The 144,179-nt window shown below is 40.3% G+C and overlaps 2 protein-coding genes and 1 long non-coding RNA gene across 3 annotated transcripts; 2 read left to right on the forward strand and 1 right to left on the reverse strand.

Moving 5' to 3' along the window:
• Nucleotides 1-2,637: 2,637 nt before the first annotated feature.
• Nucleotides 2,638-105,133, reverse strand: LOC124132186 (probable G-protein coupled receptor 158). Its single transcript, XM_046495957.2, has 10 exons — nt 103,503-105,133; nt 50,513-50,621; nt 46,100-46,387; nt 35,395-35,463; nt 32,699-32,808; nt 29,443-29,678; nt 28,031-28,169; nt 26,713-26,818; nt 8,276-8,455; nt 2,638-7,759 (listed from the first exon to the last, which is right to left on the reverse strand). The coding sequence occupies exons 1-10, from the start codon at nt 104,399-104,401 to the stop codon at nt 7,445-7,447; spliced, it is 2,451 nt and encodes an 816-aa protein (XP_046351913.1). The 5' UTR covers nt 104,402-105,133; the 3' UTR covers nt 2,638-7,444.
• A 10,335-nt stretch (nt 105,134-115,468) lies between these two features.
• Nucleotides 115,469-129,032, forward strand: LOC125372250 (S-antigen protein-like). Its single transcript, XM_048381540.1, has 2 exons — nt 115,469-115,582; nt 128,082-129,032. Exons 1-2 carry the CDS (start codon nt 115,469-115,471, stop codon nt 129,030-129,032), a joined length of 1,065 nt encoding a protein of 354 aa, XP_048237497.1.
• Nucleotides 129,033-135,624: 6,592 nt separating this feature from the next.
• On the forward strand, nt 135,625-143,214 carry LOC124132225. The gene is made up of 4 exons (XR_006860762.2): nt 135,625-135,777; nt 136,879-137,058; nt 138,083-138,206; nt 142,030-143,214. It is a non-coding gene; the product is annotated as an uncharacterized LOC124132225 (long non-coding RNA).
• The last annotated feature ends 965 nt before the right edge of the window (nt 143,215-144,179 follow it).

Below are 144,179 nucleotides of genomic sequence, written 5' to 3' on the forward strand. Positions count from 1 at the left end.
CCATTTATCAAAGACAGCGAGGTGGGGTAGTCCAGTGGTAAAAGTGTTTCCTCGCAAGGCCGGAGGCACTTATTTGATTTCCCACTGTGATGGCTGGAATATTGTTAAAACTGGCGTGAAACCCTGGCGTTAATCCGCCACTCACTAAATACTAAGGACACGAGGGTGTTTAATGAAACATGACATGTTTCTCACATTCTAGTCAACTTGTTTAAGAGCGCGAATCGACAGACGTTTCTTTCAAAGAATATCATCCGAATCCAACTGAACTGAGAACATCTGCGATTGTCCCCTTTCCACCTTCCCGACGCAAGCGAGTTAACTGACTCCAGTGTCCACCCTTGCCGAACTGGGCTGGAATTTTAGGGCTCGATCGAAGCGCCACCAATGGCTATTACGAGTGATGTTCCTTCTATGTCCCTCATATTGGCCAATCAGATTCAGCCTCTCATATCACTTGCATTTGCTTCAAACAAAATAGCGGCGCCCTGACAAGACGATCAGGTCGATGATGAAGACCTATATTGTAACAAAACGGGTCTTACCTCCCGAAGTACATCAGATCACTAGAGCACTTAGATTAAAAAACATTAAAAGATTTTGAAGATATCTGTCGACGCCTAGCTGACGGTACGCATCCTTTGAAAATCCCGCAGTCGACCGAAATCTGCTGTTTACGATTCGTTACGCTGATGGCCCCTCTCTTATATGGCGCTATAAACCACTCATTGGTTTAAACACCCAAACAGTTTCCACCTGGTCCAACTGATCTTCGACACTGGAGGCCAAGTGTTTTGTTTCACTGCTTCTATAGACTGCTGATTCCGGGGCCTTCACACAACGATAGACGTACACTTCATTCTGGAGGCCTTGTGTTTTGTTTCAATGTTTCTATAGACTACTGATTTAGGGGTCTTCACACTATGATGGACGTAGACTTCAGTCTGGAGGCCTTGTGTTTTGTTTCAATGTTTCTATAGACTGCTGATTTAGGGGTCTTCACACTATGATGGACGTCGATGTCAGCAAATGTGGCTCCGAATGAAAGTGTCACCTTTTGCACTGATCGTACTGTCACAAACTCGTCTGTGTAACTTTTGTTGTACTGGCAGTACATTACGTCACCTGTGTGTGTATGTTTACCATGCGGCACCGGGAGTCAGGCTGTAGCTTACCGAACGTTAGTTGTTCGTATTGTCATACAGCGACTGTTTATGTGTATATATTGACAAAGTGTATACAGAATTCCCTTAACGTATTAGTATAAAGGAATATAAAGTTAAAAGTTAAATCATTAAAGTAAAACCATATCGCCAAGCACAGTTGGCGCACTGACGTCACACAATGAAGGTACAATTAGATAATCAAGCGTCACAGCTTGATCTGTTCGTCCTTAGTGACCGTCATTTGTAACTAAGGAATGCCGATTGACGCTCCAAGCGACATGCCACGTGCCAACTTCCAGTGTCCGGTAATAAAGCCTCTACATACAATAAGGCTTATGTTCGATCCCATATGGTCAGTCTGTGACCTTGTTACGCCATATCGTCTATACTGACTATACTTAGGATACGTACGTGGCATAACTAACAGTATGTTCACGGTCTAGTAGCGACCTACGGAGAGCCTCAATTAAACATGGTATCAGAGTGTCATAATGACTGATGTGCTTCACGTTTTTCAATGAAGATGTGTTGTTGCCTACGGGAAAATGGATAAAACCGGCAAAAGTAAACAAAAAGGGAGCGAACACGCTTTGCCAGTCGCTGTATCAAGCAGTCAACTTGAAACCGCCACATGATATTGACTTTCACTTCTGAAATCGTCAGCATAAATGGAAAACGTGGCGTCAAGAAACTGAACTTACCTACAGAAGAGAAATATATTGAGGCAAACAACCCAGGTGCGGGAAGTGAATGAAACTTGGATATTTGATGGATGCGGACTTTTGATACTAGGGTTTTTATTTATGTATTGTAACTCTCAAGTGTCTGAGACTATCGAAGGATATACGTTTTTCACCTGAAAGATATTAATAATAATCACAGACCTTTCCATACCAACTTCAACATGCAGATTTGGTAGATTAGCTGACTGGCTTATCAGAGACTGCACAGTGGGTGGTGTACTTGAAGTCTAGACATAGAAGTGCTCCAAGTGGTGTCGTTCAGCTGAACTTTCCACACGTGTGCATAACGTCACCGATGTGTGTGTGATGTATACCACACAAGTGAAGCGTTAGCTAACCGAACATGTTATTCGTCTGTTCACGGTAGATTAGCGACCTACAGGGGGACTCATAATTAAACAAACATGGTGCCACTTTTATTTCTCAAGGACTGACATTGTAAAGCCCTAGCGTGACCATGCATGTAGTAGCGTGTCTCTAACACAGAGCAGTGGCAGGTTAATTTGTTTATCATCTAATGTTTTGTTGTCTGAAGATGTACTTTACCTATGCTGAAACTTGTGGCACTGTCTACTGCATACTGGATTTCTACCGACAGTTCAAGGTGCATCAAAGGCAAATTATTATAATGCTCCGACCTTTGAAAGTAAAGGGTTCGGTTAAAAATTGGTAACACAAAAGCTCAAGTCAACATATCGTGGAAACTGGAATAAACACTGAACAAGGGAGACAATTTACAATTTTATTACAAATCGTTACATATTCTCCTTGCATGGCTACATACTGTGCAATAGTTAGAACAGTTTTGCAATGGCATGAAAATGAAACGTTAACAGATCTAGCTGGCGATTCTAATTGGCTCGTGACCATTATGGCAGGTCACGTGATTCGTCATCGTTGTAATGTACCGGTGTGTAGGAAATTTCAACCCCGGCTGACAAAATATCCTGGACAAAATAATTTATGGCTGAAAATGCACAAGCTATGCCATGTCGCTGACAACTTGAAAGAATGAAATCTAATGACACTCAAGAAAAGAACATGTTATTTACACAGATTGAAGAAGCATACAACCTCTCGATGATAAATCACGTGATAAGCACGACCAGAACTTCATGAGATATACTGGATAAGGGCCGGTAAGCGAGACAGCACAGCCCCCATCAGAAAAATCATCAAAGTCCGGTTATTACCCGCGTATCTAATTTGATTGATTGCAATACCATGTGTGGCGTTTTCACTGAAACTATGTTATCTGTATGAAATTGACAACTTTTGGCATCTGACGATGAGTTTTCTGTTTTCAAAAATATTTTTGCTCATCTTTTTTATATTTTGGCATTATTTATCTAAAATAAGACGAAAATATGAATATATCACGATGTTATGAATGTGCTGGTATGAAATATTTCTAATTTTGTGCCATATCATTCAGAATATATACGCCGTATGTTATAGTTTCAAAAGTAAACTTTCGGAGTTATCGCTCATGTTGTTCAGTCCTAATTGTCCACCAACTAGAGCCCTCCTTGGACATGCATTACATCAATATCTTCCTAGGAATTAGGAACCATAGTAAAGTTTTAAAAGAAAACAAAACAGATAACATTATCCAATAAATAGATTCATGAATAAGTTCAATAAACTATTTCAAATTCAACTAAATACATACGAATATAAATAAAATAATATCCTATTCACGTGGCTGAGCATAAAGACCGGCCTTTGACAAATAGTCTAGAATAACTTATGAAAGACCTTAGAAATGAATATGTACAACATCTGCCTTATGTAAACCCTCAGTGATTTCCGAATCCAACTTCTATTTCGTAAACAACAACAGTTATTTAAAATGTCGCGTGGGCTAGTCATTTTGTAACAGGGGCACCAGCACACCTCCATCCTGGCAGGACATGAACCAGAACAGGAAATGTGGAATTACATAGCTTAGTCTGTCTCCGTAAACGCTGAACCCACCTATACGTAGGTTTGAAGATGAGCGCATGTGCTAGGGACACTTGAATACGAAATATGTATCTATTCATTTTTCTAGATACACTGGTCACATCGCTGGAGTTTAGAATGAATGGCGACGTGATGTTAAATGCATTATTTCCAGTTTGAAAAATTATCTCATAAACTATGGAACTCGAAATAAACACCACAAAAGCGCAACATTCAATGATTTAGTTACCACAGTAATAATGCTTGTATTCTATGCAGTGAAATTTTATCCTTGCTTGCAACGTTAACACAGATGAACATGGTATACACATTCTCAATAAAACAGACTTGTTTATGGTTTCTATGAAATGAAAACGACAGTCAGTAGGGTCGGTTGTTAAAATCACACATACAATAAGAATTGCATTAAACCTTTCCTTTTGGACCCTGCGAAAACTACGGCTATTTACAGGAAAATAAAGGCATTGATACACACTCACTAGTTAAGTTAGCTAGAAAGGCTAGGTAGTTCAGTTTCATTTATGATGTGGTTTCAGTAGTATATACATGGGTAATAATGTTTCTCTTAGAATTTACATGGTCATCAAAAGAATGTCCGAGAAGTACTTTCGTATGATGGAAACTTGATAAAATCACCATGACAACAAGAGTAGGATAAAAACAACACCGAGACCATAAACAAACAGGAGTCAATAGATGCCAATACATTATCCGAATTCAAGACGTTATATCCATACTCTGCGGCTGGTAATGGAGACAGCACAGGCCGGACGCTGGTTATACCATGTTGAATTCAGCCCTGACCTTTCTCCACGGCAGAATAACTCTCTTGACACTTTAGTACGAACTGGTCTCCTGTCTACAAAGGTTTAGCACAAGGCTCGCTGCGGGTAGAAACAGGAGTTACCAGTCGACAGTGTCACATAACCAAAATTATTACCCATGACTAGACTAAGCAACGTTATCCTTCGCCCAAAATTCGATGCGTGTATCATAATAAATATCCCTGTGTGGGGCTTACGTTATCACAAACAATTTGTAACTCTGTCACATTTTAATGTATATTCATGTTGCTTGGAATCATCGTCACAAATTGTGGACGTACATGTACCAGCTACATAATTACGATAATCTCCTGGGCTGATGAGAGCGACAGCGCTGCCCCAACCATATCTGACACTATAAACTTTTAGTATCATACCACAGCCATGTCCCAAGTCAGGAGAATCAAACCAAGATCGCTGTCTTGCTCATGAGCATTTGACCATGCTAAAGATGCACGATCTTGGTTGATCATGGAGGCGTCTTTACCCTGGGTCGGCCAGTAACGTCGACACCCTATACTGAAGTTGTCCTCCTCTTGGGTTTTACTTGGGTTGTCTGAAGGGAATCCCTCTGACATATGACATATGCTGAAATCACTAGGATTACACTCTTATTTTCTGTCGTCGTACCAACTTCCATGATCCTTACAGCAATGGGGGCTATCGAATAACTACATTTCCCGTGTTAACCACAGACGTATTTCCAATAACAGAAATATAGCTAAAATGTGACAACGTTTCCAACTACTCCTGAGATGGGGCTTATTACAGCGTAGCCCTTACCATGTATATCAACATCTCAACACATTGTTGATCAGGACGAAGGTAGAGTTTGCTGTCAGCAATAAGTCGCGTCTTTATACCTGATTTCTTAGACACTACACCTCCTCACCTATCAAAACAAGTTTCAATTTTCTTTGGAGTCGGGACTATAGCTCATTCAAAAACATAAATGACAAATTGAGATACAAAATATACATTCAGGGCTAGTAAGTGAGACAGCATGGCCCTGAATGTTATGATGTGTCTACAAATTGCAATTCTCGGCAGATATTAATGATACGTAGTTTCGTTCAGGGCTGGTAAGTGAGACAGCATGGCCCCGAACGAAATAACGTGTCACGAATATGCTTGTCAATCGTGTTCGAAGTTCACCAGTCATAATTCCCACCCAGGGCTTGAAAACGAGACAGCATAGCCCTTGACGAAACAATGTTTCACAAACGCTTTCTTCAAAAGAGATCCTGATACATAGTCTCACTCCGGGCTTATAAGTGAGACAGCAAAGCCCTGAACAAGAAAATGTATCCTCGAATCTATTATAGCCCTTACCCATCTCAAAACATATGAAATATCAAAATGATTCATGGTTGGTAGATGCGACAGCATCACCCTGAAGGAGATGCTTCACTTAATCGGCCTCTGACAATGGTCTAACCTGTCGATTGAGCACAACAGCACAAACGTGTCTATATATAACAACTTGTCATGGGTGATTCGCGATCCAAGTTTGTCATCATACGACTGTTGGACAAGAAAATATGAGAAACGAAATATAAAAAGAAGAACGATACTAGACATATCAGTTTGAATGGAAATGGTTACATAACAATCATGGATCCGTAAGTAAATACGCCCTTTACCCAGAAGAAAGGGTACATTTATTTACCGCATAAAATGTTCCTCTTTTCATAGTTCAACGTACATAGTATGGACATAAACAAACACATTGGAGGACAAACTAGACCAACTAAATTTTGGCACATTTAGCACGTTTAGTATAGGAACCACTACGAACTTACACAGCATGACGGACAATTCCACTTACGTGTACACTTTTGGGGCTAGTAAGCAAAACAACACATCCCTTATCGTGAGTGGATATTACACACCAGCTCGGCCAAGACCAGCAGTGGCATGGATAGCATTAAATCATTATACATGAGTATATGAAACGATAAAAGCGATGTAATGATGTTTTCGTACTAAACCACCTTTGTTGACAAAGTCATTTGGGATGAAATATGCAATGAAGGTAGTATCATGGTCATTTTCAGAATATAGCAAAATACCCACACACCGTAACATATTGTGACAATCATGTTTCACATGTCACTCTGCTAGATATGAAACAGTTTCATAGCAATATAACAATACAACAAGTTAAATGAACACCTCCAATATGCTTCTTTATGTATAAACGTTACAATAACAACTACAGTTCCAAACAACGAACACCGCCATTTTGATGCAACAATGTTGAAATGGCATGAAATGGCGAATGGTTAAGAGAAGGCTTCGTTATCAGTTGACAAATTTCGGTTTAGATGAATCCCTGGGTCAGTTTCGCTCTCTTGTTTTCTCCACGATAATTATGTGATGTGGCTTGACTGGCATTTCAAAATTCGTATGGGACTGACGCCTATGTGTCTGTGAGACTGGGATCTAGTCACTTCCGGTTAGGCCATCAACCATAAATATACAATACAATTTAGTATCGTCATCTAAACGAAAAACCCGACAAATATATTCCAGACAACATTGGAATAACAAGTACTGTCAACACCTATTCCCAAGCCTTCAGACACATTTGATAATGGGAAATTTATATGATAACGGAACCGTTTGTTTCCGATTGTTAGCAGTTTAAAATACACGTCAATATTTCAAACAAGGAAATATTCGGCAAGACGAAATTTCCCGAGTATTTCGGCAAGTTCCGAAGCACAGGTCCGAGTATTTATGCTTACTTATGCCCAGGTTTAAAAGATACGGAAGGGCCCGATCTTCCTTCATGACTGTCTTCACCGCGACTTCTTTCCTCCATCGTCAGTGCCATAGCTTCGGCACTATTCGTAGACTCTTCGGGAGTTTTCGACATCTCATGCTCGTGCTCCGAATGATCGTGATGATGGCGATGTTTGTGATGAAACGCTTGGAGAGAGAAACGACGATGCGTCTGTTTCCTTCCTCCTCTTCTCTTTGAAATGTGTGGGTTGTCCTTTCGCATGGCTTTTGTTTTGTATATTTGAAGTTGTGTATATAACCGTTTCAGTTCCGCCTACGAATAGAAAATTCACTTTTAATGTTCACTAATCACTATTTTCAGGTTATAAATATCAAGCGTTTTCCCGTTTCTTGATTTTACTTTGATTGCTTTAAACGATATTTCAGTCTGTCAGTTTTGAATCGTCTGTAAAATCTAACGTGTGCGATGAACAGTTAATGTTCAAGTGTGTGCTATACGGTTCATTCCCTGCAGTTACTTGCCTCATAGTATCAACATGATGACCTGTTCACTTGCAACGCATTCTACATCCTAAAACATTATCCTTTCGTCATATATGTTCAGGTTTCAAACTTGTCTGTAAACATTCAAACTATCCATTTACCATTACTAGCCGTAGTGTAATCGTTCCGCACCAAGTACTGTAAATAACATTTATGTTGAAAAGTGACCAAAACACTGAGTAATATTTTGAAACTTAATTTGTAAAAAAACCACTTCTTTATTTAACTCTTCTAATATTGAGGTTAATCCCCGTGTGCAGTTTTCTTTATTATCCATAATACCAACCCGAATGTCTTCTGGGTCCATCTCAGCAAGACTTATCTCCCCTACATCAACGTCTCCGTTGGAGGAAATGCCCACGTTGAGCTTCATGGTCTCCGGGGCGATGCTGTCCTGCACGTCTGACTGGGAGTAAGCCCGATTCCGCATATGGTCATCGTCTAACGGTCGATGTGCATACCACAGCTGAAACAGACATGACATGTACACCAGTCAGTTGATAATCTGAACATATAGCTGTAACAGATATGACGTGTACACCAGTCAGTTGATGATCTGAACATATAGCTGAAACAGACATGACGTGTACACCAGTATGTTGATGATCTGAACATATAGCTGAAACAGATATGACGTGTACACCAGTCAGTTGATAGAGCTGCAACAGGCATGACGTGTACACCAGTCAGTTGATAATCCGAACAAATAGCTGAAATAGACATGACGTGTACACCAGTCAGTTGATAATCTGAACATTCACATGTAACAGTCATGACGTGTACACCAGTCAGTTGATAATCTGAACATACACATGTAACAGTCATGACGTGTACACCAGTCTATTGATAATCTGAACATACACATGTAACAGTCATGACGTGTTCACCAGTCAGTTGATAATCTGAACATACACCTGCAACAGATATGACATGTACACCAGTCAGTTGATTATCTGAACATACAGCTGCAACAGACATGACATGCACACAAGTCAGTTGATTATCTGAACATACAGCTGCAACAGATATGACATGTACACCAGTCAGTTGATTATCTGAACATACACCTGTAACAGTCATGACGTGTACAGCAGTCAGTTGATAATCTGAACATACACATGTAACAGTCATGACGTGTTCACCAGTCAGTTGATAATCTGAACATACACCTGTTAGAGTGATGAGGTGTACACCAGTCAGTTGATAATCCGAGCACATAGCTGAAACAGACATGACATGCACACCAGTCAGTTGATAAACTGAGCACATAGCTGAAACAGTCATGACGTGTTCACCAGTCAGTTGATAATCTGAACATACACATGTAACAGTCATGACGTGTACACCAGTCAGTTGATATTCTGAACAAACACCTGTAACAGTCATGACGTGTACACCAGTCAGTTGATAATCTGAGCACATAGCTGAAACAGACATGACATGCACACCAGTCAGTTGATAATCTGAACATACACCTGTAACAGTCATGACGTGTACACCAGGAAGTTGATAATCTGAGCACATAGCTGAAACAGACATGACATGCACACCGGTCAGTTGATAATCTGAACATACACCTGTAACAGTCATGACGTGTACACCAGGAAGTTGATAATCTGAGCACATGGCTGAACATACAGCTGACGTGTACACCAGTCAGTTGATAATCTGAGCACATAGCTGAAACAGACATGACGTGTACACCAGTCTGTTGATAAACTGAGCACATAGCTGAAAGAGACATGACGTGTACACCAGTCAGTTGATAATCTGAGCACATAGCTCAAACAGATATGACGTGTACACCAGTCAGTTGATAATCTGAACATACACCTGTAACAGTCATGACGTGTACACCAGTCAGTTGATAATCTGAACATACACATGTAACAGTCATGACGTGTTCACCAGTCAGTTGATAATCTGAACATACACCTGTAATAGTCATGACGTGTACACCAGTCAGTTGATAATCTAAGCACATAGCTGAAACAGACATGACATGCACACCAGTCAGTTGATAATCTGAACATACACCTGTAACAGTCATGACGTGTACACCAGTCAGTTGATAATCTGAACATACACCTGTAACAGTCATGACGTGTTCACCAGTCAGTTGATAATCTGAACATACACCTGTAATAGTCATGACGTGTACACCAGTCAGTTGATAATCTGAACATACACCTGTAACAGTCATGACGTGTTCACCAGTCAGTTGATAATCTGAACATACACCTGTAATAGTCATGACGTGTACACCAGTCAGTTGATAATCTAAGCACATAGCCCAAACAGACATGACATGCACACCAGTCAGTTGATAATCTGAACATACACCTGTAACAGTCATGACGTGTTCACCAGTCAGTTGATAATCTGAACATACACCTGTAATAGTCATGACGTGTACACCAGTCAGTTGATAATCTAAGCACATAGCTCAAACAGACATGACATGCACACCAGTCAGTTGATAATCTGAACATACACCTGTAACAATCATGACGTGTACACCAGTCAGTTGATAATCTGAGCACATTGCTGAAACAGACATGACGTGTACACCAGTCAGTTGATAATCTGAGCACATAGCTGAAACAGACATGACGTGTACACCAGTCTCTTGATAAACTGAGCACATAGCTGAAACAGACATGACGTGTACACCAGTCAGTTGATAATCTGAGCACATAGCTCAAACAGATATGACGTGTACACCAGTCAGTTGATAATCTGAACATACACCTGTAACAGTCATGACGTGTACACCAGTCAGTTGATAATCTGAACATACACATGTAACAGTCATGACGTGTTCACCAGTCAGTTGATAATCTGAACACATGGCTGAAACAGATATGACGTGTAGACCAGTCTGTTGATATTCTGATCATACACCTGTAACAGACATGACGTGAACACTAGTCAGTTGATAATCTGAGCACATAGCTGAAACAGATATGACGTGTACACCAGTCAGTTGATTATCTGAACATACACCTGTAACAGTCATGACATGCACACAAGTCAGTTGATAATCTGAACATACACCTGTAACAGTCATGACGTGTACACCAGTCAGTTGATAATCTGAGCACATAGCTGAAACAGACATAACGTGTACACAAGTCAGTTGATAATCTGAACACATGGCTGAAACAGATATCACGTGTACACCAGTCAGCTGATATTCTTAACATACACCTGTAACAGTCATGACGTGAACACCAGTCAGCTGATAATCTGAACATACACCTGTAACAGTCATGACGTGTAAAACAGTCAGTTGATAATCTGAACATACACCTGTAACAGTCATGACGTGTACACCAGTCAGTTGATAATCTGAACATACACATGTAACAGTCATGACGTATACACCAGTCAGTTGATAATCTGAACATACACATGTAACAGTCATGACGTGTACACCAGTCAGTTGATAATCTGAATATACACATGTAACAGTCATGACGTGTACACCAGTCAGTTGATAATCTAAGCACATAGCCCAAACAGACATGACGTGTACACCAGTCAGTTGATAATCTGAACATACACCTGTAACAGTCATGACGTGTTCACCAGTCAGTTGATAATCTGAACATACACCTGTAATAGTCATGACGTGTACACCAGTCAGTTGATAATCTGAACATACACCTGTAATAGTCATGACGTGTACACCAGTCAGTTGATAATCTAAGCACATAGCCCAAACAGACATGACGTGTACACCAGTCAGTTGATAATCTGAACATACACCTGTAACAGTCATGACGTGTTCACCAGTCAGTTGATAATCTGAACATACACCTGTAATAGTCATGACGTGTACACCAGTCAGTTGATAATCTAAGCACATAGCTCAAACAGACATGACATGCACACCAGTCAGTTGATAATCTGAACATACACCTGTAACAATCATGACGTGTACACCAGTCAGTTGATAATCTGAGCACATAGCTGAAACAGACATGACGTGTACACCAGTCTGTTGATAATCTGAGCACATAGCTGAAACAGACATGACGTGTACACCAGTCTCTTGATAAACTGAGCACATAGCTGAAACAGACATGACGTGTACACCAGTCAGTTGATAATCTGAGCACATAGCTCAAACAGATATGACGTGTACACCAGTCAGTTGATAATCTGAACATACACCTGTAACAGTCATGACGTGTACACCAGTCAGTTGATAATCTGAACATACACATGTAACAGTCATGACGTGTTCACCAGTCAGTTGATAATCTGAACACATGGCTGAAACAGATATGGCGTGTAGACCAGTCTGTTGATATTCTGATCATACACCTGTAACAGATATGACGTGTACACCAGTCAGTTGATTATCTGAACATACACCTGTAACAGTCATGACATGCACACAAGTCAGTTGATAATCTGAACATACACCTGTAACAGTCATGACGTGTACACCAGTCAGTTGATAATCTGAGCACATAGCTGAAACAGACATAACGTGTACACAAGTCAGTTGATAATCTGAACACATGGCTGAAACAGATATCACGTGTACACCAGTCAGCTGATATTCTTAACATACACCTGTAACAGTCATGACGTGAACACCAGTCAGCTGATAATCTGAACATACACCTGTAACAGTCATGACGTGTAAAACAGTCAGTTGATAATCTGAACATACACCTGTAACAGTCATGACGTGTACACCAGTCAGTTGATAATCTGAACATACACATGTAACAGTCATGACGTATACACCAGTCAGTTGATAATCTGAACATACACATGTAACAGTCATGACGTGTACACCAGTCAGTTGATAATCTGAATATACACATGTAACAGTCATGACGTATACACCAGTCAGTTGATAATCTGAACATACAAATGTAACAGTCATGACGTGTACACCAGGAAGTTGATAATCTGAACATACACCTGTCACAGTCATGACGTGTACACCAGTCAGTTGATAATCTGAACATACACATGTAACAGTCATGACGTGTACACCAGTCAGTTGATGATCTGAACACATAGCTGAAACAGTCATGACGTGTACACCAGACAGTTGATAATCTGAACACATGGCTGAAAGAGATATGACGTGTAGACCAGTCTGTTGATAATCTGATCATACACCTGTAACAGACATGACGTGTACACCAGTCAGTTGATAATCTGCGCACATAGCTGAAACAGATATGACGTGTACACCAGTCAGTTGATAATCTGAACATACACTTGTAACAGTCATGACATGCACACAAGTCAGTTAATAATCTGAACATACACCTGTAACAGTCATGACATGTACACCAATCAGTTGATAATCTGAACATAAACCTGTAACAGTCATGACGTGTTCACCAGTCAGTTGATAATCTGAGCACATAGCTGAAACAGACATAACGTGTACACAAGTCAGTTGATAATCTGAGCACATAGCTGAAAGAGACATGGTGTGTACACCAGTCAGTTGATAATCTGAACACATGGCTGAAACAGACATAACGTGTACACCAGTCAGTTGATAATCTGAGCACATAGCTGAAACAGACATAACGTCTACACCAGTCAGTTGATAATCTGAGCACATAGCTTAAACAGACATAACATGTAAACCAGTCAGTTGATAATCTGAGCACATAGCTGAAACAGACATAACGTGTACTCCAGTCAGTTGATAATCTGAACAATTGGTTGAAACAGATATGACGTGTACACCAGTCAGCTGATATTCTGAACATACACCTGTAACAGTCATGACGGGTACACCAGTCAGCTGATAATCTGAACATACACCTGTAACAGTCATGACGTCTACACTAGTCAGTTGATAATCTGAACATACACATGTAACAGTCATGACGTATACACCAGTCAGTTGATAATCTGAACATACACCTGTAACAGTCATGACGTGTACACCAGTCAGTTGATAATCTGAACATACACATGTAACAGTCATGACGTGTACACCAGTCAGTTGATAATCTGAGCACATAGCTGAAACAGACATGACGTGTACACCAGTCAGTTGATAATCTGAACATATAGCTGAAACAGACATAACATGTACACCAGTCTGTTGATAATCTGAGCACATAGCTGAAACAGACATAACGTGTACTCCAGTCAGTTGATAATCTGAACAATTGGTTGAAACAGATATGACGTGTACACCAGTCAGCTGATATTCTGAACATACACCTGTAACAGTCATGACGGGTACACCAGTCAGCTGATAATCTGAACATACACCTGTAACAGTCATGACGTCTACACTAGTCAGTTGATAATCTGAACATACACATGTAACAGTCATGACGTATACACCAGTCAGTTGATAATCTGAACATACACCTGTAACAGTCATGACGTGTACACCAGTCAGTTGATAATCTGAACATACACATGTAACAGTCATGACGTGTACACCAGTCAGTTGATAATCTGAGCACATAGCTGAAACAGACATGACGTGTACACCAGTCAGTTGATAATCTGAACATATAGCTGAAACAGATATGACGTGTACACCAGTCAGTTGATAATCTGAACATACACCTTTAACAGTCATGACGTGTACACCAGTCAGTTGATAATCTGAACATACACATGTAACAGTCATGACGTGTACACCAGTCAGTTGATAATCTGAACATACACATGTAACAGTCATGACGTGTACACCAGTCAGTTGATAATCTGAACATACACCTGTAACAGTCATGCCGTGTTCACCAGTCAGTTGATAATCTGAACACATAGCTGAAACAGACATGATATATACACCAGTCAGTTGATAATCTGAAGAAACAGCTGCAACAGACATGACATGCACACCAGTCAGTTGATGATCTGAACATACAGCTGAAATAGACATGACATTTACACCAGTTAGTTGATAATCTGAACATACAGCTGCAATAGACATGACATGTACACCAGTCAGTTGATAATCTGAACATACAGCTGCAACAGATAATGACATGTACATCAGTCAGTTGATAATCTGAACATACACCTGTAACAGTCATGACGTGTACACCAGTCAGTTGGTAATGTGAGCACATAGCTGAAACAGACATGACGTGTACACCAGTCAGTTGATAATCTGAATATACACCTGTAATAGTCATGACGTGTACACCAGTCAGTTGATAATCTAAGCACATAGCTCAAACAGATATGACATGCACACCAGTCAGTTGATAATCTGAACATACACCTGTAACAATCATGACGTGTACACCAGTCAGTTGATAATCTGAACATACACCTGTAACAGTCATGACGTGTTCACCAGTCAGTTGATAATCTGAACGTACACATGTAACAGTCATGACGTGTTCACCAGTCAGTTGATAATCTAAGCACATATCTCAAACAGACATGACATGCACACAAGTCAGTTGATAATCTGAACATACACCTGTAACAATCATGACGCGACACCAGTCAGTTGATAATCTGAGCACATAGCTGAAACAGACATGACGTGTACACCAGTCAGTTGATAATCTGAGCACATAGCTGAAACAGACATGACGTGTTCACCAGTCCGTTGATAATCTGAACATACACCTGTAACAGTCATGACGTGTACGCCAGTCAGTTGATAATCGGAAGACGTAGCTGTTACAGACATGACGTGTACACCAGTCAGTTGATAATCTGAGCACATAGCTGAAACAGACATAACGTGTACACCAGTCAGTTGATAATCTGAACAATTGGCTGAAACAGATATGACGTGTACACCAGTCAGCTGATATTCTGAACATACACCTGTAACAGTCATGACGTGTACACCAAACAGCTGATAATCTGAACATACACATGTAACAGTCATGACGTGTACACCAGTCAGTTGATAATCTGAACATACACATGTAACAGTCATGACGTGTACACCAGTCAGTTGATAATCTGAACATACACATGTAACAGTCATGACGTGTACACCAGTCAGTTGATAATCTGAATATACACCTGTAACAGTCATGACGTGTACACTAGTCAGTTGATAATCTGAGCACATAGCTGAAACAGACATGACATGCACACCAGTCAGTTGATAATCTGAACATACACCTGTAACAGTCATGACGTGTACACCAGTCTGTTGAAAATCTGAACATACAGCTGCAATAGACATGACATGTACACCAGTCTGTTGATAATCTGAACATACAGCTGCAACAGACATGACATGTACACCAGTTAGTTGATAATCTGAACATACACCTGTAATAGTCATGACGTGTACACCAGTCAGTTGATAATCTAAGCACATAGCTCAAACAAATATGACATGCACACCAGTCAGTTGATAATCTGAACATACACCTGTAACAATCATGACGTGTACACCAGTCAGTTGATAATCTGAACATACACCTGTAACAGTCATGGCGTGTTCACCAGTCAGTTGATAATCTTAACGTACACATGTAACAGTCATGACGTGTTCACCAGTCAGTTGATAATCTAAGCACATATCTCAAACAGACATGACATGCACACCAGTCAGTTGATAATCTGAACATACACCTGTAACAATCATGACGTGTACACCAGTCAGTTGATAATCTGAGCACATAGCTGAAACAGACATGACGTGTACACCAGACAGTTGATAATCTGAGCACATAGCTGAAACAGACATGACGTGTTCACCAGTCCGTTGATAATCTGAACATACACCTGTAACAGTCATGACGTGTACACCAGTCAGTTGATAATCGGAACACGTAGCTGTTACAGACATGACGTGTACACCAGTCAGTTGATAATCTGAACACATAGCTGAAACAGACATAACGTGTACTCCAGTCAGTTGATAATCTGAACATATAGCTGAAATACACATGCCATGTACACCAGTCAGTTGAAAATTTGAACATAGATCTGCAATAGACATGATATGTACACCAGTCAGTTGATAATCTGAACATACAGCTGCAACAGACATGACATGTACACCAGTCAGTTGATAATCTGAACATACAGCTGCAACAGACATGACATGTACACCAGTCAGTTGATAATCTGAGCACGTAGCTGAAACAGACATGACATGTACACCAGTCAGTTGATAATCTGAGCACGTAGCTGAAACAGATATGACGTGTACACGAGACAGTTAATGATCTGAACATACACCTGTAACAATCATGACGTGTACACCAGTCAGTTGATAATCTGAGCACAAAGCTGAAACAGACATGACATGCACACCAGTCAGTTGATAATCTGAACATACACCTGTAACAGTCATGACGTGTACACCAGTCAGTTGATAATCTGAGCACATAGCTGAAACAGACATGACATGCACACCAGTCAGTTGATAATCTGAACATACACATGTAACAGTCATGACGTGTACACCAGTCAGTTGATAATCTGAGCACATAGCTGAAACAGACATGGTGTGTACACCAGTCAGTTGATAATCTGAACACATGGCTGAAACAGATATGACGTGTACACCAGTCAGCTGATATTCTGAACATACACCTGTAACAGTCATGACGTGTACACCAGTCAGCTGATAATCTGAACATACACCTGTAACAGTCATGATGTGTAAACCAGTCAGTTGATAATCTGAAGATACACATGTAACAGTCATGACGTGTACACCAGTCAGTTGATAATCTGAACATACACATGTAACCATCATGACGTGTACACCAGTCAGTTGATAATCTGAACATACACATGTAACAGTCATGACGTGTAAACCAGTCAGTTGATAATCTAAACATACACATGTAACAGTCATGACGTGTACACCAGTCAGTTGATAATCTGAACATACACCTGTAATAGTCATGACGTGTACACCAGTCAGTTGATAATCTGAACATACACATGTAACAGTCATGACGTATACACCAGTCAGTTGATAATCTGAACATACACCTGTAACAGTCATGACGTGTTCACCAGACAGTTGATAATTTAAACATACACATGTAACAGTCATGACGTGTACACGAGTCAGTTGATAATCTGAACATACACATGTAACAGTCATGACGTATACACCAGTCAGTTGAAAAATCTGAACATACACATGTAACAATCATGGCGTGTACACCAGTCAGTTGATTATCTGAACATACACATGTAACAGTCATGACGTGTACACCAGTCAGTTGATAATCTGAAGATACACATGTAACAGTCATGACGTGTACACCAGACAGTTGATAATCTGAACATACACATGTAACAGTCATGACGTGTACACCAGTCAGTTGATAATCTGAACATACACATGTAACAGTCATGACGTATACACCAGTCAGTTGATGATCTGAACATATACCTGTAACAGATATGACGTGTACACCAGACAGTTGATAATCTGAACACATGGCTGAAACAGATGTGACGTGTAGACCAGTCTGTTGATAATCTGATCATACACCTGTAACAGACATGACGTGTACACCAGTCAGTTGATAATCTGCGCACATAGCTGAAACAGAAATGACGTGTACACCAGTCTGTTGATTATCTGAACATACACCTGTAACAGTTATGACATGCACACAAGTCAGTTGATAAAATGAACATACACCTGTAACAGTCATGACGTGTACACCAATCAGTTGATAATCTGAACATAAACCTGTAACAGACATGACGTGTTCACCAGTCAGTTGATAATCTGAACATACACCTGTTACAGTCATGACGTGTACACCAGTCAGTTGATAATCTGAACACATAGCTGAAACAGACATAACGTGTACACCAGTCAGTTGATAATCTGAACAATTGGCTGAAACAGATATGACGTGTACACCAGTCAGCTGATATTCTGAACATACACCTGTAACAGTCATGACGTGTACACCAAACAGCTGATAATCTGAACATATACCTGTAACAGTCATGACGTGTACACCAGTCAGTTGATAATCTGAACATACACATGTAACAGTCATGACGTGTACACCAGTCAGTTGATAATCTGAACATACACATGTAACAGTCATGACGTATACACCAGTCAGTTGATAATCTGAACATACACCTGTAACAGTCATGACGTGTACATCAGTCAGTTGATAATCTGAGCACATAGCTGAAACAGACATGACATGCACACCAGTCAGTTGATAATCTGAACATATAGCTGAAACAGATATGACATGTACACCAGTTAGTTGATAATCTGAACATACACCTGTAATAGTCATGACGTGTACACCAGTCAGTTGATAATCTGAGCACATAGCTGAAACAGACATGGTGTGTACACCAGTCAGTTGATAATCTGAACACATGGCTGAAACAGATATGACGTGTACACCAGTCAGCTGATATTCTGAACATACACCTGTAACAGTCATGACATGTACACCAGTCTGTTGATAATCTGAACATAAAGCTGCAACAGACATGACATGTACACCAGTTAGTTGATAATCTGAACATACACCTGTAATAGTCATGACGTGTACACCAGTCAGTTGATAATCTGAGCACATAGCTGAAACAGACATAACGTGTACTCCAGTCAGTTGATAATCTGAACATATAGCTGAAATACACATGCCATGTACACCAGTCAGTTGAAAATTTGAACATAGAGCTGCAATAGACATGATATGTACACCAGTCAGTTGATAATCTGAACATACAGCTGCAACAGACATGACATGTACACCAGTCAGTTGATAATCTGAACATACAGCTGCAACAGACATGACATGTACACCAGTCAGTTGATAATCTGAGCACGTAGCTGAAACAGACATGACATGCACACCAGTCAGTTGATAATCTGAGCACGTAGCTGAAACAGTCATGACGTGTACACGAGACAGTTAATGATCTGAACATACACCTGTAACAATCATGACGTGTACACCAGTCAGTTGATAATCTGAGCACAAAGCTGAAACAGACATGACATGCACACCAGTCAGTTGATAATCTGAACATACACCTGTAACAGTCATGACGTGTACACTAGTCAGTTGATAATCTGAGCACATAGCTGAAACAGACATGACATGCACACCAGTCAGTTGATAATCTGAACATACACCTGTAACAGTCATGACGTGTACACCAGTCAGTTGATAATCTAAGCACATAGCTGAAACAGACATGGTGTGTACACCAGTCAGTTGATAATCTGAACACATGGCTGAAACAGATATGACGTGTACACCAGTCAGCTGATATTCTGAACATACACCTGTAACAGTCATGACGTGTACACCAGTCAGCTGATAATCTGAACATACACCTGTAACAGTCATGATGTGTAAACCAGTCAGTTGATAATCTGAAGATACACATGTAACAGTCATGACGTGTACACCAGTCAGTTGATAATCTGAACATACACCTGTAACCATCATGACGTGTACACCAGTCAGTTGATAATCTGAACATACACATGTAACAGACATGACGTATACACCAGTCAGTTGATAATCTGAGCACATAGCTGAAACAGACATGACATGCACACCAGTCAGTTGATAATCTGAACATACACCTGTAACAGTCATGACGTGTACACTAGTCAGTTGATAATCTGAGCACATAGCTGAAACAGACATGACATGCACACCAGTCAGTTGATAATCTGAACATACACCTGTAACAGTCATGACGTGTACACAAGTCAGTTGATAATCTGAGCACATAGCTGAAACAGACATGGTGTGTACACCAGTCAGTTGATAATCTGAACACATGGCTGAAACAGATATCACGTGTACACCAGTCAGCTGATAATCTGAACATACACCTGTAACAGTCATGACGTGTAAACCAGTCAGTTGATAATCTAAACATACACATGTAACAGTCATGACGTGTACACCAGTCAGTTGATAATCTGAACATACACCTGTAACAGTCATGACGTGTACACCAGTCAGTTGATAATCTGAACATACACATGTAACAGTCATGACGTATACACCAGACAGTTGATAATCTGTACATACACCTGTAACAGTCATGACGTGTTCACCAGACAGTTGATAATCTGAAGATACACATGTAACAGTCATGACGTGTACACCAGTCAGTTGATAATCTGAACATACACATGTAACAGTCATGACGTATACACCAGTCAGTTGATAAATCTGAACATACACATGTAACAATCATGACGTGTACACCAGTCAGTTGATTATCTGAACATACACATGTAACAGTCATGACGTGTACACCAGTCAGTTGATAATCTGAACATACACATGTAACAGTCATGACGTGTAGACCAGACAGTTGATAATCTGAACATACAGATGTAACAGTCATGACGTGTACACAAGTCAGTTGATAATCTGAACATACACCTGTAACAGTCATGACGTGTACACCAGTCAGTTGATAATCTGAGCACATAGCTGAAACAGAAATGACGTGTACACCAGTCTGTTGATTATCTGAACATACACCTGTAACAGTCATGACATGAACACAAGTCAGTTAAAAATCTGAACATACACCTGTAACAGTCACGACGTGTACACCAATCAGTTGATAATCTGAACATAAACCTGTAACAGACATGACGTGTTCACCAGTCAGTTGATAATCTGAACATACACCTGTTACAGTCATGACGTGTACACCAGTCAGTTGATAATCTGAACACATAGCTGAAACAGACATAACGTGTACAGTTGATAATCTGAAGATACACATGTAACAGTCATGACGTGTACACCAGTCAGTTGATAATCTGAACATACACATGTAACAGTCATGACGTATACACCAGTCAGTTGATAAATCTGAACATACACATGTAACAATCATGACGTGTACACCAGTCAGTTGATTATCTGAACATACACATGTAACAGTCATGACGTGTACACCAGTCAGTTGATAATCTGAACATACACATGTAACAGTCATGACGTGTAGACCAGACAGTTGATAATCTGAACATACAGATGTAACAGTCATGACGTGTACACAAGTCAGTTGATAATCTGAACATACACCTGTAACAGTCATGACGTGTACACCAGTCAGTTGATAATCTGAGCACATAGCTGAAACAGAAATGACGTGTACACCAGTCTGTTGATTATCTGAACATACACCTGTAACAGTCATGACATGAACACAAGTCAGTTAAAAATCTGAACATACACCTGTAACAGTCACGACGTGTACACCAATCAGTTGATAATCTGAACATAAACCTGTAACAGACATGACGTGTTCACCAGTCAGTTGATAATCTGAACATACACCTGTTACAGTCATGACGTGTACACCAGTCAGTTGATAATCTGAACACATAGCTGAAACAGACATAACGTGTACACCAGTCAGTTGATAATCTGAGCACATAGCTGAAACTGACATAACGTGTACACCAGTCAGTTGATAATCTGAACAATTGGCTGAAACAGATATGACGTGTACACCAGTCAGCTGATATTCTGAACATACACCTGTAACAGTCATGACGTGTACACCAGTCAGTTGATAATCTGAACATACACATGTAACAGTCATGACGTGTACACCAGTCAGTTGATAATCTGAACATACACATGTAACAGTCATGACGTGTACACCAGACAGTCGATAATCTGAACATACACATGTAACAGTCATGACGTGTACACCAGTCAGTTGATAATCTGAACATACACATGTAACAGTCATGACGTATACACCAGTCAGTTGATGATCTGAACATATACCTGTAAGAGATATGACGTGTACACCAGACAGTTGATAATCTGAACACATGGCTGAAACAGATGTGACGTGTAGAGCAGTCTGTTGATAATCTGATCATACACCTGTAACAGACATGACGTGTACACCAGTCAGTTGATAATCTGAGCACATAGCTGAAACAGATATGACGTGTACACCAGTCTGTTGATTATCTGAACATACACCTGTAACAGTCATGACATGCACACAAGTCAGTTGATAATCTGAACATACAGCTGTAACAGTCATGACGTGTACACCAATCAGTTGATAATCTGAACATACACCTGTAACAGTCATGACGTGTTCACCAGTCTGTTGATAATCTAAATATACACCTGTTACAGTCATGACGTGTACACCAGTCAGTTGATAATCTGAGCACATAGCTGAAACAGACATAACGTGTACACCAGTCAGTTGATAATCTGAACAATTGGCTGAAACAGATATGACGTGTACACCAGTCAGCTGATATTCTGAACATACACCTGTAACAGTCATGACGTGTACACCAGTCAGCTGATAATCTTAACATACACCTGTAACAGTCATGGCGTGTACACCAGTCAGTTGATAATCTGAACATACACCTGTAACAGTCATGACGTGTACACCAGTTAGTTGATAATCTGAACATACACATGTAACAATCATGACGTATACACCAGTCAGTTGATAATCTGAACATACACCTGTTACAGTCATGACGTGTACACCAGTCAGTTGATAATCTGAGCACATAGCTGAAACAGACATGACATGCACACCAGTCAGTTGATAATCTGAACATATAGCTGAAACAGATATGACGTGTACACCAGTCAGTTGATAATCTGAACATACACCTGTAACAGTCATGACGTGTACACCAGTATGTTGAAAATCTGAACATACAGCTGCAATAGACATGACATGTACACCAGTCTGTTGATAATCTGAACATACAGCTGCAACAGACATGACATGTACACCAGTTAGTTGATAATCTGAACATGTAGCTGAAACAGATATGACATGTACATCAGTCAGTTGATAATCTGAACATACACCTGTAACAGTCATGACGTGTACACCAGTCAGTTGATAATCTGAACATACACCTGTAACAGTCATGACGTGTTCACCAGTCAGTTGATAATCCGAACACATAGCTGAAACAGTCATGACGTGTACACCAGTCAGTTGATAATCTGAACCTACACCCGTAACAGTCATGACGTGTACACTCGTCAGTTGATAATCTGAACACATAGCTGAAACAGATATGACGTGTACACCAGACAGTTAATGATCTGAGCAAATAGCTGAAACAGACATGACATGTACACCAGTTAGTTGATAATCTGAACATACAGCTGCAATAGACATGACATATACACCAGTCAGTTGATAATCTGAACAAACAGCTGCAACAGACATGACATGCACACCAGTCAGTTGATAATCTGAACATACAGCTGAAAGAGACATGACATGTACACCAGTTAGTTGAAAATCTGAACATACAGCTGCAATAGATATGACATGTACACCAGTCTGTTGAAAATCTGAACATACAGCTGCAATAGACATGACATGTACACCAGTCTGTTGATAATCTGAACATACAGCTGCAACAGACATGACATGTACACCAGTTAGTTGATAATCTGAACATGTAGCTGAAACAGATATGACATGTACATCAGTCAGTTGATAATCTGAACATATAGTTGAAACAGGCATGATATATACATCAATCAGATGATAGAATGCAAACGTGTCAGGCAATGCAAAGAAGAGGCATACATATTTTTTTATAATAATGTATGGCCACACCTCATAGAAATGTTCGTATGTCAATATCAATGTACATTTTATTCCATCTTGCTATGAACAGAACACATAATTTAATTATACCTTCACTGATGCTGCTGAGAATGTATTTGTACATTTATTGAATAGTTGGTCTGTTATGTATTGCATTACACAAATATAAATGTATTATTTAAACTATTAAAGTATATATATTAAAACAGCATTTTGTACGACTAAATGTTCGTTGCATTTGAAATAATATATATTATTATCAAATATATTATTACTTACACCAGCAGATCAGTAACCACTTTATGATAATATTTTGTCTTCATTAATTTGGGGATTATCCCTGTGGAGTTTAGCGTCATCATACAATGTTATCACACAGCGTTATCATACAGTGTTATCATACAGTGCTATAATGCAGTGCTATAATACAAGCACCATGCGTGTCCACGACCTTTTTACAACCGAGCTATACATATCTGATTAACAAGTATACTGTACATATCACCCAAAGTGACACAAGAGACCAGAACCACTTGGTTCAACTGCGTTTAAGAGGAACTTGTGTATGTAAGAGAACTAGCTTACCAGACAGTGGTATAACTCTATTGTATCACTGCTCTGTGGTCACTCGGCTTGGCCTGACTACCTATGAGATCGCGTGTGACCATTCAGGAAGTAGTCGTACTGAGTGAGCGAGTGAGTAAGTTGGATATAACGCTGCTTATAACAGTATTCCAGTTATATCACGGCATGTCAGCTTAATGTGGGAGGAAAGCCCAACGTGACGTATGTCTTAGACGTCTACCACTGTGGTGAAACCCACAAGCAAGTGTATAGCGTTGACAAATATAATCGGGATGAAGCGGGATTCGAGTGAGTGAGTGAGTATGGTTTTACGCCGCCTTAAGCAATATTTCAGACAAAGGGACGCAACTGTGCACAAGGACTGCATCATCTGTACCCCCAGTAGTCGTACTATGTTGTTGTATGTATACAGTGGTATAGGAAATAGAAGGAGGGAAGTATTCGGGAACATAAGCAGCATAATGACTTACTACAAGCGCCGTGCTGATGGATAACATACATAGGACGTTATAAATATTGGAGTCGCCTGTGAATATTGTCCTTATGCCACCGCCAGCAACATTCCATTTTCACAGTGCACAGAGGCCAAATCGGCGATTGATTGCATGAGTGTCAGCCAAGTCGCACAGTGACATTGCAACCATCCGAACCTCATTTTAGTCGGCTTGGGGTACGAGGAACCCACGGCGGTCTGATTAAAATCTTAGGTTTGACGAAGAATCAGAGTATGTCAGCCCCAAATATATCAGTCGTATGCAGTATCATGAAGTTTCTTTAAATGATGTTTTAAACGTATACATCATATTCATACTCTGAACATATTTTAGATTAAATAAAAGCGACAAAAACATTCCAATAATTGTAAGAATTCTTTACTGAAAGCCACTGTACGATTCCATCTGCATAAGCATGTATTTCTGAATCACTATCAAACCTCATGTGCCCTGGTTTTGTAAAATGAAATGATCACCAAAATATCAAAGTACTGAAATGCATTGGTATAAAAGTATTTTTGTCAATCTGTATTCATATTTGGAAAACTAGTTTATAACGAACACCTTTATAACGAACTGAAGGATATAACGAACATATTTTTTCGTCTCGGCCATTTGCTGTATATATCCTGTATACATGCTTATAACGAACTACGATTATAACGACCTAACATTAGTGGTCCCTTTGAGTTCGTTAACCGTAGTTCACTGCATGTTGAAGTGTGGCAGATGGCTATACAAATGTAATTTTCAATAGATTGTGTAGGTTGTGTAGGCTATTAATAAAACCTGTAAATAGATGTAGGTATCAGGTTACAAGATAAATCAGCAATACTGCCGCGGGGACATTAAGAATAAACTCAACTGAACCCTATGCGGACCTGAATCACAGTCTTCAGCATGACGGACGAACGTTTTAACCACCAGAGCCCAGGCAACCCAACACTACTGGTGGTGAGAAACATCCTCTCGATCGCCACGTTTATTGTAATCAGAAGTGTAGTGACTGACTTAACATTGTATTAACACGAATTATTTATGTCAAATGATATTGATAATGAAAAAAGGAAATTCGACTTACCTTTGGCCCTAATATAAGCAGTAAAACAACGGTGACTGTAAGCTGACAACGCAGAAAAGACATGAGGAACATATAGTCAGGGTGAAGGGTATACCACCACAGATGTCTGCAAGAGAACAACAACATACAGTTAGTCTACCGTTCCGTTGAAGAAGTGAATGAGTTTCATTGGGTTAACATCGCTTTGAACAGTACTTTAATAATATCCAGGCGTGTAGAAATGGAGTAGGTTCACCTCTTTTGTGAACCCACAAGCAAAGATATGGTGTAGCCAAAACAAACACTCGTTAAAAGGGCAAATTCGTACCGACAATCATCGGATTCTGGCACGACTATGGGGCGCAAGTCTTCAGAGCAACTTGAGGAGCCAAAGATATATTGACAACTGATGTGCCCTCATTTTTCCTGAAGGAATTGCTTGCAGAATGGCTTTGTCAAAGGGTTTATTTTTCACAAGGTGTCCCTCATGTAACATGATAACTAACACATATCCAGTCTATATCAAAAGTGTAAAAACAATCACCCTCTTTTAATTAGTTTTGGGAAGTAACACCACTATTAAGAATATTCAGTCACATCACGCCGTTACGTACGTCGGACATGGCACTGAAAAATCATGTTTCATTATCGGGGTGAATCTGGACTACCGAATCCTGGCAGCTAAGGGGAACAACTTCGACAGCGATTGATTGTGTTGCCAAGGGCAAATCATTATTGTCTGTTAATATTTCCGTATAACATATATTGCATTCAGATTACCTTAATTGAAGACCTTAAAATCAGCTGTGTCACTGTGTATTTTTATAATTATAAAATGTTACTAAAAAGAAATGTCGGAAAAACCGATTATTTCATATTACTATAGCACACACACACACACACACACACACACACACACACACACATACACACACACACACACACACACACACACACACACACACACACACACACACACACACACACACACACACACACACACACACACATACATATACATACATACATGAGTAAAACCCAAACTTAAAGTGATGTTGGTGGTAGACTTTTTCCTGTACTTCGGTCAATCCGACGTGCACTTATCTGACGGACCCAGGGCGATAATGGGTTCGATCGCGATTAAGCAGATCCTGGCACGACTAAGGGATACAACAATGCAAAGGGGATAGCGGCGACTTTGACAAAGGGCTTCCTCTCCTCTCAAATAAAACTAAAGGAAGATTGATGCCATAATTATCAAAAGACATATCATGATCAAATGCCAGTTCAGTGATGTACTGCTGAATAGAATATGAAGAATATAACAGTAACAACTTACTTAAGTATATAAAATATAGTAGAGAAGAAAGCTTCATAGCATATGGCCACCGAGATACATCTTCTCTCCGAGTAGTCCGAGGGGGCAGATCGCACGCAGTAACAGAGGTAGACACCAAAACACAGGAACAGAAACTCAGCTGAAACAGATGACAGACACATTTGGAAATCACTGTTAATGTGTTCATGTCACACGGAGCCTCTGCAAAGCCATCTTTGCTAAGACGATCGTATCTCCCAAAACTTACATACTAGGCGTAGCGCTAACACGAGTTTATAGAGCCCTATTCGCCGATTAGAACATGAATTGACGTGATTGTGACTTATAAAATTTTCTCGCGTTCGTCCACGAATATGTTGGGGACCTAGAATATGCCCCGGAATTCCCAAGGTGATTGGATAAAGGGCATATAGTATTATATGTATACTACTGCATTATCTCGTTCAGGCATCGCCACTTACAGTGTATAAATTCAGAGAATACTGTATCAGTTCCTCGTTCATACACAACCCAAGAATAAGACTTTAAGTTATTATTACCTAAAACTTACTGTGCTATAACGGTATGTGTATTACGTCCACTGCACACCCTTCACATGTGCTATAACGTGAGGGAGTATCACATTATTTCACGGTTTATGTCAGATTATGTGGTATTCTTGTTGTAAGGGTATGAGTGTATCGCTTATGCACACTATAGCTTATTAGAAATACGTGTTATAAGGTTGAAGAACATGGCCTTAAAGTTATGCATACCTAATGACTTTCTGTTGAAAACCATTCACAATAGAACAACGTCTTGTATCTCCAGGTATGAAGACAGGTAACTGGTATGTCTGTTTACTTGTATCTACCGAGTATGTAGACATACGACTGGTATGCATGTCTACTTGTATCTACCGAGTATGTAGACATACGACTGGTATGCATGTCTACTTGTATCTACCGAGTATGTAGACATACGACTGGTATGCATGTCTACTTGTATCTACCGACATCTATACCCGATTACGGAAAATGACCAATCATTTAACAAAAATACTGACACCACTACCAACAAAATTTGGTCGTTTTTCGTTTTTAAGTTCAATTGTTTGTAACGAAAGTAATAAAGTTGGATTATTGATAATGTTTGTTCTCATATCAATATGTATTCCTACTACAACTAATACCGCTACTACTACTACTACTACTACTACTACTACTACTACTACTACTACTACAACTGAAGTCGTGAGCAACGATCCCCGGCATGGGATGCCATAACACACAATAAGTCAGGTAACTAAGCCTGAACACCCGGTGTCTTTAGTCGACTCTGACGACTCTCATGGCAACCTCGGACGTGGTCTTCTCACATGTAACTGGTACACACGCTGCTAAGATGACGTCACATGACGACACGTGACTTACAAAGCTCTATGACGTAATCCCACCAATGTGACTTGCACATGGTATAGCTGAGTTGGTCCTGTGTCTTGCCCACGGCCAGGAGTGTGGCGTTCTCGGACAAGTGGTCCACGTTGACGGCTGTCCATGCTGCCATGTAGCCGATGACCACGATGATGATGACGGTCAGGTACTTCAGCAAGTCTTTGTCCCTCACGTGCACTCGGTGGGCTTTTCGGGACTGGAATTCGGCTAATATTCTGTAATGAAACGCGTATAGTATATGAAGAAACGTTTGTTGGGAGGGATCAAACACAACATAGGGAGCATGGGGAATCAACATACACGCACATTGGCCTGTATCAAGTTTTATCAGCCAAAACAGGCCCCTACAGGAGATATCGCAGGCGTGAGATCAAGTCATATGTCCTAGAAGATATCAATAAAATTGCATGACAATGTTTTGCAGACCATTGTAACTTTATTGGTTACCGTGACGTCACAATCAAATGACATCATTATTCTCTACTCCTGGGGCTACTTCTTTACACTCAAGACACTGGTTATTTTTGCTGACAAATTGAAAAAGTTAGAAGAATGATCTCAGATGATAAATGGACTCTCACCCTCGTGTTTTTCTATATCAAATATATATGCACTCGTCGGAAAAGTCGAAAGCTCTTCGGCAAGCCTCTGAGTTTCACATTTTCTTCGACTCGTGTAGATATATTTGATATAAAAACACTGGGTGAGCTTCTGTATGTAAGCTCCGAAGACCGCATGAATATAACTCCAATTCAAACTTGGAACCCCAAACCATTATTGCCATTGTCTAACTACGAATTTTACGTTCATGCATTTAAACTACCTGTCATACAAGCTGGGCCAGGTCGAGTACATCAATGTAAAGAAGTGATTAATTATCCGTAGACAAGGGAAACGTCCAAATTATGTTATAAACTCGATTATCGCTGTTGAGATACGTCAATTGAGATTTAAACACTGTTGGTGTGATTATTACTGTTTATATAACATACCTTAACTTGAAAACATAATTCTTATATAAAAGCACAACTTGCGAAAGTAAAGTTGCAGAATGATGATTCAATTTTGAAGTAGATCTACGAATTGCAGGAGAAAATATGAGCAAATTCGTGAACTATATGGATATCAAATGTACCCATGTCACTCTGTGCACGTTCAAATTTTTATGACATATATTAATGACAGGCTTCAAAGAAATGTGTACATCTGCACTGAACATAAAAAACATAAATGTACATAAATGCAACACATCGGTGATGATAAATTGCAAAACTGTTTCAGGCCTCTATTCAAAAAAAGTATTTCCTATGAGGCTTATTTAGCCATGCACATCTTTCAAGCCTTTATCTAAATTGATCGCATCCAGTGCCTATTAAAACACCTGTTTCTTATTAACATGTTGTGTTAAATATTTTACAGCTATGCAATATACCTGTTTTCTGAAGACAAATTGTGCTTAAGCCATTTCTATAAATATCCACACACGTTTTTGTGGTCTGTTGACAGCTATTTATCGACTGGATTCGCCTAACTCTCCGTTCAGCTACGTTTATCAATGGCCGACCGTCGGCGACTTATAGCCATATCCCAAAATAGTTCAGGGAAACTAAATTTAGTTCATTTACGTCAGAGTAAAGCGAGAAAAAAATCATTGAAGAAGGTCGCCTTAAGGATAGATATTTGTTTCATCAAAGGTTGGACATGAACAAATCTAAGGCCCAATATGAACTTCATTTGATCATTGACCCAGGTAAGGTACTTGGCCCACTGCTTGCAGCTTAGTACAGCATATATTTCCCATTCTGCTGCCATCATAGAGTAAGCAACAGTAATTGAGGGAGTGGGTAAATTATGTTTTAACCTGCTATTAATTTGCAAAGCGAAGTGTTAACTTTATGATGTCCACATTGATGCGGGTCGTAAACTACTGACAGATTTAGGATCATAAGCTGGGTCAACTGGGATTCAAACAAATAACCATGGACCTTCTTTGAAAGAAGCTGAAGCCACGGTATACGTTGATGTAGACGTTGATGCCACGGTATAAGTTGATGGAGAAGTCGATGCCACGGCATAAATGGCGCAACCTGTGTATTATATCACACCGCTGTCAACTAGTGAGTGAGTGAATTTTACTCCGCATTGGACAGTATCACAGTGTGTCAGGAGAAGTGATGCTTAAATCTGTATCAATTGTGTGGAACGTAATCAGCGGAAATATTGGATTCTGGGACGATTATAGGTTTCTGGGACACCAATACACAACATAGTGCACAATGAATTGCAGCGACTGGCCACAGGTGCCCTGTGTCAAAGTGTATCTTTAAAGGCATTATTGTAAACGATGATATCTACAAACACCATCATAGCCAATTGCAATGTTTGAATCACCGTTTTTTGCTATATATGCCATAATCAAATTGTTCGATGTATATCGTATGCTATAACCGTTGCAATCAAACATACATTCGAAACATTCAGAGATGACACTGTTGAAGACCTCCATACAAACAGTACCTGACATAAGAATTATATTGTATGCTTAAAGACCATAACGTTACATTTTACAATTCAATTAAATGATTTTAATCAGCAGCTATGTGTAATCGATTGCTAAATTTCAAGATTGCATACAATAGTGCTATCAATATTTGATTGGGACATGTAAAACTCAATCGGAAAACGACGGATTTGTCTATTTGGGGCGTCACATCTTTCACTCACTCCCGGATGGCCTAAACCTAGTGTGAGTGAGTTGGGTAAAGATAGCTTTGCACAGTATTTTAGTCATAGAGTTATTACGGTTGGTTTGTTTAATGTAGGATGTAAACCACTGGGGCGGGTCGTGAACGTCCACACGGCTTTGTGTGGTGCTGACAGACCGAGGATCAGATTCGTGGTGAATCTAGAATTCAAACCCCGATCACTTTTTCATTGGAACTTCAGGACAACACTCTTCACAGTGACTTGCTGAGTCTTATGCAAATGGACCACCAGCGGCCCTTGAACCTTGCAGTGCTGACTTCGACTCGAAGAGGCAAAGATCTATAGTTTGATATGAGGCATTGAGTGTCTAGATGATGTAGATGATACAAACAATCTGTACATTGTGACGCATATGGTAGAAGATTGTGAAGATAACGCCCATGCTAATGAATGGATAAAACAGTGGCATGTGATGTGGACAAACATAACTTAGTGACACACCGATACATGTACATACAAATGCTCCTACCTGTATACTTTTAATACTAGGGCCCCATACACTATAGCAAATCCAACCTCTCTAAACCAAGGAACCATTATACATGTTAGCGTCGTAGGTTCGAAGTACTGTATTACCACCTGAAATAGAAACAAAAACTTTACAATCACAGGTTACACATGACCGTGTTTTATAGAATATGTGATTGGTGAACTAGGTGCAGTGGGAATGTAAGTAAAATGATACTGCAAAAACATGCCTACGCTTCAACTCTGTACTACAGCACAGTGTCTTCTGTTCGCGTTTGGAAGCCAATGATATCACGGACACTTATATAAACATCGATGACATTCTATGTTACATATAATGATGAAAGGAATCATAATGATTATGAAAATGATGATGATGATGATGATGATGATGATGATGATGATGATGATGATGAATGTGTGGGTTATCGCATGGTCAATATTTCAGCCTTAATGATTCCATTTTATATTACTTATTATCTGCAAGGACACTTAAGCACATAGATATGCATCACAGATGAATGGTTAACTAAATAAACAGGTCAAATGCTTTACATAGTTATATACTTTTATAACTAATCCATCAACCAAAGCGATGGCCCTGAAAATGGGAGTACCTCTACTACCCACGTGATGATATTTATTATGAAAATAATAGTCTATTTTATTTAAACGTAGTTGTGTAATTCGTTATTAAATATACCGCTTTCGTTGATTACAGGGTCCAAGTATTTCTTATTTTTTAAAATTTAATATCGGTTTAATTAAAAAAACCAATACAGACTGTTCTCTTGAACATTCAGGCCTGGTTATGCGGAGAAAACATAATACCAGTACACAGATATATGTACTGTAGGTACACCGTCGTGCCAGAATGGTTAATGAGCGCAAGCAGCTGTGCTCTCTCAGCTAGAAGCTGATGTTGGATAATGGTCACATGACATTCAACACTCAGCAACACACAGACCCCCCGCACCGGGGTTTTCTGATGACGTCACATGTGGATAACACCGTGAAATCAATGACTCAACAGGCCTGTGATGTTTCCCGCCAGTTTGTGGTGACAGTCAGTCAGGCTGACACAAACAACGTGTCAACATCAACAGCTGTATACAACCATAATGGGATATGCATCTTCGTCTGGCAATAATTTCAGTTATGTCATATGGTTTTACCTGTGCAAAATAATGCGAGTGACTATTTGGAGACATAAATCTCCCATCAGGTTATACTGCTCCCCTAGTCTCCAACGTAATACGTATCTTGTAAAGGCAGTGTCAGTTACTATAACACTCGGGAATAAAATGCACAGTTTAAGTGAAACTGAAAAGTCTTTCCAATTCCCTTTTTACTATTTTTTAAAACCAAATATCAAATAAACATATTCATATTATTTGTTTATTTTTAGATGTTATTTTAAGAAGATCGTATAAGTAAGTTAGTAAGTAAGTCGAACCCGTGATGAGCAAACACTATACTACCCCACCGCCCCATAGATAAAACATAGCAAACATTAATGAAACGTTTCAAAAATAAATATAAAACAATATATGAAAGATTATCATAATTTAAATATTCAATGCGAAGAATGGTATTTAATGTGGTTCTGACGTATCCTATGGTCTGGAGGACACACACACGTCAACATTCACATGAACCTATGCTATAATAGAGCTGTGGGTTTATTTATTGACATTTCGAAGTCATCATATAATTTGGGCTTGTATGATCCTGTTTTGAGGTTAAAACTGTATGACACGTTTCATTATTGATCATGAGGTTTAATAGACAGGAGGTGGATTCAGTTGAAAACAGGAAGAGATGTTTTAAACAAGTTTTCATTTATTATTTTATTAATACGATATGGATTCTTAAACAGAGTTTACATGACTGTTTATGATATGTAACTCCTCTTCGTGTGTTTAGCTGTTAAATATTACATTTGACTTCAGCGTTGTATCCTATGTTTTGAACAAAAGGCATTCGTGTGAATACAACACATAGGAAAGTGTTATTTTACCTCATTACACAACCATGTGTTTCCATATTACATCCTCCGTATTGATTACAATAAATTACACAAACCAAAGGCACTAATTAGGTTTGTTTAACAATGCACACTTTGATCGCGTTGTTCCTATATGCACACGCAAGGGTGGTTGGAACATGGAAGAGATCGGCTTCACTGGTTGTACGTACGGATATCAGTCAAGGCCCTCGGCAAACAGACAAATGTCATGGTGCTTCCTAGTTTAACGCCGGATAGAGCTATCACTTAAGCACTCCTCTACATGTCTTCAGGGTAGCAATTAAGCACTGTACAACCGAGTACAAACCGTATGAATTACTTCGGGGACAAGTAAAATGTTTTGTAGGGTAATGGTACCCGTAAGATCTTACGTAAGTATTGCATGACTTCTCGTTTATTGAATAAGCATTTGACTTCAACAGCATTACGTGTGTCAATCTATGATAATGACATTTATTGCCAAATAAGACAAATATTCCTGTATGTGACGAACGATCTGAAACATAATGTTAGTATAACTTGTGCATTCGTAACAACGTGTGGGACAGTGATCGTGTAAAATTTCAGCTTTAAAGAGGAACGACCAGGCACACAAGCGTCCCTGCGCGCTACTAAGTTTGAGATGGGGTGTGGCTGATGTCATGAAATAAACGTGTGTGGATACTCACTGTTGCGTATAAGAGTAAGGCTCCCACTAATATCATCTCTAGTAAAATCCACATGCTGGAGCGCATGACCTGGAAATAAATAGAAATAGTAAATGACATAAAGGTCAAAATATGTGACTGCCATCAAAAGGTTACAGGGAATAAATAAAGTAGTAGTATTACATATGTAGAAGTAGTAAGATGTTCATTTAAGTGTCACACGGACTTGTACATGTAATACATACATGATATATACATATACATATAATACAGTGCACAAATTGGCCTAAGAGACACTATAATCAAATTATACAAACAAAATAATTAAATAAATAATATATATATATATATATCCTTGGTTGTATAAAATAAAGATTATATATCCCTTCTTCGAAACATTGTAAAAGTAGTTTGAGGCTAATACTTTGTAGTTTACTTTCATTCATTATATATACAGATTTACCTTCATCATTAAAGTTATAAAACCAAGGATTATTTTCACATGCTGCATCAAAAAATATTGAAACGCAAATCACCATAAAAATCACATTAAATTAAAAAAAATAAGTCTTTTTCAATCATATTAACATTTGGTAATCTACAATATTCACAAATTTTCTCTGAAAGTTGCACAAGAGGTTTGGCATATCTGCCAATTTCAATATACAAGGGTAAAGTACCACATCTAAATTTGGAAAAAACCAACTCTTTGGATAATAAATGTTTGTCCTCTTAGTGAAGAGAGTGAGTGGATAGGATTTATCGCCGCTTTGAACAGTATGTCAGAAATATCAAGCGACAGCTTGATTTGGGAGGAAAGCCCGAAGTGATGCAGTTCTGACACGTTTACTACTTTGGTGAGACCCACGAGCACGGGTATAATGCTGACAAACAAAGATTCAGATCGAACCCAGAACCATTGATTTCCGACACGCCGAAACGACGCAACTCTGCATAGGGAGTTGAGGCGCCTTAGACGACTGGGCCACCCTTGTCCACTCATACGTACACTATGCATGGTATACACAATACCAAATTCTTCCACAGAATGTTGGCTGTTGATGAATGCATCATTCTTAACAGTTTGATGAATAAAGACTACAAGCGTATGTTTGCATCAAGCGCCACAAAGTCCAACTAAATATGAGAAAATGTTTTATCTAACAAATTTAATCACGTTATTTGTTTTATCACTGAGGTTTCAGTAAAATGGCTCGAATAGCCTTTTTTCTTTGAATTACATTTATAGAGTAAGATTTTAAACAATTAGTTCTTTTTCGTGAATAAAACGGAACCTATTTAATCCGGATCCCGTTACTTGCCCCCCCCCCCCCCCCCCCCCCCCCGAACTTGTTGTGGACGTGAATGACACATAAAGGGCCTTCACTCCGTACCAAACGCTTTGTTAATCTAAACATTCCTCAATCTTTTCGGTTTATTTGGAACGATACCGTACGGGTAAACGAAATTTCACTATGAGTAGTAAATGGACTATGTACATAATGACGCTCATGTTTCGCACACTCTCTGTAATTCAATACGACGTTTTTACATAATGCGTATGATAATTAATTTTGTCACAATGAACTTTTGCGACTTTCACCGAGTTTCCAATCAATGTTAAATCCTAATAAGGATTAACGTTGTATAAGGTCGATAGCAAAACAAAGAAATAACCTTGGGCTATTTCCGCATTCAATGACGTCATCACCCGCAACAATAGTTGTGTTTTCGTCCCGATGGCTACTCGTCGTGGGCCATCCTAGTGGACAGGCGTGGGAGGTGTAAGCAGGCACTTAGAAGGAGCCAGTGCTCGGTTTACATCCCCAGTTATTCTTTTTCCGCAAATTGTCAACATTAAATCTAAAATTAGCAGATTAATATCACCAGCAAAGTGTTGACTGTGATGTTTTCAAATTTCTCTTCCGTAACGAATTGTGACGTAAAAACTCGTATTCCATGCCACACAAAACTTTGTCAGAAGTGGTTTACTTTTAAAGTAATAAGTCAGTTGGCATTCTATCAAAATGTGCCAATTTTACAAAATTAGATCACCGTATTTCTCCATCAGTAAATTATGTCTGAATGTACAACAGAGAGTACCTAGTCACTTTGCTGCCTGCAGCTATATGCTGCCTGGCTGTGTATTTGGTTCAGTGCAGCCTGTAAGCATGGACAGTATTGTATAACCAAATACATACAAACTGTTAATGGTGCACTGCACATCCTTCGTAGTTACACCCAGAACCTTTCAGACACCCCTAGTACTTAAAATGTAAGGAACTGATTTGAATTTGTTTTATCAGATGTAATCAGATGTGACATCAAGATGTTATTAATCTACATTTACTAGTTTTGGTCAATTTCGAATGTGTTATTCAGATTGAATTATTTCATATAGCTGTTGGTCGTTAATTCAGCTTATGTCAGGGTAACCTGGGGCGGAGACACACGTGACTCATTGTATCACTCTCTACGTACATGTTCGTCCTACTACTACTACTACTACTACTACTACTACTACTACTACTACTACTACTACTACTACTACTACGTCACGGTACCCTATGCTTAGCCTCTGTATGGGGAAAGACACTGCTATATGAATTATTGTATACTTGTATACATCGATAATATTACTTCAACAATGATTTCTGTAATTAGTCAACAATGAAGTCTGTAATTAATCAACAATGATGTGTGTACTGTGTCAATAATGATGTCTGTACTATGTCAACAATGATGTCTGTACTATGTCAACAATGATGTCTGTACTTTGTCAACAATGATGTCTTTACTATGTCAACAGTGATGTCTGTACTATGTCAACAATGATGTCTGTACTATGTCAACAATGATGTCTTTACTATGTCAACAGTGATGTCTGTACTATGTCAACAATGATGTCTGTACTGTGTCAACAATGAAGTCTGTACTATGTCAACAATGGTGTCTGTACTATTTCAACAATGATGTCTGTACTATGTCAACAATGATGTCTTTACTATGTCAACAGTGATGTCTGTACTATGTGAACAATGATGTCTGTACTGTGTCAACAATGAAGTCTGTACTATGACAACAATGGTGTCTGTACTTTTTCAACAATGAGGTCTGTACTATGACAACAATGAGTCTGTAATATGTCAACAATGATGTCTGTACTATATCAACAATGATGTCTTTAATTAGTGAATAATGGTGTCTGTACTATGTCAACAATGGTGTCTGTACTATGTCAACAATGGTGTCTGTAATATGTCAACAATGATGTCTGTACTATGTCAACAATGATGTCTGTATTATGTCAACAATGATGTCTGTAATTAGTGAATAATGGTGTCTGTACTATGTCAACAATGGTGTCTGTACTATGTCAACAATGATGTCTGTACTATGTCAAGAATTATGTCTGTACTATGACAATAATGGTGTCTGTACTATGTCAACAATTATGTCTGTACTATGTCAACAATGTTGTCTGTACTATGTCAACAATGAGGTCTGTAATTAGTGAATAATGGTGTCTGTACTATGTCAACAATGGTGTCTGTACTATGTCAACAATGGTGTCTGTAATATGTCAACAATGATGTCTGTACTATGTCAACAATGATGTCTGTATTATGTCAACAATGATGTCTGTAATTAGTGAATAATGGTGTCTGTACTATGTCAACAATGGTGTCTGTACTATGTCAACAATGATGTCTGTACTATGTCAAGAATTATGTCTGTACTATGACAATAATGGTGTCTGTACTATGTCAACAATTATGTCTGTACTATGTCAACAATGTTGTCTGTACTATGTCAACAATGAGGTCTGTAATTAGTGAATAATGGTGTCTGTACTATGTCAACAATGGTGTCTGTACTTTGTCAACAATGATGTCTGTACTGTGTCAACAATGAGGTCTATACTATGTCAACAATGGTGTCTGTACTATGTCAAAAATGATGTCTGTACTATATCAACAATGAAGTCTGTACTATGTCAACAATGGTGTCTGTACCATGTGAACAATGGTGTCTGTACTATTTCAACAATGATGTCTGTACTATGTGAACATTGGTGTCTGTACCAAGTCAACAATGAAGTCTGTACTATGTCAACAATGAAGTCTGTACTGTGTCAACAATGAAGTCTGTACTATGAAAACAATGGCGTCTGTACCATGTGAACAGTGGTGTCTGTACTATTTCAACAATGATGTCTGTAGTATGTGAACATTGGTGTCTGTACCAAGTCAACAATGAAGTCTGTACTATGTCAACAATGAAGTCTGTACTGTGTCAACAATGAAGTCTGTACTATGAAAACAATGGTGTCTGTAATTAGTGAATAATGGTGTCTGTACTATGTCAACAATGATGTCTATACTATGACAACAATGATGTCTGTACTATTTCAACAATGATGTCTGTACTGTGTCAACAATGGTGTCTGTACTATTTCAACAATGGTGTCTGTACGATGTGAACATTGGTGTCTGTACTATGTGAACATTGGTGTCTATACTATGTCAACAATGATGTCTATACTATGACAACAATGATGTCTGTACTATTTCAACAATGATGTCTGTACTGTGTCAACAATGGTGTCTGTACTATTTCAACAATGGTGTTTGTACCGTGTGAACATTGGTGTCTGTACTATGTGAACAATGGTGTCTGTACTATTTCAACAATGATGTCTGTACTATGTGAACATTGGTGTCTGTACCAAGTCAACAATGAAGTCTGTACTATGTCAACAATGAAGTCTGTACTATTTCAACAATGATGTCTGTACTGTGTCAACAATGGTGTCTGTACTATTTCAACAATGGTGTCTGTACCATGTGAACATTGGTGTCTGTACTATGTGAACATTGGTGTCTGTACTATGTCAACAATGATGTCTGTACTGTGTCAACAATGGTGTCTGTACTATTTCAACAATGGTGTCTGTACCATGTGAACATTGGTGTCTGTACTATGTGAACATTGGTGTCTGTACTATGTCAACAATGGTGTCTGTACTTTGTCAACAATGATGTCTGTACTATGTCAACAATGAGGTCTATACTATGTCAACAATGGTGTCTGTACTATGTCAACAATGATGTCTGTACTATATCAACAATGAAGTCTGTACTATGTCAAAAATGGTGTCTGTACTATGTGAACAATGGTGTCTGTACTATTTCAACAATGATGTCTGTACTATGTCAACATTGGTGTCTGTACCAAGTCAACAATGAAGTCTGTACTATGTCAACAATGATGTCTGTACTGTGTCAACAATGAAGTCTGTACTATTTCAACAATGATGTCTGTACTGTGTCAACAATGGTGTCTGTACCATGTGAACAATGGTGTCTGTACCATGTCAACAATGATGTCTATACTATGTCAACAATGATGTCTGTACTATGTCAACAATAAGGTCTATACTATGTCAACAATGGTGTTTGTACTATGTCAACAATGATGTCTGTACTATGTAAACAATGATGTCTGTACTATGTCAACAATGGTGTCTGTACCATGTGAACAATGGTGTCTGTACTATTTCAACAATGGTGTCTGTACTATGTGAACATTGGTGTCTGTACTATGTGAACATTGGTGTCTGTACTATGTGAACATTGGTGTCTGTACTAAGTCAACAATAAAGTCTTTACTATGTCAACAATGAAGTCTGTACTATGACAACAATGATGTCTGTACTATTTCAACAATGAAGTCTGTACTATGTCAACAATGATGTCTGTACTATGTCAACAATGATGTCTTTACTATGACTACAATAAAGTCTCTACTATGTCAACAATGATGTCTGTAATAAGTGAATAAGGGTGTCTGTACTATGTCAACAATGAAGTCTTTACTATGACAACAATGATGTCTGTACTATACTAGCCACATAAAGAAACTGTGCACGGAGAAAATATAGATATAAGGGCACACCGTCCATATATGAAAGATAGGTTTGAACATGCGATATAAGGTCATTGATGGGGGCCTATGGACGTGCAATGTGTTACTGCACGTGCATCCTGTGCAGCTGTACACAGCATGTGCAACTCAAAATTCGCTGTCACTTTGGAAAGCATGATCTGTGGTCATTCAAAAATTCAAAACTTCTCAGGCGCAGACACAAGCATATCACAAGCAAATCATGCCAAGATTGACAGCTGCACAGTGTCATGAAGCCATTGGAATGATCCGAGCGGGAATGAGGCAACAACAGGTGGCAACACATTTCCAATGCCATCGTAACACGATATCGGCATTGGTGAGGCGTTATCAGAACACAAATGACGTTGCCGACCACCCACGTTCAGGACGTCCCCGAGGAACGACGCCAAAACAGGACAGGATTCGAGTTACACATCTCCGACACAGGTTCCAAACGGAAGTAACGACGTCCCAGACAATCCCTGGACTGAGCCGTATCCATCCCAACACTGTCAGGAATCGTTTACGTCAGTACGGGATTCGACCACGACGCCCTGCCATACGTCCCATCCTGACACACCGTCATCGAGTCAACCGTCTAAGATGGTGTCGAAATCATGTTCGCCAACCTCGAATATGGTGGAGAAATGTTGTCTTTACAGATGAATCGAGGTTCAACATTTCCCACAGTGACGGGCGCCAACGTGTCTACCGGCGTTTGGGAGAACGTTATGCACGCAACTGTATTGTGGAGAGGAATCGTTTTGGAGGTGGCTCTGTGATGATTTGGGGTTGGATAACAGCACGGCACCGAACCCCTTTGGTGGTTGTTCAGGGCAATCTCACCGGTGTTGGCTACAGAGATCAGATTCTGAGGCCTGTGGTCATTCCTTTCCTGCAACGTCATGGCCCGGGATTGACATTTCAACAGGACAACGCTCGTCCTCACACGGCTAGGGTCGCAATGGATTTCCTTCACCATAACAATGTCATGTTACTGCCATGGCCTGCAATTTCTCCAGATCTCTCCCCAAAAGAGCATGTGTGGGATGAAATGGAGCGCCGTCTGCGTCGTCTTCCACATCCTCCAGATAACGTCCGTGACTTGGCACAGGATATGAGGAGGATATGGCAGGCCATTCCCCAGGCCTTCCATGCCCATTTGGTGGACTCCATGCGTCGCCGATGCACTGCTGTGATTCACGCACAGGGTGGTCATACCCGTTATTGACTTTGTCGTTTGACCCCCTACTCCATTTTGATCTTCTGACGTCATCGTAACAGATGTTGTTCAGGACCCGTTGACATTTTCTTATGGTCCGATCATTCAGCTGCTACAGCGTCTACATCACATCATTTTGTTCCTGCTGTGTTGTATTTCAATCCAGAATATATTTTCTCCGTGCACAGTTTCTTTATGTGGCTAGTATATGTGAACATTGATGTCTGTAATGTGTCAACAATGATGTCTGTACTATATCAACAATGAAGTCTGTACTATGTCAACAATGATTTCTGTAATTAGTCAACACTGATAACTGTACTGTGTCAACAATGAAGTCTGTAATTAATCAACAATGATGTCTGTACTATGTCAACAATGATGTCTGTAATTAGTCAACAATGATGTCTGTACTATATCAACAATGAAGTCTGTACTATGTCAACAATGATGTCTGTACTATGTCAACAATGATGTCTTTACTATGACAACAATGAAGTCTGTACTATGTCGACACTGATGTCTGTAATTAGTGAATAATGGTGTCTGTACTATGTCAACAATGAAGTCTTTACTGTGTCAACAATGAGGTCTATACTATGTCAAGAATTATGTCTGTAATCAGTCAACGATGATGTCTATATTATATCAACAATGATGTTTGTAATTAGTCAACATTGGTGTCTGTACTGTGTCAACAATGATGTCTGTAATTTTCAACAACTAAATACTGTACAATTGTTTGACGTTAGAAATGTTATTGCTTAATTTTATGACTTCATTAAAATATTAAATCAGATTCGATTCATTTAATTCTGTTGAAGTCACAGTGCTTGATTGGGAATGTGAGTGTCGCACGCCCCCACCAACACCCTAATCAAGCCCCTGTGGCCACACATATGGTACACTCATTAAAAACCATCCGCGTGATGTTTGAAATACCTTTATATAACAATTTACGTGGGGTGCTATTACTTCATAGATTTGTACCGGGAAACACATCCACTTGCAAACCCCCGTCCCGTGCTGAGAAAACCGGAACCAGTCACCTACACAAACTCTCTCATGCTCCCAAGCACAGTGTACTAACTGTCACTTCCTAGAAACACTCTCAAACGTTATCTATTGTTTTCGGAGGCTGATGGTATGGACAGAATGTCATCTAATGATCTATCTTGTCAGATTCAAGGAAGCTCAAGGACACAATGAAGTCTGGTGGTGTTTTTTCAAACTTTATAATAACCTGTACCTCCGCTGAAATATGTCCTCACAAACAACCTAATAACCTGTATTTACTGCTGTACTGATACATTAATCCCATGTCATTGGTTTTGTCGTTATATTGTTAACTTTGTATATTCATCCCACCTTGTGCTGTGTAAACATACCATGACTTAAAATAAAATTTAGTTTCCGATCCTGGGATTCGAACCAAGATACCGTTTCTTTGTTGATTCAGAACTCACTATCAATTCGGCCAAATTTAGAAATTAACCTCTGGAAATATTACAATCTTTTCTTTGACATATGTAAAAAAATGTTTTTTGCTTGTAAATTGATTATAACCTGATGCAATCGCATCTTCACGATTTCATCAATAAAATACTTTTGTCTCCTAATTGATGAAATATGTGTCTGGGCGCTCGTCGTCGTGTCATCAAAACACATGTTGACATGCGAAATTGACTTAAGCGCCGGTCGAGTCTACTTCTGTATTTGGGGACAAAGAGCCAGTATTTGTCTACATTCGATATTTGACATACTTTTGAACTTTATTCTAATATATTTGACCGTTATTCAGTCTTACTTTCCCTTGGCTTTCTTTCATCGGGTCTTACAATCCTAAACATGACCTCGAAGGCTTGTTTTATCCTGTACACAAGCATTAAGAGTGTTTAAACGGTGAGAGCGAGAGAGCGTACGGGGGCAGCGGACATCTGGACACAACACTCCCTTCCGTCTCTGTCAAAACAGGAAAGACATTTTTATCTGTAAAGTTAGCGGCGATTGTGCTAAACGTGACTTAGCTAAATCAGCATGTTTGGATCGGTACTACAGATCGTGAGTGTATTGGATAACTCCGCCTACAAACTGTGTCGCAAGGCAAGGTTTCGAGTTGTGACTCCACCCACGATATGATAATGTCGACATGTTTTGAATATTGTTGAATGCGAATGGGACTTTATATAAACAATTCGCACATCCGTTAATCTAAACATTTCCGATGTCCCTTTACTTGTTAATTTGGCGCATGAGTCGTGTGAGCCGTTGTAATTCGCGGTCCAGAGTTGCGTTCCTTAGATGAGTTAGGATCCTATGTTCGTGGGTTCGAATCCACGATTCGTTCTGGTTATGAGCCATGGTTTGTCAGCACCATACCGTGCTCGTGGTTTTCACCAATGTAAACGTTTGAAAGATTGTTCAAAACTACCCTAAACCCGCTAACTTGATTTGGTTACTGTAATTTAATGAGGTATGACAACCCGCTGAATATATTAGAAGGTAAAATTCTAATGCGGTATTTGCTAAATGTACTATTTACTTCGAAAAGACAGGCTTATATCCTTCAAAATGGAAAGGAGGCTCTGGCGAAATGGCAGTCAAGTCGATGGCGGTCTGGCATGTAACCCGTTCTCCGATACCCGATATTTGCTTTCTAATGTGGATCAAGGGAATGTGGACTTTATCGGGCACAATCCACCAGCGATGAGCAATATTATTAGCGAGTTAGTCCCGTATTAACGGATTTCCAGATTTCCGCAAGGCACCCTTATAACAATGGGAATTATAGAGAAAAACAATTAACAGGTCAAATTGGTCAACTGAAGAGAGAAATCTCATCACCTCATACAACGGTAATAAATATGTCATGTACGCATGTTACTTCGTTTGACGGTTAAGAGTCGGTGTTGCTTTGATATTGCTGACTGCGACCAAAACAGTATTCACTCACTCACTTGTTGAGAGTAGCTCGTGCTGTCAAGCCTGTTATGTCACTTTGTAATGTATCGTAATGGCCATGATACCAGTGGTGATATCGTAATGCAATATGCTGCAAATATTGCATGACATGTGGTAAGGTGTGGTCAGTTAACATCAGGGAAACGCTTGACATTATATAGTGAAGTAATAAATGGTACTTTATGTTGGTGCTTCAATTCGGTGTTCATGATGATCTTTAGTTTCGTCAGTGTTTTTCGTGTTGTATATCATATCAATATCCACATCATCACTAAATAATTGTTTCGCGACTTTAGGCAAAACGGGTAGCAAGTAGTTTAACGAATCCATTGCCTAGAAATATATATATTCACGAAACACTGACGATTTCATAATATACTTATAAACGAAGATATTTTCAAATTAGAACTGACCATTCTAAGTTTAAGAAGGTGGGACCTATGTTCTTGGAGTTCGTAGTTAGGTAAATTGTGTCTACATATGCAGTTCCACATGCACAGAGGAAGGTAATGTTTCCATTGTGTGATTTACTCGAAGCAGCATTTTTTACTCTATTCATTGCTACAAATTACAGAAAATATAGATGAAACTTACCTTGGTTTTTCTTAACCTCACTATAACGATGCCAATGACCAATGCTATTGTCATGCAAAAACTCTGTATTCCAAGCGGTATTCCGCGAAGTAGAATATTGTACACAGCTAAGCAAGGAAGACATTGATCCTGTGTGCGGTTGTCGGAGGCATTCCTGAACAGATATGTTTTCTCCATAAGCTTTCGGTCTAAGTTTTTATCGTTCTCCTCTGTAAAGTGACAGGCCTCCTGGTTGCACTCACAACGGTAGCTGGCCCATGTTAGTCCATTTCCAGGAATATGCACACACTGAAACATCACAGGAAGAAATCGTTAACGACAACCTGGCAAATAGCGCATTGTTCGGAACGCATCAACCTTGAATGACATGTCATCTGTGGTGTAACGGTGTGGAAAAATACATGTAACATTATTAATAGAGGAAACGATAAGCAGGTTGAGGGTGTGTGTGTGTTCTCGGTTGTCACTAAAACTTTGTGTAAAAAACTGTTCAACTGCAAAGTTATGCCAGGGCTAGCTCATTCACATTGTGAGCATCATTTCTAAGCTTGATATCGTTACCAATTGTCACGTCAGGCTTACCCTGTGATGCAACGGCTGCACAGGACGATTAAGGTGTACAATAGCATTCTCTACAACAGCAGCAATTCGAGGATGCCGAAAGATGTGTGACCAGACAGTGTATGCGGAACCGCCTTTTTGAGGCAGGTCGTAGAGCCAGTTGACCCGTCAGAGGTTTTGTTTTGGCGCAAAACATCGTCAACTGTGACGGCAGTGGGTTTTGTTAGGTCACCTAACCAGAAATGGGAGATATGTTGTATCGAGGTCACCCACCATGAACGTGTTATCGCCAGCTGCCGCGCATGTTCTCGTAAGTAGCAGTTCAGGCAATGATTTTGATACTATTATGGGATAAATGAAAGAGAACACTCCAAGCAACCAGTGTCCACCGAGGACATTCACAAGAAAGGATTAAATATGGCAGAGGCTGAGGACCAGTGTCTGGCCTATTAGATACATAGAAACAGACTTTGGGAACACATTCGTAATTGTGTTGTAAATGACTCAATAATATAGCTCCAGCGTTGAAACAATGACAAAGTTTCAATGGTTAAAGTTAGGAACAAGTAGCGGGCTACCAGAGAGGGTACGTTTCAGTTTGATATTTACATGGAATTCGAGACTTAAAGTACGTTAACTTTAGACATTTGCGAATGTGTCTTTGTGTTTAGGAATCAGTTAGAGAGTATACTCCCAGCTTGATGTATGTCTCCCTGGGGAACACCTTCATTTGAGGAAATAATTTAAGAAAGGCGTATGGTGATTGGTACCGGCGAAACACACAAAGCGATACCAATGGAACGATGCTGATGCAGTTGGACGGGTGGCCCAGTCCTCTAAGGCGCCGCGATTTGCTCTGCAGAGTTGCGTTCCTTGGGCACGCCAGAAACCTATGATTGTGGGTTCGAATCCAAGTTCGCCCCAATTATGTTTCTAGGTTTGTCAGCACCATACCCGTGCTCGTGGGTTTCACCGAAGTCGTAAACGTCTGAGACCTGTATCACTTCGGGCTTTCCTCCCACATTAAGTTGACACGCCGTGATATAACTGGAATAATGTTAAAAGCGGCGTTAAACCCAACTCACTCACTCACTCACTCCAGCAGCCTCAATGCATACTGTGATACGCTGCCTCATCGATGACGTCAGTCTTCTGATGACGTGGACTGGAATCCGTTGCCACTCGTCTCTCAGGGCCTGCTGCAATTCTTGTCTGTTGACGGAAGACTGATGGCGTGCTCTAATCTGTCTGTCAAGATGGTCCCACAGATGTTCAATAGGATTCATATCGGGTGAGTGGGCAGGCCAGGGCAAAACGTCAACGTTCTGCTGGTTTAGGAAGTTCCGAGTCAGTCTTGCAGTATGGGGCCTGGCATTGTCGTGTTGAAACAATGTCCCCTGCTGTTGGTTTTGTGAGAACGGAAGCATAGCTGGCTGCAACATTTGGTCTCAGCGTTCAGGTTTCCCTGTATAATCACCAAATCAGTCTTCTGATCTCCACAAATACCGCCCCACACCATGATACCTCCCCCGCCGAATGTATGGACCTCTCGAATACACACCGGAGCCAAACGTTACCCTCTGCGTCGATAAACTCGTTCTCTGTCGTCATTTTGAAACAAGTTAAACCAACTTTCAGTAAACAGCACTCGATGCCAATTTCTCACTTGCCAGCGTCGAACCTGCCTCGCCCATCGTAGTCTCAGGCGTCTATGTTGAGCTGTCAGTACCATTCCTCGGAAAGGACGATACGCTCGGATTCCAGCAGCACGAAGTTGTCGTAGTACTGTACGTTGGCTAAAGGGATGTCCCAACGCTGTTGCTGCCGTCGCCGTCGCCGTTATGGATCTGTTTCGCAGGTGAATGAGCCGTATCTGTCCGTCTTCCAGTGGTGTTGTCACTCGGGGTTGTCCGGTTCTAGGCCTGTCCTGTGTCCTCCCTGTCTGCCTGTACCGTTGAATCAGCCTGGCTACTGTCAATGGTGTACAGCCAAACCTTCTGGCAATTTGGACCTGTGTTGCCCCCATTTCGGCCATACCGATGGCTCTCTCTCTCTCTGCTCCTGTGACAGTCGTGGCATTTCTTTTGTGTGCTTTCATCACGTGTGGTTATACCCTGCAGACGAACGCATTTATACAGCTAACAGTTTATGCCATAAGCGGGAAACCTGTTTCACCATTTTTTTGTCACCGCACTTGCGCCGTCAAAGGTGGCGCGTTCGGGTGAGGTGTTTTTTTGGTACCTGTTCCTGGGCAGTCATATTCCCAATACCCACTTTCCACTAGTTATCGCTGTTTTTAGGAAAATTACAAATTGCCAACCTATACTTTTTTTCCGCTTAGTTTATTAACTGGTCGCGCTGGGTGGAACTGGGATGAACGTTGGAAGGGTCACGGATTCACAAAACAAGTTGATATCTTTTTATCTCAGTTGATGTTTTACAGCAGATTACTGTTATACTTTAGGTATATCGATGATATCATTCAGTAATAGCCAAGTCCCTTCTACTAATCTACCCACCTGAACTAGAAATAAAGGAGACCAGTGAAACCACCTCCATCTGTTACATATTTTGATATATGCATATAGGTTCAAAGTTAAAAATAATCTCCACAAGACTGTTTAATAAGAGGAATGACCTTAGCTTTCCAATATCCAACTTTCCCTTAATGTTTTGCAGTATTCCCGCAGCTCCAGCCTGACAATGTTGCGGCGCACACGAACATGTGGAGGGCGTTTCCCAACTTGACGCATCAGTGCAAAAAATGATGTCCGACACAAATCCCTATTTTGACTTGTACCATATGCTCCCGTATTTTTTCGGGTGATCAATTGACTTGCCTTTGCATGGTTTTGGGATGAGTGCCACCGGTGGGGCAGGACACACTCACCTTTTTGCGAACACCTGGTGTCATCACTATTTGATAGTGATTCATACACACATGCTCATAACATAGTTAGAATCGTACAATCGACTCTGCTGTTAGCAGATATTTCCTATGAGTATTGGATGAATGCTGTCGCTTTTGTGTAAAGACTATACCTGTTTACAAAAGTTAAGGCCCTGCATCATATAACAGGTATGAGGCGACTAAATTGGATCGAGGTGTCAAACTCATGTGTTCATTACCTATAATCGTGCCCCAAGGGCATAAAACACGTGTCCAGCCACTGGTTTTGTGTTTGTTCCAGGCCAGCGTGACTTTGCTGGAAGTCAGTCATTATTCACTCAGCCGTTCACGTGTTCACAAGTTAACCATGGATCATTCCCTGTGGAGTCTTGGACAGAATACGTTCCCAAATTCCCCCCCTGTGTCTCCGAAGCACCGAACGAAATACCAATCGGGTGGTTACAATGTAGGACCAAGTGAATTGTGTGTCATTGAACTCCGTCGGCCTGGATCATTGGTAAATGTGTGACCCAGGCGCAATTATTGAACGTGTAAATCGCCCATCCAATCACCATATATTCACAGTAACCATTGTGAGCACGAGGTATTCACTTTGAACGCCAGTAGTTTCTTTTTTCCGACCTTCTCTATGTAACCCGTGTTCCATAACAAGTGATGTGAAATGGGGTTAAGCGACGAGTCCACGATTATTGCAATTATATAGCGACGTGCATGCACGTGCGTGTGCGTGTGTAAACGAGTGTGGCTGTTTGTACTAGTCCGGACTAATGCCGATATTATAGAGCTAGCCTACTGAGATACCATGCCGCAGTTTAACATGGATGCCCCACTCAGACACAGTATACTGACTCCGAGCCGACCCTTAATGCCGAACGCCAAACAGGGTAAGATGCTGGCTGCCGTGTTCCATAACATGTGACATGAATACTGGAGGTACTTACTTTAGCAGTTGGAGGGCGACATGTATGGGTGTTTGCAAACAGCGAGCCGTCGTCAGCACATTGGTTGATCTCTAAGCTTAAGAGGTCAATATCAAACAGGACAGCCCCTCTGAAACAACAAACAAATCATACTGGTGAGACTAGGATCAATCATCTATCATATCAACATGTATGGTCAATCATCAAGGCTGACTAGTGTGTATGCATTGCTATGTACTTATCATTTGGTATATTGCATACTGTCACCTATCACACATGCTCTTTGTCAACCTCACACACGTACATGTAAAACACATTTGTCCACATAACAAACGTATATTCTGTTCACATAACCTGTGCGCTGGCCACCTATGTTTTGTTCACCTATCAAACATGTCCCATGTCCACCAAACACACCATCAATCTATCCACTCGACACACCTGCATTCTGCCAACCTAGCACCTGCATTCTGTCCACCCAACATACCTGCATTCTGCCCACCCAACATACCTGCATTAGATACACCCGACACACCTGCATTCTGTCCACCCAACACACCTGCATTCTGTCCACCTAACACCTGCATTCTGTCCACCCAACATACCTGCATTCTGTCCACCTAACACCTGCATTCTGTCCACCCAACACACCTGCATTCTGTCCACCCAACACACCTGCATTCTGCCCACCCAACATACCTGCATTAGATACACCCGACACACCTGCATTCTGTCCACCCAACATACCTGCATTCTGTCCACCCAACACACCTGCATTCTGTCCACCCAACACACCTGCATTCTGTCCACCCAACACACCTGCATTCTGCCCACCCAACATACCTGCATTAGATACACCCGACACACCTGCATTCTGTCCACCCAACATACCTGCATTAGATACACCCGACACACCTGCATTCTGTCCACCCAACATACCTGCATTAGATACACCCGACACACCTGCATTCTGTCCACCCAACATACCTGCATTCTGTCCACCCAACACACCTGCATTCTGTCCACCCAACACACCTGCATTCTGTCCACCCAACATACCTGCATTCTGCCCACCCAACATACCTGCATTAGATACACCCGACACACCTGCATTCTGTCCACCCAACATACCTGCATTAGATACACCCGACACACCTGCATTCTGTCCACCCAACATACCTGCATTAGATACACCCGACACACCTGCATTCTGTCCACCCAACACACCTGCATTCTGTCCAGCTGTATTTTGTTCAAAATACACCCTTATTCTGGGCACCTACCATCTGACTAGGGGTGACTATTGAGGCATTTTTGACTATTGCGATAGTTAAAACAACTATTGCAATACTATTGCGATAGTGGCCCTACTATTGCGATACTATTGCGATAGTTTTCACTTGCAATTATAGCAGGCTTTAGCAGCATATATTTCAGCATTTTGACTGACACCATCAAAATAATTATAACTTTCTGATACTATTTGTAAAGAAAACAAGAAATGAGAAGAAAACAAGTTCAAATTGACCTCTCAAAAACATTTTAATACAAAATTTCACTTCATGTAACTTGTAAAGTCTTAGGTTACTGCAGTGTTTTAGCACCAATGTGAATGAATGTGATTGAATGACTAGTATTTGACTATACAAACTGTCAAACTAATTGTCACATTGGCATTCACTGAATGACTAAATGCGATTCAACATATTAATTAGGAAACAAAGTTGACAAAAACTGACATGTGGCGTCCGCCATCTTGTCAATGTTGCCTAGCGACGAGTAGCTAAGGGACGTAATTCTAAATCAAGCAGATAAAGTAGTGCAATCCAAAGGAAAGCACAACAGAGGTTAGATGATCATAGGAGTTGTTTCTATGTTTTTTTAAGAAAGTAAATGTACCAAACAAATTAACTATCGAAACTATCGATAGTTAGACAAACTATCGCCAATAGTATGGATTGTTTCAAGTTGCAATCGATAGTGTACTATCGTGAGACAAGCAATCGCAATCAATCGATAGTTCTATGTATCGTTACACCACTACATCTGACAAACCTATATTCTGTCTATGTAACACAATACCTATATACTGTCTATTTAACACAATACCTTTATTGTGTCTATTTACCACAATACCTATATTATGTCTATTTACCACAATACCTATATTATGTCCATTTAACAAAATACCTATATACTGTCTATTTAACACAAGACCTATATTCTGTCTATTTAACACAAGACCTATATTCTGTCTATTTAACACAAGACCTATATTCTGTCTATTTAACACAAGACCTATATTCTGTCTATTTAACACAATACCTATATACTGTCTACTTCACACAATACCTATATTCTGTCTATTTAACACAATACATAAATTCTGTCTATTTAACACAATACCTTGATTCTGTCTATTCATCACAATACCTTGATTCTGTCTATTTAAAACAAGACCTATGTCTGTCTATTTAACACAATACCTATATACTGTCTATGTAACACAATACCTTGATTCTGTCTATTTAACACAAGACCTATATTTTGTCTATGTAACACAAGACCTATATTCTGTCTATTTAACACATTTCTTTGTACTGTCTAATTCACACAATACCTATATTCTGTCTATTTAACACAATACCTATATACTGTCTATTTAACACAATACCTTGAATCTGTCTATTTAACACAAGACCTATGTCTGTCTATTTAACACAATACCTATATACTGTCTATGTAACACAATACCTATATACTGTCTATTTAACACAATACCTTTATTGTGTCTATTTACCACAATACCTATATTATGTCTATTTACCACAATACCTATATTATGTCCATTTAACAAAATACCTATATACTGTCTATTTAACACAAGACCTATATTCTGTCTATTTAACACAAGACCTATATTCTGTCTATTTAACACAAGACCTATATTCTGTCTATTTAACACAAGACCTATATTCTGTCTATTTAACACAATACCTATATACTGTCTACTTCACACAATACCTATATTCTGTCTATTTAACACAATACATAAATTCTGTCTATTTAACACAATACCTTGATTCTGTCTATTCATCACAATACCTTGATTCTGTCTATATAAAACAAGACCTATGTCTGTCTATTTAACACAATACCTATATACTGTCTATGTAACACAATACCTATATGTCTATGTAACATAATACATATATTCTGTCTATTTAACACAAGACCTATATTCTGTCTATTTATCACAATACCTATATACTGTCTACTTCACACAATACCTATATTCTGTCTATTTAACACAATACATAAATGTTGTCCATTTAACACATAACCTTGATTCTGTCTATTCATCACAATACCTTGATTCTGTCTATTTAACACAAGACCTATGTCTGTCTATTTAACACAATACCTATATACTGTCTAATTCACACAATACCTATATTCTGTCTATGTAACACAATACCTATATACTGTCTATTCATCACAATACCTTGAATCTGTCTATTTAACACAAGACCTATGTCTGTCTATTTAACACAATACCTACATACTGTCTATGTAACACAATACCTATATACTGTCTATGTAACACAATACCTATATTCTGTCTATTTAACACAAGACCTATATTCTGTCTATTTAACACAATACCTATATTCTGTCTATTTAACACAATACCTATATTCTGTCTATGTAACACAATACCTATATTCTGTCTATTTAACACAAGACCTATATTCTGTCTATTTAACACAAGACCTATATTCTGTCTATTTAACACAATACCTATATTCTGTCTATTCATCACAATACCTTGATTCTGTCTATTTAACACAAGACCTTTGTCTGTCTATTTAACACAATACCTATATACTGTCTATGTAACACAATACCTATATACTGTCTATGTAACACAATACCTATATTCTGTCTATTTAACACAATACCTATATTCTGTCTATTTAACATAATACCTTGATTCTGTCTTTTTTAAACAATACCTAAATTAGGTCAATTTAACACAATACATATATTCCGTCTATTTAACACAATACCTATATACTGTCTATTTAACACAATACCTTGATTCTGTCATTTTAACACAATACCTATATGTCTATGTAACATAATACATATATTCTGTCTATTTAACTCAAGACCTATATTCTGTCTATTTATCACAAGACCTATATTCTGTCTATTTAACACAAGACCTATATTCTATTCACATAAAACCTGTATTCTAGCACACCTGTATTATGTCAAAGGAACAAACAAACCTGTTTTCTGCCCACCTCACAGACCTATATTCTGTTCACATAACGGAAAAGTATTCTTTCCACATAACGCCTGTTCTCATATACATTATTCCAGTAACGCATCATTATTCTGTCCACATCACACACCTGCAATAGCACTCATAGTCTGTCTACGTTACATGCCTGTTATATAATTACACTTAACACACATCCACCCTGTCTAATGAATATACAAAAATGTTATTGTTTAGTTTATCATAATGCACATTCACACACTTTCTAAAATTTATCGATCTCTAACGCTAATGCAAGATGTTGGACTTGTTATCCAGTACTCTGCTAAAGACATGTTGTTTGGTGCAAAGCGAGCAACTGATGTTATGCGACGATAAAATGAACCGGCAACACACGCGTTCAGGTAAATACTACTTCCGGCCAATGGCTAGCATGAAATAATGAGAACGAGGCAAGCGGAAGCAATCAAATATTGATAACGGTACAACTCTCACGGCCTTGAGTGCGACTGAATTGATTCCAAACGGAACAAACCTAGTGTTGGTAGAAATAAGTGGTGCAGATCTACACGAAACTGCAGATGACTATTTCATTTGCGTTTGGCGTCAGCATAACTCATATTAGCAGTGGGGTGGAGAAAACTAATTACTAAGTATGACACGGAATGGAGGCCTGTTGTTTTCTATGGTTATTCGGAAAACGAAGTGGTCCTCCCCCATGTTTTACCAAAATACGTAAGACATCAAATGACTTTGATGAGCAAGAATAAAAAAGTACTTTGGTGGTAATAATGTCAATAAACGAAATGATAAATACTATTAGAAAGTATAGTGCAATGTTCTAACTGTAATTATATTTTGTTTACATCAGATGAGTCACATGACCTTCACAAAGTGAATTCCCATGAATTCGGTACAGGTACATTTGACATCATCCTAATTCCTAAAATCCGGACCTACAAATATTAGGTTATATTCACTTGAATAGACTTTCCAAACAGTTAGTAGTAATATCCCATTACTTCAATCGGCGTTCCAAGCAGAAAGTAGAACTACCCCTTTATTAATACAGACATTCAAAATGTTAGCACCAATATCGTTTTAATTACATGGACGTTCCAAACATATAGTAGAAATATACCTTTACTTATATAGAAGTTCCAAACGGTTGGTAGCAATTAACTTTAACTTATACAGATATCCAAACATTGGGTAGAAATATACCTTACCTAATATAGAAGTTCCAAACATTTGGTAGCAAGATGCTTTTACTGATATAGACATTTCAAACATTTGGTAGAAAAATACCATACCTTATATAGAAGGTCCAAACAGTTGGTAGCAATATCCCTTAACTTATATAGAAGTTGCAAACAGTTTGTAGCAAAATCCCTTTACTTATATAGAAGTTCCAAACAGTTGGTAGCAATACACCTTTACTTATATAGAAGTTCCAAACAGTTGGGAGAAATATCCCTTTACTTATATAGAAGTTCCAAACATTTGGTAGAAATGGACCTTACCTTATATAGAAAGTTCCAAACAGTTATTCGCATATACCCATTTACTGATGTTGACGTTCCAAACATTTGGTAGAAATATACCATACCTTATATAGAAGTTGCAAACAGTTGGTAGCAATATCCCTTAACTTATATAGAAGTTCCAAACATTTGGTAGAAATATACCATACCTTATATAGAAGTTCCAAACAGTTGGTAGCAATATCCCTTTACTTATATAGAAGTTCCAAACAGTTGGTAGCAATATCCCTTTACTTATATAGAAGTTCCAAACAGTTGGTAGCAATATCCCTTTACTTATATAGAAGTTCCAAACAGTTGGTAGCAATATCCCTTTACTTATATAGAAAGTTCCAAACATTTGGTAGAAATAGACCTTACCTTGTATAGAAGTACCAAACATTTGGTAGAAATATACTGTACCTTATATAGAACTTACAAACAGTTGGTAGCAATATCCATTTACTGATATAGACGTTCTAAACATTTGGTAGACAAAACTCTTTATTTATATGGACGTCCAAAACAGATGGATGAAAAATCCCTTTACGTATGTTGACGTTCCAGGCAGTTAGTAGCAATACCCCTTTACTTATATAGAAGTTCCAAACAGTTGGTAGCAATACCCCTTTACTTACATGGATGTTCCAAGCAGTTAGTAGCAATACCCCCTTACTAATAGAGTCGTTCCAAACAGTTGGTAGCAATACCCCTTTACTTACATGGATGTTCCAAGCAGTTAGTAGCAATACCCCCTTACTAATAGAGGCGTTCCAAACAGTTGGTAGCAATACCCCTTTACTTACATGGATGTTCCAAGCAGTTAGTAGCAATACCCCCTTACTAATAGAGGCGTTCCAAACAGTTGGTAGCAATACCCCTTTACTTACATGGATGTTCCAAGCAGTTAGTAGCAATACCCCCTTACTAATAGAGGCGTTCCAAACAGGTGGTAGCAATACCGCTTTACTTACATGGATGTTCCAAGCAGTTAGTAGCAATACCCCCTTACTAATAGAGTCGTTCCAAACAGTTGGTAGCAATACCCCTTTACTTACATGGATGTTCCAAGCAGTTAGTAGCAATACCCCCTTACTAATAGAGGCGTTCCAAACAGTTGGTAGCAATACCCCTTTACTTACATGGATGTTCAGAGCAGTTAGTAGCAATACCCCTTTACTAATAGAGGCGTTCCAAACAGTTGGTAGCAATATCCCCTTACTAATAGAGGCGTTCCAAACAGTTGGTAGCAATACCCCTTTACTTACATGGATGTTCCAAGCAGTTAGTAGCAATACCCCCTTACTAATAGAGGCGTTCCAAACAGTTGGTAGCAATACCGCTTTACTTACATGGATGTTCCAAGCAGTTAGTAGCAATACCCCCTTACTAATAGAGGCGTTCCAAACAGTTGGTAGCAATACCGCTTTACTTACATGGATGTTCCAAGCAGTTAGTAGCAATACCCCCTTACTAATAGAGTCGTTCCAAACAGTTGGTAGCAATACCGCTTTACTTACATGGATGTTCCAAGCAGTTAGTAGCAATACCCCCTTACTAATAGAGTCGTTCCAAACAGTTGGTAGCAATACCGCTTTACTTACATGGATGTTCCAAGCAGTTAGTAGCAATACCCCCTTACTAATAGAGGCGTTCCAAACAGTTGGTAGCAATACCCCCTTACTAATAGAGGCGTTCCAAACAGTTGGTAGCAATACCCCTTTACTTACATGGATGTTCCAAGCAGTTAGTAGCAATACCCCCTTACTAATAGAGGCGTTCCAAACAGTTGGTAGCAATACCCCTTTACTTACATGGATGTTCCAAGCAGTTAGTAGCAATACCCCCTTACTAATAGAGGCGTTCCAAACATTTGGTAGCAATACCCCTTTACTTACATGGATGTTCCAAGCAGTTAGTAGGAATACCCCCTTACTAATAGAGGCGTTCCAAACAGGTGGTAGCAATACCCCTTTTTTACGTCGACGTTCGAAACAGTTGGATGAAATATCCCTTTACTTATATGGACGTTCCAAACAATAGTCGTCCGCGTTGTCCGGATTAACATGGTTTCATTTCAATCTTGATGCGATGATCACATTTGAGGATTTATATTTAGAAAAAGGAGACTAACACACTAACGTGAGAGTAAAATATTATGAATTGTATTATATTATATCATTACAACTGACACCAACCATGCCATGATTACTGGAATTCAGTATAACGCTACGGTTTGTTTTAAAGCATCTAATCATGATTGTGTTGATGCGAGTTCTAATGATTATATTTAATTCCCGGGTTGGTGGGCTGAAGTTTATTTCTTTATTCAAACATACGACGGTAAAGTTAGTCAGCAACTGCTCTAGTTTTGTGAAACAGATTCGAATGAGTGTAACATTGGGTAAATGAAGCTAGTCTTTGAAAGTACTTTCTCTGTTTGTGTGAGGAGCCCACCAGATGTATATGTTTATGTAGAGAAGACATCGATGCTAGGTACTCGGGAGGAAACTGATTACAGGAGCTGTGTTATATATAACCACACTCACACACACGGTGTGTTGCAGTAATAGCGGTACGATGTGTGAAGGTTACACCTATGGCCACCGGCCACAATGGTCCACAAGGATTAGCCATAACCACATCGTTGTAGCAGCTCTTTTGTTGTTTATAGAGTCACTTGTGCATTGGCTCATTTGTACGTGTTAGAAAGGAAACATTAAAATAAATAGTTATCCTGAGTACTTCAAATACTTGGTGTCAAGCATGCCGTTGATTTGTAGCATATTCTGGAACATGTATACGTAAACCAAAAGGAGACGAGGATATTTAGGGAAATACATGTATGTCAGTTGAAATGTTCTCGGTGTTTCAGGTAGCACATCAATCATTGTCACATTTACAACGTTTATCATTTTCTCAGGTAGAATAGTGTAACAGCCTGGTTAATGAAAGGGCCATTGCCACATGTAGCATAGTGAAAATAAAGGTTCATTGTATCGGGTAGCATTGTATTTTCTCGAGTTTCATAGTGAACATCGCTTCTGCTAATATATGCATCATTGTCTCGTGCATCACAGTGACCATTGTCTCGTATGTCATAGTGAACAGAGTCTCGTATGTCATAGTGAACATCGTCTCATATGTCTTAGGGAACATTGTATCGGTAATATATGTACCATTGTCTCGGTACTGTATGTATCATTGTCTGGTGTATCACAGTGAACATTGTCTCGGATAATATAAAGATCATTGTGTCGAAAGTCATGGTGAACATTGTTATCGTAATAAACGGATCATATTCTCGTGTAGCATAGTGAACATTGTATCGTGTATCATAGTTACAATTGTAACTGTACTATAAGGCTTATTGTCTCGTACTTTATAGTGAACATTGTCTCGTGTATTAAAGTAAACACTGTCTCGTGTATCATACTGAACATTGTATCGTGCACTATAGTGAACACCTGTCTCGTGTATCATACTGAACATTGTATCGTGCACTATAGTGAACACCTGTCTCGTGTATCATAATTAAGATTGTCTCGTACATCATAGTGGCCATTATAACGGTAATATAAGAATTATTGTCTCGTGTATCATAGTGAACATTGTCTCGTGTATCATAGTGGCCATTATAACGGTAATATAAGAATTATTGTCTCGTGTATCATAGTGAACATTGTCTCGTGTATCATAGTGAACATTATGTTGGCTAATATAATGCTTAATGTATCGTGTATCATAGTGATCATTGTCTCGTATAGCATAGTGAACATTGTCTCGTGTATCATAGTGAACATTATGTTGGCTAATATAATGCTTAATGTACCGTGTATCATAGTGATCATTATCTCGTATAGCATAGTGAACACTGTCTCGTGTTTCATAGTGAACATTGTCTCGTATAGCATATTGAACATTGTCTCGTGTATCATAGTGAACATTGTCTCGTGTATCATAGTGGCCATTATACCGGTAATACAATGATTATTGTATCGTCTATCATAGTAAACATTGTCTCGTGTATCATAGTGAACATTGTCTCGTATAGCATAGTGAACATTGTCTCGTGTATCATAGTGAACATTGTCTCTGTATCATAATGGCCATTATACCGGTAATACAAGGATTATTGTATCGTGTATCATAGTGAACATTTTCTCGTGTATCATTATGAACATTGTCTCTGTATCATAATGAACATTGTCTCGTGTATCACAGTGAACATTGTCTCTGTATCATAATGGCCATTATACCGGTAATACAAGGATTATTGTATCGTCTATCATAGTGAATATTTTCTCGTGTATCATTGTGAACATTGTCTCTGTATCATAATGGCCATTATACCGGTAATACAAGGATTATTGTATCGTCTATCGTAGTGAATATTTTCTCGTGTATCATAGTGAACATTGTCTCTGTATCATAATGGCCATTATACCGGTAATGCAAGGATTATTGTATCGTCTATCATAGTGAACATTTTCTCGTGTATCATTGTGAACATCGCTCTGTATCATAGTGGCCATTATACCGGTAATACAAGGATTATTGTATCGTCTATCATAGTGAACATTTTCTCGTGTATCATAGTGGCCATTATACCGGTAATGCAAGGATTATTGTATCGTCTGTCATAGTGAACATTGTCTCGTGAATCATAGTGAACATTGTCTCGTGTATCATAGTGAACATTATGTTGGCTATTATAATGCTTAATGTATCGTGTATCATAGTGAACATTTTCTCGTGTATCATAGTGAACACTGTCTCCGTATTATAAGGCCTCGTGTATCACAGTGGTTATACCGAAATAAGATACCCAAAATGGTCATAGTTAACATAGTGATCATATTGTCTCAGATCTCTCATTGAAAGCATTCGGTCCTCACACCCATCGAGAGGCTATTATCATGGCTCGTAGGCTTATGCGATCATAAATGCACACTGCGTTTGTATTTGATTAAAATGTCAGATAGTAAATTTATCAAAACATAGTTGATGGCAGTAGATATATTATGTATGCAAAGATGTTCTATCATACAAAATTAAAAACGATATCGTAAGAATATAAACATTCAATTTACAGAAGATATATGCTCAAACGTGCATGTCATTTGTATGAGTATAGAATTGTCATAATAAATCCATGCCACAAGACCGCGATTTCGCTATGTTGAAAAGAAATCAAAGAACAATTACCAGCTCAGCAACATTACACTTCCACACAAAACAGCCTACATCGGCCAAAGATAAACACCCAACGTCATATGTTGTCCATAGACATATATTTTGTACCCCAATCCTTTTACAAGTTCGCCCGGAAAGAGCTGAAACGATTGTAGCTAACATCGTAAAGCAATTGCACCCAAAAGACCATGACTTAATGAAAAAGGTTAATTACTGAAAACATTGTAGTGTGCTGGGTGATCCCCCACTAGCGAGTACAGCATGCTGCAAGTCTTTAATCGTGTTCAGAATCATCGACTTGAGTGGAGTCAAGTTACACCATCATAACAGCATGCATAGCGTCTCACTCATCTCTCCACGCCAAAGAAAGGGAAAATCAATTTATACAAACCATGATGCTGAACCATTGTCAATGAAAACAATATTCCACTTATTCAACGAAGCTGTGCTCTAGTAAAGAAAATTTCGAAAAGCTGTTTTGACGTTGCTAAGTGGTTGCTATGGTAAAGTTATGGCAAGAGTATTTGCACTTCGGAACCTATAATTGCTATGACGCTGCAGACAAAATGACCTTGAAAATATCTGGGGTCATAACGATGAATGAAGGGGATATCGTGTAAGTCTCAGTTGTGTAGCGAGCCCGAATACCCCCAAACGGATACCTGACTGAGGATGTATGTTGTGCATTGGCTATAGAAACAAGTCCATGTATGACAACGCAAAATAATGGTTCTGTACATACTACAGGCGAAGGTGTCGTTTTGTTGAGCGCCATGCTTGGTCTATGTGCCGAGGCCACGACGCTGAAACATTATGCATAAATTTACACGAACCTATCCGCAATTATGTACATAGGCACGAGGATATGATTTATCTCAGACAGTGGCTCACCCAGCGGGAGAATGGGGCGTTTTTATGCGAGGCTGAACGGTGATTCTCTGACTGTCGGGCAGAGTGAGTGAATCGAAGAGAGAAGGCACCGGTATTGATTGTCGCGGTGAACAGCCTGGTCACAATGGCGGGGGGTCCTTGAAACGCAGAGCGATATATTCAATTAATTTGCTCAATTTCTTCAACCCCTTCTCAACAGGACAAAGATGTCTGCCAAACTCGCGTCAAAGTCTCGCGCGACTTGGATTCTAGGCTTCAACGGTGGTTGACGACCCTTAAAACAATAAGCGGGGCACTTGAAAAGTAGGAATGCTGCATAGAAGAAACGGAATCGACACCTTAGCCCATGTGGTTTGCTTGGAACCTCTGTCATAACCTTGATTAAATCCCTTGAACCAAGATACCAAGTGGGCATTGCTTTTAGGAGGAGATATCTTATAATAAAACTGTACTCTCGGCCATGTTCCTTCTGCATCATAGGACACGGTCTCAGCACATACGATCGATTCAGTTTGTCACATGACGGGTGTGACATGTTTTCACCAAGGTTGGGGTGCATTCTACCATGCACGTACACGGGCCAACGGGATAAACCAAGTGGTTGTGTATGGTGTTGACGACTCGGAGTAGATGTTTATTGGATGTGTATTTTAAAGCAGTTAACTGAGTGGGTTAACCAGTGGGGTCCGCAGTCAGAAACTGAAGTGATAGAGCGTTATCCATGGTGATGGGTGTATTGGGGTGTGAGTAGAGATTGTAAATCAAGGGTGATGGACGAGTGTGTAGGGATGTGGGTAGAGATTGTTAATTCAGGGTGATGGGTGAGTGCGTAGGGGTGTGGGTAGAGCGTAATCCAGGGTGATGGGTGTGTAGGAGTGTGGGTAGAGCGTAATCCAGGGTGATGGGTGTGTAGGGGTGTGGGTAGCGATTGTTAATGAAGAATTGGGTGAGTGTGTAGAGGTGTGGGTACGTAGAGCCTAATCCAGGGTGATAGGTGAGTGTGTGGGATGTGGGTAGAGATTGTTAATCCAGGGTGATGATTGAGTGTGTAAGAGTGTGGGTAGCGATTGTTAATCCAGGGTGATGGGAGAGTGTGTAGGGGTGTGGGTAGAGCCTAACCCAGGGTGATGGGTGAGTGTGTGGGATGTGGGTAGAGATTGTTAATCCAGGGTGATGGGTGAGTGTGTAGGGGTGTGGGCAGAGATTGTTAATCCAGGGTGATGGGTGAGTGTGTTGGGATGTGGGTATAGATTGTTAATCCAGGGTGATGTGTGTGTAGGGGTGTAAGTAGAGCGTATTTCAGGGTGATAGGTGTGTAGGGGCGTGGTTGGAGATTGTTAATCCAGGGTGATGGGTGTGTGTGTGTGTGATGTGGGTAGCGATTGTAAATCCAGGGTGATGGGTGTGTATGGGTGTGGGTAGAAATTGTTCATCCAGGGTGATAGGTGTGTAGGGGTGTGGGTAGAGATTGTTCATCCAGGGTGATGGGTGAGTGTGTAGGGGTGTGGGTAGAGATTGTTAATCCAGGGTGATAGGTGAGTGTGTAGGGGTGTGGGTAGAGATTGTTCATCCAGGGTGATGGGTGAGTGTGTAGGGGTGTGGGTAGAGATTGTTAATCCAGGGTGATAGGTGAGTGTGTAGGGGTGTGGGTAGAGATTGTTCATCCAGGGTGATGGGTGTGGGTAGAAATTGTTCATCCAGGGTGATAGGTGTGTAGGGATGTGGGTAGAGATTGTTCATCCAGGGTGATGGGTGAGTGTGTAGGGGTGTGGGTAGAGATTGTTAATCCAGGGTGATGGGTGAGTGTGTAGGGGTGTGGGTAGCGATTGTTCATCCAGGGTGATGGGTGAGTGTGTAGAGGTGTGGGTAGAGCCTAATCCAGGGTGATGGGTGAGTGTGTGGGATGTGGGTAGAGATTGTTAATCCAGGGTGATGGGTGAGTGTGTAGGGGTGTGGGTAGAGATTGTTCATCCAGGGTGATGGGTGTGTAGGGGTGCGGGTAGAGCGTAATCCAGGTTGATAGGTGCGTAGGGATGTGGGTAGAGATTGTTAATCCAGGGTGATGGGTGTGTATGGGTGTGGGTAGAGAATGTTAATCCAGGGTGATGGGTGTGTATGGGTGAGTGGATATTTATCCGTATATAACCTGACAGCGTTTATCATTTGGCTTTCCAGTGCCGAGAAACCAACCCGTTATATCATAAACATACATATACAAACTTGCTGACGGGTGTTTTTCCTTAAACAGACAAATTTCCCTTTTTCCACGTGCTGTAACGGCGTGTCGCTTACGTTTCGCTGGTTGACAGGCCATACTCACAGTTTGAAGTCACAACCATGACCTCTGACCTTACTTACTTACTTATTTTGGAGATTTAACGTGCGCTTTCCGACTGATGCGTGTTTCGCACACAGGCCCGGCCAGGCCATTTAATGTGTTTCCGAAAGGGGCGAAAGTGGTCTGTGCAACCCAAGAGGGGGGTTTTAGAGGTTGCTTATATAGAATTTAGGAATTTTGAGATTTGGAATAGATGCCGATGGGATTGGTGAGGAGAACTAAGGGAGCTGGGTATGGTGGATGTTTGTTTGTTTATGTGATTTTGATTTGGTAGGTTATTGTGTTTGTAGATGCGTTTTATTGGTTCCGTTTTTATTAAGAATACGCCTAAGGCCTTGAAGTTTTCTAGTTTATTTTGTGGGTTTAGTATTGCTTCTAGAGTTAGAGCCTTGTTTAGATTGAGGGTGGTTTGTAATGCGGCTCGATGTGTTAGGTAGTGTGTGCAGTGGATGAGTGCGTGTTCTGGGGTTTCTGGTTGTTTGCAGTGTGGGCAGTTACCTGTAGTGTGTTTTTAAAATTTTTTTAGGTGGTTATTTAGGTTGGTGTGTCCTGTTTGGAGTTTAGTGATTACTCTGTCGATTTTTTTGGATGGATGGAGAATTTTTGGTTTGGTTAGTGGTTTGCTGTGCACTTTTTTGATTTGGCTAATTCTGACCTCCACAGGCGCCATATTTATCGAATGGGATTACATGTACAATAAACAAGCTCGTCTCAAACGTAACTCAGTTTCACTTGGTTAATTGACTTCTCAGGAATCAAAGGATTACCACCAGCGGAAGTGTATTGTCCGGGTAAGTGAGACAATTTTGTGTGCATTTCAGTATATACGGGTAAATTTATATAGTAATTATTTCGTTTTGAATGCAAATCGTCCGGGAACCGAGGCTTCCGGATATCTGAAGTCCGTATAAGCGGGGCATGGCTGTATACACCAGGGATTCTATAATATTCACATAAGACAATTCAGAACCTCCTCAATGCCACAGATAAACCACCAAGCACACGCAAACAAGATCCAGCTGGTGTTGTGTACCACATAGTGTGTGAATGCGGCGACTCATATGTAGGTGAAACTTCAAGACTTCTCCACCAACGCTTAAAAGAACATCATGCCTCTGTCCTAAAAAAAAGACTCTAAATCTGCTATCTCTGACCACACCCAAATCCACCCCAGCCACAATATTAAGTGGGACAACATCAACATCTTAACAACAAACCAGAAAGAGTTCAAGCTCAGAAAATTTAGAGAAGCCATTTGCATCAAAAGAATTCAGCCAGCCATAAACAGAGATCAAGGATACTACATCCCTCCAGCTTACCATGATCTCATCAGCTCGCCAAAACAACACTGAACTATTATCTCCCCACTGGCTTCCCATACATTCCTTCTTAGTAATCCTTGTGTTAATCCCATACCCATCAATCAGTGTACATCAACCCTATCTCTTCTATAAACTTGCCTTATCATAACTACCTCATCAATCAGTGTACATATAAACATCTATCTATTGTTATGTATATATATATCATGCTCATGCCTAGTTTGTACATCATTTGCTTGATAACGGTGTTAGAATCTACACCGAAACGTCGCCCAATTGTAATAAAGAAGTTGCTCATCCATAACAATTTTGTCTTAGTTACACATAAGAGATTCAGTGATAATGGATATCAGAGCTGCAGTGATATAGACAACAGCTATTCACTATAATCAGATATTCAGTCTACAACACCATACATTCAATAAGCATCTACTATTTTGATTCCTACATTATCAATCCAGAAACGTTACATCCAGAACTAGATACCTACTATGAGGTGATACAAGTGATGGCATTGTATTAATAGTGAGTGAGTGAGTTTGGTTTTACGCCGCTTTTAGCAATATTCCAGCAATATCACGGCGGGGGACACCAGAAATGGGCTTCACACAGTGTACCCATGTCGGGATTCGAACCCGGGTCTTCGGCGTGACGAGCAAACGCTTTAACCACTAGGCTACCCGACCACCCCCATTGTATTAATACCCACAATGAATTGAGGGAAAGCATTCCCCAGAATTGATACATGCTTCTCTTAGGTCTGTACACTTAAATACAGCATGCTGAAAGATTACCACCCTGAATGATACATATAAAAATGACACATGCTTCATCTTTAGAACACGTTATACTTCATATCATCAGCCATCACGGTGTAAACTGCAATTGCTTTGCTCAAATCACCACAATGAACAGAAAGGAAGAACACATATGGGTAATGAAAAATCACGCGATATCAATTGGCGATCACATGAGAATTTAGTAATCAACACACTTACTATTAAATACGTAGACGTGGGACATAAACCTGTTACGTCTCGTGTGATGAGTGGTTGATGGGGTTCTCCATAGGTGTAGTACGGTAAACAGGCCACGTACGTGTGACGTCAATACCCCTGTACACTGATTTCACATGACCTAATTCCTGGAAATGGGATTAGCTTTGTCTACATCGCTTCATCACCAAGGGAAGAATAAAGCTAATTGAAACAGGAGAATGTCCATGGTAATGCCTGTTTTGCATCTAGTTGGATAAATGAGCCACTTTGCAATCTTATACCCTGTTATTTTTTGGATACGTCAATTAAAAGAATATCACAAGAACAAGAAACAAGTGATCAGATAAACAAACATTGGATGGTATGAATGGTATGCACCTCTAGGTGTCCCTATCTGGCTGGGCGGCGTGTATAGTCCTGTAGCCTCGTGTAGAAAAGATAACCATCTGGGAAGAAAGTACACAGTAGAAAGCCAATAGCGGAAGAACCGCTCCATCAATAATATATGGTCCTGTGGAATGAGAAGCGTTGGGGTACCCTTAGATTTGGTATGATCCTTCTATGTACTACAGGAACAATTACCGTAATTTAGGATCATAACTGTAACAGCTACAGATTAAGTGACTTTCCAGTCAAAACCAATCGCAGAACAGATACGCTATAGCAGGGAGGGGGGGGGGGGGGGGGGGGGGGGGGGGGGTGCATCGTAGCATTTACTATGTGTACTGGGAATACGTATATTATAGCAATTTACCTGATAAATTCAAATCAAGTGTCTTCATAGGCAGGATATGCTGCAAATGTAAGCTTGTATTTCCAGAACGTATATCCGTACTCCCTTACTTTACGAGATTGATCAACTCAGTACTGAGACATGCCCACGTGAACACAATGCAGGGATATCTTTAAGACGATGTTAGCTTTTCTATGCTCTTTTTGTATATGCTATCTATAGTTCTTTGTTCTATGTCACCAGGCACAAGTCTTCCAGAATGAACAAAACCGTGTATCACACATGTATATTTTAACCGGAGCCGAGTTGATTACAACGAACACTTTTTAAATGCAAAGGAAAACGGTGTAGATGGTTAATGAACCAGCAGCCTCGTGTAATCATCTCTGTCACATTGCTGGCATATTTGTTCTTATCTTGAAAGAAAAATCACCAAACATGTGAAGTTGCTTACGAAAGTATCAAACCATAAAATCTGAAGTCAATCTTTCCGACGTTCAGCTTCCTAGCAACGCGGTCTCTCAGCAAGACCAACATCGTTGTTTATATTGAAGCTACTTCAGAACAAGTGTTGAAATTACCTGCTTATTTTATAACTGACTGACAGGTGTCGTGACACGTGTGTCAGATAGAAGAAGTGCTGCAGATAAGTAACGTCATCGTAGATAAACACGAGAATAATGTGAGAAGCATTTTACAAGATACTGAAGCATCTAACGTTTGATACGGATGCTTTGATGGGTTTCTTCTAAGATGTGGAATGTGAGTAAAACTGTATCCAAATAATCTAACATGTTTATATGTACAAGTACAACCTGATTTTAGACAAGGCGAAATCGCGGACGTCCAATATGACCGCAGTAAATGAAAGCATGCACATATCATCTCTGAAGGTCATGGTCACTCGCGTTCATGAATATGTTAAACAGTCTGTTGAAATCTATTTAAATTTCATAACGAAGTATCAATTTTAGTCTTTAACTTAGACCAAACGAACGTTCCCACTAGCTTATTAATCGTTGCTATTTACATCGTCTAGGATTAAGCAGGCTTGCAGACACGCACTATACTTCCTGACGTTACAAGGACCAGACATACTGGCCGAGGGCTATATGGTTTGTCCTGTCAATGGGAAATCTTGATATCATGAATATGTTAATAAAATGACAGATGCATTGTACATAATTCCGTTAAATCTAAACGTAGACGAGAGGTATGTCAATGAAGGTTAGAAATTGAGTGGTGTCATGAGGAATATCGTTATCAGATCACTACACGACTATAACGCGTTTCAAGTGATTGATATAGTAAGTTAAATATGAACCAAACGTTTTGGTATATTTCTTCTGACATCAACAGAGGCCAGCATATCCTACAGTGTTGATATAGTAAACAAAACCGATGCTCCATGTTGACTGAAAGGTACACGCGGTAGGTTAATCATCTACAACAAATTGCCTATTTCTAGATTCACCAAGATCCCCGGGTCATAAGTTCAGCGGGAAGGTGGTGGAATATAACACCTCTATACACTATTCAAACATGCCTGCTGAACTAATTAAGAATCCCGTACACTGATCATATGATAGGCAGACTCAGTTCAAGACTAAACACACAGATGGAAATTCGCTTAATTCGATCAATAAAATAACACGAACGCTCCCCTGGCACATTCGCCTTGTCTTGAAAGGATGTCGGCTACATATTTTACCTACTTGGCACATATTCTTACGCAATCCTGTAGTTATGTTGTCTTGTTAATCATATACATAGCTATCAGGATAGTAGTTTTCTGTTATGTCATGAATGGTTGATTTTTAGAATCAAACTGTGAGTATGTGGTTTTAGACTTTTGAAAATATGAGATTAACGATTAATTGCTACATGTGAACATCACAAAGGTGCGTCAATCAGATGATTGAACTTGCCCTATATATCTACAAACTTGAACTGAAATGGTGAACTTGGTATGTTCATATGGATTACAGAAGCGTTGATAACTACGTCGTGTATTAGATGTGTACTCCCTTAATGAATGTTGCATTAATATTATCACTTCTCAACGTATAATGATAGCACTAGGAAAAGAACAATTGGAGTAAGTGACCAACAAGTGGATCATATTTGTGAGTATGTCGAGTAAATCTGTGCTATTAATGGAGGTGTAGTAACGAAGGTCACACAACTTGGGCATGGCATTACTGAGGGAATGAAGTGCATGTGACTTTACCGAACCAAGTAATGGCCGTTAGAACAACTTGTATAGTTGTATATACATATATTAGCAACAGTCCTGGGTAGAATATTCATACAGAGTTGGCAGAATAAAGACTAGTAAATCCTTATTGACTAGACTACTAGCAACTGTGACGATTAGTTTGTTTCTATTCACTGGTCTAAGGGTAATTCCATAAGCTAGTAAATTCCTATAAACTTGTCTAGTGGCATACGTAAGGCCGGTACATTACTTTTAGACGGATCTCGTGGTAAATGTAAAGATTCGTTTGTTTCTACAGACTAGTCTCGTGATAATTGTGAAGATAAGTATATATCTATAGATGAGTGGCAGCTGTATACGCTATAATGCTTCCCTGTAGATTGATACTATGACAAAAGTATAAACAAAGGTGTTTCTGTACTCTGTGACAAGTATATATACTACTATGTTATGTAGATTGGTCCTGTGACAATGATACTGAGTGATATATTTCTATGGACTGGTCCTGTGACAATGATACCGAGTGATATATTTATATAGACTGGTCCTGTGATAATGGTACTGAGTGATATATTTCTTTTGACTGGTCCTGTGACAATGGTACTGAGTGACATATTTCTATAGACTGGTCCTGTGACAATGATACTGAGTGATATATTTCTATGGACTGGTCCTGTGACAATGGTACTAAGTGATATATTTCTATAAACTGGTCCTGTGACAATGGTACTAAGTGATATATTTCTATGGACTTGTCCTGTGACAATGGTACTAAGTGATAAATGTCTATGGACTGTTCCTGTGACAATAATACCGAGTGATATTTTTCTGTTGACTGGTCCTGTGAGAATGACATCGAGTGATATATTTCTTTTGACTGGTCCTTTAGCAATGATACTTAGTGATATTTTTCTGTTGACTGGTCCTGTGAGAATGACACCGAGTGATATATTTCTTTTGACTGGTCCTATAGCAACGATACTGAGTGACATATTTCTGTAGACTGGTCCTGTGAGAATGACACCGAGTGATATATTTCTTTTGACTGGTCCTATAGCAATGATACTGAGTGATATTTTTCTGTTGACTGGTCCTGTGAGAATGACGTCGAGTGATATATTTCTTTTGACTGGTCCTATAGCAATGATACTGAGTGATATTTTTCTGTTGACTGGTCCTATAGCAATGATACTGAGTGATATATTTCTATAGACTGGTCCTGTGAGAATGGTACTGGGTGATATAATTTCTATAGACTGGTCCTGTGAGAATGGTACTGGGTGATATAATTTCTATAGACTGGTCCTGTGAGAATGATGCCGAGTGACATATTTCTTTTCGACTGGTCCTGTGACAATGATACCGAGTGATATATTTCTTTAGACTGGTCCTGTGACAATGATACTGAGTGATATATTTCTATAGACTGGTCCTGTGACAATGATACTGAGTGATATATTTCTTTTGACTGGTCCTGTGACAATGATACCGAGTGATATATTTCTATAGACTGGTCCTGTGACAATGATACCGAGTGATATATTTCTATAAACTGGTCCTGTGAGAATGATACCGAGTGACATATTTCTTTAGACTGGTCCTGTGACAATGATACTGAGTGATATATTTCTATAGACTGGTCCTGTGACAATGATACCGAGTGATATATTTCTGTTGACTGGTCCTGCGACAATGATACTAAGTGATATATTTTTATATACTGGTCCTGTGACAATGGTACTGAGTGATATATTTCTATAGACTGGTCCTGTGACAATGATACTGAGTGATATATTTCTTTTGACTGGTCCTGTGACAATGGTACTGAGTGATATATTTCTTTTGACTGGTCCTGTGACAATGGTACTGAGTGACATATTTCTATAGACTGTGCCTGTTGCAGTTGTATGGACTTTTATATCCCTGAATACTGCTCAACAGTCAATATTGTTTCGATTTTATAGGATTCTACTAACCGGTCATGTCATATTGAATTTTGTATAACCAAACAGTTGTCTCACAATAGCTAGTTGCAACATTGAAACCAATAACACCATTTCTATATTACTATCACGCATCAGGATGAAGCAGTTAAAGATTGAACGAACGTTTCTCACGACAGTGCACCAGCTATGCTAGACGATAAGGTTGTTTACTAATGATTTAACTTCTGACTTTATTTTTCATTATGCTTAAAAATATGTGAATCTGTATGTACATTCTGTAGACGTATGCACGTAAACGTAGCCGCAGCTTGACCTGTCGACACATGGGACAAGGGATCCCGGGTCATGCTCTTTATCTACGCCTATCAGTGTCCGTGTAATAAAGGCTCTAGATACAAAAAGAAATGTCTTATGTTCGATCCCATATGGTCAGTTTGTGACCTTGTTACGCCATTACTCCCTAACAATACTTAGGATAACTACATGGCATAAGTAACAGTATCTCGGCGCATCAAAGTGACGACATTAGTGTGTATTTTACTGTGAGGCACTCACGAACACCCGCTGCTTCTATTAGTGAGCTGCACAGTATGCCAGGGCCATGATTAAGCCTAGCAGATCAAAATTAGCCTGAAACAGACTTTAACCTGTAGCTCATAATATTGCCAGAAACTACCCTACACATTCCTTTCATAAAGAGCTGGGGATTTTCTTAGGTAAAATGTCCGAGGTAAATTCCCGGACGTCCCAATTATATAACAGTATGCTCAATAAATTACCATAACACGTTTACTGCATAAAACCGGAAGTGTATGTTCCCATCCACAGCAGGAGTAACTAGTTGGCAATTTGGTGCTCACTGTCCCTGAATCGTGGATGAGAATTATTTTGATACATAAAAGGTTTAAAGCTATTTAAAAGCAAAGCGAGTTACTGAAACTGGCTGGTGGTAGGCCCTTAAACAGAGAGTGCTGTATGCTGTGGATGTTATGGTGTTGTATTGAGTTTAAGATCACATGGGGTTATGTGGGAATATGTCGACCATATATAAACAGCATTATGCGTGCTTCAAACCGAAACTTATCCTGATAAGACAAACATAGTTTTGATATTCATCCCAACTGATTTACTCAGTACCCAGAAAACAGATAAAAAAGACAAAAAATAACTGCCTCATATTGCCTTTACCAGGAGAGCCCAGGTCAGCAGTTGCTGTCTGCAAGTTATACTAAACATAGACAGAGAGACGGGAACACAATAGACAGTAGAAAATGTACGGATATGTCACTGCATGGTCGTATGGCCGTAGAGTCCCCAAGTGCTTTCATCACAGGTTGTTAATAGTAATGTATGTTCCTCGCAATAAAATTGTTCCTCGCAATAAAACCACAAAAAAACTGTTTACTCATCCTACTGAATCATAAATTTACCCAACCGGTTTACAAGAAAAAATACTTTCGAAGGTATGAAATAGGTCACTGAGTCAGAATATTACCTGAATTTTACGAATTTTACGAAAGTCGCAGGAAAGAGGCCCTTTCATCAGGAAACCAAATATACTTCTGTCTTCATATTGAGAAAAAACTATAGCACGCAAGCCATTGTTTACTCAAATTGAATTACGCAAGCCATTGTTTACTCAAATTGAATTAGAAATTAACATTAGACTTACATAACTAGTTCTGTTTTAATAGATGATTTTTACCATGTATACATTTCACTGGATCGATATCGGCTTCTCGACAAAGTATGGGAGGATGTATATTACGTCAATAGTCCGTAGACAGTAGTCGAGTCTAGGAAAAATGCAAATTACTGGTTTTGGATTTTTATGAGCAGATCGTTACATCACGTGAGTATGAAGACACTACATTCTCCATTTCGATAAAGGTAACTAGTTCTGTGCTATCGATCTGTTATGAATATGGCTGTGTGAACATACACGACTCTTTTCCTTCTTGCATGGTTTGATAATTACACGAGTATTTCATGCGAATGCAGTAACAAACTGTGCTTGTAATCACTAACGAGTGCAATTATCACGTGGCACTAAATACGAGTGATCCATGCGATAAACATTGCTAGATTTCATGCTTCAAAAGTCCCTTTACATAATAACATGTGTGCTCGAGGTCAGACATTTACACCTCTTTAAATGCACAAGTAGAAATCATTTCGTATGGGCGGTTCATCATTGGCAATTGATAAGTTAGGCTTTGAAACATGCTGGAGCATGTATCACTTATAAAATACACATCGTTGTCACACACGGTAACACAATGACAAGAACTAAATGGTGTGAAGGTTGACATAGTTTATCGGTCTATTAGCTGGTCTATGCACCACATACAAGTAGACACCCTACCTGGTGTAGACGTGACACACACCTGTATACCCCCTACCTGGTGTAGACGTGACACGTACCTGTATACCCCCTAACCGGTGTAGACGTGACACACACCTGTATACCCCCTACCTGGTGTATACGTGACACACACCTGTATACCCCCTACCTGGTGTAGACGTGACACGTACCTGTATACCCCTACCTGGTGTAGACGTGACACGTACCTGTATACCCCCTAACCGGTGTAGACGTGACACACACCTGTATACCCCCTACCTGGTGTAGACGTGACACGTACCTGTATACCCCCTACCTGATGTAAACGTGACACACACCTGTATACCCCCTACCCAGTGTAGACGTGACACACACCTGCCAACACCCCTATCTGGCATAGACGTGACTGTACCTATAAAATACCCACATACAAACGTAGCCTCCCTACCTGGTGTAGACGTGACACGTACCTATATACCCCCTACCTGGTGTAGACGTGACACACACCTGCAAATCCCCTACCTGGTATTGATGTGGCACGTACCTATAGAGTTCCTATCAGTATGTAACACATACTTGTAGATCACCGATCGGGGGTAGACCTGACACATACCTGTTGATCTGGAGTAGAGCTACCTTGTCTCTGTAGATTCCCTACCATAAGCACAATCACAAACAGAAACGCTTTATTTCGTAGCACATACTGTTCCAAATAGGATTCCTGATTTATGCTATGATTCAGACATTCAGCCTGAAATTTCCCTTTGTGGCAGGAACATCTGTTGCAGATATTTGAAATGCACGAACGATGTCATGATACCATAGATAATATAGCTTCCCATAGCATCTGCATAGTTAAAACAGTTATTTGTGGTTGACAGACTTAGCGAGTACGTTTAGGTTGAATATATTTTTAAAAACTCATTGTTATATTTCCATTGTTTACTACAGTCATTCACCAGTTTCCATTGTATCCCTATATTCATTCACCTGTATCCACGAAGGGACCAATCGCCTTATTCTTTTTGGTCTGGCATTTTTCATTGGCGACAAGTTACTTTTTTATCTACCGATATATCCTTCCGTAAGACATAGCAGACAGTACGTGCTTTGTGCCAGACTGTTTGGCAAATACAGAGCCATAAACAAAAACTATTTCCTGCTATATGGTTAATTAAGCATCAAGTCACAAACACTAATACCTGTTGCATGACGAGGGTCATATTCTGAACAGGGAATTTACACATTCAAGTCAAGGATTCGTCAAGCAGTTTACAACATAAACAATGGGATTCGTTCTATGTTTATGCTAACGTATCTCTCAAAATCAATCAATGTCAATTTCTTGCGGTTTGAAATAAATGTTTAAGGTCAATAGGTGTAAGGGCTATGCGGATATTGCTCTTATTCTCAAGTCCAATCCAATTAATAGCATTGATATTGATACGCTAGAGTTGGTGTACATTTCAAACACAATACATAACGACATTTACGTAAGGTTGGTTTCACCAAAGCTCAGCGCGAACCACTGAGACGCACAGCGGAAGTAGCATGCATCTGACCTGAAAATGTGACCTTAGCCCAAGCACGACTTAGTATTCATGCGCTGCTGGTGAAAACATCGAGATTTCTCTTGTGATAAAATGTCCATGTCTGCGTATCTCTCGCCTACTCACTGTGTGCACATCCTCAAATGAAAACAGAGTGCCTCAACTAATGCTAGGAACGCTGGCACTGAGAGACGAAGGACAAGATCGATACGCGGAGTAATTACTCTCGGCGTGTTAGCCTTATCACGACTCTACCATGGGAGAGGGTGCGCTCTTGTTTATGACAAGAAGGAGAGGGTGAAACAAAATATAGTTTTTGAGACAGAGCTAAGGGGGTATGGGGAAATCGGAAGGGGGGTAGTTGAAGGGGTGTCAAGAGAGAGGAGGTGGGAGGGGTGTCAAGGGAGAAGTGGTGCTGATATGTTGTGAAGTTAAAGTTTGACAAAAAATTGGAATAGATTAACACACCATTAAGAAGGTCGTTAATTTGCAGCGTATTATTATAATGTCTATCTAAAAAAAGGTGTGAATATATGTGCATTATTATAATGTGTAACACAACAAAAGGTATGAATATATGTGCATTATTATAATGTGTAACACAACAAAAGGTATGGATACATGTGCATTTTCATAATGTGTAACACAACAAAAGGTATGGATACATGTGCATTATTATAATGTGTAATACAACAAAAAAAATACTTGATGTGTACTGCATACTTGATGTGTACTTCATACTGTATGCATACTTGATGTGTACTGCATACTTGATGTGTACTGTATACTTGATGTGTACTGCACAGTTGATGTGTACTGCATACTTGATGTGTAATGCATACTTGATGTGTACTGCATAATGGATGTGTACTGCATACTTGATGCATACTTGATGTGTACTGCATATCTGATGTGTACTTTATATTGATGTGTACTGCATACTTGATGTGTACTGCATACTTGATACACAATGCATACTTGATGTGTACTGCATACTTGATGTGTACTGTATACTTGATGTGTACTGCACAGTTGATTTGTACTGCATACTTGATGTGTATTGTATACTTGATTCATACTTGATGTGTACTGCATAATTGATGTGTACTGCATACTTGAAACACAATGCATACTTGATGTGTACTGCATACCTGATGTGTACTGCATATCTGATGTGTACTTTATAATTGATGTGTACTGCATAGTGGATGTGTACTGCATATCTGATGTGTACTGCATAATTGATGTGTACTGCATACTTGATGTGTACTGCATACTTGATGTGTACTGCATATCTGATGTATAATGTATACTTGATGTGTTCTGCATACTTGATGTGTACTGCATTCTTGATGCATACTTGATGTGCACTGCATACTTGATGTGCACTGCATACTTAATGTGTACTTTATACTTGATGTGTACTTTATACTTGATGTGTACTGCATATCTGATGTGTACTGCATACTTGATGCGTACTGCATACGTGATGTTTACTGCATACTTGATGTGTACTGCATATCTGATGCGTACTGTATACTTGATGTGTACTGCATACTTGATGTGTACTGCATATCTGACGTGTACTGCATACTTGATGCATACTTGATGTGTACTGCCCAGTTGATGTGTACTACACAGTTGATGTGTACTGCATATCTGATGTGTACTTTATACTTGATGTGTACTGCATAGTTGATGTGCACTGCATACTTGATGCAGACTTGATGTGTACTGCATATCTGACGTGTACTGTATATTTGATGCATACTTGATGTGTACTGCATACTTGATGCATACTTGATGTGTACTGCATACGTGATGCGTACTGCATACGTAATGTGTACTGCATACTTGATGTGTACTGTATACTTGATGTGTACTGCATATCCGATGTGTACTGCATACTTGATGCATACTTGATATGTACTGCACAGTTGATGTGAACTGCATATCTAATGTGTGCTTTATACTTGATGTGCACTGCATACTTGATGCATACTTGATGTGTACTGCATATCTGACGTGTACTGTATACTTGATGCATACTTGATTTGTACTGCATACTTGATGCATACTACATACTTGATGTGCACTGCGTACTTGATGCATACTACATACTTGATTTGTACTGCATACTTGATGCATGCTACATACTTTATTTGTACTGCATACTTGATGTGCACTGCATACTTGATGTGTACTGCATACTTGATGTGTACTGTATACTTGATGCATACTTGATGTGTACTGTATACTTGATGTGTACTGCATACTTGATGTGTACTGCATACTTGATGTATACTGCATACTTGATGCATACTACATACTTGATTTGTACTGCATACTTTATTGTTCTGCATACTTGATGTGTACTGCATATCTGATGTGTGCTGCATACTTGATGTGTACTGCACACTTGATGCATACTGCAAACTTGATGTGTACTGCATACTTGATGCATACTGCATACTTGATGTGTACTGCATACTTGATGTGTACTGCATACTTGATGCATACTTGATGTGTACTGCATACTTGATGTGTACTGCATACTTGATGTGTACTGCATACTTGATGTATACTGCATACTTGATGTGTACTGCATACTTGGTGCATACTGCATACTTGATGTGTACTGCATACTTGATGTGTGCTGCATACTTGATGTGGACTGTATATTTGACACACCTTGCATACTTGATGTGTACTGCATGCTTGATGTGTACTGTATATTTGAAAAACTTTGCATTCTTGATGTGCCCTCTATATCTAATGTGTACTGTATACCCAATGTTTACTGTAAACGACATGCGTAATATAAGAATTCAATATTGAGGTTTCTTTCAACAAACGCATGCTTACAGATATCACCTTTTCTGAGAACGATTTTGTATTGGCTGCGTTGTGCGACTAACGGGGCATCGATGATACAGACTTCTTCCATGTGTATTTATATCTAATCCAAGTGCACGTACAGTGACATGTAGGTTGTCCATCATCCAGTCTAGCATCTGATGTTATCTCTATGTCATTACATGCAATAGAATTTATTGGATTACCGAAGTTTTGTGGAGAAGAGCTAATTGCACCCATCAAACAATTGGACCTTCCGAATAATTAATGAGGCACCTCGCCCCAGGGGAACGGGCTGAGGCGAGGCTAATTTTGTTAGGAATAAAGATAATACGATGAATTGATAGTACTTTCAAGGACTAAATGAAAAAATGGCAAATTGGATGTGAACACTTTTAGTGCAAGATGATAGTTTCTTGAGAACAAAAATGTCAAACATACTTCCATGAGTCATGAAATATTATTCATTTTAGTTTCAGGGACGTCAGGACAATGCCACACATGCATAAATTCCGGAATGCAGGACGATATGTAAACGTAACATAAAAACTATATTCCCCCCATAATGAGACTGAAAGAGAATAAAATAAAGCTTTGTCATTGGTCAAAATATAATAATTCATTAACTCTATCATAATTTTTTCAATAGCGAAAAAGTCGTCACCCGACTTCCACCGCGATTCCCATGTTACCAATTTATCTGTGAACAAGATGACTTCTCTGTTATACCATGACCTTTAAAGTATCTGTTAGCCATTCACATAATGAAAGTAACTGTCGTTTACAGTGACAGTTTGATACCGGAATTGAATCATATCCGGATGGTGAGTTTTGTAATTTGATAATTCAGCAGATATAAGGAATTACTGTAGGCTACCGGGGGATTCTCAAACATTCATAGGAAGTGTCATTATTGACAATCATAACTGTCTGAAACCACAAGACGTCACACATATATACGCGTTTCAAGTATCGAAAAGCAGTAGCGCTATACTTGTAAACAAACATCCCATTAGGATAGTATAGTGGGTTACCATAACGCAATTTCTTTCAAATTATGCCTGCAGCTATGAATGAGGTGAGGTGAAATTGGGTTTAACGTTGCGTCCAAGATTATTGCACTTATATAGCGACGTGCATGCATATGTATGAGTGTGTTGTTGCTTGTACTAGCCGGGACCGATGCCAATTTATAGAGCTAGCCCACTGAGATACCATGCCGCAGTTGAATAACATGAATACCCCACTCAGAAACAGTATACTGACTCCGAGCCGACCAGTCCTTGTTTTAGCCCCTTAATGCCGAGCGCCAGACAGGGTAACAACAAGTACCATCTTTTAACGTATTTTGGTATGACGCGGCCGGTGATGGAACCTCGGGCCTTCCACTCTCCGGGCGGACGCTCTACCTCTAGACCACGGAGGCTGTCTATGAATGAAGAAACCCTGCTACACATAGCGGACATGACGTAAGGAAACAGTTACACTGTACCAGAACCAACATCTTCTGTGATGAAGATAAATGTGGGAATGTGCCGAGTTTCTCTAAAGACACGATGTATTTACCATTTGCAACAGTCATATCTCATCTGCACCGGAGTCTTTCGACACGTATCCCGACTCTCGTATGTATTTCGATTAAAAGATAACCCAACGTAAGGGGCATGAACCACGCGTATGATCTCCCGGCTTCAAGCTGCTTGTACAAAAGATAAGCTCAAGTAGCGGTACATTGCTCGCGTGCAAAAGGGTAACATAGTTCGTTTGTGACACGATAATGCCTTATGAGCACTTTATTACGACTTGTGAAGAGCTCTGCTTCTGATCGTCATTTTTTTTATCCCTCTGCAGGCTATTCATCAGGATTTCCCGTCACTTTCTACAGCATTTGCGTGTTGCTTTATATCTCCATGTACACGGTAGTATACAACGACTGAGTTAGGAAATCGGACAGCTCGAAGAGTGTATAGATCCCCATTTATTTGAACCAACTTGTTTGGCCGTATATGTTCAAGAGATCTTGCAGAAACAATGGCCATCTGATATGCCAATATTGTATCAATTGTTCGAACGGTAATGAGATAGATATTGAATGGTTCTTTAATCCATAGTCACTAATGTCATAAGGTTTATACGTGTATATGTTTTGCCGTTATGAAGATAAGAACTAACAAAAATACTTGAATTTCATTGAATTCTAGCCACGATATGTCGGCTCAGGGGAAACTGCATACATTTTCAATTAAAGTAGCGGACGATATATTGCTGGTAATGCTTTAGAAAATTATCCGGGGTAAGTGTGTTCCCAAATATGTCGCAAACCCTACGTTGATAAGCATCTCTTCAGTAAAGATTGCTTTTAAGAACCAAAGACACCTCAAAACCATACGTTGATAAGCATCTCTTCAGTAAAGATTGCTTTAAGGAACCAACGACACCTCAAAACCATACAACGCGTGTCAACTTATAAACACATAGTAGAAACAATTTCCAGAAAATAGAAAACGTCAATGCCAGAAAATAATTATTCTCGATTATCTGCCGAAACAGATTCACTCGTACAGTAGTGTATTGGATGTTTATTGTTAAATTTAAATTTAACTAAAAACAAATAGGAAACATACGCATATGTGTGAGATCATAAACTAGTTAGAAATATTACATTACAATGTCCTCTCGTTGAAAGAGGGTTTATGTCAGTGTTAGCATATTCCAGCCGTGATTTGATGGACAGAAGAGAAACAAGTTGATGGCTTGATTTATTTGTATGCTCTCACATAGTCATCCCTTCTTTCCGGTCAGTATATTCAGATACATCCCTAGCCAACATGTGTGTCAAGTTGCAAGAAATTATACTTTTAAAAGAAAATTGCTGTAGAAGGCAAAATACAATGGACGGAGCAAGTACGTCAATACGTGTGCCTCACAACTCTATGTACTGTTGAGAGTATTATAGAATCACCCACATCAGTATGCGTAGGGTATGTGAAAAACAATAAACATTTTTGTATTGGCTTGATATCAGTGTGAGTAGAAGTCGCAGATCTTCAACTAAACGGTAAACACTGCTAGCTTGAAACTGAAATGTTGTAAGTATTATGTCAAATGTGGACACGAAACAGTGAAATGAAATGTAAGATATATGCCATGTCGACAATGGAGGCTTCAAAGGTTGGTTGTTGAGAAGCGTTGCTCGGTCATATGAGGGAAATATTGATTTTTGACCCAGCTGATGTTCTTAACCAAAGACCAGCCTCACTGGATCAGGCACTCTCTCCGTGACCGAGATTTCAATTCTTGTTCAGAGCTGTAGACCCGTGCAACTGTTTACACTTTTGATCATATATCTAAAAAGCGATTGTTTCATCATTGCGGAAACTATAATTTGATGGCATCAAATGTTCACTGTTACATGTGTTAAATGTTTTCGCGTACTAACATATACGTAATTGTCAAACGTCAAGTGTCCGTACAAGTTTGATGATTGTTAAAACTTACATGACAAATGTTTACTTTTATTCATGTACATGTCAAATGCTTTCTGTTACTTATGTACATGTCAAATGCTTTCTGTTACTGATGTACATGTCAATTAAATGCTTTCTGTTACTGATGTACATGTCAAATGCCTTCTGTTACTGATGTACATGTCAAATGCTTTCTGTTACTGATGTACACGTCAAATGCTTTCTGTTACTGATGTACATGTCAAATGCTTTCTGTTATTTATGTACATGTCAAACGCTTTCTGTTACTTATGTACATGTCAAATGCTTTCTGTTACTGATGTACATGTCAAATGCTTTCTGTTACTGATGTACATGTCAAATGCTTTCTGTTACTGATGTACATGTCAAATGCTTTCTGTTATTTATATACATGTCAAATGCTTTCTGTTACTTATGTACATGTCAAATGCTTTCTGTTACTGATGTACATGTCAAATGCTTTCTGTTACTGATGTGCATGTCAAATGATTTCTGTTACGGATGTACATGTCAAATGCTTTCTGTTACTGATGTACATGTCAAATGCTTTCTGTTACGGATGTACATGTCAAATGCTTTCTGTTACTTATGTACATGTCAAATGCTTTCTGTTACTGATGTACATGTCAAATGCTTTCTGTTACTGATGTGCATGTCAAATGATTTCTGTTACGGATGTACATGCCAAATGCTTTCTGTTACTGATGTACATGTCAAATGCTTTCTGTTACGGATGTACATGTCAAATGCTTTCTGTTACTGATGTACATTTCAAATGTTAACTTAAACTTGCACATCATTTGTCACTTATACTCATGCACTTACCATACATATCCAAATACTTGTGGAACGTTCACATAAACCTGCATGTCAAACGTTTACGTTTCATTTTGCTACATGGCAAATGTTTTATACCCATGCATAATCTACGGAGAGAATACACTGAGGGCAATTGAGACCCACATCTGTAGCGGGGTGTGATGATGTACTGTTGATGTGGGGATAGTAAGGATATGCTGATGTACTGTGGAAGTGGGGTTAGTGAGGGATGTGATGGTGTACTGTTGAAGTGGGGTTAGTGAGGGATGTGATGATGTACTGTTGATGTGGGGTTAGTGAGGGATGTGATGATGTACTGTTGATGTGGGGTTAGTGAGGGATTTGATGATGTACTGTTGAAGTGGGCTTAGTGAGGGATATGATGATGTACTGTGGAAGTGGGGTTACTGAGGGATGTGATGGTGTACTGTGGAAGCTGGGTTAGTGAGGGATTTGATGATGTACTGTTGAAGTAGGGTTAGTGAGGGATATGATGATGTACTGTGGAAGTGGGGTTAGTGAGGGATGTGATGGTGTACTGTTGAAGTGGGGTTACTGAGGGATGTGATGATGTACTGTTGAAGTAGGGTTAGTGAGGGATGTGATGATGTACTGTTGAAGTGGTTTTAGTGAGGGATGTGATGATTTACTGTTGAAGTGGTTTTAGTGAGGGATGTGATGGTGTACTGTTGAAGTGGTTTTAGTGAGGGATGTGATGGTGTACTGTTGAAGTGGGGTTACTGAGGGATGTGATGATTTACTGTTGAAGAAGGGTTAGTGAGGGATATGATGATGTACTGTTGAAGTGGTTTTAGTGAGGGATGTGATGGTGTACTGTTGAAGTGGGGTTACTGAGGGATGTGATGATGTACTGTTGAAGTAGGGTTAGTGAGGGATGTGATGATGTACTGTTGAAGTGGGGTTAGTGAGGGATGTGATGATTTACTGTTGAAGTGGTTTTAGTGAGGGATGTGATGGTGTACTGTTGAAGTGGTTTTAGTGAGGGATGTGATGATTTACTGTTGAAGTAGGGTTAGTGAGGGGTGTGATGATGTACTATTGAAGTGGGGTTAGTTAGGGATGTGATGGTGTACTCTGGAAGTGGGGTTAGTGAGGGATGTGATGATGTACTGTTGAAGTGGGCTTAGTGAGGGATATGATGATGTACTTTTGAAGTGGGGTTAGTGAGGGATGTGATGATTTACTGTTGAAGTGGGGTTAGTGAGGGATGTGATGATTTACTGTTGAAGTGGGGTTACTGAGGGATGTGATGATTTACTGTTGAAGTGGTTTTAGTGAGGGATGTGATGATTTACTGTTGAAGTGGGGTTAGTGAGGGATGTGATGGTGTACTGTGGAAGTGGGCTTAGTGAGGGATATGATGATGTACTGTTGAAGTGGTTTTAGTGAGGGATGTGATGATTTACTGTTGAAGTGGGGTTAGTGAGGGATGTGATGATGTACTGTGGAAGTGGGCTTAGTGAGGGATATGATGATGTACTGTTGAAGTGGTTTTAGTGAGGGATGTGATGATTTACTGTTGAAGTGGGGTTAGTGAGGTATGTGATGATGTACTATTGAAGTGGGGTTAGTGAGGGATGTGATGGTGTACTGTGGAAGTGGGGTTAGTGAGGGATGTGATGATGTACTGTTGAAGTGGGGTTACTGTGGGATGTGATATTGTACTGTTGAAGTGGGGTTAGTGAGGGATGTGATATTGTACTGTTGAAGTGGGGTTAGTGAGGGATGTGATGATGTACTATTGAAGTGGGGTTAGTAAGGGATGTGATGATGTACTGTTGAAGTGGGCTTAGTGAGGGATATGATGATGTACTGTTGAAGTGGGGTTAGTGAGGGATGTGATGATTTACTGTTGAAGTGGGGTTAGTGAGGGATGTGATGATTTACTGTTGAAGTGGGGTTACTGAGGGATGTGATGATTTACTGTTGAAGTGGTTTTAGTGAGGGATGTGATGATTTACTGTTGAAGTGGGGTTAGTGAGGGATGTGATGGTGTACTGTGGAAGTGGGCTTAGTGAGGGATATGATGATGTACTGTTGAAGTGGTTTTAGTGAGGGATGTGATGATTTACTGTTGAAGTGGGGTTAGTGAGGGATGTGATGATGTACTGTGGAAGTGGGCTTAGTGAGGGATATGATGATGTACTGTTGAAGTGGTTTTAGTGAGGGATGTGATGATTTACTGTTGAAAGGGGTTAGTGAGGTATGTGATGATGTACTATTGAAGTGGGGTTAGTGAGGGATGTGATGGTGTACTGTGGAAGTGGGGTTAGTGAGGGATGTGATGATGTACTGTTGAAGTGGGGTTACTGTGGGATGTGATATTGTACTGTTGAAGTGGGGTTAGTGAGGGATGTGATATTGTACTGTTGAAGTGGGGTTAGTGAGGGATGTGATGATGTACTATTGAAGTGGGGTTAGTAAGGGATGTGATGATGTACTGTGGAAGTAGGGTTAGTGAGGGATATGATATTGTACTGTTGAAGTGGGGTTAGTGAGGGATGTGATGGTGTACTGTGGAAGTGGGGTTAGTGAGGGATGTGATGATTTACTGTTGAAGTAGGGTTAGTGAGGGATATGATATTGTACTGTTGAAGTGGGGTTAGTGAGGGATGTGATGGTGTACTGTGGAAGTGGGGTTAGTGAGGGATATGATGATGTACTGTTGAAGTGGGGTTAGTGAGGGATGTGATATTGTACTGTGGAAGTGGGGTTAGTGAGGGATGTGATGATTTACTGTTGAAGTAGGGTTAGTGAGGGATATGATATTGTACTGTTGGAGTGGGGTTAGAGAGGGATGTGATGATGTACTGTGGAAGTTGGGTTAGTGAGGGATATGAAGATGGATATGATGATGGACAATGGAGGTGCGAACAGGGGTGAATTTGATGATGGAGAGTTGAAGTGGTGTATCAGTGATGGATGTAATGATGGACAGCAGAGGTGGGCCAGTGATGGATGTAATGCCGGACAGCACAGGTGGGCAAGTGATGGATATAAATATGGACAGCAGAGGTGGGCCGGTGATGGATGCAATGCTGGACAGCAGAGGTGGGCCAGTGATGGATGTAAATATGGACAGCAGAGGTGGGCCAGTGATGGATGCAATGCTGGACAGCAGAGGTGGGCCAGTGATGGATGCAATGCTGGACAGCAGAGGTGGGCCAGTGATGGATGTAAATATGGACAGCACAGGTGGGCCAGTGATGGATGTAATGCTGGACAGCACAGGTGGGCCAGTGATGGATGTAAATATGGACAGCAGAGGTGGGCCGGTGATGGATGCAATGCTGGACAGCAGAGGTGGGCCAGTGATGGATGTAAATATGGACAGCAGAGGTTGGCCAGTGATGGATGCAATGCTGGACAGCAGAGGTGGGCCAGTGATGGATGCAATGCTGGACAGCAGAGGTGGGCCAGTGATGGATGTAAATATGGACAGCAGAGGTGGGCAAGTGATGGATGCAATGCTGGACAGCAGAGGTGGGCCAGTGATGGATGTAAATATGGACAGCAGAGGTGGGCCAGGGATGGATGCAATGCTGGACAGCAGAGGTGGGCCAGTGATGGATGTAAATATGGACAGCACAGGTGGGCCAGTGATGGATGCAATGCTGGACATCAGAGGTTGGCCAGTGATGGATGCAATGCTGGACAGCAGAGGTGGGCCAGTGATGGATGTAAATATGGACAGCAGTGGTGGGCCAGTGATGGATGCAATGCTGGACAGCAGAGGTGGGCCAGTGATGGATGTAAATATGGACAGCACAGGTGGGCCAGTGATGGATGCAATGCTGGACAGCAGAGGTGGGCAAGTGATGGATGCAATGCTTGACAGCAGAGGTGGGCCAGTGATGGATGCAATGCTGGACAGCAGAGGTGATGGATGTTATGATGGACAGTGTCTTGCTGAAATATCGCAAAATCTATTAAACTCTAAGGGGTTGAACAACAGGTTATCTAGTCTGTCTTACAGACCCTGATACAAATATATATCAAATACAGCCCATGCAAGTCTATAATGTTTGGCAAGTCTAGATCACTGCAGTATCAGGAAATGAAGAGAGTCACTGGGCTCCTTTTTATTATATTTTTATTAAGATAACTGAACAACTGTTTTTTTATGTACGATATGTTCATTTCAGAGACTAGATTTTAGTCTACAGGTTATCGAGTGCACCTTTCTCCGTACCAAGAAATGTTCAAATCGATCTGACGATGTGGTGGATTCAAGGATGAAAAAATACCTGGTAATACTTTTCGAAATTGATGAAAGCTTGCCGGGTGCAAAGATAACGCCTGAGGTGAAATAAGCTGACCATGACAAAATCATGTTTCTTTCAAAGCATGCACCGACAAAGCTAATAACATAGAAGATCATATATTTACATACGCCTAGCAGCTTAAAAACACACTGACGAGTCGCATATACATGTTTGAAATACCCTTACAGATCGTGACACCAATAAATACGGACAGCTTTGACATACCGAGACAGATAATGACAGCTGAGACGTTAACGAACAAATACGGACAACTTTGACATACCTAGACAGATAATGACAGCTGAGAGGTAAACGGACAAATACGGACAGCGTTGACGTACCTAGACAGAAAATGACAGCTAAGACGTTATCGAACAAATACGGACAGCTTTGACATACCTAGACAGATAATGACAGCTGAGACGTAAACGGACAAATACGGACAGCTTTGACATACCGAGACAGATAATGACAGCTGAGACGTAAACGGACAAATACGGACAGCGTTGACGTACCGAGACAGTTAATGACAGCTAAGACGTTAACGAACAAATACGGACAGCTTTGACATACCGAGACAGATAATGACACCTGAGACGTAAACGGACACATACGGACAGCTTTGACATACCTAGACAGATAATGACAGCTAAGACGTTAACGAACAAATACGGACAGCTTTGACATACCTAGACAGATAATGACAGCTAAGACGTTATCGAACAAATACGGACAGCTTTGACATAACGAGACAGATAATGACAGCTGAGACGTAAACGGACAAATACGGACAGCGTTGACGTACCGAGACAGTTAATGACAGCTAAGACGTTAACGAACAAATACGGACAGCTTTGACATACCGAGACAGATAATGACAGCTGAGACGTAAACGGACAAATACGGACAGCGTTGACGTACCTAGACAGATAATGAGAGCTGAGACGTAAACGGACAAAAACGGACAGCGTTGACGTACCTAGACAGGTAATGACAGCTGAGACGTTATCGAACAAATACGGACAGCTTTGACATACCGAGGCAGATAATGACAGCTGAGACGTAAACGGACAAATACGGACAGCGTTGACGTACCGAGACAGATAATGACAGCTGAGACGTAAACGGACAAATACGGACAGCTTTGACATACCTAGACAGATAATGACAGCTGAAGACGTTATCGAACAAATACGGACAGCTTTGACATACGGTGACAGATAATGACAGCTAAGACGTTAACGAACAAATACGGACAGCTTTGACATACCGAGACAGATAATGACAGCTAAGACGTTAACGAACACATACGGACAGCTTTGACATACCGACACAGATAATGACAGCTGAGACGTAAACGGACAAATACGGACAGCTTTGACATAGGGTGACAGATAATGACAGCTAAGACGTTAACGAACAAATACGGACAGCTTTGACATACGGTGACAGATAATGACAGCTAAGACGTTATCAAACAAATACGGACAGCTTTGACATACCGACACAGATAATGACAGCTGAGACGTAAACGGACAAATACGGACAGCGTTGACGTACCTTGACAGATAATGACAGCTAAGACGTTATCGAACAAATACGGACAGCTTTGACATACCGAGACAGATAATGACAGCTGAGACGTTAACGAACCTAACGGACAGCTTTGACATAGGGTGACAGATAATGACAGCTAAGACGTTATCGAACAAATACGGACAGCTTTGACATACCTAGACAGATTATGACAGCTAAGACGTACACGGACAAATACAGGCAGCGTTGACGTACTTAGACAAATAATGACAGCTAAGCCGTTAACGAACAAATACGGACAGCTTTGACATACCTAGACAGATAATGACAGCTAAGACATTAACGAACAAATACGGACAGCTTTGACATACGGTGACAGATAATGACAGCTGAGGCGTACACGGACAAATACGGGCAGCGTTGACGTACCTAGACAGATAATGACAGCTAAGACGTTATCGAACAAATACGGACAGCTTTGGCGTACTGAGACAGATAATGACAGCTAAGACGTACACGGACAAATACGGACAGCGTTGACGTACTTGGACAGATAATGACAGCTAAAACGTTAACGAACAAATACGGACAGCTTTGACATACCTAGACAGATAATGACAGCTGAGACGTACACGAACTAATACGGACAGCTTTGGCGTACTTAGACAGATAATGACAGCTAAGACGTACACGGACAAATACGGACAGCGTCGACGTACTTAGACAGATAATGACAGCTAAAACGTTAACGAACAAATACGGACAGCTTTGACATACCTAGACAGATAATGACAGCTGAGACGTACACGAACTAATACGGACAGCTTTGGCGTACTTAGACAGATAATGACAGCTGAGACGTACACGAACAAATACGGATGGCTTTGACATACGTTGTCAGATAATAACAGCTAAAATGTAAACCGAAATCTCACACGTCTTAAACATGACAAACAAGTCACAAATATAAGAAATATGTGACAGGTAATACATACATGTACAAGATATACACTGACACATACATTACCTCACTCATGCAGACACGTATAGTTCGTGACGGATTGTGCCATACACAGACACAGAACGTATATAATTCACGTCGACTTGTATAGCCATACACCGACAGTACCTCAGTCACCCAGACATATTTGGTTCGTGAGAACTTGTACGTGACAGATTTAATAACTGATGAAAATTAATAGATAACGCAGATATGTCGAGCTCAAAACAGCTGACAAAACAATGTAGAGTGAGACATTTACCTAGAAAAACTACACCATATTATACTGATCCGTGTGTGCAGGCAATGGCTAGAAGTCTGTGATGGAAATTGAACCACGCAAAAATAGAAGCAGTATTGCTAGATACCACATACCTAGAGGAGGTTACTGGCAGCGGAAAACTAGTTCAGTAAACCCAGGGAAGCCCGGAAGCTAGTGCACACAGGAGGGGATGGCGTACACACGAAAAGTAGTTCAGTTTAAGGGCAACTTGCCGAGGGCTATAACTGACACATAGAAAGTAGTTCAGTTCAAAGGCAATATGCTGAAATCCATTACACACTTCGAAAGGCATATTTTAAGTAGTTCAAATAAAACCGTGTGCCTTTTAGGATCGTATGTATGTGAAATCGTCATCGTCATTTTTCACAAGCTTACAAGAAGAATTCATTAGAATAAAGGGCACCTTGCAAACGGTAACCCCCATTTTAGAAACTAGTTAATGAACATATTCAGCTGTCAATTCGTCATTAAGTTAATACATACAGTCTTTTTTATATGGTCTTTGGTCCGGAATAAGAAACATCTTTGGACGTGATGCATTTCTAGGAGAGGAATCGCGTAACGAACGGACATACAATGGCGTGTTTGGAATTATTTTTTTAAAAGCATGCCAGCTAATGGTGAACAATCCCCACAGCAGGCACAGTAGCATCTCGTGTTCATAGTTTGACCACTTTTGAAAAGACAAAATGGTCAAGAATGTTACTTTCAGATGAAGGGTCACCGCTGTCACCGGCTATCATTGGGCGTCTGCGGAGTAATGAGCCGACTTCATCGTGTGACTATCTGGCCACTCGCTTTTAATCATCCGACAGTGGGACCCATAAAGAAGCCTGCTGACACCCAAGATAGGGTGTGATGATTTGCGGGTAGGCATTTCAATGAGGAACAACCAGCTGTATAGTTATTGAACTCAATAACTTCTCTACAGCATTCAATGAGAAACTGATGGTTGATTTAAACATGCCGCAGATGAGCAATTCGTGATTTAACTCGTTGAACACCAGTCAACCAGGAGCGTCTACTGCTGTGACACCGAGTTCCCTGAGACTCTTGTGTGATTGATGAAGCCAAAATTTATCAAAGAAAATATCTGCTTGTAAAACATCTTTGCTACTATATGTTATACATCACATGAAAGGTATATTCCTATTGTTTATAAATATGAAAGTTATGTTGTGTAAATAATGCATTTACAACTTAATTTAGTTCGTTGTAAATAAAATAATGTAAGCTAACACATTCATAACGTTCAGATTAAGGACCAAGGATTTAAGGATTTCATGAAATCCACTTACCTTTTTCTTTTTTCTTTTCATTGTTTACGTAATTGGAAAAATGTTTTAAAAAGAATTATATGTATCACCCATTGCCCGATAACAGCGGCTGTCCGCTCAGTAAAATGAAGAAATACCTCCGTTTTCGAAGCTTCGTATGAATAACACTTTCGTCGAAGACTGACAAATGAGACATTGCTAGAAAGTTTTGTTTTTTTATCTACGTGGTCGTATAATCGCCATGAGTCTTTTCGTAGGTGTAACGTGCGATTTTATTGGATAAAAATCGGTTTCTAATGACGCATTCTTGACGAAATCTGCACAAGGTACATGATAGTTCAAATTTGAGCACGTGACGTAAGGCAGCCAATCAAATTACAGCCTATAATTTGGTACCGTCCTCGTGCATGATGAATTTCTGATTTTGACGAAAGATTTTTGTTAAATTGTGTTATTCTGAGCGTTTAAAGCAGGAAATCGGAATCTATATTAAACATATGGAGCTTCGTGGATGTATCGTGCAAGGTTACGAGCTGTGACGAAGATGTTTCATTTATATATTTTGGCATTAAACATAGTGTCCGAGCCGAGAAATCGAGGCGACGAAAACCGAGATGTCATTTGACTTCCATTACACGCGATCGCACGAAAAGATGGAAATTATAACTTAGATGTAAGTTTGACAACTTTTAGATATATTTTTGTTGATTTTTTTATTACTTTGTGTACTATATTTAAAGATTTGCTTAAAACGTCTTTTTTTTGCTCTTTGACATGTTCGATGTTTAGCCGTTGTCGAAGTGTGTGTCCGAGAATTATATTTTCAATAATATCTCGGGAAATAGTAAATAATTTTTTAATCTATTGATGGAAAATGATAAAATGAAATGGAATACGCATTTCAGACATTGTCAAATGTGATAATTTAATAAATGAATGATATGACAGTTGGGTGCATAAACTTATATAATATTTTGACGTGACTACGGCTTGGCCGGACAACCGACCTACGGTATCTGGAACTCGAGGCTTCTTGGTCGTACTACCGGCCTACGGTGTCTGGAACTCGAATCCTCTTGCTTGGCCTACGGTGTTGAAAGAGTTAATGAATCTCACATGCCGAGGTTCCCACACGTTTTGGAAGAAGCATCTGGTCTGAGGATGTGCTGCATCCAAACACACTTTCACAACAAATACGTAATTTGTAGCTACGAAATATAGGAAAGACGTATCGTTAAATGCGTATTTGTTTAGAGTGATCATTATGTAATCGATATATCAACTGAACCATGCAACTGACTGAACATTCCGACGCTTTGTCGGCACAGTTGTCGCTATGTATAATGCATGGCTATACCACACTACATCACGCAGTTTGCACTTGCCACGATATGAATATCAATATAGAAGCAGGTTGTGAACAAGATGGACAAATCGCATGGTTAGTATTTGCATACCAAACTTCAAGGTTTACGGATTGATCTCAAAAGTTTCCACATTTGGTAAAGATTTTTAGTTCAAAACGTCAAATTTCAATCTAGAGTTTAGCAACTGGTGGTGTTACAAAACGCAGAAATACGTGATATTGAGACATGGAATACCACTTGTCGACACTATAACCCTAAATCAATTTGCAGTGATCAACTATAGCCACAAACAGAAAGGTCGATAGGACAAGGAACTGAGATCGAGTACCTGTGGAAATGAGCGGGGTATTACTCAACGCTGGTTGCATTACTTCATTCCTAAGCAATGTTCCTCCATGTTTATTTACTTGACATGATCACCAGGCTAAATGTGTTCACAAGGCACCAGGGTTATTCAGTGCATAACGTACGACACACGGTTTCCTGTTTAACGCTTTCATTTAAATAATAATTCCGTCACGGTGACTGCACATTTGATGATGAAGTTACGGACTAACGGGTGTCTCGTGTTTTTGAGTTGCCTGAAGATCAAAACATCAATGCGCCCGAGCAGTTACATTCACATGCATGGCGAAGCTTGGGTTTATATGTAGACTATGGTTATTTAACTATTAATAATACATGACATATGTTGTTACTTGTACCTATAACAACCATGCATGAACAATGTGTCATGGTGACATTTATTTTCTCTCATAAAAGAGTCCATAAGCAATTCAATTAGTGTTACACGTACAAGAACTAGGCAATTTGAACTACAATTCTAGGATCTCTTGGGGATAGTGATATCTGCAATAACTATCCGAGGTATTGTAATAATACATCAACCGTGCTATGACCCTTACAGAAGAAATGCAACCCTTCAGTCTATCAAGTAAATTTGTCCAACGGGACGTCTGATCATCACAACACAGAAGGACTCACTAATCGATAAACCCCAGCCTATAATCGAAACACACCAATGAGCTAGCTTCAGCTTCTACAAGACTGTGTCTACAGAAATCTATTGATCTGCCCGCGTCTCTACACTGGTGTAGTGCTCAATGAAACATACCGGTTACATAAATTGGGGCATTGCTGTAAGATTCGTCCTAGGGAATGTTGAGGGGCGACGCATGCGCACAGTAGATAGTTGAAAGGTCAAGTAGGGTCAAGGGCACTTCTTTGCCCTCGGGAGCGCTCCTCCAGTATCAGGTGGAGAATAGGAGCATTCTGGTCAAGACATGCCTGTTTGTGTTTGTTGATGTTTATTGATCTTTACGATTGTGTTTAATTTTCTTGGTAAGAGTGAACGTTTGTGAGAATGTTTGTCACATGATCGTTTTTTAAAATATCTTCCAATATTATTCCGGCGACTCATTTCTCTACACAATCCACTGACTGGTCACGTATTTTCACCGACCATGATTATTACCTTCCCTTTCTGTTGGACTGTTTCACTGTACTAGCTACGTGCAATTGTCAATTCACCAGGCACGAGGACGAAACAGTAGCCAGTTTCTGAAATGAGGGCTAATGGGACATATATAGGCGCAAATTCGAATTGACTTAATCAATGGGAACGAGTATCTTACCAAATGAGGATAATGCATATTCATCTTAAACGAAGGTTTACTCTTGTGTAGCGTATTGTTATATAACCGTATCATTCTGTTTAGAGCAGATATGCCAATATGATCCAATATACACATACGTATACAGTCAAACGTACATGAAAAAAACATGCAATAACACATCAGAGTTTCAAAGTTCTTCTTAAATCAATACATACAACTCCTAATCTCAACAAAACATCGTTGTCATCTTAGGTAATATGATTTTGTTGTGTTTGTTTTTTGCATTTTCTCAATACTTATATACCTCAATCGCCGAATATTACTTATACGGAGAAAACATTAATTCAACCATTGAGAAAAAAGATTAAAAAAAGTTTTTTTAAGTGAAGCCAGAAGAGAAACATAATAAGGTTTTCTGTAAAAGGAAGGTAATTACAAAATAATAATACCTGATATTTGATATGTATGATTAGTCATAATTGCGATTGTATATTTCAAATTTCGACTATTTTCTTTTAGGTTGAAAGAGTACCGAAACCAATGATGTCTCCGGGTTTCGAGCACCGTGATGTAATTGTATCAACAGTGTTGTCTAAAGCGTTCGGTGCGTCTTCGGAAATGCCTAATCAATATTAATTAATCAGACGTGGAATTACCTCAGATCAGATAATGATTGCAAATGGCTTTACTTGTAAGTGCAAAAAGCAGCAGGTTACACGACACTTAGATATTAATTATTGCTTCCGTCACGGACAGACCGACGGTGCACGACTGAGAGCTGAAACCACTGTAAAATATTTCTTTTTAGATAAAATAATTAATTCATATCCAGAGGGGCCATGCACAGTGTCCTGGATGTAAGTCGGGGTTTTCGGAGATGTCAATGCAATTATACAGCCAATTGTAGGGGATTATTTACATGACCATGTTCCAAACTATATGACACTGACCATACAATCTCTAGCATTCGACAATACATATAGATGACAGTTGCTGTATGCATCCGAAAAGAAATGTGTTACTTGAATTACACATATATTTGGAAATAGGCAATTGTCTCCTCTGTGCATATCTACATCTAGGTTAAAGCAAGATGCACCCAGGAGGTAATTTGATATGGAGACAAGAATACAATAATTGGAATACATGTGGGAAACGCGTATAAGGTGATGCTGTGCATCTGTTCATACCACTGTTCGGTTATACAACGGAAGCAGTAGCCTATAAACTAGAAGCTGACGGTCAAAATGTAAACATGTGAACATTCGAGGGACATTGACACGTCCGGAACAGCTGGGACCTGTGTTTTTCTTGAGATAAACGCTATTCGTGTTACCTGATTTCAAATAATAATGGTCAATCCTTTCCTAGACCGGACAGATAAAACAAAATAATGGACGTAATGGTCAAACACAAATCGAACATACGTCTACGACCACATGTTTTGTCTACCTTCATTCCAAATTGAAAGTTTTATCGTAGCTGATGACCACACCGTTACCGGTTTATTAATACCACCCCAACAAGTGTGTAAATAAATGAGATAATTAACGGCCACAGTCCAGCTATATGACGGCTGCCTGTACATAATTGAGACAGTTAACCAAACCGGTGATTGATATTGCGAGAAATGACATACGGGATGACACCCAATTGACCATGTAACATGGCCTGGCCACACAATGAGCCCTCACAGGTGGGCCCTATTCCAACCCACAATCCCCACGGGGAGCTAAACATGAGTGCATAAGGAAGATACAGTTTGATGTGTCTTTTATCCTTACTTGACATACAAGGAAGTTGACGGTGCAGACAACGGAAAAGACAAGTGGAAACAGCGAAGGTACACAATAGTATGCCCCGCGAGATGTCAGAATCGTTGTAGGGAGCACTAGGAGTACGTGTAGACCGAGTGTAAACCGAACGAAAGGAACATGTCTTTATCATGATACAAATCGATGTCCATAACAATGGTTTGGAAGTGATATCCCATATGGAGAGTGATTGAATGGAACAGGTTTTTCGATAGTGACAATTGTCACGTAAAATCCATAATAGGCGATCGATGGATTTTTTATGAATGATCTAGATTACAGAAAATAATTGACTGTACTCTTGGGTTCTATTATTATGATAATTACCTTCCTGCTGTAGGGGTGCGATTAAAGAGGGATAGACCCCCTTAGTGAACGCCTGGTGGCCATACATGACCCAGTGTGTGTTGACGATACCTTGATTGACATCGTCAAATGTATGAATCTTCGTTTATGTTAATATTTACACATGGCAGTGTACACGCCCCATGTAGATTATTACCAAATATAGGTAATGGTATATATCCTACAGATTGTGTCAAGATACACTCCATCTAATCAGTTGTTCATTACATCAACATTGGATACTTAGCTTTTAAGGCAATTTTGCTGTTTTCATGTGATCAAATTGGGTTTATGAATCAAACTGCAACCCATGTTCATATTGTGTTCTTTTTACAAAAATAGCATTGATCAAAGATGTTCAAAACCTACTATTCAAATTTAAAAAAATTCTGATTCCGTGAAATCATGAACTATACTTCAACATAACCTTCAAGTCCAATATAACTACCACGTAAAGGTAAGTTAATGTACTCGTTGCTAGACGTATTCATGTGCTAGGTTTATATATATCCAACTATGATAGATATTTATAAGAGCTTGGTAAAACGTTACAGTATTGTAATGCTAATAATATGTGTGTGTAGCTACTATGTGTAAATGTCCTGACTTATGCATTCCCTGGGCATTGCCTGTACATGAAACCAATTCAGCCACGTAATGCTTAATCGTATTCCCGTATTGGCTGCATGTGGAACAGCTTGAACACATCAATGGACCTTCCGATACAGTAATTGTGTAGTTACTTTAACAATACAGTAAATAGAGGAAGTAGGGATGAACTACATTCGGATGAAGTACCTTTTCAGAGTGTTACAAAAATAACAGCACTATCATATCGGTCATCTGAGTTGGTATCTAGTATTTGTATCTATGTGATTCAACTCAATTGTAACTGGTACATAATGTCTACATGTTTCAAAACAATGTGTCTACTAACAACCAGAAGTTATGTCTATTTGTAGAAATATTTATGTTTTCTGTTACTATGTGTATATTATTACTTGTTACATATGTCTACTTGTACCTAGTGTTTCTGTCTATTAAAAAAATCATTTACGTCTACTTAGAGAAATAATGTAATTTCCACTGTAACAAGTATTTATATATATTTGTAACTATTATTTATTTATTTTTGTAACGAGAACGTGTATACAGGTTACAAAATTCTAGTATTATGTTCACCTGACATATGTCTATTTGTTACAAATAACGATATCTACTTTCACCTAGTATTCGAATATATTTGCATCTAATATCTATTCCCACGTGTGTCCAGTATGCATGTCTATACGCATGTCTTCAAGTATTTAATGCCATGTAACAGCCACGAACAGCCTGTTTACTTGTGTTTACGGGAGCACGTGCAACACCATCGTCTAAGGTGCCGTAATTCGCTATACAGAGTTGCGTACCTTAGGCGTGCAAGGAACCAATGATCGTGGGTTCGATTCCCTGATCAGGCTGTCAGCACCCACCCGCACTCATGAGTTTCATCAAAGCGGTAAACGGCTGCATCATACTTGTATCACTTTTGGATTACCCCCCGCATCATACTGACACACTTATGTGATATGCATGAACAAAACAGCGTTAAACTCAGCTCAAACTTGTCACTGAAACTAGATCTAATTTGTAATTTGTATGCATGTCAACTTTAATCTGCAATATCTGTCTATTTGATCCTGTAAGATAAGTATCTACTTGTATCTGCAATCTAGTAATATGTACATCTACATGTACATGTACATCTACATCTACTTGTACCTGCAATATACATCTACTTTTACGTGCGATGTGCATCTACTTGTTCCTGCATTGTATATCTACTTATACCTGCAATTTATATCAAAGTGTTCATGCAATGCGGATCTGCTTGCGCCTGCAGTGTACACCTACTTGTAACTTGTACCTACAATGTACATCTACATGTACCTGCAATGTATATCTACTTGTACCTGCAATGTATATCTACTTGTACCTGAAATATACATCTACTTGTAACTGTAATGTATATCTTCTTGTTCCTGTAATGTTCATCTACTTGTTCCTCCAATGTACATCTACCTGTACCTGCAATATACATCTACTTGTACCTGCAATGTACATCTACTTGTACCTGCAATGTACATCTACTTATTTCTGCAATGTACATCTACTTGTACCTGCAAAGTACATCTACTTGTACCTGCAATGTCCATCTACTCGTACCTGCAATGTACATCTACTCGTACCTGCAATGTACATCTACTTGTACCTGCAATGTACATGTACTTGTACCTGCAATGTACATCTACTTATTTCTGCAATGTACATCTACTTGTACCTGTAATATATATCTACTTGTACATGCAATGTTCATCTACTTGTACCTGCAATGTACATCTACTTGTACCTGCAATGTACATCTACTTGTACCTGCAATGTACATCTACTTGTACCTGTAATGTACATCTACTTGTACCTCGATGTACATCTACTTGTACCTGTAATGCACATCTACTTGTACCTGCGATGTATATCTACTTGTACCTGCAATGTACATCTAGATGTATCTGCAATGTATATCTACTTGTACCTGCAATGTATATCTACTTGTACCTGTACTGTCCATCTACTTGTACCTGCAAAGCACATCTACCTGTACCTGTAATGTATATCTACTCGTACATGTATATCTACTAGTACCTGCAATGTCAATCTATTTGTACCTGCAATGTATATCTACTTGTACCTGTAATGTACATGTACTTGTACCTGTAATGTACATCTCCTTGTACCTGTAATCTACATATACTTGTATCTGTAATGTACATCTACTTGTACTTGTAACGTATATCTACTTGTAATTGTAACGTATATCTACTTGCACTTATAATGAATATCTAATTGTACTTGCAGTGTACATCTACTTGTACTTGTAATGTATATCTACTTGTAATTGTAACGTATATCCACTTGTACCTGCAATGTACATCTACTTGTTCCTGCAATGTATATCTAATTGTACCTGCAATAAACATCTACATGTACCTGCAATATACATCTACTTGTACCTGCAATGTATAACTAGTTGTACATGTACATCTACATGTTCCTGCAATATAGATCTGCTTGTACCTGCAATGTACATCCTCTTGTACCTGCAATGTATATCTACTTGTACCTAAATTTTACATCTACTTGTACCTGCAATATTTATCTTCTTGTACCTGCAAAAGTAAATCTAGTTTTACCTGCAATGTTTATCTACTCGTATATGTATATCTACTTGTACCTGCAATGTATATCTACTTGTTTCTGTAATGTACATTTACTTAATCCTGAAATGTATATCTACATGTACCTGCACTGTACATCTACTTGTACCTGCAATATATATCTACTTTTTCCTGCAATGTACATCTACTTATTTCTGCAATGTACATCTACTCGTACCTGTAATATATATCTACTTGTACCTGCAATGTCCATCTACTTGTACCTGCAATATGTATCTTCTTGTACCTGCAATGTATATCTACTTGTACTTGCAACGTTTATCTACTCGTATATGTATATCTACTTGTACCTGCAATGTATATCTACTTGTTTCTGTAATGTACATCTACTTGATCCTGAAATGTATATCTACATGTACCTGCACTGTACATCTACTTGTTCCTGCAATATAAATCTACTTTTTCCTGCAATGTACATCTACTTATTTCTGCAATGTACATCTACTTGTACCTGTAATATATATCTACTTGTACATGCAATGTTCATCTACTTGTACCTGCAATGTACATCTACTTGTACCTGCAATGTACATCTACTTGTACCTGCAATGTACATCTACTTGTACATGCAATGTACATCTACTTGTACCTGCAATGTACATCAACTTGTACCTGCAATGTACATCTACTTGTACCTGTAATGCACATCCACTTGTACCTGCGATGTATATCTACTTGTACCTGCAATGTACATCTAGAAGTATCTGCAATGTATATCTACTTGTACCTGCAATGTATATCTACTTGTACCTGTAATGTACATGTACTTGTACCTGAAATGTACATCTACTTGTACCTGCAATGTACATCTACTTGTACCTGCAATGTATATCTACTCGTATATGTATATTTAATTGTACCTGCAATGTATATCAACTCGTAACTGCAATGCACATCTACTTGTACCTGTAATGTATATCTCTTTGTAACTGCAGTGTATATCTACGTATACCCGCAATGTACATGTACTTGTTCCTGCAATGTATATCTGCATGTACCCGCAATGTACACCTTTTTGTTCCTGTAATGTTCATACACTTGTGCCTGTAATGTTCATCCACTTGTAACTGCAATGCATATCTACATGTAAGTGCAATGCACATCTACTTGTACCTGCAATATATATCTACTTGTTCCTGTAATGTATATCTTGTTGTACTTGCAATGTACATCTACTTATTCCTGAAATGTATAACTTCTTATACCGGCAATGTACATCTACTTGTACCTGCAATGCAACCTACTTGTACCGGCAATGTACATCTACTTGTTCCTCCAATGTACATCTACTTGTTCCCGCAATGTATATCTACTTGTACCTGTAATGTATATCTACTTGTACCTGCAATGTATATCTACGTATACCTGCAATGTACATCTAATTGTACCTGCAATGTACGTCTACATGTTCCTGCAATGTACACCTTTTTGTTCCTGTAATGTTCATCTACTTGTGCCTGTAATGCACATCCACATGTACCTGCAATGTATATCTACTCGTACATGTATATATACTTGTTCCTGCAATGTATATCTACTTGTATCTGTAATGTACATCTGATTTTTTGTATCTGCCGATTATGTAAACAACAAAACAACCAAGTTCAAAGTATACATTGTTGATATATAATTATCAGATGGAGGTATGCTTTTATATATAATGTTAAACATCTTCCATTTTGGTATATCCCAATCGTTTCTTAAAAATAAAAATATTCACGTTCAATTTCTGGTTCTGAATATGAGCCATACTCATCAGATTCAATAGATGTGTTTGGTTTTAAATACGGTCATTCTTAAAAGTTGAAACCCTAAAGCCTCATATATGAGGAGAACACCATTAAACTCAAGTTTCTATCTTTTATCGTGTATGGGCAAATGTTTGACACCTTTATGTCAAAGCTATCAATTGATGATTTATACATTTCTGAATAACAATCAGCCGTATTGAGCAAATTTTCTCCCCTTAAAACCCAATAAGGCTGAATCACTCCTACACTGAATACCACAAACTAGCTAAACCGCTGGATATCGCTACAGTCACATTATTACAAAGTGTCACGAAACGGTATAATTCATCAACTGGCATTCCCACTTCTGTCAAACCATTCTACATCACCGCCGCGATGCTCCCCATTAACACACATGGAGAATCTAAGACGATCTATTCTTCCGCCATATTGGATTTTATATTGAGACAACTTCAAACATCTTCATCTGTTAATCATTGGTCTAAAGGCCTGCAGATTGCAGTTACAATACTTTATAATATCTGCTAAACTAGTCAAATATTATTGTGTGAAATATTTTGTAATGTACTCGTATCGATATCGCATCCTCTTTATCTATTCACGCGCTCCCAAAGCATTATGGGGGTCGCCATATTTGTTTAAAATGAAAATGTGTCAAGAGCAACAGAGGATCACTACCTACACTTTACTGCCTCCACACTGGTGGCAGTCACGCCAACATAGAAACATATTTTAACAATTGCAATGCACGTTTGAATCTGCTATACCATAAGGTTTTTAACTCACAATTACAAAATTCTGTGAACAAGATCTTATTACGACTCGTAGTGATGATATTAGTATGTGCTTTGAACGTGTTCCTCGCTAGTATTCACTTTCCTGAATGGTGTATGCTCCACAGGAACACTCGACAATGACGACTGGGCATTTGACAGTAAATGTAGGGATGATTATAACTGCTGCATCAAGAGCACGCCTGTGGCAGATCTGGCATTTAAGCAAACGAGACCGATCTGGGGTAGTGTTCGAGGAGTCGGTATGTGATATGGCTTTGTTGAAAGGAAATGTGTTTTAATTTTGACAATGGCAACCAGAAGCCAGTTATTTTCATACCATTACAAGTAACGTTTAGCATTAATAAAATAGCTCGAAATGAAATTAAACCTGATACATTCTAGTCGAAAATACAATGAGGTGTCATGCAGTACGTTATTTGTCTAAAGTATTATGGCTTGATTATTTGAAACTCTTAAGGCATGACCTTGTCTGTAATACGGCGTTTAACTACTGGTTCACTGTGTACATCCTGTTCGACGGGATATATATATATATATATAATTAACTATAAGCACACTGTATTAACACAGGTAACATAAATTATCTCCGGTGTCCAGTACGGTTTTGACAATCCTACAGACTGCAGATGGTGGTAGGTTTCTCAGGAGAAAACAAAGCTCCAAGGCAAATGTAGTTCAAGGTCATGTGAGGGCAAAGTAGACGTGGCAGCCAATAGGGTTTTAGGTGTCATTTGCTTGATATAACATGACAAACTGCATGATTATAATTTTACACAATAAAACGTCATTAGATAGAATATATATATATATATATATATATATATATATATATATATATATATATATATATATATATATTACGTAGTGGCTTGTGTATACATATCTCTGTCAGCTCTGTTGTTGATGAATAGTCGCATATCAGCATTGAACAACAGTCGACAGCATGTTGCCAGCTGTTCACTACACTATGTTGCAATCTCGGTATAATTTATAGTGTACATAAAAACTGGCATATCAATCGTAACTGTTTACGAATCGAATCCGCCATGTTGCCACGGAAATACTGACTCATTTACGAGTCCTTCTGTTTCACTGTTGTTTAATCATGGTACGTTACGTGGGAACTCAAAGAAACACATCACTGCACTTACTTGAATGTTGGTGAATCGTTATCAAACGTTTGATAGAATGGTACAGAATACTGTATGACCCATCTTTGAAGTTTACAGTCAAAGTACGGTTTGCCCAGGAACCCGTCTTTCTCCGACACTTTAACAGTATAGTTCCGCCGGTAGTCGTAAATCTTGTACTTCCCAACATCACTTTTTTCGGCAAAAATAAAATCCGTCGTACGTTTTGACTGAGTCTTCTTGCGTTTTAGCGTTCCGAACCAAGATGTTGTCGAGTATAGGTAATTTTTACCTAGATCTGAAGCTACCACTTTGTTTGTTTGTTTCCCAGGTTTGTAGGTATAAGGAAAGAACTGAGTGGAGTTTGATGGATTCTGTCCCTTGTCGAAGGCTATGCCACAGCCGATTAGTTTGTTGTCGTTCTCAACTACTGATTGCGTTAAGGCAAAATAAATATCTTCATTCACTTGGCTGTTTTTTACATCAGGGTACAGGAAATAAGCATTGAGCGTGTTTGATAAGGCCACAGCCTTTTTCATCTGCTCCCGGAAGGGTTTGGAGAAAGACTTGGCAGGGAATACATACTTCTCCACTGGATTGTACTTTTCCTTTTTATTTGCACACCATTCGTTAACTCGTTGAACATCGTCAATGTACTCAAGGACTTCAGTAGCTGTGGGGACAGAATGGTGATCCCCTGGGGTAGCACTAGGGAGGGTGGAGTAGGTTATCTCCCCTTGAGAGCGTAGGGAACGCTTAAAATCTTCCGGGAATCGGTAGTTTTCATAGTGGGGCACCTGACGATAGGACGAGGATCCAATCTTTGGTAGATCAGGCGCTACACGAGCGGAAGTAAGAAGAAGAAATTGCACACACGCGTATACAGCCCAGACAGCAATGTGAACAACGTCGACAACCATCGTGGTGGAATCTATATCCCTCCCAACACAGCCTCACGCCATGGAAATTGGGACATATCATTCCACTCGCTTCTTTTCCCACGCGCCTCCGAGAAAATGGCCGTTACAGTAGGATTGAGCTTATTATCTTGATAGATACATCAGTGGCAACTTCATCACATTCGCGGCATAGAATGTGAACTCGGTACCGGCAGCGCTGATGTAGCGACTCGGAGGAAGCGACATGGAATGGTTCGTCCAGCCTCACCTTCGTCTTTCCTCCTGTACAAGCTTGCCGCCATTTCTTCACAGCAGACGATCACTTCTAAAATCCCTCTGCCATCCCAGCAAGGTCGTTACCAGATGGCTTGCTGTCCATTATACCATCACGCCATCGCTGTTGGTTAGAAATAGCAGAAACAGCTTTACTGTACAATGAAATGGTAACTGTTCTTAGAAACCCGGCAGACACACGGAGAGAATGCAAGTGGCACAGGCATCGATCACTCTTACTAAGGCTAGGGGGGTGGCAGGTAGCCTGATAATGCTGAACGGCGCTCGCTCTGTATTTTCTCCAATACCGTCGGATCAGCGCGGGGACGATACCAGCGCTTTGGCTATGTAGATATTCATGGATTTGACGATCGGTCAGTGGCTGTACGCGGGGATGACCGATGTATCAGCTTCACATAGACTCTCCCACCTATCCACCGCTATTGAGTTATCGTCTGTGAGGCATATCGATCGGCTAGTTGAGCGTCGGCTCCAGCAACATTCGACTGAACATATCCCTCCGCTCCTATACATTTGGAATGGGTTCCCGCGGCACTGGCGTTTGATGCTGTTCTCACTTCTGACTTTGAATCACAGCTTTCATATTCATAATTTCACCGATAGTATACAAATTTCCTACCCTGGTTGTAGGTCAGTTTCGGAATCAGGGTTTCTTTTTTACAATAAACCATGAAGACTCCGTGATGTAGGGTTAGGATTTTTTAAATATTTTTAGTAGTCACACGTTCACGATCGAAAAGGTGTGTCATTCGAACGCAACCACCTAGTGTTGATCAAACTTGAACCTTTTCTCCGCGTCGGAAAATATTCTTGATACTTCTCCTGTGTGTACTAAACGCAGTCGACATTCATCAGAACAGGTCTAGAAATAAAGACGTCTTACATACAGTGAAAACTTCCTGAATCCAGACGTTAGCGTACCAACTGATTCGCCCGGATAAACAAATTTCCAGATTAACAAATCAATCATGGTTATAAAGTAGTATCCCTTTCATTCAGCATACCCAGCAGAATTCGTGCAGAAGGAGACATTTCCGTATTAGCGGGGTCCGGATAAAACAGATTTCACTGTAGATAAACATAATCAGATGAATCATTTTAAGTTGTAATCATCACATAGGTATACCTGCAAAACTGCCCCATGAAGATCCTGGATATAATAGTTCCTCAGCAACCCATGCTTGCTGTAAGAGGCGACTAACGGGTTCGGGTGGTCAAGCTCGCTGACTTAGTTGATTCATATCATCGTATCCCAGTTGGGTGTATCGATCCTCTTGACATCAATCAATGGTTTGCCTTGTCCAGACTCGATTATTTACAGAGAGATTTATAGATAACTGATTGGGTATAAGTGTATTATTGTTTCAGTAGGTATAATATACTTGGTTTTGTGATGGATTATTTAATTATGATAACCATACAGTTTTGTGTCATCATTACATTATGTATTTTTTAAAAGATCTATTGAGTACGCATCCTCTGAGGCTATGCTTAAGTTTGTTCATAGTTCCAAGACGATGTGCATCTCTGCTGTTGCCATCAGTCACTAGTTTGTCGGACAGATCACCGATACCCGAACCATTGCTGACTGCGGCGTAAAATATATATATACACTCATTTGAAAGAGGAATCTGTTCTACCACAGCCTCCAGATCAATAATATGAGCATCGGCCTACGTCATGGAAAGACGAACCAGATCAGCCCGTTCAATCAGGTGGCACTTCCTTCAGTCAAGTGAGTAAGTGAAAGTAATGTTATACCGAGGTCAGCAATATTCAAGTTATAATGCGGCCACTATAAACACGCAAGTATGACGAAGTGTCGACGTACGATGACATACAAGCTGCCAGGTCAGTTCAATGTAATTCCACCCCCAATATAGTCGGCTCATACAGGCTGGATCTGGTATCCAAGGAGAACAAGTCCTATCTGCACATAGATACATCATACGTCATCAATATTGTCCCAAATGCCCCTATCCCACCACAACATATATTAACAACTTGTGGGATACACGCGAAACCTGTTCAGTTCAATTGATTTACTAACAGAAATTACGTACAACATTGGTGAAACTCTTACTAATGCTTCATGAAGGATCATTTGGTGTTCAATCAACGAGGCACAACGACGCATATTTAATTGCATTCTGTTATCAAATAGCTCAAGCTTAACTTTCATTTCAGTTTTATGGCAGTCATTCTTCAAAAGGACAAATAAACTTGTAGATATAACGAATATTTACTGTCAATGAAGCAGATGATCAGTGTAGAGGATGTTGTATTGAGATGATCAGTGTAGAGGATGTTGTATTGAGATGATCAGTGTAGAGGATGTTGTATGGAGATGATCTGTGTAGAGGATGTTGTATTGAGATGATCAGTGTAGAGGATGTTGTATTGAGATGATCAGTGTAGAGGATGTTGTATGGAGATGATCTGTGTAGAGGATGTTGTATTGAGATGATCAGTGTAGAGGATGTTGTATTGAGATGATCAGTGTAGAGGATGTTGTATGGGGATGATCAGTGTAGAGGATGTTGTATTGAGATGATCAGTGTAGAGGATGTTGTATGGGGATGATTAGTGTAGAGGGTGCAGTATGGGGATGATCAGTGTAGAGGATGCAGTATGGAGATGACCAGTGTAGAGGATGTTGTATGGGGATGATCAGTGTAGAGGAGGGTGCAGTATGTAGATGATCTGTATAGAGGATGCAGTATGGAGATGATCAGTGTAGAGGATGTTGTATTGAGATGATCAGTGTAGAGGATGTTGTATGGGGATGATCAGTGTAGAGGATGTTGTATGGGGATGATCAGTGTAGAGGATGCAGTATGGAGATGATCAGTGTAGAGGATGCAGTATGGAGATGACCAGTGTAGAGGATGCAGTATGGAGATGATCAGTGTAGAGGATGCAGTATGGAGATGATCTGTGTAGAGGATGCAGTATGGAGATGACTAGTGTGGAGGATGCAGTATAGGAATGATCAATGTAGGGGAGGATGCAGTATGGGAATGATCAATGTAGGGGAGGATGCAGTATTGGGATGATCAGTGTAGAGGATCTTGTATGGGGATGATCTGTGTAGAGGATGCAGTATTGGGATGATCAATGTAGGGGAGGATGCAGTATGGGGATGATCAGTGTAGAGGATGCAGTATGGAGATGACCAGTGTAGAGGATGCAGTATGGGAATGATCAATGTAGGGGAGGATGCAGTATGGGAATGATCAATGTAGGGGAGGATGCAGTATGGAGATGATCAGTTTAGAGGATGTTGTATGGGGATGATCAGTGTAGAGGATGTTGTATGGGGAGGATCTGTGTAGAGGATGTTGTATTGGGATGATCTGTGTAGAGGATGTTGTATTGGGATGATCCGTGTAGAGGATGCTGCTGTATGTAGATGATCCGTCTAGAGGATGTTGTTAGGGGATGATCTGTGCAGAGGAAGTTGTATTGAGATGATCCGTGTAGAGGAGGATGCTGTATGTAGATGATCAGTGTAGAGGATGTTGTAAAGGGATGATCTGTGTAGAGGATGTTGTATGGGGATGATCTGTGTAGAGGATGTTGTATGTAGATGATCCGTGTAGAGGAGGATGCTGTGTGTAGATGATCTGTTTAGAGGATGTTGTATTGGGATGATCCGTGTAGAGGAGGATGCTGTATGTAGATGATCTGTGTAGAGGATGTTGTATGGGGATGATCTGTGTAGAGACTGTTGTATGTAGATGATCCGTGTAGAGGAGGATGCTGTATGTAGATGATCTGTTTAGAGGATGTTGTATTGGGATGATCCGTGTAGAGGAGGATGTTGTATTGGGATGATCTGTGTAGAGGATGTTGTATGGGGATGATCTGTGTAGAGGATGTTGTATGTAGATGATCTGTGTAGAGGATGTTGTATTGGGATGATCTGTGTAGAGGATGTTGTATGTAGATGATCTGTGTAGAGGATGTTGTATTGGGATGATCCGTGTAGAGGATGTTGTATGTAGATGATCAGTGTAGAGGATGTTGTATGTAGATGATCCGTGTAGAGGAGGATGCTGTGTGTAGATGATCTGTTTAGAGGATGTTGTATTGGGATGATCCGTGTAGAGGAGGATGCTGTATGTAGATGATCTGTGTAGAGGATGTTGTATGGGGATGATCTGTGTAGAGACTGTTGTATGTAGATGATCCGTGTAGAGGAGGATGCTGTATGTAGATGATCTGTTTAGAGGATGTTGTATTGGGATGATCCGTGTAGAGGAGGATGTTGTATTGGGATGATCTGTGTAGAGGATGTTGTATGGGGATGATCTGTGTAGAGGATGTTGTATGTAGATGATCTGTGTAGAGGATGTTGTATTGGGATGATCTGTGTAGAGGATGTTGTATGTAGATGATCTGTGTAGAGGATGTTGTATTGGGATGATCCGTGTAGAGGATGTTGTATGTAGATGATCAGTGTAGAGGATGTTGTATGTAGATGATCTGTGTAGAGGATGTTGTATGTAGATGATCTGTGTAGAGGATGTTGTATGTAGATGATCTGTGTAGAGGATGTTGTATTGGGATGATCTGTGTAGAGGATGTTGTATTGGGATGATCCGTGTAGAGGATGTTGTATGTAGATGATCAGTGTAGAGGATGTTGTATGTAGATGATCAGTGTAGAGGATGTTGTATGTAGATGATCTGTGTAGAGGATGTTGTATGTAGATGATCTGTGTAGAGGATGTTGTATGTAGATGATCTGTGTAGAGGATGTTGTATGTAGATGATCTGTGTAGAGGATGTTGTATTGGGATGATCTGTGTAGAGGATGTTGTATGTAGATGATCTGTGTAGAGGATGTTGTATGTAGATGATCTGTGTAGAGGATGTTGTATTGGGATGATCCGTGTAGAGGATGTTGTATGTAGATGATCAGTGTAGAGGATGTTGTATGTAGATGATCTGTGTAGAGGATGTTGTATGTAGATGATCCGTGTAGAGGATGTTGTATGTAGATGATCTGTGTAGAGGATGTTGTATTGGGATGATCTGTGTAGAGGATGTTGTATTGGGATGATCCGTGTAGAGGATGTTGTATGTAGATGATCAGTGTAGAGGATGTTGTATGTAGATGATCAGTGTAGAGGATGTTGTATGTAGATGATCTGTGTAGAGGATGTTGTATGTAGATGATCTGTGTAGAGGATGTTGTATGTAGATGATCTGTGTAGAGGATGTTGTATGTAGATGATCTGTGTAGAGGATGTTGTATGTAGATGATCTGTGTAGAGGATGTTGTATGTAGATGATCTGTGTAGAGGATGTTGTATGTAGATGATCTGTGTAGAGGATGTTGTATGGGGATGATCCGTGTAGAGGATGTTGTATGTAGATGATCAGTGTAGAGGATGTTGTATGTAGATGATCAGTGTAGAGGATGTGGTATGGGGATGATCTGTGTAGAGGATGTTGTATTGGGATGATCTGTGTAGAGGATGTTGTATTGGGATGATCCGTGTAGAGGAGGATGCTGTATGTAGATGATCTGTTTAGAGGATGTTGTATTGGGATGATCCGTGTAGAGGATGTTGTATGGGGATGATCCGTGTGGAGGATGTTGTATGGGGATGATCAGTTTAGATGATGTTGTATGTAGATGATCTGTGTATAGGATGTTGTATGTAGATGATCTGTGTAGAGGATGTTGTATGGGGATGATCTGTGCAGAGGATGTTGTATTGGGATGATCTGTGTAGAGGATGTTGTATGGGGATGATCCGTGTAGAGGATGCTGTATGTAGTTGATCTGTGTAGAGGATGTTGTATTGGGATGATCTGTGTAGAGGATGTTGTATGTAGATGATCTGTGTAGAGGATGTTGTATGTAGATGATCTGTGTAGAGGATGTTGTATTGGGATGATCAGTGTAGAGGATGTTGTATGGGTATGATCCGTGTAGAGGATGCTGTATGTAGATGATCTGTGTAGAGGATGTTGTATTGGGATGATCAGTGTAGAGGATGTTGTATTGGGATGATCTGTGTAGAGGATGTTGTATGGGGATGATCCGTGTAGAGGATGCTGTATGTAGATGATCTGTGTAGAGGATGTTGTATGTAGATGATCTGTGTAGAGTATGTTGTATTGGGATGATCTGTGTAGAGGATGTTGTATGGGGATGATCCGTGTAGAGGAGGATGCTGTATGTATATGATCTGTGTAGAGGATGCTGTATGTAGATGATCTGTGTAGAGGATGTTGTATGTAGATGATCTGTGTAGAGGATGTTGTATTGGGATGAGCTGTGTAGAGGATGTTGTATGGGTATGATCCGTGTAGAGGATGCTGTATGTAGATGATCTGTGTAGAGGATGCTGTATGTAGATGATCTGTGTAGAGGATGTTGTATTGGGATGATCTGTGTAGAGGATGTTGTATGTAGATGATCTGTGTAGAGGATGTTGTATTGGGATGATCTGTGTAGAGGATGTTGTATGTAGATGATCTGTGTAGAGGATGTTTTATGTAGATGATCTGTGTAGAGGATGTTGTATTGGGATGATCTGTGTAGAGGAGGATGCTGTATGTATATGATCTGTGTAGAGGATGCTGTATGGAGATGATCTGTGTAGAGGATGTTTTATGTAGATGATCTGTGTAGAGGATGTTGTATGGGGATGATCCGTGTAGAGGAGGATGCTGTATGTATATGATCTGTGTAGAGGATGCTGTATGTAGATCATCTGTGTAGAGGATGTTGTATGTAGATGATCTGTGTAGAGGATGTTGTATTGGGATGAGCTGTGTAGAGGATGTTGTATGGGTATGATCCGTGTAGAGGATGCTGTATGTAGATGATCTGTGTAGAGGATGCTGTATGTAGATGATCTGTGTAGAGGATGTTGTATTGGGATGATCTGTGTAGAGGATGTTGTATGTAGATGATCTGTGTAGAGGATGTTGTATTGGGATGATCTGTGTAGAGGATGTTGTATGTAGATGATCTGTGTAGAGGATGTTTTATGTAGATGATCTGTGTAGAGGATGTTGTATTGGGATGATCTGTGTAGAGGATGTTGTATGGGGATGATCCGTGTAGAGGAGGATGCTGTATGTAGATGATCCGTGTAGAGGATGTTGTATGGGGATGATCAGTGTAGAGGATGTTGTATTGGGATGATCTGTGTAGAGGATGTTGTATGGGGATGATCCGTGTAGAGGATGCTGTATGTAGATGATCTGTGTAGAGGATGTTGTATGTAGATGATCTGTGTAGAGGATGTTGTATTGGGATGATCTGTGTAGAGGATGTTGTATGGGGATGATCCGTGTAGAGGAGGATGCTGTATGTAGATGATCAGTGTAGAGGATGTTGTATTGGGATGATCAGTGTAGAGGATGTTGTATTGGGATGATCAGTGTAGAGGAGGATGCTGTATGTAGATGATCTGTGTAGAGGATGTTGTATTGGGATGATCCGTGTAGAGGATGCTGTATGTAGATGATCTGTGTAGAGGATGTTGTATTGGGATGATCAGTGTAGAGGATGTTGTATTGGGATGATCTGTGTAGAGGAGGATGCTGTATGTAGATGATCTGTGTAGAGGATGTTGTATGTAGATGATCTGTGTAGAGGATGTTGTATGGAGATTATCTGTGTAGAGGATGTTGTATTGGGATGATCTGTGTAGAGGATGTTGTATTGGGATGATACGTGTAAAGGATGTTGTATTGGGATGATCTGTGTAGAGAATGTTGTATTGGGATGATACGTGTAAAGGATGTTGTATTGGGATGATCTGTGTAGAGGATGTTGTATGTAGATGATCAGTGTAGAGGATGTTGTATGGAGATTATCTGTGTAGAGGATGTTGTATTGGGATGATCTGTGTAGAGGATGTTGTATTGGGATGATACGTGTAAAGGATGTTGTATTGGGATGATCAGTGTAGAGGATGTTGTATTGGGATGATACGTGTAAAGGATGTTGTATTGGGATGATCTGTGTAGAGGATGTTGTATTGGGATGATCTGTGTAGAGGATGTTGTATTGGGATGATCTGTGTAGAGGATGTTGTATTGGGATGATCCGTGTAGAGGAGGATGCTGTATGTAGATGATCTGTTTAGAGGATGCTGTATGTAGATGATCTGTGTAGAGGATGTTGTATGGGGATGATCTGTGTAGAGGATGTTGTATTGGGATGATCAGTGTAGAGGATGTTGTATTGGGATGATACGTGTAAAGGATGTTGTATTGGGATGATCTGTGTAGAGGATGTTGTATGTAGATGATCTGTGTAGAGGATGTTGTATGGAGATTATCTGTGTAGAGGATGTTGTATTGGGATGATCTGTGTAGAGGATGTTGTATTGGGATGATACGTGTAAAGGATGTTGTATTGGGATGATCTGTGTAGAGGATGTTGTATTGGGATGATACGTGTAAAGGATGTTGTATTGGGATGATCTGTGTAGAGGATGTTGTATGTAGATGATCTGTGTAGAGGATGTTGTATTGAGATGATCTGTGTAGAGGATGTTGTATTGGGATGATCTGTGTAGAGGAGGATGCTGTATGTAGATGATCTGTTTAGAGGATGCTGTATGTAGATGATCTGTGTAGAGGATGTTGTATGGGGATGATCTGTGTAGAGGATGTTGTATGGAGATTATCTGTGTAGAGGATGTTGTATTGGGATGATCTGTGTAGAGGATGTTGTATTGGGATGATCTGTGTAGAGGATGTTGTATTGGGATGATCTGTGTAGAGGGGGTGAAGTATTGAGATTCTCTGTGTAGAGGATGTTGTATTGGGATGATCAGTGTAGAAGAGGGTGCAGTATGGAGATGATCTGTGTAGAGGATGTTGTATGGGGATGATCAGTGTCGAGGAGGGTGAAGTATGGAGATTATCCCTGTAGAGGATGTTGTATGGGGATGATCAGTATAGAGGAGGGTGCAGTATGGAGATGATCAGTGTAGAGGATGCAATATGGAGCAACTGTACCAGTGAACCAGTGTAGATGATGCATTATGAAGAGAACCATTTTCGGTGGTGCAGATATGAAGAAAACATTTGTAGATAATGCATTATGAAGAGAACCATTGTGGACAGTGCATTATGAAGAGAACATTGTGGACAGTGCATTATGAAGAGAACGATGTGGATGATGCAGTTTGAAGAGGACCGGTGTAGATGATGTTGTATATAAGAACCAGTGTAGATGATGTTGTATATAAGAACCAGTGTAGATGATGTTGTATATAAGAACCAGTGTAGATGATGTTGTATATAAGAACCAGTGTAGATGATGTTGTATATAAGAACCAGTGTAGATGATGTTGTATATAAGAACCGGTGTAGATGATGTTGTATATAAGAACCAGTGTAGATGATGTTGTATATAAGAACCAGTGTAGATGATGTTGTATATAAGAACCAATGTAGATGATGTTGTATATAAGAACCAGGGTAGATGATGTATCAGAGAACCAGTGTAGATGATGTTGTATATAAGAACCAATGTAGATGATGTTGTATATAAGAACCAATGTAGATGATGCATAAGAGAACCATTTTGGGTGATGCAGTATAAAGAGAACCAGTGTAGATGATGTATCAGAGAACCAGCGAAGATGATGTATAAGAGAACCAGCGTAGATGATGTATCAGAGAACCAGTGTAGATGATGTATAAGAGAACCAGTGTAGATGATGTATAAGAGAACCAGTGTAGATGATGTTGTATATTAGAACCAGTGTACATGATGTATAAGAGAACCAATGAAGATGATGTATCAGAGAACCAGTGTAGATGATGTATCAGAGAACCAGTGTAGATGATGGATAAAAGAACCATTGTGGATGATGCAGTATGAAGAGAACCATTGTGTATGATGCAGTATGAAGAGAACCATTGTGGATGATGCAGTATGAAGAGAACCATTGTGGATGATGCAGTATGAAGAGAACCATTGTGGATGATGCAGTATGAAGAGAACCATTGTGGACAATGCAGTATAAAGAGAACCATTGTGGATCATGCAGTATGAAGAGAACCATTGTGGATGATGCAGTATGAAGAGAACCATTGTGGATCATGCAGTATGAAGAGAACCATTGTGGATGATGCAGTATGAAGAGAACCATTGTGGATGATGCAGTATAAAGAGAATCATTGTGGATGATGCAGTATGAAGAGAACCATTGTGGATGATGCAGTATGAAGAGAACCATTGTGGACAATGCAGTATGAAGAGAACCATTGTGGATGATGCAGTATGAAGAGAACCATTACGAATGATGCAACGTGATGAGTATCAGTGTAGATTATGTTGTATGGGGATTGTTGGTACAGATGGTGCAGATATGAACAGGAACATTGTGGTTGATGCCGAATGAAACGAACCAGTGTAGATGATGACCATAGTGGTGATCAGTCAAGATGATTAAATAAAAAGAAGAACCAGTGTGGATGATGCAGCAAGAGGATGGTCGGTATATGTTGCAAATATGAAGAGAACCAGTGTAGATAATTCAGTATGAAGAGAACCCTTGTAGATGATGTTGTATGAAGAGAACCGAGGTAGATTATGTTGTATAAAGAGAACCAGTGTGGATGATGCAGTATGAAGAGAACCATTGTGGATGATGCAGTATGAAGAGAACCATTGTGGACAATGCAGTATGAAGAGAACCATTGTGGATGATGCAGTATGAAGAGAACCATTGTGGATGATGCAGTGTGAAGAGAACCATTGTGGATGATGCAGTATGAAGAGAATCATTGTGAATCATGCAGTATGAAGAGAATCATTGTGGATCATGCAGTATGGAGGGAACCATTGTGGATCATGCAGTATGAAGAGAACTATTGTGGACAATGCAGTATGAAGAGAACCATTGTGGATGATGCAGTATGAAGAGAACCATTGTGGATGATGCAGTATGAAGAGAACCATTGTGGATGATGTAGTATGCAGAGAACCATTGTGGATGATGCAGTATGAAGAGAACCATTACGAATGATGCAACGTGATGAGTATCAGTGTAGATTATGTTGTATGGGGATTGTTGGTACAGATGGTGCAGATATGAACAGGAACATTGTGGTTGATGCCGAATGAAACGAACCAGTGTAGATGATGACCATAGTGGTGATCAGTCAAGATGATTAAATAAAAAGAAGAACCATTGTGGATGATGCAGTATGAAGAGAACCATTGTGGATGATGCAGTATGAAGAGAATCATTGTGGATCATGCAGTATGAAGAGAACCATTGTGGATGATGCAGTATGAAGAGAACCATTGTGGATGATGCAGTATAAAGAGAATCATTGTGGATGATGCAGTATGAAGAGAACCATTGTGGATGATGCAGTATGAAGAGAACCATTGTGGACAATGCAGTATGAAGAGAACCATTGTGGATGATGCAGTATGAAGAGAACCATTACGAATGATGCAACGTGATGAGTATCAGTGTAGATTATGTTGTATGGGGATTGTTGGTACAGATGGTGCAGATATGAACAGGAACATTGTGGTTGATGCCGAATGAAACGAACCAGTGTAGATGATGACCATAGTGGTGATCAGTCAAGATGATTAAATAAAAAGAAGAACCAGTGTGGATGATGCAGCAAGAGGATGGTCGGTATATGTTGCAAATATGAAGAGAACCAGTGTAGATAATTCAGTATGAAGAGAACCCTTGTAGATGATGTTGTATGAAGAGAACCGAGGTAGATTATGTTGTATAAAGAGAACCAGTGTGGATGATGCAGTATGAAGAGAACCATTGTGGATGATGCAGTATGAAGAGAACCATTGTGGACAATGCAGTATGAAGAGAACCATTGTGGATGATGCAGTATGAAGAGAACCATTGTGGATGATGCAGTGTGAAGAGAACCATTGTGGATGATGCAGTATGAAGAGAACCATTGTGAATCATGCAGTATGAAGAGAATCATTGTGGATCATGCAGTATGAAGGGAACCATTGTGGATCATGCAGTATGAAGAGAACTATTGTGGACAATGCAGTATGAAGAGAACCATTGTGGATGATGCAGTATGAAGAGAACCATTGTGGATGATGCAGTATGAAGAGAACCATTGTGGATGATGTAGTATGCAGAGAACCATTGTGGATGATGCAGTATGAAGAGAACCATTACGAATGATGCAACGTGATGAGTATCAGTGTAGATTATGTTGTATGGGGATTGTTGGTACAGATGGTGCAGATATGAACAGGAACATTGTGGTTGATGCCGAATGAAACGAACCAGTGTAGATGATGACCATAGTGGTGATCAGTCAAGATGATTAAATAAAAAGAAGAACCAGTGTGGATGATGCAGCAAGAGGATGGTCGGTATATGTTGCAAATATGAAGAGAACCAGTGTAGATAATTCAGTATGAAGAGAACCCTTGTAGATGATGTTGTATGAAGAGAACCGAGATAGATTATGTTGTATAAAGAGAACCAGTGTAGATGATGCATAAGAGAACCAGCGTAGATGATGTTGTATAAAGAGAACCAGTGTAGATGATGCATAAGAGAACCAGTGTAGATGATGTATAAGAGAACCAGTGTAGATGATGTTGTATAAAGAGAACCAGTGTAGATGATGCATTAGAGAACCAGCGTAGATGATGTTGTATAAAGAGAACCAGTGTAGATGGTGCATAAGAGAACCAGCGTAGATGATGTTGTATAAAGAGAACCAGTGTAGATGATGCATAAGAGAACCAGCGTAGATGATGTTGTATAAAGAGACCCAGTGTAGATGATGCATAAGAGAACCAGCGTAGATGATGTTGTATAAAGAGAACCAGTGTAGATTATGTATAAGAGAACCAGCGTAGATTATGTTGTATAAAGAGAACCAGTGTAGATGATGCATAAGAGAACCAGTGTAGATGATGTATAAGAGAACCAGTGTAGATGTTGTATAAGAGAACCAGTGTAGATGATGTTGTATAAAGAGAACCAGTGTAGATGATGCATAAGAGAACCATTGTAGATGATGTTGTATAAAGAGAACCAGTGTAGATGATGCATAAGAGAACCAGTGTAGATGATGTATAAGAGAACCAGTGTAGATGATGTTGTATAAAGAGAACCAGTGTAGATGATGCATTAGAGAACCAGCGTAGATGATGTTGTATAAAGAGAACCAGTGTAGATGATGCATAAGAGAACCAGTGTAGATGAAGTTGTATAAAGAGACCCAGTGTAGATGATGCATAAGAGAACCAGAGTAGATGATGTTGTATAAAGAGAACCAGTGTAGATGATGTATAAGAGAACCAGTGTAGATGATGTTGTATAAAGAGAACCAGTGTAGATGATGCATAAGAGAACCAGTGTAGATGATGTATAAGAGAACCAGTGTAGATGTTGTATAAGAAAACCAGTGTAGATGATGTTGTATAAAGAGAACCAGTGTAGATGATGTTGTATAAAGAGAACCAGTGTAGATGATGCATAAGAGAACCAGCGTAGATGATGTTGTATAAAGAGAACCAGTGTAGATTATGTATAAGAGAACCAGCGTAGATTATGTTGTATAAAGAGAACCAGTGTAGATGATGCATAAGAGAACCAGTGTAGATGATGTATAAGAGAACCAGTGTAGATGTTGTATAAGAGAACCAGTGTAGATGATGTTGTATAAAGAGAACCAGTGTAGATGATGCATAAGAGAACCAGTGTAGATGATGTTGTATAAAGAGAACCAGTGTAGATGATGCATAAGAGAACCAGTGTAGATGATGTATAAGAGAACCAGTGTAGATGATGTTGTATAAAGAGAACCAGTGTAGATGATGCATTAGAGAACCAGCGTAGATGACGTTGTATAAAGAGAACCAGTGTAGATGGTGCATAAGAGAACCAGCGTAGATGATGTTGTATAAAGAGAACCAGTGTAGATGATGCATAAGAGAACCAGCGTAGATGATGTTGTATAAAGAGACCCAGTGTAGATGATGCATAAGAGAACCAGCGTAGATGATGTTGTATAAAGAGAACCAGTGTAGATGATGTATAAGAGAACCAGTGTAGATGATGTTGTATAAAGAGAACCAGTGTAGATGATGCATAAGAGAACCAGTGTAGATGATGTATAAGAGAACCAGTGTAGATGTTGTATAAGAGAACCAGTGTAGATGATGTTGTATAAAGAGAACCAGTGTAGATGATGTTGTATAAAGAGAACCAGTGTAGATGATGCATAAGAGAACCAGTGTAGATGATGTTGTATAAAGAAAACCAGCGTAGATGATGTTGTATAAAGAGAACCAGTGTAGATGATGTATAAGAGAACCAGTGTAGATGATGTTGTATAAAGAGAACCAGTGTAGATGATGCATAAGAGAACCAGCGTAGATGATGTTGTATAAAGAGGCCCAGTGTAGATGATGTATAAGAGAACCAGCGTAGATTATGTTGTATAAAGAGAACCAGTGTAGATGATGCATAAGAGAACCAGTGTAGATGATGTATAAGAGAACCAGTGTAGATGATGTTGTATAAAGAGAACCAGTGTAGATGATGCATAAGAGAACCAGTGTAGATGATGTTGTATAAAGAGAACCAGTGTAGATGATGTATAAGAGAACCAGTGTAGATGATGTATAAGAGAACCAGCGTAGATTATGTTGTATAAAGAGAACCAGTGTAGATGATGCATAAGAGAACCAGTGTAGATGATGTATGAAAGAACCAGTGTAGATGATGTATAAGAGAACCAGCTTAGATGATGTTGTATAAAGAGAACCAGTGTAGATGATGTATAAAGAGAACCAGTGTAGATGATGTTTTATAAAGAGAACCAGTGTAGATGATATATAAGAGAACCAGTGTAGATGATGCATAAAGAGAACCAGTGTAGATGATGTATAAAGAGAACCAGTGTAGATGATGTATAAGAGAACCAGTGTAGATGATGTTGTATAAAGAGAACCAGTGTAGATGATGTTGTATAAAGAGAACCAGTGTAGATGATGTTGTATATAAGAACCAGTGTAGATGATGTTGTATAGAGAGAACCAGTGTAGATGATGTTGTATAAAGAGAACCAGTGTAGATGATGTATAAAGAGAACCAGCGTAGATGATGTATAAAGAGAACCAGTGTAGATGATGTATAAGAGAACCAGTGTAGATGATGTTGTATAAAGAGAACCAGTGTAGATGATGTTGTATAAAGAGAACCAGTGTAGATGACGCCGTGCATGTCGGTCTATCTTTATATCATCATGCATTGTCATCTTCTGTGGCATATCTGTACAAGTGGTTTAAGCACTATGACCAGACGTGCTGTGTTCGATCAGTACAGATGTAACCACCCAATCCACGTTGTAGCCGGCTTTGACATGTACAACATCAGGATTTAATCTACTGAACCCTTACATAGTCTCGTGGAGGAAGCTTTTACCCAAATCAAAGAAATAATTGTAAATTAACGGACTCTTTTATCTGTCCTTCCCAGGACCATGGCTCTCCCTGGGTCATTCTTGTACTGGTCATCAGTCATATAAAAAAACGATTTAAGAAAGTATTTGGAAATCAACTCTTGCAACTGTGGTATATAGCTGAGGTCATACAGAAATAACAACTTAATATGTAGCGAGCGTGCATCACAAATACCTGGGACTGCGTTATGTCCATTGCTTGGTGTGTACTTGTTTGACGGCTATGTTTTGTTTGACAGAAAACAGAAATTAAAAACGTTAGTGTCCAGTTTTCAAGAACTTGAACAAAGGGGATGACACTATTTTGAAATCCTTTATGAAAACTACACTTATCCATTTTATGTGGTTGTGGTTGTGATATGGTGGCTTCACGCTGTTTAGCATTCCAGGCGATAGACATAATAACTGGTTATATTTTTTGACGGTAACATACAAATAATATTACTATACGTGTATACAAAGTACATAATACTGACGTTCGTGTATATTGGGATATGTTTTTTGTTCTGAATCATGCATGTGTTTCGCTTGAAAAGGATCGATACTTTCCATTGATCAAAAATGCCCTCAAAACAAGAAAACATGCATGACGTAATTTGTGGCATCTTCTTTATTCCGTCACATTATGCAGTGGACACGTCTCCGGTGTACAGCCAGTCTAATTACATATGACATCCTTAACAAATCAAAGTCGATGAGTATGAAATCGGGCGACCTCAATTCGAATCACAGATAAAGAAAAACAGTTGTGACGTTTTCACCAGACCATTGCGCACCAACAATCAATTACTTTCTAACAAGGGATATGATTAAGACCATAACTCTACCAATGAAATATTGTCTTCTACACAATAACATTAACAATGATCAACATATACACATCTACGCGGCAGCATAAGACACAGTTTAATTAACATGAGAGTCATCGCGTTCCATAATCGATCGGAATTTCATAGGAGAAAACCGATGAGTGCATAGGGGCGAAATGTCCCCAACAGAGCACCGTAGATTATCGATTTCATTCCATGCGAGAGGCATTTCTTACTGGTGTAGGCACCACACACTGCTTTGGCTTTTCTCTATTCCTCAATATCTTCGACCAATCGACTGGCCTCAATCTGATCACGTGACCTTCTAATAATGCAAGCATTTTTGCCATGGCTTGGCTTTGTTAGTATTCTTGCTGTGGTCATATGGAAACTGATCATGTTACAACGTACGGACTTAATTCATTACTAAGAAATTCTGCCAGCTTTAATGCAGCGCGGCCCGCAGTCGGCTATTGACACGACAGGCCCAACTGGCGTTCCCCCAATAAAAGAAGCCAAAGCTCTCTATTGATTGTCTGTGGCACTGGTGGACGTTACACTTCACCCGGATTACACGCTGAATCTCCCCCCTCCTGCGAGCATGCTGGGCGATTAGCTGACCTGGCGGGAGTCTGAAAAGCGTTCTCTCTCGTCTCGCTCGAGTGGAGCGCGTTCGAATCCATGAGATACCGAGTTTTTGTGCGAAAGAATATCAATGGATTTGTTTGTAGCTTTGCCGTTTAATGGGAACAAACCGAGAAGGGTGGTGGGGGTTGGTGACATGTGTTTATTTGAATAATGTAATAATATTTGAATGTCACGTGGAGATAAACTGTTTCAGTTTGGTCGACCGAATGAAACAAAGTACGGAGAATGTATTTCTATGATTGATCTTTGTTGTTAACACTCACGATCACCAGTTGTTTAGGAAAATGGGTAATAAAAGGGAAATATACATTTTATATCCTCAGATATGTGTCCACCTTTGTCTGTATGTTTGTGTGTATGTGTGTGTGCGCGCGCGTTTGTGTCTGTATATGTGTGTATGTCTGTGTGAATGCCTGTGTATGTTAGTTGGTGTGTGCGTTTGTGTCTGTATATGTGTGTATGAGTGTGTGAATGCCTGTGTATATTTGAGTGTATTTGTTTATATGTTAGGGTGTATGTGTGCCTATGTATGTTTGTGTGCATGTATGTCCGATGTGTGTTTATTGTTATTATTTGTTGTGTATTTCAAGCACATTCTTCTGAGAAACAAGGAAGTCATATCATAGTGCCGTCTTCCATGTGTAACGTTCTCCTAGTGTTTTCAGAGTTATCGCCCTTTTACGACAGAATACCGGTCATACATATCAATACTTGTACTTGAAGCCAGAAAACCATCCTCTATAGTGGCTTACCAATGTCTACCGACCTATCTACCCATCATTCTACCAGACACAACGTACATTGATAAACAAATGATGCTCATACATATATTTAAAGAAAATATGTAACAGACATGAGAATGATAAAATAAGTGCGTGTTTAGTTATTGATATGAGAATACAGTCTACATGTGTACATACATTTGTGTGCATCAAGTGAATGGTGAATAGTAAACTTTGGGTTGTTTTTCTTATTTAATCTGTATAAGATAATAAATACATTTGCCGATTCTGCAAATGGTAATTTATTGTTTGCAAATCATATCACATACTGACCTGGCACAACAGAATATATTGATGTTACATGTTAAGCTTCCAGAGTCATATATTCCTTCGTCTTGACAAATAAAAATATTTCCCAAAAGCACAAGTATCATTTCTGAATTCACAGACATATGCTGCATAATTATGCAGTTGTTAACCCCAGGCCTACATGCAGGCGTTCAGTTGTCTCTGTATGTATTTATCGTAAGTAGGTTATATAAGTATATCTAGAAGTGTGAAGAGAGTTAGAGAAGTGTCATCTGGGGGTGTACAAGCCTACTACTATATTAGTATATCTAGAAGTGTGAAGAGAGTTAGAGAAGTGTCATCTGGGGGTGTACAAGCCTACTACGATATAAGTATATCTAGAAGTGTGAAGAGAGTTAGAGAAGTGTCATCTGGGGGTGTACAAGCCTACTACTATATCAGTATATCTAGACGTGTGAAGAGAGTTAGAGAAGTGTCATTTCGGGGTGTACAAGCCTACTACTATATAAGTATATCTAGAAGTGTGAAGAGAGTTAGGGAAGTGTCATCTGGGGGTGTACAAGCCTACTACTATATAACTATATCTAGAATTGGAAGAGAGTTAGAGAAGTGTCATCTGTGGGTGTAAAAGCCTACTACTGTATAACTTTATCTAGACGCCAATTAAAAGAGAGTTAGAGAAGCGTCAATTGGGGGTGTACAAGCCTACTACTATATAACTATATCTATACACCAATGTGTGAAGAGAGTTAGGGAAGCGTCATCTGGGGTTGTACAAGCCTACTGCTATATAACTATATCTAGACACCAATGTGTGAAGAGAGTTCGGGAAGCGTCATCTGGGGGTGTACAAGCCTACTACTATATAACTATATCTAGACACCAATGTGTGAAGAGAGTTAGAGAAGCGTCATCTGGGGGTGTACAAGCCTACTACTATATAACTATATCTAGACACCAATGTGTGAAGAGAGTTAGGGAAGCGTCATCTGGGGGTGTACAAGCCTACTTCTATATAAGTATATCTAGACACCAATGTGTGAAGAGAGTTAGAGAAGTGTCATCTGGGGGTGTACAAGCCTACTACTATATAACTATATCTAGACACCAATGTGTGAAGAGAGTTAGAGAAGCGTCAATTGGGGGTGTACACGGCTACTACTATATAACTATATCTAGACACCAATGTGTGAAGAGAGTTAGGGAAGCGTCATCTGGGGTTGTACAAGCCTACTGCTATATAACTATATCTAGACACCAATGTGTGAAGAGAGTTAGAGAAGCGTCATCTGGGGGTGTACAAGCCTACTACTATATAACTATACCTAGACACCAATGTGTGAAGAGAGTTAGGGAAGCGTCATGTGGGGCTTTACAAGCCTACTACTATATAACAATGTCTAGTCACCAATGTGTGAAGGGAGTTAGAGAAGCGTCATCTGGGGGTGTACAAGCCTACTGCTCTATAACTATATCTAGACACCAATGTGTGAAGGGAGTTAGAGAAGCGTCATCTGGGGGTGTACATGCCTACTACTATATAACTATATCTAGACACCAATGTGTGAAGGGAGTTAGAAAAGCGTCATGTGGGGGTGTACAAGCCTACTACTATATAACTATATCTAGACACCAATGTGTGAAGGGAGTTAGGGAAGCGTCATGTGGGGGTGTACAAGCCTACTACTATATAACTATATCTAGACACCAATGTGTGAAGGGAGTTAGAGAAGCGTCATCTGGGGTTGTACAAGCCTATTATTTGTATCGAGCAGTAATTGATTGCCAATCGAAATAAACATAGCATACAACCTTTTACATGCTGATGATAGTACCTTGTATCCATTAAGTACAAAGATTTATGCCTATGACTCCTTGTTCAGTGTTTGCTCAATACAGCTTACCAATACAACAAAGGCATATTGAAACCTTTATCGACCCTATTCCAGTACACATAAAAATATCTACAGCTCCAGCATATGTAGCATGCGGTCTTAGACAATATAACAATTTACATATGAAATCGAGATGCATTATTTAGAATAAGCTTAAGCGGTCATCCAAACTGTGGATGGGACAACATATGTGGACACTCTGTCAGAAAACAACCGAACGAGTAAATATACATGAGTGAATAAGTAGCAGGAGCACAATATTGTCAGGCGAGTCGCTTTCTGGAATATGTTAGTTTTATCACGGCTTAACAGTTTTGATGTGGGAGGAAATCTCATGTTATTCATATCGGAAAAGTTACAGTAATGCTAGGTATGTTACAAATGTCTACTACCCCGATCTGCCATAGTTACAGTAATGCTAGGAATGTTACAACTGTCTAGTGCCCCGATCTGCCATAGTTACAGTAATGCTAGGAATGTTATAACTGTCTAGTGCCACGATCTGCCATAGTTACAATAATGCTAAGTATGTTACAACTGTCTACTACCCCGATCTGCCATAGTTACAGTAATGCTAGGAATGTTACAACTGTCTAGTGCCCCGATCTGCCATAGTTACAGTAATGCTAGGAATGTTACAAATGTCTTCTACCCCGATCTGCCATAGTTACAGTAATGCTAGGAATGTTACAACTGTCTACTACCCCGATCTGCCATAGTTACAGTAATGCTAGGTATGTTACAACTGTCTACTACCCCGATCTGCCATAGTTACAGTAATGCTAGGAATGTTACAACTGTCTACTACCCCGATCTGCCATAGTTACAGTAATGCTAGGTATGTTACAACTGTCTACTACCCCGATCTGCCATAGATACAGTAATGCTAGGAATGTTATAACTGTCTAGTGCCCTGATCTGCCATAGTTACAGTAATGCTAGGAATGTTACAACTGTCTACTACCCCGATCTGCCATAGTTACAGTAATGCTAGGTATGTTACAACTGTCTACTACCCCGATCTGCCATAGTTACAGTAATGCTAGGAATGTTATAACTGTCTAGTGCCCCGATCTGCCATAGTTACAGTAATGCTAGGAATGTTATAACTGTCTAGTGCCCCGATCTGAAGTTCGGGTTACAGTAATGATGGGTATGTTATAACTGTCTAGTACCCCGATCTGTTATAACAGTTAGAGTAATGGCGGGTATGTTATAGCCTTCTAGCACCCCGATATGTTAAAACAGTTACAGTAACGATGGGTATGTTGAACGGTCTAGTCCCCCGATATGCTGTAACAGTTACAGTAATGCGGGATATGTTATAACTGTCTACTATCCCGATCTGCTTTAACGGTTACAGTAATGTTAGGTATGTTATTGCTGTCTAGCACCCCGATCTACTGTTCCAGTTACATTAATGATGGGTATGTTATAACTGTCTAGTACCCCGATCTGCCATAACAGTTACAGTAATGCTAGGTATGTTATAACTGTCCTGTGCCCCGATCTGCTGGTACAGTTACAGTTACAGGAATGATGGAGATGTTATAACTGTCCAGTATCCCGATCTGCTGTTAAAGTTACAGTTACAGGAATGATGGATATGTTATACCTGTCCAGAATCCCGATCTGCTGGTACAGTTACAGTTACTGGAATGATGGATATGTTATAACTGTCCAGTATCCCGATCTGCTGTTACAGTTACAGGAATGATGGATATGTTATAACTGTCCAGAATCCCGATCTGCTGGTAGAGTTACAGTTACAGGAATGATGGATATGTTATAAATGTCCAGTATCCCGATCTGCTGTTACAGTTACAGTTACAGGAATGATGGACATGTTATAACTGTCCAGAATCCCGATCTGCTGTTACAGTTACAGGAATGATGGAGATGTTATAACTGTCCAGTATCCCGATCTGCTGGTACGGTTACTGGAATAATGGATATGTTATAACTGTCCAGTGACCCGATCTGCTGGTACGGTTACTGGAATTATGAATATGTTATAACTGTCCAGTGCCCCGATCCGCTGGTACAGTTACAGGAATGATGGAGATGTTATAACTATCCAGTGCCCCGATCTGCTGGTACAGTTACTGGAATGATGGATATGTTATAACTGTCCAGTGCCCCGATCTGCTGGTACAGTTACTGGAATGATGGAGATGTTATAACTGTCCAGTATCCCGATCTGCTGGTACAGTTAAAGTTACAGGAATGATGGAGATGTTATAACTACCCAGTACCCCGATCTGCTGTTACAGTTACAGTTACAGAAATGATGGGATGCTATAAATTGTCCAGTATCCCGATCTGCTGGTCCAGTTACAGGAATGACAGTGCCCCGAATCGCTGGTACAGTTACAGGTGCTGGTGCAGATAAATATATATATATATAACCATATAACCGTATAAACATTAATAGAAGAATGTATGTTTAGAACTGATGTTTCCAATGTGTACCAATTAACGATAAAACTAACAATCAGTGTTACCACAGAGTTACTTTTGTTCTTATCACGATATGCTTCACGTGACTTCCAAGCATTACACGCTAATCCTGCACGAGACAAATAGTGCATCTCAAGTCGGGGATCTATGACATCACATGTGATTTTCGCACAGCATACCCGTTTGTTCGTTGTTGCAGCGAACCAATATAATATGCCTTGAATATGAGTAATTCTTCATGTATTCACCATTATGTATGGTATTCGCTTTTCTTTTGGCGATTTATATATATATATATATATATATATATACTGTTAAAACCGACGTTAAAACCAACTCACACTCACCTTGTACTTTATCTTTCGACGACACTAAAAAGAAAATAATCTGCACCGTGTTTATCGCGCTTAAAGCTTCAGGAGTTACCTCCCTTAGATATGTAGAAATCAATAATGTCCTGTGATAATCGGAACGTTCCGCATCTTTATATTTTTACCAACGGCTATTATGAATGACAGTGGTATTTAGTGTGCATGAATGTCTTATAGAAGGTTCATGTGGAAACACTCACAATTTCTCAAATCAGATTTGTATTTAACGTTGCTGTGAGGAGCGTATAGTTTTCTAAACAACCCTGTGGTTTGAAGCGGCCGAATATATCTCATCCATGTGTGCGTCAATTGCTTAAATCGACAGGCCATACAGAATACACACGAAGTAATATAGGTATGTACAAGAACCCATCACTATCATCGTTGTACCTGTATACATAAAAGTATCACATAAGACAAGGAATACCATGAGCGAGGTTGGGAACAGGGACAGGGACGGGAACAGGGACAGGGACGGGGACGGGGACGGGGACGGAAACAGGGACAGGGACGGGGACGGAAACAGGGACAGGGGCAGGGACAGGGACAGGGACAGGGACGTGGACAGGGACAGGGACGGGGACGGGAAAGGGACGGGGACGGGGACGGGGACGGAAACAGGGACAGGGACAGGGACAGGGACAGGGACAGGGACGGGGACAGGGACAGGGACGGGGACAGGGACAGGGACAGGGACGGGGACGGGGACAGGGACAGGGACAGGGACAGGGACGGGGACAGGGACGGGACAGGGACGGGGACAAGGACAAGGACAGGGACGGGGACGGGGACGGGGACGGGGACGGGGACGGGGACGGGGACGGGGACAGGGACGGGGACGGGGACGGGGACAAGGACAAGGACAGGGACAGGGACAAGGACAGGAACAGGGACAGGGACAGGGACAGGGACGGGGACAGGGACGGGGACGGGGACGGGGACAAGGACGGGGACAGGGACGGGGACGGGGACGGGGACAAGGACAGGGACAGGGACAGGGACAAGGACGGGGACGGGGACGGGGACGGGGACGGGGACGGGGACAGGGACAGGGACAGAGACGGGGACGGGGACGGGGACAGGGACAGAGACGGGGACGGGGACGGGGAAGGGGACAAGGACAGGGACAGGGACAGGGACAAGGACAGGGACGGGGACGGGGACGGGGACGGGGACAGGGACGGGGACAGGGACAGGGACGGGGACGGGGACGGGGACAAGTACAGGGACAGGGACGGGGACAGGGACGGGGACGGGGACGGGGACGGGGACGGGGACAAGGACAGGGACAAGGACAGGGACGGGGACGGGGACGGGGACGGGGACAAGGACAGGGACGGGGACGGGGACGGGGACAAGTACAGGGACAGGGACGGGGACAGGGACGGGGACGGGGACGGGGACGGGGACAGGGACAAGGACAGGGACGGGGACAGGGACGGGGACGGGGACGGGGACGGGGACGGGGACAAGGACAGGGACAGGGACAGGGACGGGGACAGGGACGGGGACGGGGACAGGGACGGGGACAGGGACGGGGACAGGGACGGGGACGGGGACGGGGACGGGGACGAGGACGGGGACAGGGACAGGGACAGAGACGGGGACGGGGACGGGGACGGGGACGGGGGCGGGGACGGGGACGAGGACAGAGTATTTTAAACGATTCTCCGTTCATGATCTTTCGGGCGACGATTTACAATAGCCTACACTAGTAATGCCAAGCACCATAGGCTTAACTGGCATAATTGTTCATCAAATGTATTGTCACATATACATCTTTTATAAACATAGTTTATCATATACAGAAAAAAACCTGGATATGTCGCCGCTATTGACTGTACAGAACTGCTGTAGGTACAAGTCTCGGATTCTTCTTTACCTCGGTGTGCCAGCACGCTACCCGTGTTCATGCGTCAACAAAAGGGATAGATGCCGACATGTAGGACCTGCATCGATTTGGACTTCACTCCCTTCTTGAAGGTCACACACCATGATATGACTGACATACTGTTGATTTCGAAGCAAAGACACAAATTGAGCTACATTGCATCCACCGTGTAGCAATGTATGGCAGTAGACATATTCGTTCTCATCCTTCTGCTGCACGATAGGTGATCCGTGCTAGCCGATTGTGTATACTTGTATCTAGACAGGTCATTCGTGCTGCCTGAGTGTGTATACTTGTATCTAGACAGGTCATCCATGCTAGCTGAGTGTGTATACTTGTATCTAGACAGGTCATCCGTGCTGGCTGAGTGTGTATACTTGTATCTAGACAGGTCATCCGTGCTGCCTGAGTGTGTATACTTGTATCTAGACAGGTCATCCGTGCTGCCTGAGTGTGTATACTTGTACCTAGACAGGTCATCCGTCCTGGCTGAGTGTGTATACTTGTACCCAGACAGGTCATCCGTGCTGCCTGAGTGTGTATACTTGTATCTAGACAGGTCATCCGTGCTGCCTGAGTGTGTATACTTGTATCTAGACAGGTCATCCGTGCTGGCTGAGTGTGTATACTTGTATCTAGACAGGTCATCCGTGCTGCCTGAGTGTGTATACTTGTATCTAGACAGGTCATCCGTGCTGCCTGAGTGTGTATACTTGTACCTAGACAGGTCATCCGTCCTGGCTGAGTGTGTATACTTGTACCCAGACAGGTCATCCGTGCTGCCTGAGTGTGTATACTTGTATCTAGACAGGTCATCCGTGCTGCCTGAGTGTGTATACTTGTATCTAGACAGGTCATCCGTGCTGCCTGAGTGTGTATACTTGTATCTAGACAGGTCATCCGTGCTGCCTGAGTGTGTATACTTGTATCTAGACAGGTCATCCGTCCTGGCTGAGTGTGTATACTTGTATCTAGACAGGTCATCCATGCTTACTGAGTGTGTATACTTGTACCTAGACAGGAGATCGATCCGTGCTGGCTGATTGTGTGTATACTTGTACCCAGGCAGGAGATCCGCGCTGACTGATCGTGGATACTTGTACCCAGACAGGAGATCCGTGCTAGCTGAGTGTGTATACTTGTAGCCAGACAGGAGATCCGTGCTAGCTGAGTGTGTGTATACTTGTACCCAGACAGGTGGTCCGTGCTGGCTGATTGTGTATACTTGTACCCAGACAGGTGGTCCGTGCTGGCTGATTGTGTGTATACTTGTACCAAGACAGGTGGTTCGTGCTGGCTGATTGTGTGTATACTTGTACCCAGACAGGTGGTCCGTGCTGGCTGATTGTGTGTATACTTGTACCCAGACAGGTGGTCCGTGCTGGCTGATTGTGTATATACTCGTAACCAGACAGGTGGTCCGTGTTGGCTGATTGTGTGTATACTTGTACCAAGACAGGTGGTTCGTGCTGGCTGATTGTGTGTATACTTGTACCCAGACAGGTGATCCGTGCTGGCTGATTGTGTGTATACTTGTACCCAGACAGGTGGTCCGTGCTGGCTGATTGTGTATATACTCGTAACCAGACAGGTGGTCCGTGCTGGCTGATTGTGTATATACTCGTAACCAGACAGGTGGTCCGTGTTGGCTGATTGTGTGTATACTTGTACCCAGACAGGTGGTTCGTGCTGGCTGATTGTGTGTATACTTGTACCCAGACAGGTGGTCCGTGCTGGCTGATTGTGTGTATACTTGTACCCAGACAGGTGGTCCGTGCTGGCTGATTGTGTGTACTTGTACCCAGACAGGTGGTCCGTGTTGGCTGATTGTGTGTATACTTGTACCCAGACAGGTGGTCCGTGTTGGCTGATTGTGTGTACTTGTACCCAGACAGGTGGTTCGTGCTAGCTGAGTGTGTATACTTGTACCGAGACAGGAGATCCGTTCTGGCTGATTGTGTATACTTGTACCCAGACAGGAGATCCGTGCTGGCTGATTGTGTAAACTTGTACCTAGACAGGAGATCGATCCGTGCTGGCTGATTGTGTGTATACTTGTACCCAGACAGGAGATCCGTGCTAGCGTAGTGTGTATACTTCTACCCAGACAGGAGATCCGTGCTGGCTGATTGTGTGTATACTTGTACCCAGGCAGGAGATCCGTGCTGACTGATCGTGGATACTTGTACCAAGAAAGGAGATCCGTGCTAGCTGAGTGTGTATACTTGTAGCCAGACAGGAGATCCGTGCTAGCTGAGTGTGTGTATACTTGTACCCAGACAGGTGGTCCGTGCTGGCTGATTGTGTATACTTGTACCCAGACAGGTGGTCCGTGCTGGCTGATTGTGTGTAAACTTGTACCCAGTCAGGTGGTCCGTGTTGGCTGATTGTGTGTATACTTGTACGCAGACAGGTGGTCCGTGCTGGCTGATTGTGTGTATACTTGTACCCAGACAGGTGGTCCGTGCTGGCTGATTGTGTGTGTATACTTGTGCCCAGACAGGTGGTCCGTGCTGGCTGATTGTGTGTATACTTGTACCCAGACAGGTGGTCCGTGCTGGCTGATTGTGTGTATACTTGTACCCAGACAGGTGGTTCGTGCTGGCTGATTGTGTGTGTACTTGTACCCAGACAGGTGGTTCGTGCTAGCTGAGTGTGTATACTTGTACCCAGATAGGTGGTCCGTGCTGGCTGATTGTGTGTATACTTGTACCCAGTCAGGTGGTCCGTGTTGGCTGATTGTGTGTATACTTGTACGTAGACAGGAGATCCGTGCTGGCTGATTGTGTATATTTGTACGTAGACAGGAGATCCGTGCTGGCTGATTGTGTATATTTGTACGTAGACAGGAGATCCGTGCTGGCTGATTGTGTATATTTGTACCTAGACAGGAGATCCGTGCTGGCTGAGTGTGTATACTTGTACGTAGACAGGAGATCCGTGCTGGCTTATTGTGTATACTTGTACCCAGACAGGAGATCGGTGCTGGCTGATTGTGTATACTTGTACCTAGACAGGAAATCTGTGCTGGCAGATTGTGTATACTTGAACCCAGACAGGTGATCCGTGCTGGCTGATTGTGCATACTTGTACCCAGACAGGAGATCCGTGCTGGCTGGTTGTGTATACTTGTGCCTAGGCAGGAGATCTGTGCTGACTGATTGTGTATACTTGAACCAAGACAGGAAATCCGTGGTGGCCGATTGTGTATACTCGACGCCACATATATGATCGACCCAATGTTACATGACCGGAAAATTTAGCGGCACTGGGAATTAACACCATGTCACGTGATGGACACATGTACCGACACCAGATACTAACACCATGTCACATCATCAACACATGTACCGACACCATATACTAACACCATGTCACATGATCAACACATGTACCGATACCAGATACTAACACCATGTCACATGATCAACACTTGTACCGACACCAGGTACTAATACAATGTCACATGATCAACACTTGTACCGACACCAGGTACTAATACCATGTCACATGATCAACACATGTACCGACACCAGGTAGTAACACCATGTCACATGATCAACACATGTATCGACACCAGGTGCTAACACTGTGTCACATGATCAAAGTATGTACCGACACCAGGTGCTAACACTGTGTCACATGATCAAAGTATGTACCGACACCAGGTACTAACACCATGTCACATGATCAAAGTATGTACCGACACCAGGTAGTAACGCCATGTCACATGATCAAAGTATGTACCGACACCAGGTAGTAACGCCATGTCACATGATCAAAGAATGTACCCATACCAGGTACTAACAGCATGTCACATGATCGACACCAGGTAGTAACACCATGTCACATGATCAAAGTATGTACCGACACCAGGTAGTAACACCATGTCACATGATCAAAGTATGTACCGACACCAGGTAGTAACGCCATGTCACATGATCAAAGTATGTACCGACACCAGGTAGTAACGCCATGTCACATGATCAACGAATGTACCCACACCAGGTACTAACAGCATGTCACATGATCGACACCAGGTAGTAACACCATGTCACATGATCGACACATGTTCCGACACCAGGTACTAATACCTGTCACATGATCAAAGTATGTACCGACACCAGGTACTTACACCATGTCACATGATCGACACATGTTCCGGCACCAGGTACTAATACCTGCCACATGATCAAAGTATATACCGACGCCAGGTGCTAACACCATGTCACATGATCAACACTTGTACCGACACCAGGTACAAAAACCATGTCACATGATCAACACATGTACCGATACCAGATACTAACACCATGTCACATGATCAACACTTGTACCGCCACCAGGTACTAACACCATGTCACATGATCAACACATGTACCGACGCCAGGTACTAATACCATGTCACATGATGGACACCAGATACTAACACCATGTCACATGATCAACACTTGTACCGACACCAGATACTAACACCATGTCACATGATCAACACATGTACCGACACCAGGTACTAACACCATGTCACATGATCAACACTTGTACCGATACCAGATACTAACACCATGTCACATGATCAACACATGTACCGATACCAGAATACTAACACCATGTCACATGATCAACACTTGTACCGACTCCAGGTACTAATACCATGTCACATGATCAACACATGTACCGAGACCAGATACTAACACCATGTCACATGATCAACACATGTACCGAAACCAGGTACTAACACCATGTCACATGATCAACACTTTTACCGACACCAGATACTAACACCATGTCACATGATCAACACTTTTACCGACACCAGGTACTAATACCATGTCACATGATGGACACCAGATACTAACACCATGTCACATGATCAACACTTTTACCGACACCAGGTACTAATACCATGTCACATGATCAACACTTGTACCGACACCAGGTACTAATACCATGTCACATGATGGACACCAGGTACTAATACCATGTCACATGATCAACACTTGTACCGACACCAGGTACTAATACCATGTCACATGATGGACACCAGATACTAACACCATGTCACATGATCAACACATGTACCGACGACAGATACTAACACAATGTCACATGATCAACACATGTACCGACACCAGATACTAACACCATGTCACATGATCAACACATGTACCGACGACAGATACTAACACCATGTAACATGATCAACACTTTTACCGACAGCAGTACTAATACCATGTCACATGATCAACACATGTACCGACACCAGGTACTAACACCATCTAACATGATCAACACGTGTACCGACACCAGGTGCTAACACTGTGTCACATGATCAAAGTATGTACCGACACCAGGTGCTAACACTGTGTCACATGATCAAAGTATGTACCGACACCAGGTACTAACACCATGTCACATGATCAAAGTATGTACCGACACCAGGTAGTAACGCCATGTCACATGATCAAAGTATGTACCGACACCAGGTAGTAACGCCATGTCACATGATCAACGAATGTACCCACACCAGGTACTAACAGCATGTCACATGATCGACACCAGGTAGTAACACCATGTCACATGATCAAAGTATGTACCGACACCAGGTAGTAACACCATGTCACATGATCAAAGTATTACCGACACCAGGTACTAACACCATGCCACATGATCAAAGTATGTACCGATACCAGGTACTAACACCATGTCACATGATCGTCACATATTCTGACACCAGGTACTAACACCATGTCACATGATCGACACATGTTCCGACACCAGGTACTAATACCTGTCACATGATCAAAGTATGTACCGACACCAGGTACTTACACCATGTCACATGATCGACACATGTTCCGACACCAGGTACTAATACCTGTCACATGATCAAAGTATGTTCCGACACCAGGTACTAATACCAAGTCACATGATCGAAATACGTATGCGACATATGCTTGGCAAAAGTCTTGAGTCTCGTGTGCGTTTCTAAGGGAATACATGTGTTTAAGATTCCCATTTTTTTAGAATACAAATATGCCTCAGAGAACCCGTTGACTCATTTTGAACAAATGAATAATAAGGTAGACTATTATCAAACTGTGCAAACACATTCTTTAAGCCCTACTGATCTGCCACTAGCATTGATTAAACACAAGCCAAGCTATTCAGCCTGTACAACCAATGTTATCATGGTCACTGGACTGAATACAATTTTGAACTGATTAATTACCCCGTAATCTTAAGGGAAAAGTATACACAATACACAAATCATTTCTTATCTCACAAACGATTGATACATTAATTGTCTGTCGTCAAGAATGGAGTTGACTTGTATAAGTAAATGTAATAAGACATCTATGAGCGTGTGCATGTACAGGTGTGTATGTATATATATACCACGCACAAACCGGGCCGCGGCACTGTCATACATGTCTACTAGATCCTTTCACTTTCAAGTATTGCAGACTCCAGTGTGAATACGTCAAGACACTACTGAATGGTGAACATTCTAAGGTAGGATGGTTGTTTTTGCTTGATGTCTCAATAGAGTTTTCGCAGCTGAAAAGAGTGTACTTAATTAGATCACATCAACATTAAAGGATGAAAAGAGTTAATTGATTTTAATACGAAAAAGCAAAGAATTTGTTCTTACAAAATGTTTTTCATGAGTAACAGGATGCAGTTTATTTTTTTCGCGATACACACTGGTATTTCAGAACAGAACGGGTCTAAAGTGTGTCACTCTCCTTGTAAGAGGCGATGAAGATGGGGTAGAATTTACGGCGTTTAATCGGCCGCGTAAAATGCTGTTCATGCTATTAATTACTGGTTTCCGTGGTACATATTCGATAATTTAAAGGCTGCTATATCACATTGTTGATTGAATTAACAATTCACTCCCACCCGTTTTCTTGTTGTAAAGAATATTTCATGTATTATGAACGCTATGAAATGTACCATTAACAATTTGCAGCGCCGTCGTAAAATCATTGCACTGAATAGACATGCATTGTCCATATGTTATACATAACTCATATTTCGTAGCAATGATGTTATAATATGGAACGCTGTCATGTTGCAAGGCTTTGATTTGCTACTAAAATTATTACACAAACATAATATGTGTTTTGTTCCAATATATGTATCCATGAGGCGGTTATTTGAAATGGAGAACGATATTTTCAAGGCACCATTCCCACCTTCTATCCGATTATCACCCTTGGGTTAAAGGTCCGAGCAGCACTCATGTTCTCTGGATTCACCGAGGTGGTTCACTGATGCACGACTTTGCGCCCACATTAAGCTGACACAAAGTATTATCTGGCACAGTGTTCAAAGTCACTCTAACACTCACTAACATACTGTCGAAAATAAAAAACAAAACATTATCCATTTCTTCAATCATGAGTGACATTATTTTACAAAAAACATCGTATTAACCTATCTGAAAAAGAAAAGTTGTTTTGTTTCAAGTGACAACTTACATATTTGATATGACATGTTTATCAAAGTCATGCATTACCAGTTTCTTGTTTTAGGGGGTGCGATACAACAATGTGACCGGAATTAGTCCCATTCATTAGTGCTAATTTTGATATTACCTATCTGATTTAGTGGTGAGCGACGATGCCTATATCCAGCGGTGCGCTTGACTGGCCGGTAAGTTACTATACCAAACCGACAGCTGTCGAAGACGTCGCCAACGGATACGACAACCTTGACCCCTGGTCACGTCGTTATGCCTACCGTAACTGGACATGGAAAAGGAAGCGAAACACAAGAAAGAAGAAAAAGGTATATGTTGGCGTATTCTGTGCATATGTGCTTAACATTTACAAATTCAATTTTATCAATGTAACATTTCTCTGTGACGTTTGAGAATAATGTTGTTAGCTTATTTGTTGTTTAAGGCCGGACTCAGCAATATTCAAGCTATATGACGGCAGTATGTAAATAATCGAGTATGGACCAAACAAACCAATCTATACAATTGGGATACGATTACATGCATCAACCAAGTCAGCGAGCCTGACCACCCGATCCTGTTAGTCGCCTCTTACGACAAGCATAGACGCCTCTTAAGACAAGCAATTCTAACTCGGATTTTCATGGGTTCGTTTCAAAATAAGTATCTGTTCAGTCAAGATATATGTACTATGCCAAAGGACATGTATTCGCAACGCATAATCAGCTTTAAGCTGAAGAACAAAAAACGATTTTAGCAGTAGAAAGTTGCTGTTGTGACAAAGAATGATGACAAAATGACATTATATGATTATCTCATGCCTAAATACACAGAACAACTTTCTTGATTTTGTGGACATTTCGAATATGTTTTTTCAAAGTGTATCGGTAACCTTTGCAGGCACTTTTGAGAATAAAACAAAGACAAAATATGAAGAAATGTCTTTTATAATCCAAATACCTAAGGGCAGTATAAATCCTAATCCAATGTCATGACTCACATACATAGGACTGTAAGACCATTCATTTTATGAGCATACAATGATGTCGCCTATAGACATTAAATACAGCAATTGCGCGCTGTATTCCAAACACGAGGGCACACATGGAAATACACTATACAGTTATAATTCAAATTTAAATTTGGTGTGGCTGCAAGTCCACTTGAGTCGTGCCTCCCTTTAAATGCACGGTTGACTTTGCAATCAATACAGAGTAAACATGACTTCTATTGACCAGTCCATGAAGTGTTACACGGACACCTTGCTAGATGTTATGGGGACATATCAAAAGAGATGCTATGATAATGTTAGTATTACGAAGATCGGTCAAACCAATTTTACTTTGACCCAAGGAAAAAGATTCCCCTGAAGATAGACGGCGTCATCGTAGGCGATGTTGCTGTTGTGTGTTGTGGTGGTTGACTGCGCTGCTTCTGATCATCCTGACTCTCGTTCTGTTCTTGGTGTTCTGGATCCGTACGTAAAACTGCTTGATACAGTGTGTATCTGATCATAACAGTGAATATCGAACAGTGTGGAATATTTCACGACATAAAACTCTTATATGTGATAGCGGTGTCTTAATCTGCTTACGCTTATAATACGTCATGTTTATAGGTTACGGTCTCGTAAATGAGCACGAGGTTAAATTATCATAAGTCCTTCAACACGGCGTCCTTTCGCTCATGTTGGTAAGTCTATATATCACTTGATTATGAGCGTATCTCACCTTCTGTCCCCTAAACAATATCCCAAAGGTTGACGGGGAGGAGTCAACCAGGCGAATCAGGGTCACAAAGCTTCAAACCTGTGTTTCTCTCTTTGTGAAGCGGGAGATTTTATACGTAAGCATGAAATTCAAAAGACTTATATATTCCTCAACGATTCTAAAGAGAATAAAATCATATAATTGAAAGGAGTAGTTCAGAATTGTCTAACTCCATTGACTCTAGCTTGAGTGCCGATACCATTAGCGACGATATGTCGAGTAAATCATTTTTTCCTCGAAACCAGATTAAGACGTTATCAAACCTTCACAAAAGAGGGGGTCCACAGACATGTGGATTTTACCACCTCATTTAGAAAGAACACCTGCACAGGCAGTTCTCAAAGTTTTCTAAAGACAATGTGTTAAACTCTTGTCTAACCTGTGGTAGATTCTGAAAAAAGTCAGACGCCAAGTTCCTGATCTGGATTTGTATGAATTGTTAGACAGAGAGGAAAAGTCAGTTTACCTTGTTGGCGAAATGCGTCCATGAATTTTCGCAGGCGTCTTTCCATTTTGTCAAGCGCAATTTTAACCAAACTGGTAAAAAATAATACACAATCCTTGGATTCTTTAGACCGTAAAGTGTTTTCAGATTTTATCCAAGACAAACTCGGATGAAACCCTCACCACAAATTCCTATTTCTCAGGACAACCTGGCTGTTCTCGACAAAGATTCAGAACATGTTACTGAAAGGGGAGATAGAGGAGGTATCTAAGGATATGAATCCGAATCCGTTTCCCATCGCAGTTCTGTTTGTCGTCCCCATATAATTGCAAGACGGGGGACAGAGACAAATAATCATTCATCGTTCATTCCTTACGAACATTTCAAGACAGAAAGACATCATACAAGAGAACGATTACATGTGCCAGTTGGACCTGAAGGATGCATACTTCCCTGTCTCGGTGGCGAGTCAACAGAGGAAATTGCTCCACATTCAATGGAAAGGGAAACTATTTCAGTTTTTCTGCCTACCACTCGGTCTGACACCGGCACCACCAGTATTTACCAAATTGTAAAAGCCTTGCGCGACGTGCAGTGATTCGAGTGATCATCTATCTGTTTGCTCGCAATCTAGAGATCCTGGTGCGTTGTCGAGAACGTCTGTTGTACCTACCACAGAATCTAGGATTCGTTATCAACAAAGTAAAATCAGTTCTGATTCCCAGTCAAAATATAAGTTTTCTGCGGTTCCAGATAAAATATCAGTCTCTCACTTTAACGCTCCCACTCTTGAAAGTGACTGACATCTTTCAGAGCCGTCAAGGTTTACTGAAACATCCAGTAGCATTAAGAACGCGTATCCTCGTCACCTGGGAAACTCTCGTTTTCAATGCGAGCTATATTCCAGTGCAGCTACATTACAGATTCATCCAAATGCAAGCATCGAAGGAGCTGCTAGAGCATCAGAGTCATGAACAGAAGATCAGACTCTCTTGGACGTCTCTGCAGGAGCTTCAGTGGTGGGTCGACAATATGTATGCCATGAATGGAAAACCCATATCGGCAGGCCATCCAGACATAATCATGCAGACTGATGCATCAAGGAACTGGAGGAGAGCAAGTTGCACCGACTCCAATATGAATCGACAGGGGGAAGCCCAATCTCGCACCCTAGTCACAATAGCCCAGATAGTTTGGGACGTGTGCCTCGAGAGAAAGAGATCACTCCGGAATCCCAGTATCTGCCGGGGAAGGAGAATCTGAGAATCAGGAGACAGAGTCTTGCAATTTTACGGAATCTAACGAATGGATCTTGAATAAACATCATATTCAAACACTGCAATCAGACAGGTGGTCCACGCAAGATAGCCCTTTTTGAATGTTGCCTCAGTCACCAACAAGAGAGATATGTGATCTGGAGATCAGATCCGCAGGCCCATTGCATTGATGCATTTCAGATGAAATGGAAAGAGGTGAAAGGTTATGCCTATACTCCATTCTCCATTTGAGCAGATGCCTCTGAAAAGTAAGAAAGAAGGGTGCAGAATCGACCCTAATAGCTCCTGTGTGGCAAAGCTCAGGTAGGGTACCCTGTAGTTCTCAGGTGTTTGGTCACATCAGGGGGCATTTTGCAAAAAATGCCAATCTATTGTCGGTCCAATGGAGACCAGTAAACACTTCTAGATCAGCACAGGGGACGACGTTGAGAGCTGCCCGCCCAACGTCAGGATGGTACTGGGACATCCGTCCAGTTTATTTTCTCGGTTTCAGTAGTGACGCGCCGCTGTACTGTTTCTATTTCATATTGTTCAGTTCGCCGTTCCTTGATATGAAAGTTATCGTAAATATAAAAGTTTCACGAGGGCCCCTTTCTCTGTAAATTTTCTGGCACATCAAATGAATGAATAAGGATTTATGGGTAATTTAACCTCGTTCCCGTTTACGAGACCGAAACCTTGAACTTAAACTATTTTAAGCGAGAGCAGACACCGCCCTTACGTGTACATTGTTCTATTCATGAAATTCATGACTTCGTGGAGCATTGTGTATCTGATGCTAATTAACACTGTGTGGAACATTGTGTGTCTGATGGTTATTAAGACTGTGTGGAACATTGTGTATCTGGTGCTAATTAACACTGTGTGGAACATTGTGTATCTGGTGCTAATTAACACTGTGTGGAACATTGTGTATCTGGTGCTAACTAACACTGTGTGGAGCATTGTGTATCTGGTGCTAATTAACACTGTGTGGAATGGTGTGTATCCGATGTTAATTAATACTGTGTGGAACAGTGTGAATCTGGTGCTAATTGACACTGTGTGGAACACTGTGTATCTGATGTTAATCAACACTGTGTGGAACAGTGTGTATATGGTGTTGATTAACACTGTGTGGAACAGTGTGAATCTGGTGTTAATCAACACAGTGTGGAACATTGTGTATCTGATGTTAATCAACACTGTGTGGAACAGTATGAATCTGATGTTAATTAACACTGTGTGGAACTTGGTGTATCTGATGTTAATTGACACTGTGTGGAACAGTGTGTATCTGATATTGATCAACACTGTGTGGAAAAGTGTGTATCTGATGTTAATCAACACTGTGTTGAACATTGTGTATATAGTGTTGATTAACACTGTGTGGAACAGTGTGTATCTGATGTAAATTAACAGTTTGTGGAACATTGTGTATCTTATGTCAATTAACACTGTGTGGAAAAGTGTGTATTTGGTGTTGATAAGCACTGTGTGGAGCATCGTGTATTTGGTGTTGATTAACACTGCGTGGAGCATTGTGTATCTGGTGTTAATCACAGTTTCGTGGAACAGCGGTGTGTGCGAGTATCTGATATTAATCAGAACTTCATGGACCCGTGTGTATCAGGTGTTTATTTTTTAATTTTGCTTTGTACATAGCTTAGCTGAATATTTGTAACGATGGTTAATTCCAAACTTATTTGTCATTCAGTAAGAACTATTCAATGTATGATATTATTATCTTGGCATCGGAATATGGTTACATGAAACATTTCGAATAGAATGGTAAAATAGTTGCACGTTTTGTTTATTTTATTCTCCCAGGAGACAGGCAACAACATTCCTGATTTGAACCGAGATGTGTATGACATCATTCCCCACTGCAAAGGCACTTGGAGAAAGACGTTCATTTTTCGCCAACATCAACAATCCCCAAAATATCACTTACGTATGTTGCTACGGAGTGGACAAGAACATCCTGGCGGGTTTATTACTTCACGGTGACACATGGCCTGATGCTTGGGTACTTAACAAGTCACCGTACAAGTGTCCTGCATCCACGATGTGGGGAGGTGCTTTCCCAAACGACCCCGTATGCTCTGCATCAGATCTCCAACTGTCGTCCTGTGTGTTGTTTGGGCTTGCGTTGGTCGTGTATAATTACATGACGGATTATCATTTTCATGGATAAATCAAACACGGTGTGCACATTACCAGGCTTATATCTTATTCGTGTGTAGTGATGTTACTCGCGGTAATCGTAATATTTATCCAAATAAAAGAGACAAAACTATTTCCATATTCATAAGAATAAGAACTACGGCCTGTTCACTACGCTTCATGGAGACACTTTGATCACGATATACAAACCAACATATTAGTCCAGCAATCTAGGCTATTTTTGCACTCAACATGGAACAAATTGTGACAAAATATATTTCACCACAATGCATTTCTACAAGGTCCCGAAAACAACATACTAAAAGTCCCAAGCAATCCCAGTTTGGGAAATATGTCTAATTTGCATAATCCAATATGGCCACCAATTATCAATATATCTTCCATATTTCATATGAGGTTCAATGTTTTGATGAAAAATGCATGTGTTGTATTGCGAAATAGCCGTATTATATTTCTACAAAAAATAATGAACGTTTTCGACTATTGACAAATTTACAAAAAGTCAAGATAGCCGCCAATTTCAAGTTGGCCAACAAGTTTCCTAAATGTGTGTTTACACTGTTGAAAGTCTTAACTCTAAACCAGTGTGCTGGGACTCATATGCATATAACTTGGCACACTAACTCACTGAAGTAAAGTTAACACTTTTAGATAGAAACTCCGTCACCTGAGTTCCCTGGTGGCTCAAAATTCCAAGATGGCCGCCAAGAGGTTGATGGCTTGACATAGAATATCAATACACTGTTGGTCTCTGATGACATATTTGAGTGTTTTGGATTTCTACATCTGGGTAAACAGACAAACAGTGAAGGGAGGGATGGAGTGAGGGGTTTAGTGAGAGAGAGATATTATGATGGGTTAAGTTAGGGAGAGATGGAGTGATGGGTTTAGTGAGGGAAAGATAGTGTGAGGGGTTTAGTGAAGGAGAGATGAAGTGAGGGGTTTAGTGGGGGAGAGATGGAGTGAGGGGATGGAGAGATGGAGTGAGGGGTTAAGTGAGGAGAGATGGAGTGAGGGGTTCAGTGAGAGAGAGATGGACTGAGGGTTTTAGTGAGGGAGAGATGGAGTGAGGGGATGGAGAGATGGAGTGAGGGGTTCAGTGAGAGAGAGATGGACTGAGGGTTTTAGTGAGGGAGAGATGGAGTGAGGGGATGGAGAGATGGAGTGAGGGGTTCAGTGAGAGAGAGATGGACTGAGGGTTTTAGTGAGGGAGAGATGGAGTGAGGGGTTAAGTGAGGAGAGATGGAGTGAGGGGTTTAGTGAGTGAGAGATAGTGTGAGGGGTTTAGTAAAGGAGAGATGAAGTGAGGGGTTTAGTGGGGGAGAGATGGAGTGAGGGGATGGAGAGATGGAGTGAGGGGTTCAGTGAGAGAGAGAGATGGACTGAGGGTTTTAGTGAGGGAGAGATGGAGTGAGGGGAGGGAGAGATGGACTGAGGGGTTTAGTGGGGGAGAGATGGAGTGAGGGGAGGAGAGATGGACTGAGGGGTTTAGTGGGGGAGAGATGGAGTGATGGGATGGAGAGATGGAGTGAGGGGTTCAGTGAGAGAGAGAGATGGACTGAGGGTTTTAGTGAGGGAGAGATGGAGTGAGGGGAGGGAGATATGGAGTGATTGGTTTAGTGAGTGGGAGATGGAGTGAGGGGTTTAGTGAGAGAGTGATGGAGTGAGGGGTTTAGTGAGGAGAGATGGATCGAGGGGTTTGGTGAGAGAGAGATAGTATGAGGGGTTTAGTGAGGGAGAGATAGTGTGAGAGGTTTAGTGAGGGAGAGATAGTGTGAGGGTTTTAGTGAGGG

Source organism: Haliotis rufescens, unplaced genomic scaffold (genome assembly GCF_023055435.1).
Source record: "Haliotis rufescens isolate VD_foot unplaced genomic scaffold, xgHalRufe1.0.p SCAF_4, whole genome shotgun sequence".
Taxonomy (NCBI): domain Eukaryota; kingdom Metazoa; phylum Mollusca; class Gastropoda; order Lepetellida; family Haliotidae; genus Haliotis; species Haliotis rufescens.

Coding starts and splice junctions, on each gene's coding strand:
- LOC124132186 (XM_046495957.2), bottom strand. CDS start 104,401: ATGGTTGTCGACGTTGTTCACATTGCTGTCTGGGCTGTATACGCGTGT. Junction 32,809..35,394: donor CCTTACTCTTATACGCAACA/GTGAGTATCCAC, acceptor TTTCTATTTCAG/GTGGTAATACAGTACTTCGA. Junction 26,819..28,030: donor ACTATATTTTATATACTTAA/GTAAGTTGTTAC, acceptor GTTCTCTTGCAG/ACATCTGTGGTGGTATACCC.
- LOC125372250 (XM_048381540.1), top strand. CDS start 115,469: ATGAAGAGAATCATTGTGGATCATGCAGTATGGAGGGAACCATTGTGG. Junction 115,583..128,081: donor GAACCATTGTGGATGATGCA/GTATGAAGAGAA, acceptor GGACGGGGACAG/GGACAGGGACAGGGACAGGG.